This window comes from Ornithodoros turicata, chromosome 7 (genome assembly GCF_037126465.1).
Source record: "Ornithodoros turicata isolate Travis chromosome 7, ASM3712646v1, whole genome shotgun sequence".
Classification (NCBI taxonomy): Eukaryota; Metazoa; Arthropoda; class Arachnida; order Ixodida; family Argasidae; genus Ornithodoros; species Ornithodoros turicata.
The window spans coordinates 38,209,949-38,351,457 of NC_088207.1; the positions used below are offsets into that span (position 1 = coordinate 38,209,949).

Genomic DNA, 141,509 nt, shown 5'->3' on the forward strand with positions numbered 1-141,509 from the left:
GTCGTGGGCCGAATTCTGGGGTAGGGTGACATTCGTTTGAAAAGTCTGCCGGAAAACCCAGAGAACATATCAGGCAGCACAGCCGGTGCCGGGATCCGAACCCGTGTCACCTCCCAGTCTCGGCGTAGAAGGCGACCATCCTAACTACTACGCTACGCGAGCTAGTCCAGGAAGCCTCTGGGTCCCAGGAAGTCTTCCTGGAGCTCAGCAAGCCTCCGGGAAGACTCAAACTCTCGTGAAGATACACTTCTTATAAAGACAAGAGCACACATACAAACGAGCGACTGGTTTGGGGGGTGTAATTTTTTGTGGTGAATCTCCAGAAAAAAAAAAACCTAGATTTTTGTAGGAATGTGCGAACACTGAGAGCATTCTCATTGGTATAGACGGGGTCACGTGACGAAGCCCGCGCTGCCTCACTTGCGGAGGCTCCTGCGGTGACGTCGGAGCCGGAGGGCCCTTGGTTGTAAAACTTGGACGGTATTTGTTCGCCTCGATGCAAATAATTGTCTCAAACATTTATTTTGCATCATGTGGGACGAACTGTGGCAACCATATGTCATGTAGACGTGAACCATACGAGATGCATTCTCTCTCTCTCTCTCTACGAGATGCACTATGCTTCGGCAACGCGGCTGTCATCACGGTGAGCTGCAGTGTGGAAGAATGAAAGAAACGGAATTATATATATATATGAAGGTCGATCGTTCCAATCCCGTTCTTCCTTATCGACTACACCGGCCTCGGTGTCTCAGTCGGTAGCGTGTTCGCCTTCTGATTCCGAGATCGCGGGTTCGAACCCGGCAGAAGACGCCAGCGAGAACGCCTGCTTGGTGGCAGGATGACAGGGACTTAGACACGCCGTCTTCCGCGAGGGACGTTAAATACGGGGCGCCGTACCCTCAGGTGGGCAAAAGCAATCCACAGACCGACCGCTGTGGCGTCGCTCATGATCTCAGTTGTACCGCGACGTAATTATTATTAATCATTACCAATTATTAATTACTTACTGACTACCCTTCACGGTAGCTTTGAAGGTCTTCATACTTCTATCCATCGCGTTGAGCAGCACCGTTACAGCTAGCATCTTCCGTACGAAGAAACCGACCATTTTTCCCATGCACTGCTGGAAACCACAATGAATCTGGGTTTCTGACCAGGTGGTCGTCAAGGGACCAACCATCTACAGCCGTATAACGCGTTTGTGAACAACTGCCTGTGAAAACCAAAATGACAACATCTACGCTGAAAAGCACGCCTGTGATTTCACCGTGTGACACTTTCAAAAGCTACGTAAAGACTTCCTGCTTCCGATACCCAAGATGACACGAACATCTAAAACACCTACACCTATCCACTACAATACCTACTCAATGATCTACAGTGTGGCGCCAGTAGCCCAGGTTCTTGATGACAACAGCAACAACTTTATTTGAATAATGATGATTGGGGGTTTCATCGGCGGGGGCGATACTCCACCCATGACGACTGTATCAATGGAGTTAACCTTGTTATTCAGGATACAGTGTACAATCCCAGGTTGTACATCAAGATCATGTGCGATCATCTGCACATGATGCCTACATGGACGAACGTTGAAGAAATTCCTCAGTTGTGGCATCACTAGTTTGCATCACTAGTGCCAGTGCTCTGCGAAAGAGCAGCCGCTTTGAGGACAGTAGCGTGCACCCGAAACATTACCGAAGCTACTGAAGAAGCCAATGAGGGATGTCCTCAATGTTCGCGCAAGCGGGCCCAGTCCATAAAAACAAGCTGTTGGTCCTTCGCTTGAACTTAGCAAGCTCTCTGCATAGTCCGCTGATCTGCGTAGTGCGTGCAGCGGAGACAGGTGGTGATGAGACTGCTTGCCGTATAGTCGGTCACGCTCGGGCGGTATAATGCGTCCTGGTCCGACTTCACGGGGAACTGTGCCGACAGGACACTGGGACAAGAGACTGGTTTCCACGCACTTTGCGTGCCAGTCACTGGCTCCCTCGTCGTTACTGGGAGACCGGTGCTTCCACGCGCCAGAGCGAACGGCCAACTTCGCCTCACTGCCACGCATTGTAGTATACAGAGGCAGTGGAACTTTTTTCTTTTTCTATTGTCAGTTTCTGTTGTCACAACCCAGCTCGGTACTGAAGTAAGCCATAGCACCAGACGCAGTTTCCGCAAAGAATGCCACGAAAGTGCAGGACACAAATTTGAAAGTAACTTCCTTCCAATTCAAAAGAATGTCCAAACGCCGTGCAAGATTACATCGTAGATATTGTCTGTACAATTTCGGCTTACGTCCTTTGACGACATGAAGCCGCTATGATATCGGACACATTTCTGCTATCACGCTATGGCAAGTGCGAGTGATATGCTACTCTGTACACTGAAACAACTTTTATATATCTCAGGCAACTCTGTCAGAACTGGTGTTGCATGGTACTTGTAGATCATATGAGAATTTCCAGATAAGCTTGAACCGTGTAAACCCTAAAAACACAGGCAACCACAGAGAAAGACGACTCGAGAAGCAAGGTAAATTCGTCGTTTTATTTTCCGCCAATACAGGAAGTGTAAAGCATGTAAAAACCGTTCGTAACACTCTGTGACGTCTATACTACTTAATGCGCGAATTTTTTTAACGCTTTTCAAATGTGGCTATAGCGCCATTGAAGCACTTCGAGCAAGTTTTCTTTTTTTTTTTTCGTACTCCAATAATCGATGGAAAGACAAAAAGAAGACACTAGACAGACCGCCTCATTCCTTTCAGGAAAATACGCGTCGCATCAGAAGAAGAACTTGCTGACGAGCACACCTACGAAGAACATCATCAGAGCAACGACAGGAAGCATCATGGTGCTGCCCGCACCATTGCTACCTCCCTTAGCGCACTGGAACTGCATCACGCTGCCACGGCGAACGTTCTCCTCCCCACACTTCTTTTCATCCGCCATTAAATCGGAAACGGGCTGGTGTTGCAGCATGCGTAGCCTGAGCCCTTCCTCCCTGAGATGGTTGTTTTCCACACGCAAGCTGCTCAGTTCCTCCAACAACCGCATGCTTTCTTCCTTCGCCTTCTTCAGTTCCACATCTACGCTGCCAGTACCGGGGGATCTGGGTATGGGTTGAGGTAAAGTCTTCAGCGGTGTCGCGTAGCTCTTGTCTGTCTCGTCATGCAATGGGCTTGCTTCCATGCTAATCGGTCTTTCCACCGTCTTTTTCGGTGACAACAGGGCATCGTGCGTGGAGGGTAGTTCAAAGACACATCGAAGCTTTGAATCCATCAGGCTTTCGGGACTCGCGTCCCTCCACACAGTTTCTTGATTGAAGTCTTCGTCGGGGCAAAAACTGTCTGCACCATGAACTTGTGCTTGTTCTTTTCAGTCGGGTCATACTCAAAGGGCTGCAACATGACAGCGACCTCGATGTCCTGTTTAGGCTCTAGGATGCCACTGTTGGGCCGCACACAATATCGCTTCGGAGCTGTGGTTTTCACCTTGAAACAAATGCGCCGTTCTGTTGGGTTAGATAGCTTCAGGTGAGATGTTACCACATCGCTGAAGGGCCCCTTGAAGTGCAGTTCACTTTCAGGTTCCAGGCGTAGAACTTGTTTGGCCATGATGTTTAGATAGGCTGATCCGATGTGACCGTTGCAGCGTCCGTACCTTGCTCGTCGTCGTCGTCGTCTTCCGCATGTTCTTCACCCATGAAGAACATGCTCGTGAAATGGACATCAAAGGAACATGGTAGGGTTCGAAAAAAATATATGTGTCAGGAGGAGTGGAAATTAGGATTACAAGCCCTGGGATACATAATCGCACACAAAGTACGAGTTGAGTGCACAACCTTGTCGCGCGCGCGAGCTTTCAATTTCTCGTGTCAGAAAAGCTCCCTCATTTGGCTGTCAGTTTGTGACGTCACGTCTTCAGCCCAATTGTGAGGCGTGCCGCCTGCGCCTCCCCTTCACTTTCTTTTTGTGGTTGTATCTGTAACCTAACACAGCCAACGCCACCTAGATACAGAATACCTGCTTATTGCCTCCTCTCCCTCCTTCGCTACGTGGAGATATAAAGTCAGAATTCGTCTCCTACTGCGAATTCAAGAACTCGCAAATGATTGCAGATAACTTGGAACCTGTCGACCTGAATCTGTAGACGAAAAGTGCAACACGCTTTCCAGAAAATCAGTCTTGAGACAGATGGGGCCGCTTCGCGCTTGATTTTAAAGTTTTCTCATTTAGTACGCGAGGACTTTCAATCGCTACTCGCAAACGATGGTGGTTCGTCTCCGTGGCAACCGACCGCAAGCTCGTTCGTGATTGGCTACCGCCGTTGAAAACACGTGGTGGTGGCGGAAGGGCTCGCCGTCGTCGGCCTCACAGAGGCCTCCGGTCGCCTCGCTAGCAGACGATTTCCGGCAGCCAATAAACTCACTCGGATGGTCTGACGTCACCACACGCCAGAAGGAGCTAGCGGAGATCGCCGCCGCTGCGCACAGTCTTGTAAACTAATGTTTGGCATGGTAGTTAAAGGGTCATGCAAATGACGAGGACGGTGCCCAGAAGAAGAACAGTCTCTGTTCGAAATATCGGCGGCTCTCGCGTCTTGAGCAACTTCCCTTCACAGTGCCATTTGCAAGGTACTTCGAAGTACCCATCAAGTAAATTATAAATCTGGATCGTATCTCAAAAATTGTATTCGACGTAACTTCAGTAATAAAACGTGAGGTAATTGTGTTTCGATTGTTATCCTTTGAAAACGTTAGCTAGCATATTTGGAAAGTGCTAAATAGAAAACATGGGCAGTTCCCAGCTGGCTCATTAATATGAACCGAAAGAAATGATTTTGCAACCAGGTTTTGCGTTTGTATTGCTAATTGGGTACTTGAGTACTTGAAAGGAAAGATAGTCTTATGGGGATTTTTTGTTCGCAGGGTTCTCGTAAACCTCGCTAAATTTCTACGAGAAACTGGTAGAGCCGTGTTCCGCTTGAGCTTATCTAGGGAAGATTGAGCTTGTCTAGGGACCTATCTATCTTTTTGAAGGCATGACGCGATCCACTGATTTTGGGCGAATTAAAGTTTGTCAAATTTTGAATATATGGGAGTCTATGGGAGATGCAACGAAATCGCTTCTCTCGGCACGCTCGCCCGCGATATTTGGGCCAAAATGATGTCATTCCCTACAGTAACAGTCGGGCAATTGATTGGGATCAACAAATTTGACAAGCTTACTGTAGTTTTCCAGATCCCTGCGAATGAAAATAATGGCTTTGTCGTTTGCTAGCATGTTCTGAACGCTGGCGCCGATTACATTACTTCCTTAAAGCGCGGGAGGAAAGCAAAGCGAAGAAAACAATTTTGCGGCGGTGTAGCCAACTTTCTCCGGAAGCGAACCGACCGCACGAGTCCGCTTTAAAATACATGACGGAAGGAAATTGTTCTGAGGCTATAGAACATACAAAAAGGACATACACAACACAAGCCTCGAGTTGCCTGGAAATCCTGCCGCTGTCTGGCTTTTTCGATGACTGCCATATTTCTACTTAAAGTACACCACAAAGTACACAGATTGAAAAGTACTGAGAAATGTACTTAAAGTAGTACTTGATACTTCAAGCACTTCCCACTGACGGACCAATTCCCGCATTCCCGGTATTACGGCGAAATAGGTAAATAGACGCACCCCGAATAACGGAACCCACCCGACTGTGATCACGGTAGGCATGTCCGCCAGTGAGGCGGTCGCAGGACAGGTCACGTGCATTTGAGAACCAATAGGAATGGCCGTAACTGTCGCGGCTCTGACGTCAGAGCCCGACGCCGAAATATGTGCAAGGGTATGTCTTTGTATCTCGTATGGCAAAAGATAGTCATATAGTCATGGTGGCTTGCCGCTGTTTGCCTCACTGGCGGAGCAAGTTGTCGCGCATGCGCACAGAGGACCGATCGGGGTAGAGATAGGTACGCTCCAAGATGGCGGTCTAGCAAGTGTGGTAGGCAGTTGCTGTACGGTGGTAGCTCTTGCCGAATCGGCTTTAGTTCGCTCCTGTCGGTCCTGATAGATCTTTCTGTTCGATCTGGTCATTCCTCTAGTTGTACCGAAGGGCTCTCACCCAATCAGCTGCTTGGACCGTTTCATCAATTATGACGCTAACCGCGGCGTAACAAAGGCATATAACTAGTTACTTATGTTTATTTCTGGTCAAAGCATGTACGAGTTAAAAAGAAATGACGTATAAAGTCACACCACTCGGGCTAAAATCATGATCTCGGATAAAATACTCACAGTTTGCGATTTCGAAGCATAAAAAAAAAAAAAAGAAAGTCAGAAAACAGTCACATGAGTGAAAGAAAGAAAAAATATTGCATGGGAAAGGTACACCTCAGCGTTTTGCCGGACACTGCATGTGTACCAATCGATACTACATTTGGACTATATACGGCTGACACTATAAACATCATGCAAAAGAAAACTAACATGCTCGATCGCTATACGGTCTGATGCAATCACTAAAAGTACAGTACTAAGGTCAACTTTAAAAACAAGTATCACTACACGCTTTATACAGCCAGCTGCGCCAAACTTAAATTAAGTGCATTGCAATGTTCCGAACATCCGACAGTGGACTGACCGCTTTTTCCCTCGCCGACAACGTTTTTCCTTTCCACTATAATAGAAAATACAAACTAAGCGGATCGCTGCAGTTCAGGCACATTCATGTAAAGTCCGTCATCACTTCAAATAAGCTGATTCTCGCTAGACTCGGACTCAAATGTCATTGCGTCGCACCAGACCTGACCAGGAGATGCGCCTTGTGCAGTACATTCAGGTCTTTAACCACAGCACCTATAGTTGGCCGTTCCTGATGTGTCGTGGCCCAGCACCTGTTCACGAGCTGTTCAAAGTCCTTAGGTGTGTCCTCAGGAAAGGGTGGACGTCTTTTTTCACGAACAACCTTTTTCATGAAACGTAATACAGTATAGGAACTATGCATTAAAGGAGTTCACGAAGGATCGCAGTTGTCATAAACGGTAAAAGTACTCCCATCTGTCCTTGTTCACAAAATCACCATTCCCTGTGTAAATTTACCGAATAGGTACATTGCACAGGTGGCAGACCTTGCTCTTACCCGCTAAATGCGCCACCGCCACAGGAATATAGTGCACGGGTGACACTGTTGATCCAGCTATATATCATGCATTACTCCGCATAAAAACTCAATTTTTTTACCTGGAATATGATGTGATGTTGGTGAAGACCGTCGAACGGACGGTCACCAGAATGCATCTGCCAGAGCACAACGCCTAAGGAATAGATATCTGACGCGTAGTCAGGTCTTTGCCCGCATAATGATTCCGGAGCCATGTACTGGACGGTCCCGCTGACCTATCGCATGTGCATCTGTCAACTTCAAGACCGTAAAGAAACGTGTCAATGGTATATGCATGTGTTACCTTAGGCGTGGTGCCCCGAACAGCACTGCTACCAAAATCAGCAAGTTTACACTCTTTATCTTGTATGAGAATGTTGCTGGGCTTGACGTCCAAGTGCAGTATGTTCCTACGATGACAGTAGTGCAATGCTGAAGCAATCTGTTTGCCATACCTGCAGGAGGGAACCCATGGATAATGGTTAGAGTGTCACACCACTATTATGAATGCTCGTCATTGAGAGGCGACATAAGTGGTCCTTAGAGGCGCAGAAGGAAACGCCGTGACTCTTGCATCGTAACGTCAGGCGGAACCAGAGAGGAATTGACGAAAAATTATCCACAAACACTGCAACATCCACGAAACTACAGGGTCGCTCCCTATAAAAGTCTAGCCGCTCAGACATGGCACTGGCATGCTGTTCTCGACAATTACTCAATGCAGGTGGAACATTGTGTTGGCTACATATGTATCCTGGAACATTTCAAACTGATTGCATGAGCATGGTAGTGCAAAGTTATAGTGTGTTGCCACGAGCAGTTGAGACGCTGCTCCGCTGAATCACATTCAGAGCTTTATAGGGATACAACACACCTGTTGTGAGCGATTGCTGACCATGGCATGCCAGCACGGGTAGACCCTTGTAGGGTGCCACCATATATTATTGTTTGTTACAGGTAAAGAGGGCCATTGATGAACTTGTTCGTCATGTGCATTTTATCATGCGGTCGGCTAACGGACGAAACACACGGTGGTCTTCAACAAGATGGAGAAATAATTTCGGAGGGAAACTTCGGTTACCTGAGCGTGTCCAGAAGCTGTAGCCGCCCCTCATCTAGCAGATTCTGCATTGTATGGGGCCCGCCGTACTCCATGACCACTAAGAACCGGCGCGTCTCAAGCTGTGTGAGATAGAGAGTGCGGACTACATGACGGTGCACCAGATGCATGGCGTTCTTCTCCGCCGGGTCGTCCACGTTCCGTACGTCTTTCACTGCTACGAGCCGTCCTGAATTATGGGGTAAAGAGAATAGTAATATCAATGAAGACGCGCACCTTCTAGAGCATCAGACGTTGCACTCGAAGCATCCAAAAAGCACATGCTCTTACTTGTTTTGTGCCTGAAATACTTTGTTTGAAGAAATTTGTTACGTTATGGGAACACAGTTGGCCCTTGACTATCGCGTGTTTGGGACTTCGGCCAGGTCCCTCCTTGGATACATGATGCTTACAACGCATGACAAAGTTGTGATGAGCAACGAAGGAGAAAGGGCACATTTGGAAGCACCGAGTGGAATGACTAGTCAATTTAAAACCCGGCTCTTACAATTTAAAATCATAGCGATGGTGCTCACCCTTGATTTGGACGCCAAACACTCTTCCAAATGCACCTCTTCCAAGGCGCTTGAAAAGCAACTTTTTGCCGTTATCTTTTGTCGATGAATCACTTTCTCTAGACTGTAGTCCAACAGAACGTCTTGGGAACACCGGAACGTCAGAGGTTGGACTCACACGTGGCACCGGCGCAAGTTCTGGCACGAATTCTGGTTTCACTGGACCATCAGCTCTGAAGAAGTGCTCCAGAGCAACAAACGAACTTCCACTCTTGTTGATTCTGAAGCTGGATTTTGCGAGATCGTAGTCTCCAGAAGATCCTGACGACAGCGCTGCACGAAACTGTTCCACGTCCTTCGACCACTCCAGGGCCTCACCCGTGTATTGAGGAGACTTGGGGCTCGAAATGTCCGAACACACGCTTTCTTGCCCCGTGACCAGTGAGAAAACACTCGCGGCCGTTCCCGGTGTTCTAGGCTTTCTCGGTGTGTTAGAACTTGAATCGCGCACGCTCTTTCCCGAGCTGAACAGCGGAGATCTCGGATTCTCCTTTGAGGGCGAGGATTCAACGAATTCATCCAACGACGGTAGAGCGTGCGGTGTTACGTGCCCTGGCGACTCGGCTGGGACGCGAATAAACTGCTTGTAAGGTGACCGACAGTACAGTCCTGCTCGTAACCTACGACATCCAGACGGCATGGCTGACACTGCCGATGGCATATCTCCAGAAGCTATCTTATAGTTCCCTGACTGGAGCGGTGATGATGTCCGGAAGTTCAAGAATCGTTTGTCCGCACCATCAGGAGACAGATGGACGATGCTTTTAGGCCCCATCGGGCTTTCTGATTCTTCTATATCGCCACGTGGCACTGTCTCTTTAGCATCGAAACATTGGGAAATATCAACAGATGTTCCATTGCACGGGAGACTTGCACTTTTAGTAGTCACTGAATCGACAAATTTCACTCCGGTCACATCGTCGGTCTTTACAGAATCGTCGCTCTCAACGTCGTGAATGAATCCATTGACTGATGGAAGCTTTCTTGTTCCCCAGGCCACGTACCTGCCGCTGAACGCAGTCTTACACGCCAGGTCATCGTCCTCGTCAACAGCCTCCCTCAGTTGTTCAATGTACGAAGGCCATTCTTCCGATTCGACGATGCTCTTCGCAATTTCATCTGAGTCGTCGGATGATATGGTGCATTTTGACAAGCAGTCTACCATTTCCCCATCGTGGTCGACCTCGGGGTTGCAATCCGGTGGTGTACAGTTGTTTTCCATCACGGTTGCAAACGTATTCGACAGGTATATTTCCAGGACATGAAAAGCTCTCCTGGCGGTCTCCCGAAGTTGAACAGTGCAGTGGAACGATTACGAACACTCATAAGGGTAGGTTTGTTGACACAAAGGTTATTCGGCAACGAACTTCAGCGGTCTTACGCTGTTGACATAGCGGGTCTGCAGTCACCTGAGGCGTGTTCCTTGGTATTCTCCGCTAGTGGCAGCGTCGTAAGGGGGCGTGAAAGCGGTGCATAGCCTGATTATCTCTCAGATCAGACAGGATCACGCTTATCGCTACAGTCGAACGTAATTTCAAAACAGCATAACGTTTTGTAAGTAACATTTTCTATACCAGGGGTCGTTGAATAGGAGCAAGGCCGTTGCTTTGATGTATGGCTCGGTTTCTCTTCTTTTGTTCTTATTATTTGTCTCTTCTTATTTGTAAATCAGATCACCTGCATAACGTGCACAGGGGCGGATCCAGGATTTTTCTGAGGAGGGGGTCCAGCCACGGACAGCATGCTAGATATGCGATCTACGCATGTACGCATGTTAAACACATGCGATCTACGCATGTACGCATGTTAAACACATGCGATCTACGCATGTACGCATGTTAAACACATGCGATCTACGCATGTTAAACACTATGTGAAGACAAAAATTGAGGAGGGGGTCAGGACATCCGGACCCCCCCCCCCCCCCTCTCGATCCGCCCCTGAACTGCATGAACACCTATTCATTAAAGAAATATGCCCCCTGCGTTTATTTTCCTGCGTCCTCCGTCTGAGCCAACGTGTAACTTTCAAGCTTGCTCTAGTCGACTTGTAATCGGAATTTATGTCGAGAGTGAAGTTAGTGGCAAGTACAGGCGTGCTATGGATGCATCTTCACTCTGCGTTTGCGTTCTGGCATCCATCGCCAATAAAACAGCACTAAAACATTCCTCCTTTGTAGGATTCGCGAAACTTTCCACTTGCGACCTACAGCACACCTTCGAAAGAAGCGTTCCTTTGTCCGCCGACAAAGCTTGCGGAACCGGGCAAGCTCCATTCCTGGTTGTGCAAATTACAAAATAATGCTTACATGAGTTTCCACTTTCCTTTACGGTCGCCGAAGAAAGATACGGCAGCCGTATATTGTCAATGTTCTGATGTCCACGTCGTCCGGACCATTGATTTTCCTTGGAGACATTTCTTTTGCCCCAACAACGACACGCACAAGGGGGTCAGATATGTCTATCCACAGCTGCATGGGAGCACAGGTATGGCCATTGTGTAGGCAATGGCGGGAGAAGCACCTGCAGAGTTTGTCAGTTTCTGCGCCGACCTTACGAGCACCTCGTAACCTTGAAAAGGACTCAATATGAGGTCTTGCAGTGACGTGATGTTGAACACTTTGCCGTTTTTGTACGTTGGCGATGGACGAAAGCTAGGACCATACTTCTGTGCACCACTAAGGCGCATGGACGAGCCACGCACTGCATACTAATTAATCCAGGAGAATGGGCAAACACTACGCAAGGGGAGATCTGGGTTGGTTAAATTTTTGTCGTGCTTTCCGTGCGCCCGCACTTTTATTAGTAGTGAGCACAAACTGTCCCCTCCAGCTCGCCTGCATGTAGGGATATTCCCAGGATTTTCATCTCAGGTGGTGATACCCAAATTCGCTGCTTTTATAGCGTTTTTGGTCTTTCTAGCTAGTATGTTTCTTTTCTTTTTCTTTTTTTGGTGATGGGTGGTGGGGGCGCTGGGAAAATCCCTGATGTACGCCATAAACAAACTGGTTAATACGCCGTTACGAGAGAAATGGAACCCAGATTAGGAAAAATCTTTCCAGGAGCAGTACAGCAGGCCATACTGCACCGTGACCGTTCGGCCGTATTCCAAGACACGGTCCACCAAGCCGGGTACCGCGTTAACAAAGGTGCTCTCACCCTAAGAAGAAGAGCAGGCTCCCTTTTGCCCCCCATCCACCGCGTACGCGGATTCCAAGGGAGACCAGAGCATTCTGCAAGGGATAAAAAACAACGACAACAGCAAAACACGTATTTTGCATGGGGATGTGCTTTACCAATGTAGTTGGTTAGTTGATGCAAAAAAGAAAAATATGGAGATGTTGGCCCAATGTAGTCTTTGTAATTAAGCGCCTACATGGGGAATTTCACCGCACTTTACCAAAAGCACACTTCTGAATACCAGTTCTCCCAGGAAGTCTCTCTATCGGTCTATCTCTCCATCAGGAATCTTTTGGGGACTTAGGTTTTGTGTCATTACAGGGTTTGCTGTGTTAGATAACGCGTCATGTTTTTCCTCTTTCCTTGTCTCTGGTTCCTTTTCCTTCACCATGTATACCAGCTCGCCTGCGTCCTTGCTACCGTTAATCTCCATAATTTTCTTTTTTACACCAACCAACAAACTACACTGCTGAAGTGTACAATGCATGTTTTTTTTCTTTTCTTTTATCCCTTGCGGAATGCGGTTCTCGATGTCCCACCAGCAGAACAGAAGTGGGCAAGTGCCCCCCGGTCTTTTCCCTAGCTTCAATTGTCACCAACGGAGGTTTCTTCTCGTTTCACTTCGCATCAAACTTTTTCCTGAAAGTTTTCCTCGCCACACCCCAATCTCTTCTGCTGAAACATTTCCTTTCCGCATCTTCATCTTTTTTCTGGGTACTGCGTTCACCTCTCCTCCATCATTATCTGCAAATTTCTCCTCCTCCCTCCTCAACGTCCGTGTGGTGAGGTGAGAACGTCCCCACTGGTCCCCACCCCTCATCTGCCATCACGAGGATGGCAAGCATGGCGAGGATGCCATCCTGAGGCTCCTGTGGTTAGCACTAGAGCTAAGAGACTCACTAAAGTTAGCATAAGGTTAGCACGTGGGCAGCACAAGGTTTGCATCCTAGCATGAATGATGGACGATACTATCGAAACATTCGATACTATCGATAGTTTTTGACTGTCGATTGTCCAACTATCGAGTGAACCGGAATATCGATAATATCGCGATAGTTTTTCGGACTGTCGATAGTATCAGGACATGCACTTCACCTATAGCTTCACGTCACTTGAGTCAAGCTTTCGCTCCTGCAAACTACCAGTAAGTTATTCACTCCGATCAATTTAAAATTTTAGCTTCTTGCTTTTGAAAACCAAACTTTCTGCGAAATTTGCTCCTGCAAACGACCAATAGTTTGTGCACCAAAAACTTTAAAAATTTTAGCGTGTTTCTTTTGAAGACGAAACCTTTTGAATTTGGGTATCGTTTCTTCAAATATCATTAGTTTGCTCAATCCGAAATTAAATTTCCGTTTTGCTCCTGCAAACTATCAACAGTTTCTTCACTCCGAATTTAAAATTTGAGCAGGCTTCTTTTCAAAGCAAAACTTCCCGCGTTTCGCCTTTGCATACTATCCATAGTTTATTCACTCCGGATTTATAATTTCAACAGGTTTCTTTTGAATGTGAAACCTTCTGAATCGGGGTCTCGATACTGCAAACTATCAATACTTCGCTCACTGCTAACTTCAAATGTTAAAGGAGCATTAAAGTGGTATCTAACATGGCCAAAAACTGCTGTCATCTTGTAAAGCAGTATGTGAAAAGCATTCCCACAAAATATTTCTGTCCAAAGTTGTTTCACCACGGCGCAATTAATTTGGTGGTGGTGGTGATGATGGCGAAAGGGCTTGCCGTTGTCGGCCTCACGTATGTGGGCAACGTCACGACTGACGCCCTGGATTAATTTGGAAACTCGCTGCCACGGTGACAAGCCGGAGCTTGCCGGAGCGCTCCAACTGCAGACCACACCCACTCTACAGTGACGTTAGTGGTAGAGAGCCCCTCATTCGTTAGCAGGAAAAACCGTCTGCTACGAATATTGCGAGCTGTTTCTTGTTGACTTCTATTCTTTATATGATTTATATCACGTTTTCTAAAAAAAAAACAAAGCATATACGCAGCCTGAGAAAATAAGATTACGATCACAACAGTAATATATCCGTGGCTTCTGTGCAATCTCAGAATTCACAGTAGCAGAAAGCAAGCGATGGCGGCGGTATTGTGGCGCCACCTGTTAGCCACTGAACCAACTGCGCGGTGAAAACTGTCGGACAGGCTGCACACTGTCGAGAAGCACGGGATTTTCGCTGTGCAAGCGCAGTTAATTTCAGGCTGCACCACTTGTTCTTCCCGTGGTGTCTGCGGTCCCAAAAAGTCGTGGTTGTGTCGTGGACAGCCTTCAAACCTTCCATTTCGGACATCACGTAGCCGGAGAATGCATGGCGTCTCCGAAGCGGTAGCAGACGTTCCGGCCTGCGCGATGTTGCTCACCTCGATCATGTGATCCCAGGTCCAATGAGGAGCGTCCTCACCACTTGCGTCACATAGTGACGCGTGTGGTGGCGCTCATCGCGTGCCTATCGTGAAGGCGAAGGAGGGTGTTTCTCGCACGGGAGGTTCGGGGAGCTATTGCAGGCGTCCCAATTTCGCTACGGTTGTACTAATTGTGGGAAAACTGTTTTCGGCCGCCTAACGTTCCATACTGACGAAAAACAGAAACAAAGTTGTGGGCCTCTAGACTGCTCCTTTAACATGTTTCTTTTGAAAACGAAGCCCTCTGAATTCGCTTTTCGCTCCAGGAAACTATCAATAGTTTGCTCACATCAAATTTAAAATTTGAGCAGGTTTCATTTGAAACGAAAGCTGGATTCGCGTTTTGCTCCTGCAAATTCTCAATAGTTTGCTACGAATTGAAAAATTTACTCATGATTCATTTTGTTCCTTATAAAAACGAAACCGTCTGAATTTGCATTTCGCTCATGCGAACTATGCAGTTCAGTAACTCACAATTTAAGAGTGGAACACATTTCCATCGGAAATAAAACCTCCTGAATTCTCCTTTTTCGCATGCAGTTCGACGATGGCGTTTCGCTCTTGATTAGTTGTTACCTCTCAGAAAAAAGAAGAAGAAAAAGAAAAAAATCATCATGGGCAACAAATTGTGAAGTTCGTGAAATATGAAATACCAGAGTATATACATTTGCTCTTTTTTAAGTGGGCATTTCTGGGGACAAATTAAAGTGACAGTAACTTAAACTACTGTTAGCTTGACGGCGTATGCGACTGCTCTGATTAATGTTAACCATATGCATAGCGCACAACAATCCACAAAATCCCCTGTTCTATTTCCCGATTGTTCTGGTTCCCGAATACTTTTCGGAACTGTTTTATGTAGTCTATTTTTTTTTATGTTAGCGGTTCGAAACTATTTCAAAAATATCAACTACTGTGCGACAATAGGTAAAGGTATTTCGGCGAAGACACCAATGAAGAATGTCGAAGTCACAAAGGTGTGCTTGAGAATGGAAGACGTAGGAAGCACCCAAAATTTAGAGATTTATTACGAGCTTTCAGGCAGCGACTGCCCGAAGAAGGGCAGTCTCTGCCTGAAAGCTCGTAATAAATCTGTAAATTTTGGATGCTTCCTACGTGGTATTTCATTAGATTGATAACATAAGTGGGAGCAGTGACTTTTACATTTTTGCAGCAAGCGGGTTTGGACTGTGTCCAGCTTACTATCGATAGCTCAACATATCGATAGTTCTGAGCAAAACTATCGATAGTCAAGTGAGTAGTCGTCAGATCCATCGATAGTACTATCGATAGTGTTTGGATGACTATCGCCCATCACTAGTCCTAAATCGACAGGCGTTTCGTGATTTCGTTTTGTCTGGTCTCGCCATCTGGTGCACATGGTGCAAGGTGCACCAGCCATGAGCACGTGACCATGAGAGGAGGGGAGGGGGCATGTAGCAAGAAATGGCGGAGACGAAGAGTGGAGGTGAAAATGAATGCCCCTGTGTTCCAAAGGTTGAAAAAGACATTTACAGGGACACTCCTATTCGTCTTCTGGGTAATGCAGAACAATTACATCGCTTGTTTGTTCAGAAATGCGGTGACCAAGGCCAGCAATTGTGATGGTTGCGCAAGAGCTAAAGAGGCGCAGTTGTACGCAAAGAGTAGACTGTCTCTACACTTTGTTGTCTCTCATTGGTTTTGTTCACAGAGTCTAATGTGCATATTCTCCTGACCTTAAAGCGGTGGTTTTTGTTTTAGGTTATACCAATGAAGTAGGAGAAGCATTCCGAGCACTAATACACGTGAATCTGGTGCGACTGTCCTACGGTGTGGCCAGCGCATACGTTGTTGCAGATACTGTAGACAAAGTGAGAAAGGCTGACAGGGTAAGCCGCACTTCACGCATATCGTGAGTAGTTGCGACATATTTCTCTGTTTGAGCTGTCACATGTATGTTCAGTGTGTTGAAGCTGAAATCGTGATATCGTACCACATAGACCGGTTAGTAGCACATATGTTTTCAACTTCTTTTTCTTATCGTTTCTTATCGTTATCTCAGTGGCTACAGTGTGGCGCTAAGTGATAACGCGAGTGTGTTGCACCGCAGACATCTTGAGATATCGTAGCTATCACATTTAGCGTGCGTTCCGTCGGCTCACATTGTTGCCGGATGTACAGTAGAGCCTCATTCAAATATTTTACGCACGTCCTTTATTCCACTGCAGGTAAAATGTGCGGATCCAGCGGTACATCGTCATAAACTGCTTGCCACAGCTGTGGACACGTTACTGTGGCAAGCCCTCGCCTCCGTCATTATTCCTGGCTTTACAATCAACAGGGTGTGTGCCCTATCACTCTTCTTACTAAAACGTTATAGCGGTATGGGGTTGAATACATGCAAATATACTACTACGGGCATTGGGCTTGGTTGTATACCATTTATTGTTTCTCCTATAGACCACTCCGTCCATAAACTGATGGATCACACGGTGCGACCAATGGTTGGCATTGTGACTGCTGATTAAAGCATTTTTCATTTTGGATCAGCATTTGGTGCTCGTGGCTACTTTTTAAAGGGGTTGCGACAGGTCATCCCAGGTTGTCCTAGATAAACGTAAAAAACGGTGCAACCCGCATTGAAAGTTTCACAGCGAAGAGGGTAATACGGGGGGGTTCAAGTCAAACCGGGACTTTCTGCCTCCTGAGTGTACAAATGGCTCGCGCTACTTCTTTTTTGTCATTTTCATACGCGACAGGCCTATGCGTTCACCACGTGGTGGTCCAAAGTTTGTGCAAAACAGAAGACACATGTTAAACAAGATGGCCGACAACGAGGTGAGCGCGCACATCGAACAGCGAATTGTCATGAAGTTTCTCGTGAATGAAGGCGTAAAGTCATCTGAAATTCACAGAAGACTTCAGGCTCAGTATGGCCACGATACACTTAGCCGCAGCAAAGCGTTTGAGTGGTGCAAACGGTTCCGAGACGGCTGTACATCAGTGCAGGACGATCCCGGCCGGGACGGCTCAGAGCCAAGTGTCAGAGTTCCTGAGAACATCCAACTTGTGAAGCGCCTTATCCTCAAGGACTGACGGATAACATGTCTTGATATCAATAGTGCCTATAGTGCGATCAGTACTGCATATTACTGCCAGGTTCTCAGGGATGTGCATAAGGCGCTGAAGCAAAAGCAGCCGGGCCTATCACCAAAGGAGTCCTCCTCCTACAGGACAATGCACGCCCGCATACCGCACATCTCACGACACGCATCTTACAGGAACTTGTCTAGGAGTTGCTGCCACATCCCCCTTACAGTCCAGACCTCGCCCCCAGCGATTTCCATCCCTTCGGGCCACTGAAGGCGTTCCTTGGGGGCCGCCGCTTCAGCTGCGATGACGAAGTCAAGAATGTGGCCCGATCATGGCTGCTACGCGCCGGTAAGGATTTGCTTGCATTGAAGCCCTCATGATACGCTGGGACAAGTGCATTAGTGCAGTTGGAGATTACGTTGCAAAATAAAAACAAATTTCTCATCTGTAAGTTCATTTTACTTTCGTGAAAAATGAAAAGTCCCGGTTTGACTTAAACACCCCTCATAGAAACAGAGAAAATAGGCACCGCGGATACCGAAACTCGTGCGGCTCTGACATCACAGGCTTCACCGCCGCCAGTGAGGCAGCACACGAGAAGTCACGTGCTTACGGCTGCCAATGGGAATGGACGCAACTCTGAGGTCTGTGACGTCTGCGCTTTGCTCGGGAGTGCGTTCGAGGGCTTGTATCTCGCTAAGTACGACGCGTAGGAGAATTAATTCTTTTTTCCTCTGTGTTCTGGCGTGTAATACAATGCGTCCGTGGTGTTATGAACCACATCTATGAAAGTGTCTCAACCCCGTTAAGACAGCACCCTAGTTCTTCCATTTCTCCCGAAACGTCGTCCGTCGGCAGAATAGCATAGAAATTCAGGCAATAGTGGTCATAACCAGGGTGTCGAACCGCAAAAAATACGGGTACGGTTCGGGTTCGGGTTCGCGTTGTTTTGATTTCGTTCCGGTTCGGCCACGCCAAGAATCGAACCGGTTCGCAAACCGGTTCGCAGCCCCGAACCGGTTCGCGAACCGGTTCAACGCTTCCGTTTTATATGTTCCATAAAACTGCTTTTATCAGGACATGCGTGGCTAATAGTTTACTGCTGTTGTCTGCATTGACGTCTCTAGCGGTGAGGTAGCCCTTTAGCGAGAGAAATGAGGAATGGATGAACACTTATTGCAAATAGAGTCCACGCTGTTGAAGCGGTGTAGTCCTGCTACTTTCTGTTCCCAAAATCTTTTTTTCACACGCACAGTGCCAGCAAGATACACTTAAAGGAAGCCTAATAAGATGGACAGCGTAACATAGACGACAGTACTAGCCGGCACACTGCCTTCGCAACGTGAATCGATCTGAAACCGTACTGAAACATGTCGAAAATAAGCCTGCCAGCCTTACTCTGTCCGAGCTCACAGCAGTGTACTAGTTAATCCACAACACAAAGGCAATATGTCACGACACAACTGCACTACCAATAAGCAGAACCACATTTACTTTTCAAGCCACGACCAATCAAACAGGCACCGTTCTGCGTACGCTCCTTCTCCACTTCTCATGTTTCTGACTTGTTTAATTTGTACTGCTCACGTGTAAAGGGAAATCTTGGGCGCTTATTTGATCGCATATTCGTCCTGTAGAGCTACATAACTGGCCTACTCCATTCCTGTTTCATTCGTCCGCGTGGCACCTCGTCTCTGAAGAGTAGATGCCGCACCGCGTGCGTGGGGCGCTAGCCGCGGCGCTCACAAGGACAACTGCGCTTCAACATGTTAAAAAGACGCTGGAAGTATACTTACTATACGTCGTCGTCTCACTGCTAGGTGAAAATTTCTGAAATCCATGATACAGGCGCGTGATGATGATACCAACGTGTCTTCGTTCGGGGATAGAGAGGAACTCTTATGCTGACTTCTTTTATGTCCGAACCGTTTTGTTGCGAACCGGTTACCGCTATTATTTTGTACGGTTCTGCTCCGGTTCGGGTTCAACAGTGTCATGAAAATTTCGGTTCGGGTTCGGGTTCGGTTCCGGCAAAAATAACGGTTCGGGTACGGTTTTCGGTTCGGGTTCGGTTCGACACCCTGGTCATAACTTCAGATGGATCTGCTCTTAGGGAAATCTCTATGCCTTCAGAAAAGTTCATCCTCCGAATTTCTAAGTAGTGCTGTTTAAGTGATTCTGCACCATACTGTGCAAACGGAATCTCTCAAATAGGCAATGCTGCACAGATGAGCAAGTTTCCGTACGTCTGCTGTTTTCTACGCATCGCTTACCACTCTTGCTGTGAAACTTGGAATGCAAGCTCACAATGATGCAAATAACTTATTTTATATCCATTCTGCATAACAAGGGGTAGTAACATAGCTAGAAAAATATTTTGGCTTGGGGTACTAGGGAACTTTACATGTGGAGTAGGATGTCACCCTCATTTTTCCCTCTCCCAAATGCACTACCAAGGGCAGGGCTTGTGGGGTTGAACCCCCAATATCCCCCCTCCCCCTGGTTACACCACTGACAAGGGGTGAGGTTTCAGAACCCATTCAATCATTACCTGTGCTCCCTACGGCACTCGAAATTCCAAAGTTTACAACGATTTGACACTCCCACATTTGTACAAATTACTGCCTCTGGTAGCCAACGCAGTGTTGTTGTGCCAGGTACTGATATCTCCCATTGCAAAACACCACGTCAGAATGTGGGAATGTCCATCTTTGTTTCAGTTGGTCACAGGGGGTCATGAACAATTCAGTGAAGTTCAGATACCTTCATTATACTGCGAGGTAGTACATTGAGGCTTGAAAAGCATGTATAGTCTAGACAACAGGATTTGTAGTTGAACATGTGCCTGGTTATAAGTCATAGGGCCACAGTGAAGATAAAATGTGTTATGGAACCATGCATGTAGAGACTATGAGCTGTTCCTGTGCAGTGCAATATAGTTGGCATGGTTTACAGTGGGACGAATCTCTGAAAGTGCTGTGAAGGAAGCTCGTCGCAGCTGATCTATTCTTTGTACTGTGAGCATGCGTATGCAGTACTTATATTTACCTCACTTGTTACATGATTATTATGTGCCTTATTAGATGCTGGATCTGTATATTCTGTGCTGGGTATGTGTCCCCAGCTATCAAATGATCTGGAACTTGCTCGTGGTCACCAATAAAGAGGCAATTTTTCGTTTCTAATGTCTTTATGTAGTGTGTATTTTTCTTACCAGAGTATTGTGCTGGGTGAAGCACCTCCAAAAAGTTCTACATACTGTAACATACATTAGGATTTTCATGAAAAATTTCCATGAAATCTTAAAGGAGGTAAGAACTCCTATCTGCATGTATTTAGTTACGGGTTTAATAGATGTAATATTGTTCTTCTATGCTTCGTAATTCTATTTACAATCTATTGTTCAATTCTTCTCCTTCATAACTAGTGCAGCGTTAATACAAAAACGCACTCTCTTTCGTATTCGGGTGAGTACACGCACTACCGTCCAGATACCTCTATCCATCGTTACGTCATCTGAAGAATTGTAGCACCCAATCAGACGCCGACGCGGAGGTACACATAACGTTCTGCTTTACCCTCTTCAAGATGAACTTCACTACATGGCACGCTCCTAGCCAACCATCATCCCGAATGACAACGTTTTCATCTCTGATTTGTTGAAAACGGGAGGCGTAGCCCATTTTGTAGCCACGCATAATAGATACATAATAGGCTTTACCTCTCGTTATCAACAAATCATGGGCGAGAACGTTGTCATTCGGGAAGATGGTTGGCTAGGAGCATGCTATGTGCTGAAGATACGCACCTATCAAATTCACCTATACAAAAGGTGTCACAGACAACACGTTGAAATTGCTGTTTGGAGCCGACACAGTCGGTGGGCTCGCTTGGAACAGTTCATAGCTCCTTTAAAGATCCTTCCCAATTAGACGCTTTACATAAGCTGCCAACTGTGCTTCATCAGAAAGTAAACAGGTTTTGCTAACTTCGCCAAGACCTTGGAGGAAAAGGCTGGCATACACATGACGTTCAGAGTGAACTGCATGTGACATTTATCTCCCTTTTACTACTCTCAGCATCTGTTGTTACGTTTAAATTACTCCAGATTCCTCAGGTATCAGTTCACTGTTCTGAAACTTTCACTGGTGCATTTCAGTAACAATGACAAAAAATTTCAGTGTACTTCCAGAATCGATCAACACACACGTGTGAGCTCTGTCGCAAATATGTAATGCCAGTGGGTTTCAGGATGTGGTCAGTACAACCCCAATGTCAAGTGAAGAAGTCAACACTGCATGTACGACTGCATCAGCAGTGTACGTGGCTGCCTAAAGGAAACAATCAGCTTGCACCTGCTGAATTACTGTGTAGCAGCCAGTGGCGGATCCAAGGGGGAGGCGGTTGGGCGATCCCCCCCCCCTCCAAAAAACAACAACAAAAAAACATCAGTTTATATTAGGGATGTGCCAACCGAATCTGCGAATCCTAGGCAGGTATTAGAGATTCGGGAATCCGAATCCCAATGCCCAGAACAGCGAATCGGATCTTTTGAATCCACCAACCATGTTTGTTTGTTTATTTATTTTTCAAGTTGGCGCCTCTGGAGTCCGCCGAAAGCCTGATTGGCAGACGGGTGTTTTCTTGTTTGTTGGTTGCATTGCTCTGGACTGAAAGAGTTCAGGCAGGAACTGTTACATTACAAGTTTAAAAGTAACATGGTTTTGCTTTTGATTGTTGCTTAGTTTTATGAAAATGATTCAGACCCAAGAATTTATGTATTTCTTGTAGTCGAACAACGTGTTAAATAAATTAAGTTTAAGAAGAACTATATGGGTATGTTTTCTCTTGAACTATTATTTAATTTGTTTCGCATTAAACAAAGGTATCATATTCTGCTTCAAAACACTTTTCAGTAGAAGTGTTTTTTTTTTAATTCCTGGCTATTAGAAACTCTTTTTAAAGAAAGGAATCAAACGAGATTGGGATTCAGAAAATTCTGGATTAATCTCATCTCTAGTTTATACATTGGATTTCGCTCTCTCCCCTCCCCACTACACACTCTGACAAGGAAACCGCCCCCTCCCCAATCTGAGGGTCTGGATCCGACCCTGGTAGTTGTAGTTCCTGCTGGGCAAATGGTAAAAAGTGACGGTAATATGTTAATATTGCAAGCGACCTCTCCCATGTGATCGTTGCCGTCTTGTTCATGCCTTTCATAGGGTAGCTCAATGAGGCTACGCTCAGTGAAATGAGAACCCATGTTCTAAGGGAAGATCCACTTGTAATTCTACATCCACAATTATTCCTCGCAGTCTTAGAACGATGTAGAGACACACGTAACCTTCATACATCTAAACCTATCGAGCAAGACTTTACAGTGGGAAGCGAAACTCTCCCAAAGAAGGAGCGACACGCAGGGTATGACAAACAAGCATTTCACTTTAAAACTTTATTACTCACTACACACTTTTGCAGAAGTAACAGTTTGCATTTTAAAGGATACAAAATATTCTTTCTCATAAGTTATGGTGTTCGCACATCAGAGTTTACACATCCTGCAATAGACACACCAAAGACTGTGCCGTCCATGACAGCACAGGGGCATTCAGTCTCTATCTGTATGACAGACACGAGAACAGTTTCAAGGATGCCGGAAGTGCAAAACCAACCACACGCTTCTCTTACAGTCACAACATGTTGAGAAACACTTTTATTCTTTTCAGTCTGTTACAAAAGAAAGGTCTTAGCATTGCAAGCCAGAATTGAAACCCTGTGCAGCTACATTATGTAACCCCCAGAGTGTCTAACACTCCAAATTTGTTTGCTGGAAAAAGTTATGTGGCTAAAAGTACAATGGTACCAGGTGGCTCTCAAATAGCTTTTGTTTATCACAGCCACAACAACTATGGATGGCATCAGTTAACAGTTATATAATGGAGGAAGACACGAGGAAATGTCACCTTCTGGTTTTCCAAGCAACATGCGCAACAGGAAAACCCTTAAGCACCTTCCGGTTCGGAAACCAAGAGATATGTACAGGAGAAACGGTGCACGTGCTCGTAACGTTACTGGGCTACTTGAATGTTAAGTAATGGCACTTAAAGTACAAGGCTCTGACAACATGGTGACCAAGCTAGTGCAGACTAGTCCTGATTAGTAACTGTGGCCACCAGCTTCATGACAGGCAGTTACTTTGCAGACGGGTTGGATCAATGCCGTGCTCATGCATTTTCCACGAATATAAAATGTGCTAATCACTGCTTGCCATGCAACAGAAATGTCCACCAAAACCATGGTTCTTTGCTTAAGGGTAACACACAGAGGTATTATGCATGCAGCAGGATTCAGAAGCTATCTCGGGTTAATAAGTGTTTTTTTGCACACTATTGCAGAAGCCCTTGTTTCTGCCATAGGTGTCCCACACACACACACACTGGATTTGCCAGCCGCGTATGTACTCGTATCAATCCCTAGGCACTGACTGGTTCCGCAAGGCAAAATAAGATGTGATCACAGGCGTCACTGCAAAGTAGCACCTTGAGAATGCAAAAAAAAAAAAGAAGAAAATGATTACGGTAAATAAATGCACATGCAGAGGCAGGTTCTTATTTCCAGTTTAGATAAACCAAGTTTTTCAATATGCTAGTAATAACCTGAACTACACAGTGACCGCTCCAGTTATTGCATACTAGGTATCTGGGACAAACAAGAACATAAATAAGCAGGAACAATAACAATTCCAATGTAGTGATTATTATGTGCCACACAAATACATTTTCCATGTGACAATGTTTTTAAAAGGGATTTTTTTTATTTAAATGTTAACAGAGAAGGAAGCTCTTTAGCACATGCTTTCAACAGACTAACACTTACCGGGTGAAACAAAAACAAGCTTTTCTTGTCTTAAGGCCTACTTTCTGTATTTATTAAGTACAAAAGTAAATGTCAATACAGGCTCGCATTACTAATGCACTGACAACAGACGCTACGGCTGATGTTCAGAAATCTGTACTCTGTGGCTGCCAGAATAAAAGATACACAATGGCAATATTAATAGAAGGTCCAATGCCGTACCTCTTTTAAACTACACAAGATTTCCCGAAGTGTACCGGCGTGCCAATGGGAATGCATAGAAAATGGTTTACTGGCCTCAGCATATTGTGGTACTGGAAACGGGGAAACTGCAATTATGCTGAAGTCCACAAAAATTGGTAGGTTACATACACAGCAAACTGCTTCAAACTCTTGCATTTTGCTCAGAGAAGACAGAAGAAATACGCTTCAGCTGTATTCAGGTCTCCAAAAAATAGATTTAAAAAAAAAAGTCAGAACACGTTTCTTGGTTTCTAGATACAAGTGCAAGGTACTCATGGCATCAACACTAGGCAAAGCACCAGGTCTTTCACTGATGTTTTCACACGTCCGTCGCATGTACAGACACTCTGCTGTGACAAACCAATCATAAGCCACAGTAAATGCTAAAGCCTTGAAATGGTACACTAAATCCAACAAGCTCCACAACACAGCAATGCCTTCTGGTCTGCAAACATGCGTGGCACTTATCTGCACCTTCCGTCCGACACGGGACCCAAGGATATATTAACTGCAGTACAAATGCGTAGCAGTCCACTGTTCTAACTCTAAATGCCCACTTAAGGAGCAGACGACATATTCCTCGGTCGCCTGCCACCCAAGCAGACACATCTTCAGCGCCCTGCAACACAACTGTTCCGCAACGTAATTCTCTTGCCCATGCTACTACTTGTCTAGATACTTTTTTTTTTCTGTGCAAGAATAAAGAAATGAGAGACAAAAAACAAAGAAGTATACTCAATGAATGCAGTTGAGTTCTAAGCCTGCAGGCAAGGAGGTGGTAAAGGTGGGCGTCTCCAGCTCCTCGTGCTTATTTATCTTCGTTCCCTGCTGCAATTTGTAGTGGTTAATGATGTCCTGGTCTGCAGGGCAGGACTGTGTGAAGGCATCCAACTGGTACATGTGACCCATGTAACGCCAGATGTGTTCCAAGTTGGTTGGAATTTCAAATTCGGCAAAATAATGACCTGCAACGGAACATGGCTTGTGTCACCGTAGACTTAAAGGGGTACTAAAATGCAAAAACAACTTGCTCCCAAATGAAAGTCCATGTTTCAATTGGTATAATGCAAGCAAAATTCGTTCGCATTGCACTACCGTTTAGAAGAAAAACGCAATGAAAACAGAGCCGTCCTTGGCGGCAACGAACGGTATACCCAGGAAGCAAAGATTGGTGGCATCCAATGAGACGGCAGGAGAAGCGCGCGCATACCTATCGTGGGCATGCGGATTTGAAACAGGTCCGATCGTAGTGTTTCGTATATGCGCGGCATCATGCGCGCTGCTACATTTTTTCAATACCGGTTCACTGAATTCTAGCCCATAACAGCCCTCGTGAACGTTCCACTGACAACATTTATCTTCACGTCCTTCGGACAGAGACGCCAGTCCGCTTCGCAACGCGCACTATGTTTTTCACCGGGACTGCTCCATGGCGTGGCACGCGCGTGCTCACACGACATGGACTAAAAACACTGATGCACGAGCTGAAACGACGTTCACTGCTTAGTGCCGAAGCAAGAAAGAGTCTGATAAAATTTCTATGATAACTAACTAATTTCTGATAAAATAAATGAGTCTCTGTAACGGAATCAAGGTTTTGAATTATGATAACTACATAGTACGAAATTAACATAGTGTGTAACGTAATTTGAAGTGAACTTGTTTTTGCAGTTTAGTGCCCATTTAAAGGAGTACAAAGGGCCATCCAAAAAAATTTCAGATTAAGACGTCTTGATGAAAGTGTGTGTGTCATTTTACCGAGTAGCGCGAAAGGTTTTGATGCGTGCAATTTGTGTCCCGGAAAGAAGCTCACGTAAACATGGCCCCATGCATTTACTCCGGGTATAATGAGGAGGAAAAGTATGATGCCACGTCACCGATGACATTACAGGGGCAACTTGTTCTGGCTCTCTGGTCAGTGGGGGTCAGTGCCCTGTCCCTTTGCTGCCTTAAGCCAGTTTTGCCAGTTCCACCGGAGAATTGGGGATAGAAGGAGCGGCTGAATCATGACCGAGCCAGGAGCAATGCTTTTTCAAAACCCCCAAACAGCCGAGCAGCAGACGACAGCTGAGTAGCACACAACATTTCTCTGGACCAATCAGCGAGTGTGGCCCCTGTAGCGTCAGCGCGAGGTCCCATGCGGATAACAGGCTGGTACTGGTCTCCACCGCCATTGCACATGGTCGCTTTTTGCGGCGTAATTTTAAATTCAATTTCTGCGGTAATTATGACTTTATGGGGTGAATTAATTCTTATGGTGCATCTTACTGGCCTGCTTAGCACTTCCGTACAAAGAAAGCAGGGTGTTAAAAATTACTTCTGTGCTACTTTAATTGCTACATGTTAACTGCACCCACAAATCTTAAGACAGCTGGGCTTAGGCAGGCACGTGACGATATGGTGCACCCGCATGCTTCAAGCTCTTGCTTGTACATTGATCATGTTACAAAAACACTTATCACGGATGAGGTACCTAGAGCACATTTGCATGCTGCTTGTAACAACATGTACACATGTTGTAATGTAACCACCTTGTAAACATGTAAAATATTTGTTAACAAAACATGTCAGGTAGCTTCTCCATATTGTGAGAAGGCATAAGTAACAGTGAAACAGCTGGTGCTGAAGGTATAAGTAGAGCCTGAGGTTTTACCCGATTCTACCCTGAATTTGCACCCCGAATTGAATGTTGCCTCTTTAGGGTGGAACACGATTTGTACCTGGCAAATTACTGGCACTAACTTCCTTGCTTGGCAGCTAATAATGCAGGTACATTACTGTTTGTACCAAACCGCCACAATTTCAGTAATTGAGCTCGATTTCTACCCAAATTTACCATACTGGAAGTTTTTTCACCCGAATTTGCATGAATTTAGTGCACATGTTTATTTACCCGATTTTTACCCCGCGAATTTAGAAAAAAATATTTCCCAAAAACTTAAGGCTCCAGGTATCAGCATACTACAGCATCTGCACACAGAGCGATCATGATCGGCAATGTCCTCCGCAATAGTGCAGGCGTAAAAAGTATGAATGGTGTGCCTTTTGCAGGAATCTTTGCATGCACATACATTTTGTGGCAATATAGTAAAGAGAACAGCTCACCAGCAACTCTGATATGCTGTAGACGTGGCATTAGCTCGCAATCGAAGCAGACCATGGTGTTGCCAGTGAGGAAGCGCTCATTATGCCTGCCCAGATGCTCATTTATGCTCTTTAGCTGGTTCAACAGGGACCTCTTTGAGTTGTCATCCCTTTTGGTCAGCATCAACTTGAATTTCTGAAATGCACATGCAACAACAAAGGTCACCCTTACAGGTATCAGTAGAGAATGTTGAATTTGCTTCTGGAAAAAGAAAAAAAAAGATGTGTACGTTGTACGTGCCACGTAGTTTTTTAGCATCCAAGATACAAAGGTATAAAAGCTTAAAGGCTTAGTGCTTTATGCACTATTTGTAGTTTGGTAATTATTTTTTTCCTACAGAAGAATAAGCTTCAAGCTCTAAATTCATTTGTAACACGGGATGAAAGAGGTAACGCAAGGTCAAATGCACAACTCTGTTTTTTTTTTTTTTTTTCTTCCCTTTTTTTTTTTGCTCCACCAGGGCGTAGCAAGCCGACATAGGTCTGGCTGACCTCTCCCTGCGTGGACGCCACCTCCTCTTTATTAAACTTATATACCCCCCCCCCCCCCCTCTGTTAATTGCCAAACTACCAGGAAAAATGTACATGCACAGGAAAGCAGATGTTTGTCCTCTCCAGAAAGAAAGAAGAAGGCTTCTCTGATTCAACTGGACACAGTTACAACATTAGTTACTAATTGAGGGAGATATTCAGTGTAACTGGATGCTGACCAAAATTGACTTGAGTGATAAAATAATTGCATGGTGCTTGTTGCAATGTTTTCTTTTGTTTGTTTTGTTTACTGAAACAGTCACACAATAATCCAAAATGTACTTACAAGGTAAAGGTTTTCAATCACAGTCGCAGTCTCTTTATCCTGAACAAAGAGGTTATGGCCGCCTGGGATGTTCTTCATGATATAACGCTCTATCTTGTCATTTTCCAAAATGGCCTGGCCACGATCAATAAGGATGGGTGGCGGAGTGGAGTCGAAATTTGAGCGGAAGTCTGGAGGAGGCTTCAACATGTCTACTGTTGTCACCTGAATATGAGGAAGAATGGTGGTCGTGTATTGCTGTCACTGATACAATAAAGTTTGATTGACGTTTGTTTATTTTATTCAAAACTTGTCAATAAACGGTGATAACAGTAATAACGGTGTCAATAAACAAGACTTGTCAATAAACGGTGCTCAGAAGATGTTTTGATTATCGTAAGATCAATTACAATAAGACCATCAGAAGATGATCTGATGCAAAGACGTTCGGTTTAAACAGGTCGCCTGTGTAAGGATAAATGGTACCTTTAATGAAATTGTCTTCACTTCTGCAAGGAGGTAGAGGTCCATGAAATATTCCTGGCAAAAAAGGCATGCCCCTTTCCTTCGTCCATCGATAGTGGAAGCCTGCAAAAGTTACCCCAGAAAAGCATTTCTAATCAATGATGCCATGTTATCAGAAGACAAACAGTACTGCGAGGGAAACACTTTGTAAATAAAGTGGTGTTGGCCCCTACATGAACAACACACATTCAGTCTGTATGAGCTCATGGTTCTTAGCCACAAAGCTGCTACAGTAAACAGCAGGGAGAAGTTTCACTGTTAGCTTTTGTAACATCTTGCATTAATATATTATAGGCAAATATTCGAATTTTTTAAAATGTAGAAGCAAATAATTCTATATTCCATTTAGATTTCTGAATTGAAGACAGCATTCTATGTTAATATTGAATCAATGTTTCCTCTGAACTGAACACCTTCAAAATAGTTCAGAAGCTGCATATGTAAGGCCGAAAAGGCATAAAACAAAGTGAGTGCTACTTCTTATTCTGATCTGTATGAATATATTGCATATACGTACTGTACACCGCACATAAGCTGCATGTGTATCCAGTCCAGTCATACAACATCTGCCTCGTATTCGCTTCGGTTATGTATATGTCCACTGTGCTTCGTTTTAAAATAGTAATTGAATTAGATAATTTGTGCATGCCTAACATATGTTACGTGACATACTTGTTTATCAAAAACATGATATATATATAATCCTTTAAGCATGCCAGTGTTACATACTCTATTCCTCCTCAGTGGCATCTACACTTCGTGCGCCTTGTTGTAGTGTCAGTACACCAGGTCATCGTGTGACTGAAAACCCTACTTTGAAGTCATGCAAGTTCTCTCTTGAACACTACGACCCCACCCTGTCTAAAGCCATATCAGCAACGTCTATCGTCTTTTTCTCAATTGTAAAGCCTCCCACCACTCACCCTACCATAATGCAATTAAGAATGCCCAGACTACAGTAACAAGGCTAGAGATGCATCGAACTCTGTGTTGTGTACTCTTGCGATAAGCTGTGATCCAGAGTATTGAAGAGCATATGGGAAAGGTCTTGTGAGTAGAATTGCAAGGGGGGGGGGGGGGGGGGGGGGGTAACGTTTGGGCTTCGGAAGCGTACTACGGGGTACAAAGCTTGTTTAGCCACACATGGAGTAAAGAGGGTTCTTAAATATTAAGGGAGACACAACAAGTCTAACAGTCTCCACTTATTAGCACTCTTAGGTTGCTTTCAGGTGAAGGACCTTCTGCACTGCTTGATTTATGTTTTGGTATGGTAGAAACTGTTATGTTTTTCACTGATGTCTCTTGGGAGGTTCTGATCTAAGCACTGTGCCAGTGAGGCCTCAGACACAACCTCTCTGCAACAGTTCGAATGCAGGTGAAAAAAAAAAAAAAAAAAGAATTACTGTGCTGCATCCTTGCAGCGTGCCTCATCCAGATCTCCTAGGGTACAAGTTTCAAATTTCTTATTGATAATTATTCATCATTGTTCATTCTTGATTAAAGTACTATTAAAGTTTTATTTTGAAACACAGGTTGGGTTTTCAACGTGTAACCAACAGTATTTCTAAAGTGAACTGTGAGCTGCTGTGAGATACTAAGAAACTTTTCCAATAGAAATGCAGTATGTCAATGTATAAATGTCATCAGTGACAGCCAAAAGGGAATTTACACCGTAACTACAGCACAAGTTTGTGCAGCAATGTACTTCATGCCTTATTGTTGTTACCAAGACAAAGGAGGTCAAAACAAACAGAAGATCTGCCCGTAATCTTTCATTTCACTTTTATCATGAATTTGACAGCGTACATGAAACCAATGACGGTCGTACTGCCATTTATGTGACTTAGTACAGGCTAGCCAGCTCTCGATATCACTGACAGGAAGCCAAAGTTATGAAACCCATGTGAGAAAAGCAATCAGCTGTGGCAGGCTTACATACTAATTTCACGCTGTACTATTGGGTGTCAAGGTTGAATGTAGGGTGTGTGTTCAGGATCAGTGGCCCATTGTACACATAATTAACGTCTATCAATATGAACCCTCCCAGCACGCACCTAGTACTCTCACTAAAACTTTACTTAAACAGTTACTGTGATAAAGGGATATGCCAAAACATTTAACACAGAGGATAAAAATAAAACTGCCTTTACCAGGATTCCTTAGAGAGACAATCACAAGAATGGCAGATCAAAGCAGCTTAGCTAACAACCTAGAGCCAAACTATGCCGTGCACTGTAAGGCCGACCCGCGCAAATATTGCAAATCCGCCAAGAAAAAATAGTTCTTGTAGTTACTGGTATCTACCTAAACAGCATACTTGAATACTTTTGAAACTGTGAGGTTTTAGAGCTACGTCAAATCTCGTGAGGCAGGGCCTCACAGCTCGTGACACCCCATATGTAAACGCATTATTAAACGCTCAAATATTATGTATTTTCATCACTCATCTCGCTGTGTGCACAAGGATGAGTGTGTGGGCGTACCCAGGATCACTGGCATGGGGGGGAGAGTGGGGATTTGTATCGAGACCCCCCCTACCTTGGAGGTCTGGCTACGCCACTGGTGTGTGGTCAAACACCAGATGGCTGAAATGCATATTCACACCATTTTCTACTCCCATGTCTGTGTGCGACTTGTTTAGCTAAACAAATATGAATATGTAAGCAAGCAGAAACATAGGCAAGGGTGTTGGACTGAGAGTGGGTGCAATCAGTGGTTTATCCGCATTCTCAAGTGCAGGGTGTTGCTGCAAAAAGCTTGGGAAGCGGTCATTATTACATTCCCAAGATGGTCCTATTGTTACGTAAGGTTTACAGTTGAAGGAGCAGTTAAGTGGAAAGACATGACAAACACAGGGCTCTGCTACTGCATCTTTAGGTATCATTGCCTACATGTGTCAAAACATGAAATGACAGGGACCCCATGTGGAGAGGGGTCTGGAACGCAATGCAATCCCTCTCAGTTAACGATAATCGGTGTAACGCCGACTACTACGACAGAGCCGCGCATGAAAATGTTTGCGGCGAACGAATCAACAAACGAATACGGCGCAAGTGGAAAGGGCAACTGTTACTCGAGTTACAACAAAGTACGGATGGATGCAGGCATGCTCCATGACTCATATTTCGCCGCCTGCTGCAAATGAAAGTCAGTTGGCTGGTGGCCCTAACTCTTCTGCAACCGAAAATATACAACACCACAGATAAGGTTCCTGCGCACGGTAACAGACGGGCGAATGTATTTTCCAAACAGAGTAAAAGTACACGACCACATGGTGCGCACACGATCACCCTCCGATACTGCTCAAGGACATGTGATCCCCCCCTCTCACTCTTCAAGAAACCAGTCTGGAAGAAGTTCCGGCATTTTCCGGCTGACTGAAATAGAAAGTGTGCCATGACACACAAACATAGCCTACCTCACCAAAAAGCTGCTGTTACATCAACAATCTCAGTACAGGTGGCAGCAAAGCAGAATTTGATCAGCGGCTCGGCTACGAGACTGCATGACTCGTTCGGAATGAAACATTGCGAAATCCTGATTTAGGCTAGAGAGTAAACATGTAAGAGATTGGGGATTCATGCTACTGGTTTAAGACTGAATTTACGGACACTGTTGCCCTCCAGCTGTGCTACTTACCACGTCTACTTCAGTGAAATTGTGTACATAATCTGACTGATACCCACGCCCTTTGAGAGAGCCGGAACACCCGTACGTGAGGAATGCACATCACGCCAAAATGCAATCTTTGATAACCGACACACTTATTTCCGACACCACGTACGTGGACACCCGTGCCCACCTTAGACACACATACGAAAGCACCTAAATCCATTCGTTTTGCGACAATAAATCACACAGACGTTGCGTACTGCTAGGCCTAACAGCCAGACGGCGGGTCCATTTCCATGCCTCACTTTCGTGGTGCAAAAACACAGCTATACCTTGATAATGAGCTCGATTTCTGGTATCTCCATCAACTCGTTCGTGTCACTGTTGTGGTTAGCATCATCCGACATGGTGCACACGTATTCCACAAGCGGTAAATCCAGCGGAAAGCACAGAAGAAACCGCCAAAGCACTCGTTCACTCACAAGATCCAAACGGCGGAACGCTCGCGACACACATACAGACACACGCACACCTACAAGAGTTGCGCGCGGCGAACACGTGTCACGTGGTCCGTGCGTGTGACGCATGCGCAGATTCGTAGGGCGGCGACGCAGACGCGCTGACAAGAGTTGCGCAGGCGACAGGATTTACGGTGCTCTTCATGGATGTTTCCGCTTCTTCCTCCATAGTTCGAAAGATGTTTGTTTCGTATTTCTGACGACATATTCGCTTTGTTGTCAAGACGCACAGAAATGTTGTGTGCCAACTGTGCAGAGCAGCGTCTCAGTTTAACGCGACTCCAGAAGAACGTGGCAGTGCGAACTGATATCGGGGTATGCGTAGGCACTTTCCAAAAATTACTGGACGATTAAAATCGATAAGGACCGAAGTGCAGGGCGACACTTCAAAGACAAACACAAGGCGCAGCATTTAACTGACAAACCAAATACTTTATTTTCCAACTTTAGCAACCTGTATCACTGTCCGCATTGACGAAAGCTACCTAACGAAGCCTTATGCACGCATGAAATTGAATAGCCACATATGAATTGATGAGACAGAGGAAACAGCGAAGCGGCTTTCCGCTTCAGGCTAAACACGTACCTTCACGTCCGCGATTAATATAGTTCGCTTTCATGAATTCTCAGAGCTTCTTGCCAGCTCAGCAGACGTCAGGAAGACGTCAGGAATCGGCGGAAGTCAAAAGCACTGTTGTTGGAGGGTCATTTTGTTACGCACACAAACGAAAACAGTGATTGCTTCTGTACTGGAATGCAAAATACAGGCTCTACAAATGTTCGCGAGAGAGCGTATATTAAGACTTAACGCTTTGGTGTGACTCCTGGTGATTAATTGATATATATATATATATATACTGTCTTTTAGATTGAACGAAGCGGATAAAAATGTCAAAGTTCGGGTTGCACGTCAGTGAACCGAAACTCCAGCCACATAACTAAGAGCGAATGAAAATCGACGAAAAAAAAAATCGAAGGTCATTTAAGGGAATAATGCTTGAGGGGAAGTGACATGACATAAACGTTTCAGCGAAAGTCGTCCTACAGGGTAACGTCTATAGCGGGCCGACCCCGACCTTCCTTGGATTGAGACGCCCGGGCCCGACGCAAGTAATTTGTAGGTTTCGCTGTCCGGCAAGACAGCTACAGAGTATGTAGTGGGCTACAAAGGTTGACCGTTGCTAACTAAAGAGTGTCGTATAGCACGGGCCCAGTCCGATATAGGCCCGTGAGTGTTCGGGCGCAGACCCACGATGCGGTGAAAAATATAACGTAAACGTTGCGGGAAAATAGGGCTAGTGGATTTTGATGGAAGAGGTTAGGATTTGATATATTAACCAAATATGGGGGAAGGGAGGATGTTCCAATCGCTGATAGTGTTGGGATGAATGATTCTAGGAAAGGGGAAGAAATATAGCGTGGTATGTCGACCATATGTCTTATTAGTAATAAGACTATTAACAATAATAATAAGACTATTAATGACACAATAATAATCGCATATTGTGTAGTCAAGTGCCGTACATTACACCACGTGGTCACCTTTCGCTCTGGGTGCCTCTAGCTTGCTGCCACTCCCTCAAACGCTATTTCGTGTGTGCAACGTGAAGACGTATTGCGCATCCACTTACGGTGAACACACATAAAAACGGGAATGCCTTCACTTCATGGCCTGTTGCCGTGTGCACATTGCTTATCGGTGCATTCTTTTCTTGAATTGTTTCCCTGCAGTATCTCAAGTGTTTTGGCTCGCGACTGTCGCCACTAGTATGGCCGCGATAGCTCAGTGAAGTTCTCCGTAGAAAGCTAGGGTCTGTAGGAAGGCAGTCGAATAGCACGGGGGTTTATATGAGTTCAAGGAAGAACACTAGTCTCCTTGCACTGAAGTAGAGCGGGCTTGTACATGATTCCTAAAAGAGTATTTAACTTAATTTAAGTGACTAAATACCAGGCCAAAAGTGACTGCATGAGCCCAGTACTAAGGACTCAACCTTGAAAAATACTTGAGCAGAATATTAAACACCCACAAAAGCGCTCGCCATGACTCAACGCAACACCGGTCCTCTCCCCTGCCTTCTAACATACCCCGAGAGCATTCACCTTGCCTTTCAGGCCAACACATTGCCTCACATAACCACTAAACCCGAGGCGTCGCCCCCGTATACACCCAGGCTACGCCATTGAAGGAAAGAGGTAGCACCCCCACCACGAAACATTTTATTTGAAATATAAACAGACTTAGATATATGAAATTTGAAATGTATGCAGATGTTAGTGGCATGGCGCCCAGCCAAAGCAAACGAAGTTAATGCTTTCCGACACCTTCCTGTGTCAAAAAGAAAGGAAAGGGAATACCTGATGAAGTGCAGGCTGTGCACGAAAGTCTTGTTGTACTACACAGAAACGCGGATTTTATTTTTACGTCGCCTTGCCATCTGTTCTGTTGGGTATTGGAAGAGATGAGTACCGACTACTTCAAAAAAAAATTTAATTTTCAAGATACTCTCTTTTCCAAGTATTTAAGATAATAAATACTGGCCTTTAAAAGTATTTGTAAGATACCGAGTTACTCCCAAGAGTATCTACCATAGAGGATCTTGAGCAGAGTGTTCAATTTACGTACAAGTCTGAACGAGGGCGTCAGTGACGAACGGTAACAGGGCGTCGTTGAACGCTGTACGTAGTTTAGTTTCGAAGAACTGAACATACAGGGTGTCCCAGAAAACGTGTCATTGAAATATAATAAAAAAACTACGCCACCTAGAATCACGCGGTCAACAGCATTTGTTCTTATTAGGTTTTTGCCACCTCCTCATGTGAATGTCATGCACTCCAAGTTTAATTATGTAAATATTTGCGAACTGAACTCGGAAATTTGCCAAGTAAAGGTCACTTTTTTACCCCACCAATATGAAGAGCGTGCCGAGTTTACTCAAATTCATGATAATTCATAGTGATATTAACGAGCTATCCCAACGGAAAAAATAGCCGAATATCATGCTTTTCGGAGCACCGAACCATAGCGCGCGATGACTTTTTGAGCGCAATCGCTCTCAGTGCGACGAAAGGAGATTCCGAAGCCAGCCCACAGAGTGATAGTAGAAAAAGTAACAGTTCCTAAAATTGGAAGAGGGAAAGCATTATCCCAGCGAAAGTCGGACGTGATAAGCCGTTCCTGTTTTATCTCTGTCTGCGATGGCGGGGAGGGCTGGGTTTCCAACCTCCTTTCGTCGGACTGACAAAGACTGCGCTGAAAAATTCATCGTGCGCTATTCTGTGCGACCTCCGTAGAGCATGATGTTCGGCTATTTTTTCCGATGGGATAGCTCCTGAATATGCCTGTCAATTATCATTAATTTGACTAAATTAGACACGCTCTTCACATTGGTGGGGTAAAAAAGTGACCTTTACTAGGCAAATTTCCGACTTAAGCTCGCAAAAATTTACTTAATTAAACTTACGTTACACGACAGTCACATGAGGAGGTGGCAAAAACCCAGTAAGACCAAATGCCATTGACCGCATGACTCTAGGTGGTGTAGTTTTTTTAATTATAATTCAATGACACGTTTTCTGGGACACCCTGTATGTGGGTTGTGCATTTAGCACTGGACGAACGAGGAATGTAGAACAAAGTTAGAGGGCCTTCATTGGTATCAGCTTGCCGCTGCGTTTTACAATGTTTGCTACGGACTTAGCCCAGGACACGTCAACCCCAGAGTATAGCGTGCCGCCAATAACCGGTGAGCGGACGACACACGAGTCCACAGTCTTCACGGAACCGTGTGGCACGCATTCCAGAAGTGCCATTTTTATTTTTAAAATAACCTATTTATCTATCCATCTCCTTTGCGTAGCAAAAAAGAAGGAAAGAAGAAACTTTGGAACGCTAGTTAGAATATAGGTCTCTTTCTCATGCGTATATAATAGTAATAATAATAATAATAATAATAATAATAATAATAATAATAATAATAATAATAATAATAATAATAATAGTAATAATAATAATAATAGTTTAGTTATCACTTCCGTGAATGGGAGGAGGGACAAACTCCCAGCAGCAGCGTACAAACATCAGTCACAGGCTCTTGACATCAAAAATAAATATAAATCCACTATACGGAAGTCATGAGCATAATCAGTTCTAGACAGAGGAGATTTCGGCGATATTACAACATATTGATAAATTATCGGTGTAGTACAATGTGGAAACACTCATTGTACGCATAGGTTGTGTTCAAATCTGTCAATTGTACCAATCTGCCTATCTTATCCCGTTATAATAACTGCGGTTACATGAACCCGACAGAAACGGGTAAGAGCTGACCTTATCGCAACTCCTAACATCAATCTTCCCTATAGAAGATTGGTTGACGCGGGAGAGGATTTGCTGCGATAAACCAACTCGACCGCTCCTGTCGAGTTCATGTAATCGCGGCTGAAGTTGAGGGCTGGAACAGGAGACACGGAAGAACAACAAGAAATTCCTCTGACACGGCAACTGTTTATTACGAACCGTACGCTTGTATCCGCGAGTCTCCGTTCCATGTCTCCGGTTCCAGCTCTCAGTGTGCGCCAGCTTGTCCGCGCTCTTTTACTTCTGGCGGCTAAAGTTGATTGATTATGACGTGACGCGCGGCTCTGCAGCGGTACTTCCGTCTTTTTCGTTGCGCACTTGGTGCAACGTGTGACTTTTTCGGAATAACTGTTATAACAAGACCGACTGCAACTATCAGAAGAAGCGACAGATCCCCAATTTTCCTGAGACTTTTTTCTCGATGTGATGACCGATAAAGAACGGAACGAACACGCTTCCGTGTTAAAAGAGAGGAGGAGAGTTTGACCGGAATTCCTGCGTCGTTTTCTCCTAGTCGCAGAAGTAAAAAAAAGAAAAAAAGAGAAAGAGAATCCCATAAGACACTATAGAGGAAGAGTGCAGGAGCAAATTACCTTGCGAGGGAACCGTGTTGTGGAGCGTTAGGGTATCGATAACAAATAAACAAATCCCCCTCAAACGATAGCTGAAACTACTATATATCTGGAATTAAACGCGGGACACTAAAAGGACAGGATCGTCGTTTGTCGTTCGTGATTTATGACTATGACTGAAAGAACCCGCAATTTTTCACGTTCATTTTCCCCCTCCTTCTTAGCTAAAGCGTGACAACGCGGAGAGGCCTCGGATTTGTCTCTCTTCCAATGATTTCGCGCGACGATTTGACAAATCGTTTGAGGAGGCCAACGAGAGCGTGCTCACTCTGTGCTGCGGAACACTTTTACTATAGCGAACGCTATTGACCCTCAGTAATATAGATTTTTTTGTCGTTCTGCCTTCGATAGATACGAAAAAAAAAAAAAACAGATAAGCTGATAAGCAAATTTAAAAACAGATATATGACAGCAAAAACAGACATCCTCGAATATCTGATGTTACTTTACTCCTGGCATATGCGTGCCTGTTACGTATTTGTATATATGCATTTGTACATTAAATTTCTTCCCGGTACCCTCTCCCAGGCGCATCCCCCAGTGTATCTTTGGAAACTATCGCTTTTCGGTAGAATTGCCACTTCGGTGATAGGGAAGACGCGAGAGAGGAAAATTTAAGTATACGAAAAGAATATACTAAAATAAACGTAACAAATACGCTAAAGAAACGCGGAAGTGCCAGGAACACCCTCACGTAATGCCTTTATTTGCGGTACGCCCCTTGGGTACGGAAAGAAAAAGAGGAGGAAGAAAAAAAAAAGAACACCAGGATCGCTACCTTCGTTATAGGTGGATATTACCAATGTGTATTTTTCACACGGAAAACGACGCGCTACATGAAATGAAACGATGACAAATGGTAGAGAAAAGTGGTTCTTCTCCCATGTGAGTGGCCAAGAGAGGTGAAAGAGAGGGTGGAGAGGGAGTCGAAAGCGTGACTCGCATTCGAAAGCAGCTGCCATTTCCGGACTCCGTCATCGTACACTTTTGCGCACTCGTTTTATCCCAAGGGGGTGTCAGGGTGCCACACTTTGCGACTCTCATTGTCACCACATATATAGCACGCTCCTTCCTAACCAACCATCGTTCCGGATGACATCGCTCTTTCCCCTGATTGGCTGAAAAGGGGAGGCTTACTCTATTTTTGTGGCAATTATCGTATATTCAAATTGCCGCAAAAGGTGTACGCCCCCTTCTCTTTTCGAATCAGACGCCATAACCCTGTCATTCGTGGCAAGAGTTTGCGCACAGCGTGCTATGCGGTGAAGTTCTGTTTTTAAAGTGCAGCCGATAGTTAGACAGGTACAGGTTAGACAGTTACTCTTTTCGAAATGCAAATAGTTACAGGTACGGCTACACTCTCAGAAATGAACTTCACCACATAGCACGCTCCTAGCCAACCATCACCCCGAATGACAACGTTCTCGCCCGAGATTTGTTGAAAACCGGAGGAGGAGCCTATTTTGTGCCATTATGCACGACACAAAATAGGCTCCGCCTCCCGTTTTCAACAAATCTAGGGCGAGAACGTTGTCATTCGGGGTGATGATTGGCTAGGAGCGTGCTATATGGTGAAGTTCATTTCTAAGAGTGTACCACGTAAGGCAATTGAACTGTAAAGTAACTTAGGTACTTTACAGTTGCATTTTAAGAAAAGAAAGCCGAATAAATGTAACTAAAATTTTGTTTTAGCACATCCCAGGGGATTTCCCTTGGGCCCTAACAGCACGGTAGGAACAACTAAGTCCATCTTGCATGTGAGATGACAAAATTCTATGGAATTACGAGGGGTGTTCAAGTCGAACCGGGACTTTTCATTTTTCGCAAAAGTAAAATGAATTTACAGGCGAGAAATTAGTTTTATTTTTCAACGTAATCTCCAGCTGCACTAATGCACTTGCCCCAGCGTTTCACGAGGGCTTGGATGCCAGCAGCGTAGAAATCCTTACCGGCGCGTAGCAGCCATGATCGGACCGCATTCTTGATCTCGTCGTCGCCGCTGAAGTGGCGGCCCCCAAGGAACGCCTTCAGTGGCCTGAAGAGATGGAAATCGCTGGGGCGAGGTCTGGACTGTAAGGGGGATGTGACAGCAACTCCCAGCCAAGTTCCTGTAAGGTGCGTGCCGCGAGATGCGCGCAATGCGGGCGTGCATTGTCCTGTAGGAGGAGGACTCCTTTGGTGATGAGGCCCGGCCGCTTTTGCTTCAGTGCCTTATGCACATCCCTGAGAACCTGGCAGTAATATGCACTATTGATGGTGGTACCACTGGGCAGAAAATCAACATGAACAACGCCAGCCTTGTCCCAGAAAACCGTGGCCATGACCTTACCCGCAGACGGGGTGCTTCCGAACTTCTTGGGAGCTGGCGAGCCCGGATGCTTCCACTGTTTTGATGCGCGTTTAGACTCAGGAGTGAAATGGTGCACCCACGTTTCATCGCACGTGATGATCCGATCAAGGAACGGATGCCCTTCAGTGTCGAAACGGTACCTTAGCTCTTGGGAGATTTCCAGTCTTCTCTGCCGGTCAAACACGGAGAGCTGCCTCGGGACCCAACGGGCACTAACTTTCCGAAACTGGAGGTGTTCATGAATGATAGTGTTCAACGTTCCCACAGAAAGGTCCGTCTTTCGAGCCAGTTCGAGACATGTTATCCGTCGGTCCTTGAGGATCAGGCGCTCCACATGTTGGATGTTCTCAGGAACTCCGACACTGGGCTCTGAGCCGCCCCGGCCGGGATCGTAGTGCACTGATGTACGGCCGTCTCGGAACCGTTTGCACCGCTCAAACGCTTTGCTAAATGTATCATGGCCATACTGAGCCTGAAGTCGTCTGTGAATTTCAGATGACTTTACGCCTTCATTCACGAGAAACTTCATGACAATTCGCTGTTCGATGTGCGCGCTCACCTCGTTGTCGGCCATCTTGTCCAGCACGTGTCTTCTGTTTTGCACAAACTTTGGACCACTACGTGGTGAACGCGGAGGCCTGTCGCGTGTGAAAATGACGAAAAAGAAGTAGCGCGAGCCATTTGTACACTCAGGAGATAGAAAGTCCCGGTTTAACTTGAACACCCCTCGTATTATAGTTGGGGAAACACGGCAGGGCATTTGAAGCCCATGCTATAGAGAACTGTACTGAGAACTGAAATATAACTACAATATAATGAAGTAACTTAGTAGAGTTACATTCTACATCCTTGCTTTAAACCAGGGGCCTCAATCTCAAATCGACTCGCCGGCCGCACTCCACGTATATAGACCATATCATGGAAGGTCACACAGAAAGGAAATGACTGTCATTACCATAAAATACCCTAATATACCATAAATACATGGTATGGTATATACCTACCTAAATACACCTAATATATCATGATAGAAAAAAAACAAAACAAAACAAAAAACAGGAGCGATCTAGTTATGTGGAGCCGGACGGTGTGTATAGAATTCAGTAGTGAAAAACTTCATTTGGACACACCAAGATAAATAAATAAGCTGCCTTTCCGAACCTGGTACTGCAAATTAGAAAAAAAAAGCGAGCAAAAGGAGTACTTCTTCACAAACGATTATCACAATGTTCAGGAGCACTCACATTATCTCCTACTTACATACTGAATTGCTGCCGTTGCTTGCAGTCTCAATGGAAAAAGACGCAAAAACAAACATAGAAACAGCTAGCTGACATATGGACAGTCGCTGACAACAGGTTTGCCACTTTTGACTACTTTTTATTGATTTTGACCCCTAAAAATTAAAATACAGTGGTTGTACATAATAGTCCCATCTCAACATTTTTAGTGCGTAACTATTTACGTTGGTGTGCGAATTAAGATGGATCTAAATTCTCACAATTGTTACGGTGGATGTTTACCAAAGTATGCGCGCGAAGACCAGGTTGCTGTGCACCACCGCGGTGGAACACCCCATCTCATCATCATCATATGTTGTTGTTGTTGTGCCCGTAATTTGTCGAGGTTCATGAGCCCCTAGATGCTCACATGCGTATGTTCTGCCTAACATGGACAGGGGCAGCACAGCACTACACCGGGTAAGGGTAAAAAACAACACCTGAAAATCTGGTTTTATTCCTAATTCTTCATTAATTATTTTGAGAGGGGGATTTTGGCTACTTTAGAGAGTAGCTTATGGTCAAGGACCAAGTGCCACAAGATAGATCATCGCGGGCCGCATGCGGACCGCGTGTTTGGGATGCCTGCATGCTTTAAACAAGAACGGTAATTAGTTACTGTTACAAGATACTTTCGCAGAAAAGTAACTATATAGATAGAGTTAGAAGTTACCTGTAACTGTTGTACTTGTAACCGAGACTGGTGTTCAAGGAGAAACATTACTTCTCCGTGTGTGATCTGATTAGCCCCTTCTTCAACATGTCATTGTAACTTTTGGATGCATGTTGATGTAGCTGCAACGGGCGTTCCGGATACCTTCCTTCACTTCTCAGTGGAGGCGATACAGCAGGACGGCGTGACAAGGCAAATTATTTCTTCCTTGTTCCGATGGGACAAACTTCCGTGCATCCGCGCAACCGCAAATGTCCACGTTTAATCGACCCTAGCGGAAGTAATTGATTTAATCGATACAAATCACGATTTATGTCCTCATTCGGTTTTCCCGCTCAAGAGAGGAAAATAATGGCATTCATGTTCGAGACGTGGTGCTCTGGAAATCTGGATAATACGTTTGATTTAGTACTGCTTAAATAGCCCATTCATGCATATACGTTCAACGTACCACGGAATGCCGTCCACTGGCAGTTTAGACCCGTCACGGAGTACGTACCGACACACTGAGTAACAACACGACGTACTTAGTTTCACAGTGTTCACAAAGTTGTGAACACTTCTGTTCTACAGCGCGTGATTGTCTTTGGAGGAGATTGCGCCCAGCGACTAGACGTGCTAGACGACTTTTCAGTCAGTGACCCCAGTCTGGGGCTTCCCCGATACAGCTAAAGAGTCGGTGTGCCCAGCCAACTCCACCTAGATAAAGAAAGCCTTCAGTGGTGGTGGTGGTGGCGATGGAAGTGCTTGTCGTAGTCGGCTACGCTTAGGGGGGCAACGTCACGACTACCTCGGGGGGGGGGGGATAGTGCGTCCTGGACCGACTTCACAGGGAACTGTGCCGACACTTAAAGCGTCTGAGGAAAACACAGGGAAAACACCCAGAGAGCACAGCCGGCACCCGGATTCAGACCCGGGCCTGGTGGTGGTGGTAGTGGCGAAAGTGCTAGCCGTGGCCAAGGCCACACTTGTAGCGGGCAACGTCACGATTAACGCAGGAGGATGAGGTAGATGACTAGATGAGGATGAGGTTAGATGAGATGAGATGAGATAATAATAATAATAATAATAATAATAATAATTTATTTATTTCCACATAGCATGAGGGCATGCAGATATTTCCAGATTATTTCCACATAGCAGATGAGGGGGATTAACTGGCTGAAAGACAGAAGAATAAGGAAAGAAAAAGGGGAAAGGTCAGCCTTGCAACACGCCGGCTTGAGATGGGCTAGGTTAGATGAGGTTCCAGGCAATAGTTAATTCCGCTGTGATGATCTTGAGGCGGCCAAGGAGGACGCAGAGCACAACACAACACACGGAGTTTCGATGAGGTTAGGTAGATCGGGTGCTATAGGCAGAACATCACTCCGCGGTGAAGATCTTCAGGCGGCCGTCCAGAACAAGAAGGCGCTCGGTTCAGGGTTGTTCAGGGCCAGCCTAGTAGAAGCTGATTAGATGTCAGGGAGCTAGCCTGTGAAAGGTGTAGGGTGAGACTCGTGTCTTTTAATAAGCAGATTAGAGCAGCAGTCCGTTTGCGCCTCTCAGCCGGCGTATATAGTGCATCCGAAGATGACGTTGAACAGCGGAGAGTTACTATTGTTCAAACGTGACAAGAGTTTACGACGATGGCTGGCATAAGCAGGACATTCGAGTAGTACACGTTGGACGGTTTCATTAGGTGTCTTGCCCGTACCCGAGTCCGGTAGTGGCAGCGGTGAAAGGGCTTGGGTATACCTCCGTCGTTACGTTGACATATATAGGGTCGGGATTCCGCATGTCGACGCAGACTGTTTTAAACACACGCATTCCCTGGCTACAGACTTGTGCCCGTTACTCGAAAAAAGTAATTGATTACCGTTACCGTTACTTGTACGGAAAAAGTAATTGATTACCGTTACCAATTACAGGACTTCAAATGTAATTGAGTAACGGGTAGAAAAGTAACGCGTTACTCCGGTCGTTATTCTGCATTCACGCAAATTATACCCGTCTTTGTGTGCCTCAGCAAAAAAAAAAAAAAAAGAAGAAAAAAGGAAAGTTCAACAGTGGAACAGCTGAAATAACCCAAAAATATGTACGTCTACTGTAGTTATCGCCCGGGAAGACGTTGACCCGATTGTGGAAGATCATGCGTGGAACTTCCCCATGACTCACTAAACCTCCAAAGCTACCACAAATGTACCACCACACTGGTGTAGGAACAGATTAGGGGGAGAGACCCTGAAATTCCAGAACAAAGGTGACGGCACGAAGGTCTTGACTTGGGGCAGAACATCTAAAAGATGAGTTAGTCTCTGCCGGGAAAGTAATCAATTACTGAGTAATCGATTACTCAGAAAAGTAATTGATTACTCGAAAAATTACTTTGACTTTAAAGTAACTGATTACTCGAAAAATTACTCAAAAAAGTAATTGATTACAAGTAACGCAATTACTAGTAACGCGTTACGCACAAGTCTGCCTGGCTACCAGTGGCTGCTCATATACGGCATGTGATGACTCCTGTCATAGCTACGGCCGGTAAAGAAGGGTTGGGACTGGGGGACTCTACTTGAGGATTTCTACGTCATGTCGTCCGCAAGCGGTCTTCCGTCGTGTCTTCTCGCGCTGTGTTTTGGATCTTCATGTATAGTCACCAACGTGCCCAACAGCGAGTCCTCTCGGTCAGGCTTTGTCTCTACGTCTTCATCGTCATCCGGGAGCTGTTGCATCTGTCCCGCACTCAGACACAGTGATTCACGCATCGGTACCAGCGCGGCCAGGACAACCCGTGACTTGCGAGGCATGCAGTGGTTGTCAGGTTGTGTGTACAGCAGCATCCATATGGTGTGTGCGAGGACGGCTTCCCTGGAACCAGCCAAGCCGTCCTCGCGCACACCATATGGATGCTGCTGTACACACAACCACTGCAGCCACTGCATTGGCCTCGCGGGCCACGTGTTTCCTGACCGTGCTGCTCAAGTATTCGTAGTACAGGCTCAAGGACGAATTAAAGAGACAGTAGGTGTACCGTGGCCGGTACGCTGAGCGCTCAGTTCTTGGTGTTGTCACCAGAGAGTGGTGCTGAGGGGGACCTTCGTGAGGCAGGAAGAGGTTGAAAGGTCGCAATGTCATATAATTAATGATTTGGGGCTCTACGTCGCTAGACAACGGCGATCATGAACGACGTCACAGTGGTGGGGTCTGTGGATTAATTTTGTCCACCTGAGGGTTCTGTATAACGTGCACCGAAATCTCGACACACGTCACGCCAAACGTCCATCTAACGGAAGACGGCGCGTCCTCGGCGGGGTTCGAACCCGCGATCTTGGGATCAGCAGGCGCACACACTACCAGGTGAGCCACCGGGACCGGCACACACATATGCACTGGATGATGATAAGGTGGACAGAGATTCACAAAGTTACATAGAGCCCACGTAATGTTACAGTCCCAACGCCTCAATTTTGCCAAGAAAATATACCGCTAATCCCAACTCAACTGAAATCGTTCACGGCAGAAGCGCTGTACTTTCTGCCGTCCGTTGATGCTTGATTAATTTGGTCTCCAGCCAGAGTATAGGTATACAGACATTGCTATATAAACCGTTATGCAGAGGAAACAACGTTTTCATTGCGGAAGCGCTGGGAGAGTCACTCCGTTAAACAGTCATGCCCTCGCGGTTGACGCCGTTTCAAAAATAACTCAATTACGTAAGGCGCATAGGCTCATCTGTTCGCGGAATGTTTTGTCCTTACAGACTTACATGCTGTGACGTCACTTTTCACTTCTCCACTTCACTTTCTTTTAGTTTCCGCTTTGTTCCTGTCTTAAAGTACGTATTATTGGTTGACACCGCGACGAACATGTACTCGTTCACCAGAAAAAACTGAGCCGGTTGGTACACATCATTTGCAGGCGACTGAACTAACTAACTAACTAACGGACTTACACAAAAGAACACGAATAGTCGCCAATAGTTTAGTACCATTCGTGTTCTTTTATGTATTAGTCCATTAGTTTGTTCTGTCGGCTGCAAATAACATGTTTTTTCCGCCGATATTCCGATCGGAGAAGAACAGTTTATTTTCGAAATATCAGTGGCTCGCTGGATTTTCTACGCCCTTGATCTCGTATATGTATACTTATCTTACATCCATATATATATATATATATATATGTTTTACTGCTAACTAACTGTGCAGTGCCAGTTATCTGAAAGGAAGCTCGACAAACAAAAGAAAAATAGAAGTAGCAAACAAACAGAACGACCCGCTGCAGGCGTGCGTCACACGAAATTGCCAATGTATCTCACTTGTTTTGGTTAGGGAAAGCCCCTGTGCAACATGACACGACAGAAAACGCAGTACTATACCGTTGTTAGACATAAAAGCTCTTCCGTAACACGAGATTACCCGTTGAAAAGGTTTTAATCGAGCTCAACCACGTTGTGTACTTTACCACAGGGCAACAACTTTATAGTCTGCATATTACCAATGTCACGAAAGGAAGAAAAAAAATGAAAGAGGAATCGAAAGTCTGACAATGCAAAAAGTGTAGAGCCTCTCTCGTGTCAATGACTTTCTTTACGTGTGTGGAAGTGAAAACATTTTTTCACAGGGTTATGGGAAGTGCATTGCAGAATACATATAAGGTTCTGCATAGACAATGCTATCGCCGCATGGCCTTCCTTTTTGTAGCCCGCGTTATTTCTCTTCGTTAGCCATTGTCCGCGCACATTGAACGTTTTCTTAGGGGCAGAGCTTTCGTTTGGCCGTAATGAGAATGTACAAGGCTACGGGCTCGTACATAGGCCGTCTGCCATTATGCACTGACGTTCCTATAAGGCAGCACGAAGGCCGCCATTCTTACCAGAAAAGCAATGCAGAAATTGATGGCTCCTTACGTGTTGCCAGGCCTCTGCATTGATGGCAACAAAAATATCCTGACGCAAGGTCCAACGCTGTTCTGATCCAATGTGTGACGAGGGAGCTGACAATATGTGATGGGTCCTTTTGAAACCACTATGTGCTTTCCCTCCGGCCTCTGTGCACTGTAAATGCAGAACTTCACTCCTACACTCTTAGAAATGATGGGGGGGGGGGGGGGGGGGTAATGGCACACTGTTAAAACAGAACTTCACATAGCACGATACTAGCCAACCATCGTACCGAATGATATCATTCTGTGATTTCATGATTTGTTCAAAACAGGGGGGAGGCGCCTATCTGGGACAAGATAATCTGTCTCAGATAGGCGCCTCCTCCCATTTTCAACAAATCAATGCACAGAATGATATGTTTCGGAATGATGGTTGGCTAGGAGCGTGCTATGTGGTGAAGTTCTGTTTTAACAGTGCAGGAACGGCTCGCCGTCCCCAAGACGCATTCTGATCCCCCTTTTCTCCCACTCCTCTCTCCCCTGTCCCCTCTCCATCTGTCCACGGCTGTACTTCGCTAACACTAAAAAACAAAACAAATAAAAATGGAGCTTCATGGCAGAACGTGCCTCCGAACCGACTGGACTGCCATTCAGACTGCGTTCAACTCAACTCTCTGCCAAGTACTGTTTTTAGGGTTAATGTTTGGTGTCTGCTTGTTTCTCTTTATTCATTAGTCAAGAATATTAGTATGTGAACTCGTGAACTAAGAAACCCAGACCAACCACATCAGCATAGCGCTATCCGACAGATATTAAAAATCTGTTGTCTGGACGCAAAAGCTCCGTCGTAGCATTCACATTAACGACTGTCTCCGTCTGCGTCCGACGAAGGTGAACCAACAGTGGGCGACCTCAAAGTAGGTCGTGTGAAAAAAATGGCGGTGAAACGCAGCTACTGGGTTGCTGCGGGGCGGAATGCGGGCCATCCAGGAAACAACAGTCGGGCGAAAGTTACTGCCTTTAGTCGCAGAAGCAGCTCGCGTGCTATGCTCCCGCTCCCGTCGTCTGCTTGTCATCCGCGCCAGAAACACGCTGGAAGTGTGTCGTGTCAACCCAAATTAGGCAACTTTGGTATGTATTTCAAATGGAGAGGCGTAAGGCATGGCTGTTCTGCTCACGCGGAAAAATTTGCGTGTCACCTGTAAGGTCTTCCCTCTTTTATGCGTGTGCGTGCGCGTGATTCTCGAGGAAGTTTCCGTTTTGTGTGTGAGCATTCTTCAGGCGCGTTTCGTAACACTAGCTTACTTGACAGGTATTTGTGTTACGTGACAAAAAAAGCTACGTCACTGTGAAAAGAAGTGAAGTCACCGTAACAGACACCGGAAAAATGAAGCCTTGCGTGACGCAGTTCGCCGCAGCTTTTGGTTGACTGGAACTTTAAAACAGAAGTTTGGCGTCGTTCCGTTCTGTGATATGACATGCATAGTTCTCCAGAGCAGGGAACGTTAACGGTAATGGTAACGGAAACAGAAACGGTGTATTACCTGCACTCTTAGAAATGAACTGCACCGCGTAGCACGCTCCTAGCCAACCATAATCTAGAATGATATCGTTGTCTGCCCTGATTTTGTTGAAAACTGGAGGCGTACACCTTTCCGTGACAATTATCAACAGTGTAAAAAAAAAAAAAAAGGCGTACGCCTCCCGTTTCCAACAAATCAGTGCAGATAACGATATCATTCGAGGTGATGGTGGGCTAAGAGTGTGCTGTGTGCAGTGAAGTTCATTTTTAAGAGCACCCTTAGCACGGCGAGCCTTTTCACCATCACCACCACCCCATTTTTTAAGAGTGTTGTAACGGAAATGGAAACGCATACCACGGTCTTCCATTGCCAGAAATAGAAACGGAAACGATAATGATCGTTCGGTATTGGATTCGGGTAATGGCTATTCCTGTCGTGCCACGACATGAGTGACTTTCCATTTTATTTTGGCATTTTGGGGACTCCATTTCCTGATCAGGTGCACCGCATATAGCACACTGTGCGCTCATCTCGAATGATATCGTTATCTGCCCCGATTTGTTGAAAACGGGAGGCGTACGCAATTTTTGTGACACTTATGCTGTTGATAATTGTCACAAAAAAGGCGTACGCCTTCCGTTTTCAACAAATCAGGGAAGATAACGATATCATTCGAGATGATGGTTGGCTACGAGCGTGCTATGCGGTGAAGCTCATTTCTAAGAGTGTAGCCAACCATCATCCCGAATGACAACGTTCTCGCCATAGATTTGTTGAAAACGGGAGGCGGAGCCTATTTTGTGCTATTATGCACGGCAGAGAATAGGCTCCGCCTCCCGTTTTCAACAAATCAGGTAGGCGATAACGTTGTCATCCGGGACGATGGTTGGCTACGAGCGTGCTATGTGGTGAAGTTCGCCGACAACGGCGAGCAGTTTCACCATCACCACCACCACCATCATTTCTAAGAGTGTAGTCGTGGGAGAGAACTGGGGCGGCTATCTCGGCGAAAGCTTCTTACCACAAAGGTGATCACGTCAACTAAAGGAAATACTTTGCTGTCTCATCTGTAGGACTGCATCAGTGTCTTCAAATGCCTCAATGAAAAAAAAAAGAAAAAAAGAAAGAAAGAAAAAAAGGGAAGGAGACATGAAGACTTAGGCTTTCTCGTATTATGTACCGGTGATTTCTTTCGTGACAGCAATGAGGACCACGCACTTCTATAGGAAGGGAGTTGCCTCAGGACAGAAGCCGCCGATATTTCGAACAGAGACTGTTCTTCTTCTGGGCGCCCAGAAGAAGAACAGTCTCTGTTCGAAATATCGGCGGCTTCTGTCCTGAGGCAACTCCCTTCCTACATCTCTACCGGTTCGCTGGATTTCTACCCATCTACACGCACTTCTATGGTCGTCTTACATCCCCTCTTGAGCTCATCATAAAGTTGCTGTTGTTGTACTGCGGTATAGGTCGTGCTGAAGACTGGGCTGAAGACGGCTGTGCTTTGTGAGGTTTTCCCTGCGTGTTCCGAAGACCTTCCGGACGAATGTTGGCACAGTTTCCCCCTGAAGTCGGCCCAGGACGCTACCCCCCCCCCCCTGTCCCCCACTCCTTCCTGCTGTCCTCTCTCCATCTGTCCGCATCTGTACGCCGCTCGTAGCCACAGTTGCTTCGCGGCGCTAACACGCAATAAAAAATAAATAAAGTCCGGAGAAGTGCTCGAAGGAAGATTGAGCGGCGGTCAAATGACGGTGAATTGCGAGAAATCCTGCTGCATCACGACAAGGCGGAGAGGGCGGAGAAAACTATGGGCTTTGATGGTGGCAGCGGAACCTCACTCTGCTGGTGAGTTCTGTAGATTTTAGCACAGATCTCGCGTCCTACGACTTTTTTTTCTTTTTTCTTTCCCTCATTACGACTGAAAATGAACTGTGGGGAAGTCATTTTCAACGTGATTTCAAAGCACTAGACCAGTTTCGCTCTAGGAATGCCCGACCTGCGCATATCCGCTTTATAAGTTGCACTGAGAAGTATGTAGAAGAAAGCCATACGGCCCAGTTTCACCAACGCCGATTAACATTTGAACCGAGATCAACGGTCCCTTTAGCTCTCGGTGTCCTTAACTCTGCTTCACTAAAGGGAGTTATTTTCACTGAAATGTTGATCACGTCACCAACTTACGTTTGTAAAAAATAATTGAGTGTTAACTTCGAGTTTCAGCAACCCTTGATCTTGTCAAGTTCACAAGACCTTCAAAGTTAACAAGCGTTGGTGAAACCGGGTCATAATCATGCTATAATCGAAGGTGCTAGCTTTCGTGATTACATAGTTCTTTATGCGTTATCATTACTGATTACAGTTTTGACAATTAACGCGTTACATTACTCATTATTTTTATACGCCTCGTAATGCATTACTAATGCCATTACTTTCATCAAGTAATGACATTACTGTCGCATTACGTTTTCTCAGAAGTCCTCTGCGGTGCTAGCATTGCTTACTTTTATTATCGGTGATAGTAATTAGAGTTTCAGCAAAATGGCTTCGTATGAATGATTTCGTCGAAGGATGAGAGCAGTACGGATAATCTAAATGACCAATTATGGACAATGTTAATTGCAGCGTAGATTGGTCAGTGACAAAGGTGACCAGGAAAACCCATTCACCATTCTTAACTCCGGGCTTTAGACATGTGTTAACGTTCAACTTAAGCAATGAGTATAGGGCCCGGGAATTTAGGCAATAAAACCAATGGAAACAGGCAGGCACTCAGGCCTCAAAAACACCAAACACAGGCACTAAAATGCAAAATACACGCAAATGCAAATAATACGCAAGTTAGTCTGGCACCCTCTTTGGCCTTGTTAGCGTTTCAGAATACTCGATGGAGGGAAAAGTGCTCGTTGAAACGCTACCGTACAGTATGAATGGTGAGGCAGCCTATAGAACCAAGCTATATTGAATAATACTTTTAGTTCTCCCCCCAGATGTTGTTCAAAGGACAAGAAAGGGCAAATCTTTTTATAAAAAATACACGAAAAAAAAAAGGACGAAAGACGCAAACACGAAAAGTAAAATGCAGGATTTAGCATGATCCTGCAAGGCGAACTCACACTTTCATCTCTAAAAATTCTAAAAAAGGCTACAATGCAATAGAGTCGGTAAAAAGACAGGCATCCCCGAGACTACCATCTCCATTTTTTTCTTTTAAAATCAATCAATCAATCACAGGCATCCCCCAAAAAAGGGCATTTAGGCGTTTATAGGCATTTATAGGCAAATGCCTAGAATTCCGGGGCCCAGTAATGCCAAAAATGTAATGGCACTACATTACTCATTACATCCCTTGTCCAGTGAAAGTCATGGAGTGTATCAGACTCACTGAAACATCGGCGCATAGCAACGCGATATGCAAAGCACGACACCCGGGCGGCCTGTGCCCAGGATAAGTGGAATGTTGTTGTTGTTGGAAGGTAATGAAACATAAATAGAGGAAATCGTACACTGCTTGTTCCTTTCTGCGTTTTATTTTTAACAGCCCCTACGTTCTGCTCTTCATTTCAGGGGGTCCTGTAACATAAATAAGGCAGAACTTTACCCAATGCCGAACAGCAACCACCCGTTTCCATACACTAAGCGTGTTCTAACTGCTTCATAGCAGGAGCCATCTAACAAAGAAAATGCGACATCTAGAGATATGTGCAACAGTTGCCCCGTATTCAACTTAGCAACACGCCCCGAGTTACAATTTGAGAGGAAACAAAATATACAGAGAAGGTGTGTTTGAAGATAATAACACCAACCTGCTACGTGAGAAAGCATAATCTTTTATTACTAGACGCTGCAGTCCTTGAGGCATTCAAAAGTAATTATGGCGCACTGGCATTCGTGAATTCCTCTTCTCACAGCGGACAATCTATCAGGAAAGAAATTTTAATGCAGCGGAGAAAAAAAGTGCCTATGTGCAACAAACGCCACCCAGATAAAGAAAGCCGAATCGCTTAAACGGTGTGGCGTAGTCATGAATGGCCCGCGAATTACGACCGTGCGTTCGCCGGCTGCAGCTATAGAGACGAGCCTACACTAGCCGCATGGGCAGCCACTCCTAGCCATAGAAAGCCTGTATTTAAAATCGTATGCGGTAATTGTCTAATGCAGACGGCATTCCTGCATGTCCGTCACCACCACCACACTCTAAACACAGAACTTCACCACAAAGCACGCTGTGCGCCAACCATTGTCACGGATGATAGGGTTGTCGCTTCTGATTCGAGGAAAGGGGTGGGCGTACGCCTTTTTGTGACAATTTGGATATATGATAATCGCCACAAAAAGGCGTACGCCCTCCTCTCTCCTCGAATCAGAAGCGATAACACTATTATTCGTGGCAATGGTTGGAGCACAGCGTGCTATGCGGTGAAGTTCTGCTTTTAGGGTGCACATGTGATGCATTTGATGTGTGATATGTCAGGTGACCCGGGTTCGAATCCGTGTGCCACCTGTGCTGTCTGAGTGCTTTTCCTGGGTTTTCCCCAGACGGAGGGTGGGGGGCTCTCAGACATGTATTCGTAGAGTTCCATGTGAAGTCGGCCCAGGACGCACCTTACCCCTGCAACAGTCGTGACGTTACTAGCCTAAGCGTGGCCGACTGCGGTAAGCAATTTCATAAGCATCACCACCGCCATCACCTCCACCACCACCACATGTCCACGTATCGAGTGAAAGAGCTCGCAGTTTTCGGCCTCACACAGGCGGGCAACGTCACGACTAACGCTCTGGGGGGAATGTGCACCCTGGACCGATTTCTAAGGGAACTGTGCCAACATATGCCTGACAGCGTCTGAGGAAAACCCAGGAAAAACCCCAGACAGCCCAACAAGCACCGGGATTCGATCCCGGGCACCACCCAGTCTCGACGTCTTAAAACAGAACTTCACCACATAGCACGATCCTGGCCAACAATCATCCCAAGTGATATGGTTCTCTCGTTTGATTTGTTGAAAACGGGAGGCGTACACCTTTTGGTGACAATGTGTGCGGTTATGTTAATTGTCACAAAAAGGCGGACGCCCCCGCTTTCCACAAATCAAGAGTGATAACGTTATCATTCTGTGCAATGGTTGGCCTACAGCATGCTGTGCAGCGAAGTTCTTAGCGAGGCCGACTACGGCAAGCACCTCCACCATTACCACCACCGGTGGGTGGCCTTGGTACAACGCCCTTCCGCGGAGATGCATATCTTCTTCCTTTCCCAACTAGAGGCATGCTTTTTCTATCCCGAATGCACGGAACACCTTACCGATTCGGAAGCGCTGTGGCTTCCCTCCTGTATACTACTAACGTTTCCACTTATGCCATATTGATAACTGCATTGATGGAGATCTAAGAGGGGGCGTCCCGTAGGTTCTTGGCCTGAACCAGAAGGGGGAGGTCTAGATAAATGAACTAACGATACTTTTTGACGTAGTCCACGCGCTTTGGCTAAATATGCTCCAGTGCTTGCACCCCGACGGGGGGAAAATCAGTAATTTGTTACAAAAAGGAAAAGAGAAAAAAAAAAAAAAAAACGGGTGACGGCATCACCGGGAAAGTGGAGACCAGAAAGTTCCCTTTTCATCGTGGGGAAGCCCGATGGGGCGAGATTTCCTTAGTATGGTCGATGTTTACCACAGAAAAGCCGTGGATGTCAACGGCATCTATCGCCATGGCAACGCGGTGTGGGGCACACTGTCATCATGGGACAGGACCACCTTCTGGAGCTTACCGCGTCGTTTGGTTTCGATAGCGTCCTGCAGATAGCAGTCCTCGGTGATGGTCTGGTAATCGATGAGCAGCACGACTTCAAAAATCTCGGAAAAATGTGACCATCACCTTGCCTGCTGATGAAACAGACAGCCTTTTTCGGCGGTGCGTAGGAGGGGTGTTTCCGCTGGTTGGAATGGGCTTTGCTCTAGGTTTGGAAGTGGTGGACCCAGGCTTCGTCTATCAACAAGCCCTCGAGAGAAGTCCACGGGATCTGGCCCGAACAGCTGGAGATGGTTCCTAGGTGTAGTGTAGCGCGTGAGTTTTGGTCAGGCGTGAGCAATCTTGGGGCCCATCTGGCATGCATTGTTTTCGTCAAGATGCGCTGAACTGTGCTTTTGGATATGCGCGGCAAGGCGAACACGGTGGATGTTTTCTCGTGCAGTCACATGCGTAGGTCTCAAGGTCAGCGGTCATCCTCGAGGCTGTCCCGTCCTCGTTTGAATTCCGCAGCACAGTTCCTCACTGTGCCGCAGAATGGTGCATCCTCCTCCAACGTCGTCACCATGTCCTAGTGGACGTTTCCGTATTGTGAGATAAATGCACGCGCCTTCACTTTTTTTCAGTAGCTCAAATGCGTGGAGCGCTACCCGCCGTCGTCCGCCACAGAAGAACCATGTAGCTCGCATGCGCCATCGCTGGTGGCATCAGTCTTGAAGACTGTCCCAGGATAAAGGTCCCAGGATAAAGTCCGCCCGCGCACTTCTTCTGTGTCAGGCCGAGAATCTACCGGCACCAATGACCGAGCTATAGGCACTTAAAAAAAGATAATGAGGCATCTAATTTGGGTACCCTATGTAAATAAGTGATGCAAGCGCCTGGAGAAGACCAATTTCGTAAGAATTCTCTAGGTGCAGCTAAAATTGAGCAAAAACTACGAGGTTACGAATTGAGCACGACTTGTTATATCAACTGTTTTGTAGTGACTTTTTGGTATCTTACTTGTTCTTGTTTTCTTGCCCTATAGCAGAATATAATGAGTCAACGTGGCTACAAAACAAACTGAATGAACCCGTTCCTGGATACTCGAAATAAAACATCACCATATGGAAAGAATGGGAATCGTAAACGCACTGACACGTAAATGTACACACGTAGGAAAGGAACGCGCAAGCACCCTAAAAAGTATTCGAGAAAAGCCTGAGTAATGACGTATGAACGAGAGATAAAATATCGGTTTGCAGGGCCATAGTAGGTGCCACGCTTCCTGAAAAAAAAAAAAAAAAAGAGAGAGGGAATAAAAAGAAAAAGCAGAACCCGGCCAACGCTTCGCACGTGGCATCCTTCGGGCCATAGAGCACATGTAATATATCTATCGACAAGTTCCGAAACTAAGCTTCAAATGAAACCTTGAAAGATAGTAATAAAATCAATACCAGAAAACTAGCGATGACGTCATAACGTTGACCAGGGCATTTCTGGTTTTCATCCTTCCAGCATGCACTCTAAAAGCAGAACTTCACCACATAAACTCGTTGAACGCCAACCATGTGCAGGGAGTTGTTGTCACTCGTTGAACGCCAACCATTGCAGAGAATTGTTATCACTCTTGATTTGTGGAAAGCACGGAGGCACACTTTTTTTGTGACAACTACTACAACCGCATAAGCGTCACAAAAGAGACGGTACGTTTCCCGTTCTCCAGAAGTAGATGTCGTTCGGGCTAAAAACAGAACTTCACCGCAGATAGCACGCTCTGCGCCAACCATTGCCGAGGATGATAGGGTTATCGCTTTTGATTCGAGGAGAGAGAGAGGCGCACGCCTTTTTGTGGCAATTTAGGTATATGGTAATTGCCACAAAAAGGTGTACGCCCCTCTCTCGCCTCGAATCAGAAGCGATAACCCTATCACTCGTGGCAATGGCGCACAGCGTGCTATGCGGTGAAGCTCTGTTTTTAGAGTGTATGGGTACTTTACAATATAGCACGCTGAAGGCCAACCAATGCACGGAATGATACCCTTATTACTCCTGATTCGTGGGGAGCACGTGGCGTACGCCTTTTCGTAACAATTATCATAACTACACAAGTACCACAAAAAGGCGTAGGCCTCTCGTTTTCAACAAATCAGGGGAGAGAAAGATGACATCCGTAATGACGGTTGGCTAGGAGCCTGGTATGCGGTGAAGATCTAAGAGTGTATGAGCGCCTTATGCGGTGAAGTTCTGCGACTGTGTAACAACCTTCCAAGCCATAAGCAACTGTAGGCCTAGAAGAATGCACGTGATCAGTTCGTTATTCATTGAGAAACATTGTCCGTGACGATGACCTATTGATGATCTGACTTGTGAGCTGCTGACTTGAAACACAGCCCATGTCTGTCGTCTGGACAGCGTTCGGCTGGTCACCTGGTCACCGCCGAAGCGACCAGACGGCTGCGATAGCCAACGCATACGATGATAGTCCATGTGGGCACGCCGATGACGATCTACCAGGAAGCACCGTCCCTTCACTAATAATAATGCGCCCTTCCACCTTTGCCTTGATTGGAGATATCTTCGTCAGGTATTTCCGGAATACATCCAAGTCTAGGTCACCTGAAGAAAAAAAAAAAAGAAAAAAAAAACTTGTAAAATGTTTTCTCGTCGATTTGCCGTAATGCGCGTGGCAACCTATTTTTGAAATATTGCGTCGAAGGACATACGGAAGAAGCCCTAAGTAACCGTGCAACAATTCTTGTAGCATGCCCAGGATATCGTACTAATAACAAATAACACTTTTTCGCACGCACCCAGAATGTCAAAGGGGTTGTTTCGCAAGATGCGCTATGAGTGCTGGTTTTAGTCAACGTATAGTGTATCAGCAATAGTTCTAAACCTTTTTTTGTCAACTACCCCGTTTTGTATTTATTTACAATAACGCTGCAGAACAGACACAAGATGCGAAAGCAGAAGGGCGATAACGCTAGCTGTTGTCTCTTATCATATCACTTGATAGGAACGGACATTGTGCAACGGTGTCGGCGGAGACCGTACTGGAGGGGGAGGGAAAATACAGATATTCCTTCTTTGAGTCTGGTCCAGGAGCAGACCCTTCGAGATATAACATGTTAATTTTGAACATAGTGCTGGCAAACGTGGACAGATCTTTCGAAAGGCAATAGGAGGTTCTGAGACTATGCATACTGTTTCCAAGCTCATTCGTAGCTCATGGGCTGTGTCTATCGCACTGTGGGTAATCAAAAAGGGAACATGTGTATCTCGAAGACAGCTAACTTTTATCTCTTTTAAAATCCGGATACTGTAAAATGTTTTATGTCCGCGAGCCCCCAATTTTCGCGGATTGAAAAATAATACACGAACTCTGAGCGCACGTGAAAATTTGGAACAAGAAGTGACACTTGGAAAAACTGTGGCGAAATCGCAAAGTTTGCTTTGAGATTTGGCTGTACAGGTCACCACAGGCTTGTAGTACTTTGTTGGTGCAGACTCTCCATTTTATTTTTTTTTCCTTTCATCAACCATAAATCATGTGGTACTTAGAAAGATAAGCATTTGAAATGCGGCACTTATCGAATGCAGTACGTGCAGTCTCGTGCTGATCACGAAGCAAGAAAGATAGTCCACAGATTTTAGCATGAAGAATTTAATTGGATGAAATTTAGTGAACGCGAATACGTTTCCTGCAAAGCATCAAACTGAAAACTGGAAAGAACCGTTATTTTTTGCCCGGAACGAACCATAACCGAACCGAAATGGCCTCCGCCATCTTGGAGCTGAACCGAAACCGAACCGATTTAGAAAATTTCGGTTACCGTTTCAAAACCGGTTTCAAAGCATCGAGAGTTCGAGACTGACCAATTTTCATGTTACCTACCTTGTGCCTCAACCTGTTCCGAAAGTGACCGGTTCATGCGACATTTTTTAGCAACCCGAGTCTCCAATACAAGCGGAAATGCATAGCTGGACGCCCGCATCGATCGAGACAACGTCGGACAACCGTGCTCTATAGTTCTGTTTTCCAGTGGACAAGCGTTCTTGTCACAGCTTTGCTGCCAGCCTGCGGCCAGCTAGGACATGCGAAGCGAAACAAAGCTTTCGGAACGTTCCTACAGTTTATTTTAGGGCATATACGTGTGCAATGAACCGGTTCGGAACCGATATGTGTGTCCTCCTGGAGCTGAACCGGAGCCGAACCATTATGCATGGACCCGAACCGAACCGAAAAAAAATTCGGTTTGATGCTCTGGTTTCCTGTGCCTCGACTCGCGAAATTGAAGGGATTTACAGCTGCAAAACTTAGAAGGGTTTAAAGACTGAAGGGGTTTATCATTCCAGTCTCCATTCCAAACTGTCCCTTTCTCGTCTTCTTCATCTCCTTCCTCTTCATGCCCCTTACAACAGTATTTTACCGCTTCCAAATAATACTACTAGGTTACTTAAAACTTACCAAGATTCTCGATAGCCACAGCTTTGCTGAAATTGAACCCATCTCCACCTCGAGCAGTGAAGAGGTACGTCACAACCCTGTACCATTTGTCAGGCACGACAGCTTCGTAACGTGGAACAGTGCAGTTCGTGCAAATAGCTTCCAGTGAGCTAACACGTTCCAGGGGGGGTTTGGACATGTCGTACTTTACGTGAAGCCCTGAAATACCAAGACGTTCGCAATGAATGGGCCAGCATGTACGCGCGAACATGGTCCAACCTGACACTTGCAGGAACTCTCCGGGATGGTTCTTGAAGTTGAATCTTCGAATGGAATGCTCGAAGACACGTTTGAGGAGGTCGCCATCTAGGGTGATTATGGAAATCGTATTCCCGTAAGGCATCACAGTCAGAAGGTCCTCCATGATAACGTGATCTGCAAGAAAATATTGCGCCGAAATGTACACGCACGCGCATGCTGTCTGCGCTCGTTTTGACATATCCGATGCATCTATGTGTGTTGAGCCCGACCTACGATCATGTCTTAATCAGCGACGCCTATACGGAACCCCGTCTGCACGATCTGCTAGGGGCGCTATACGCTGGTCCGCGGGATCTTCATCGTGGTTGCTTATGTGTGAATCTGAATTTTGAACGTACAGAAGTGGATACGCGCCGAATATCTCCGACATACGGTGCCGGAAGCAATGCTTACCTCCTCCACATCGCCACCGTCCTCTGATCCCGACCGATGGGACGTTGACAATGTCGGTAAAGAGCCTGAGACTGGGCAACAACAAGAGGGACAGCACAAACACGCGACTCAATGACACATCACTCAATTTTTGAGTCGTGTGCTTATCCTGTCCCTCTATAGTTGTTGCCCACACTCAAGCTTTTCACGTCATGGAGTTTGTCGGCCAGCTGGCCTGCATCTATGCCGTACTCTGGGGGAGGTAAACATTGCTTCCAGCGTGTCGGAGATTTCCGGCGCACGTGAAAAGAACCCCAGGTGGCCAAAATTATCCCCAGTCCTATCCCGCGGCACTTGCAGCATGTCGCCACACAAATAGGCTGACACGCCCTTACGTGTCAATCTACTCCAATTACCAATTAGCTTTTTACACACAGTAGCAGCAACGGTACGCGTAATTCGAAACCCATTAAGACGCATGGAATGATGATGGCAATCACTCAGTCTTTTGAGAGAACCAATGTCTCATGTGCGAGAGTCCTAACACTCGAAATTGCGGTGCTGGGCATGGGTGCAAACGACATGGTCGCTATGATCTAGCTAGTAGGTTGTGGTCTTGAACAGTGATTCCTCTGCGTGGTTTGCGTCAGAAACGATGACGGTGTTTTTGAATTTAGCTAACTTTGTAATTGTGGGTGCTGGATATGTGTTTTTGACAACTTGACTTCATCCATTAGCACGTGAAATATTCTGTATAGCCAATAAAGTCGCCGTAGCTGTTCGGCTGTACACTGCAATGAACACCATACCTGTTTGTGAGATGGAGCCTCGAATAGTGCCTCCAACGATCATAGCACCGTTGACGTCCGACCATGTCGAGTTTGACCGAGTCTTTCTGTTGGAGTAGTAGTCGAAAAGAGCATCAGTGATGAGGTTACCCATGTTGCATTCACCGTCCCGACAGGCGCGACCATCCAAAAGTACCCTCGAGCTTCCAACATCCTTGCTCCCTTCTTCCGTCACGCGTGTTTCGTATTTGTCCAGCAGTCTCTCCATTTCGGGATCTAAGAACATGTAATCCATTACGCAATGCGTGACTGGAATCCAGTTGAAACCAAAATGGGGGCAGAAGTTGTATCAGGAAGTTTCCGAAATGAGGGTAGGGGTGTACGGGTGGAATGCTAAGGTCCCTAGGACATCCTGCAGACGGCAATTATGAGTACCACAATGGTTCTCTTTTCACCTCTTACAAGCTTAACAGGATCATGTGTCATGCGCTGGCACTGTGTGGCTTCTGCAACTGGTCCATTAGCTTGAGAAAGGAAAGTTGCAACGGGAACGACTTCACCTCATGCTATCCTTATACAGTGTAGAAAAAGAGCTTACGAAACTCGGAGGGAGGTCATTTCAAGTCCCTGGAGTAAGATAATCCTATTAAGGTAACACTTAACGCATAACGGGCGCGCGTGCCCGCATGCGCCCGCCCCCAGGATGTCGCCGAGGGAAGAACTGACGTCGCCTCGGTGTTCCGTAAATTTTTATCCAGGACTGTACCCTACGAAATCATGTACCGACCCTAGGAATGAGAAACATTCGCACGCGTTTCCAGAGCTTTGCACATCAGGGACGTAAAACATACAAGGCCGTCACAATCACCTTTGGGATAAGTATGATCCAAGAGAAGCGGGCGACCGGACCACTTCAGGATATTTCCATTCTCGTCATAGGTGACGTTGAGGAGGCCCATGTATTTTCCGAACCAGTATGCTTGCACTACTAGGCCCTTCGTTCCATCCACGCGATTCACCACAGTAGGGTAGGGACCCTGAGGAGTGTCCTCCGCAGGATAATCGCTTCCTGTGTAAGAAGAAGAAGAAGAAGAAGAAGAAGAAGAAGAAAACGGAGAGAGAGAGGTACTTGTTAGCACTTAGTACCAGACAATAACTAAGTACTATATAGCTAGAAGCAAGTACTAGGTGAAATATTGTGACGTGTGGGAACGACAACGATGACTGGCGCGTGATGTGTGCTCGTACTGTTATTCGTACTAACACATCGGCCAGTTTGCTACACCTTTCAATATCGCTTGCAGTGTGTGTCGCTACACGTTGCTGCACTTTCTTGTTATTGTGCTGATCTAATCTGAAACATGAGTTCACGTGTACCGCGCTCATATGCACAATCATGGTTCAAGTCAAGACATATATAGACTACGGCACACAGTCGCAGAGTCCTGAGAATTGGCCTTTGTTTTAATGAACACAACAAAAGGTTGGAGCGCTTACCAGAAAAGAGGAACGTGTGCGAATGCCCTCCGACTATGAGACTGACTTCTGGAACTTCTTTCGCGATCTGCTGTTCCTTTGCGTAGCCGCAATGCGTCACAGCAATCACGATGTTGACACCGCTCTTCTTCAGCCTTTGCGCTTCCTTTCTGATAGCTTCCAATTCGTCGGTGAATGTCACACCACCTAACAAAAATTAATGAAAAAAATATCATAAGTGAGTGTCACGCACAAAAAAGATACACTGCGTCGTAGTCATATTTCCCAAGCAGCACAATATATTGGACCAATATTGGTTGGACATTGGCAATACTGGTACGATATTGGTCTAGTATTGCCGAGACCCAGCCAATATATTGGACAAGGCTGTTGTGCTATGTGGGTTCTGTCAGTACACCGCAAGATAACGAAAACATGGGTCTGATGAGAGGCTTTTGTAGATACAGAGAAAGGCAGATAACTTACCCACATTAGAAACGTGCTCTGTATTTTTCGTAACCGCTCCGACGATGCCTACATGATGACTGCCAACCACAAGTGTAACTGATCTGTTCACCTGTCGATCTTTAAGTATTTCGTCGGCGGAAAAGTCTGCGTTAGCCGCCAGAACTGGGACCTTGTCTTTAAGAGCTTTGAGGAAAGGTTCCAGACCTCCTGGACCGTCGTCGAATTCGTGATTTCCTAAGCACTGCAAATTCACGAACTAAATTCTTCAAGGCATCAAAGATTAAATAATAGGTGTTCGGTCTGCCTTCAAGTACGAGGAGTCGGGACAGGAAAGCACTATGTCACCTGATATTATTACAAGAGGGCCAGAAACGGGCAGATAACCTGTTCAGATACCGAGTACAAGGGTCTACTAGAGCCCCAGAGGCTGACTAGGTGCCTTGTAGGCTGACTGTCAATAGAAGGTCCACTAGTAGCCTGTAACGGCCTGTGAAAGCCCATGTTGCCGTCCCTCCATGAGACGTTGTCAACTGAAGAAGTGGGGAAAGTTTCGAACAAACGTTCGAGCGCAAATGCTTGGCATAATCTAAACGCTACCACCCCCATAGCGAAATAGAGTTGATCTTTCTAATATTTTCTGCTAGCAACCTTATGCAAAATGACTCCTGCCAGGATAGGCACAACCCATACAGCAGTTTATAAAGCATTTCCGGACAAAGGAACACGTCTATAGAGGTTCACAGAGAAATCGTGCATGCATCTATACGCGCCATGCGTTATTAAATATAAGAAACAGGGCATTCTAAGCGAAGTCACGCTAAGAAGAACCATACACAGAAGCGGGAACTCAAGTATACCATAGCGTCGTGAGCAAGGAGTTGCACTACATCGGCAACGGGTCTGTACTTGAGCAGCGTGTACCAGGCTGTTCCTTGGAAGTAGTCTCCGGCATTCAAGAAAAGTGTGTTAGGATTAGAAGCCTTCATCTTTCGCACCTGGATAACACAAAACGTTGACGATGATTAGAGCTTTTCTTTTCCGTTGTGGCACAACAGAACCTGCAAAAGGTTGACGTGTTGAGAAAATTTCCTTGTAGTGTCACAAAATACCTCAGACGTACAGATCAACCAAGTCATGCCAACTTGAAAATGTTCCACTGCAAATTATCCGAAATGCCCTCAAGGTTTTTCAATCAAAGGTCATGCAAGTCTATGCCATGACAAAAGCTCCATAGTTACCTTGCTGGTTACTGGCATCGCAAGACTAAGCTAAGGTACAATATTTACGTCATTCTTTTTGTGTTGGACGTCATCGTGTAACTGTTGCTGGACCATGAGGGATGAATAATTATTCCGGGTTCCGTCGCAGGACAGCTCTATATACGGCATGTAACGCTTCCGTGGGCTTCCTCACATGCTCCGGTACGGAGTCTGCGCGGATGAACTACCCTCCTTGAACTCTTTGTTTTCATGGCCACCGGCTCTTAGATATCACTCCAAGGATGTGTATCCTGTTCTATTCTTGCACAACCTAGCGAAAGACAGCCGTGATTCTGAGGACGAGGAAAATGAAGGCCTTCGAGTGAATAATAATAATACTCGGCTCATTGCTTTGTGTCTGCTTCCGCGACGACAGTCGAACGCGTAGTGTCCTGAAGACTACAAGCCAGGACGACGGAACAGCATGTTATGGACTGTATGTTAACTGTCAATACGGGTTCTCTCCTAGAGACATCTTTAACAGCAATGCTGGAGCCTGGATTACTGAATTAGGCTAGCAGTTAGTAATAATCATGCGTGTTTCATAGCAATTACACATCACCGTCCCTGTCGTCCTTCTATATAGCTAGAGAGCGTATTCCCACAGGGAGCAGTACCGCTCTCCCAGGTCGTATTCAACCTGCACTGTAATTGTTTTTTTCTAGATCGTAGTAGCAAACGTAAAAAAAAGAAAGAAAGAAAAAGTGGTCATGCGACAGCGATTTGAAAACAGGTGGTTAGAACGCAACAACGGAACAAGCAGGTGAGGAAGGAACAGACGGCGCGAGGGGAGAATGTCATGAGAGAGGAGAAGATCACAAAATGCATTCTAAAAATGGACGACTCGTGGACGAGCCAGTTCTGTTGTGATGAAGCACGAAAAACAAAATTGCCGTGCTTTTGGGCATTACTTTTGGTCATTACGCTGGGCGATACGATATACCACGATACGCAGAGGATGCGGCTGTGCGAACTCTTACATGTCTTCCGAGCACGAATTTTTCGTTCACCCCCCCCCCCCCCCGTATTTACGGCATTCTAAAACCCACTTATATCGATGCCGTTTCGTTACAGGCCATGTTCAAGAAAATGACGCCAGATGATTTTTGCAGTGAAATAAATCTCCCGTTTACTTCCGCAGTATCATTCGTTATCGCCTCATTCCTCATCGTCTCATTGCTGCATATACGTGAGCCTAGCCATTCGTTGGAAAAGAGCCCAAGGTATATGTGTGAGGTGTGGCAACGCATTTCACTGAGCACATGTGTTGTTCTCGTGTTCATTTTGTGCTATCCGTAGGTCTCCTTACTCAAGTTGTCAGGTATTGTTCAGTACGTTGAACCCATGCATGGATACGACTCTTCTGACATGTATGTACGAAATGCATCGGTGACGTCAGTATGAGCTGGGCTATAGGTGCGTGTAATATACCAGGTGAAGGATCGAGAGATTTCAGAAACTGGCTGAAAGTTCCTGTTTTTGACGACGCGATTGTGCATTGGCGAAGTTTTGGAGTATAACGGAATGACATCAACCCTCTCATTGCAAGGTGGTCATCCATTCTTGTGAATTATTTCTACGTTATAATGAATTAAATGGACCCCGAATTTGTGTCTATACCCATCTTAGGAAAGCTATGCAGCAAAGTGATGTTACAAAAAAAGAAGAAAAAAAAAGAAAGAAGAAGCAGTGTAGCTGAAATAAGAAGCCTTAAAAGTATTTTATGTTTAAGCCTTTTCTTCTTTACCTGGCGCATGTTTTTTTTTCTTATCTTTTACAACACTGGGGAGGAGTTGTATGAGAATGCCGAAAATACTGCTCTAAATCTCTCTTACGCGATCCGAAAGCTTAGCTTGTCATCAATAGATCCTTTTGTACGTTACCCGTCCCATTAGAGATTGCATGACTGATCGTATGACGGACATAAACTGTCGCCGTCTCAATAGGAGGAGACCCTCTGCACCAAATTTTACAATTATTTTGCATATCTAAAAGCCTAGCCATCATTCAATCAACCCGCGTTGTGATCGTTAACATTGTACAGCCAGCTTTTTTTTTTTACGTCATCGCGGCGTACTGCGGCGGCGGTTTAGATTAGGTTAGGCTAGTGCGGGTTATTTCTTGTACAGTCTAAGCGGTGCCGGCATTAGAGTGTGCTGCCTTGCCGGCACCAAGCTGTGTTTTCAGCAGACGTTCGCACAGCTTCCTGGGTATACTATTTTCGTATTTATTTGTTAAATATTCTAAATATTGCTCATTTCGGTTGATTCGCGAAAAATATAATGCAAAAGACATTCGTACAAGTGCCAATTTCTGACCTTACGCTTTGTTACTAAAAAAACAACAACAGAAAAACAAAAACAACACTAAAAGAAACGAAAAGAGAAGAAAAGAAACGCCAGTCACACTGTATCCGGTATATCCTAGCCCCCTCCGATGAAACGTTCTCGCTACGCCCCTGCTCAAGCTCTAGGTTGACACGATACCACATTAGTGCACCATCACTACGCTAGCACAGGTTAACTTCGTCGTCCGATTCACACGTCGCACGCTCACCAGAGCCAAGTGTCGTGCGACGCCTCCGACGCAGGTTTCCTTCTTTTCTTGCTTGCATCGTCCCCCAGATGGGCTAGTTTCCAGAAAATGCGAATGCACATCGTTCGTGTGGAGCACTGTCAACGTAAAGTCACCGGCAAGCACTACACTGCAACACGTTAGAAGTAGCCACCTTGTTGCCATTCCCAACAGGTTGCTGGAAAGCCTACGTGGGGGAGCTGTGTGTGTTTCCTGCGATGCACATGCTTGCATGCCTTCGGGTAAAGTCGCGAAGCAGTAAACGAGTGCGATGATTGCGGGAAAGGAGGAAGTAAGTAAGGGGAAGTCCATGCTGGCAGACGGTGTTCGTGACCTTGAACGTTAACGCTTTGTGTCACTTGGCGCGTAATGAGCTGGAATTAACAAGTTGGCAGTGCAACCATGCAGCGGCTAAATTGAGCAGCAGTAACGTTGTTTCAACACTGATCAAGGGAGTGTCTGCTAAACTTATCTTCTTTGTGTTGTGCGGTCCCTTTTTGTTTTCTCCGTGTCTCCAGGGTTTCACTCAGTATAGTATCTTCTTTAGTTTGATGTCGCAAGGCGATAACGTAACAGTCGTAAGGGAGATAAGGCTGTACATTCATACGTCCATGGATCATTAGGATTTCAGGAACTGTGCCGCCGTATTCAGCAGAATGCCCTGACAGGGTGTGCCGAACATTGGTGCTTTGTTGTTATGACCCGAAAAAATTACAAAAATAGAAAGAGATAAAAAGAAAAATGTAAAATAAGAAGAGGAACAGCCAACGTGGTAAACACAGTAGAATGACGTCATTAGCATTGTAACGTCGGGACTGCATTATCAGCTATACTTCGGGTGCACATTAGACGGGAAAACCACCTTCCTGCTGTCGGAACTATTCTTCACGTTTTATGAACATATTTCTATGATTGGGAAACAAGGACAGCCGAGGCGTGGCCGCAGCTGTGGTTTCACAAATGCTGCTCCCTTTTGCACACACAGAGACTGAAGTGACTTGAGCGTTTTATTATCTGTTATATAGCACGAATATATTGTCAATAGGAGAACTCTCACATTAAGTTCATAGCTCCTGGACAACCGTAGCTCTGTGGCAACCATATAGTTCCAGCCTGTGAAGGATCCAGCACCACGTCAATAGAAGAAGAAAACTCAAGCTTCTTGGCTGGTGCGTCGTCGATACGCTTCGAAATGGTTGTGCATCAACGTTGTCCTCAATATGCACGATTCTGATGCGACCCTCGAGCCTGGCAATCACCGGAGACCTCCTCCTGAAGAACTTCTCAAGAGCATCGTGCAGAAGGTCACCTGGATGCGGACAAGGTACGAGGGAACACCTCGCTGCTCCTGTTTGTCCACTATACTGCTCAGCACAATAAGCGACACACCGCTTACCATTGTCTTGCGCAGCCATAGCGTCCCCGAAGTCGTAGCCGCCACCGCCTTTATACATGAATGCGGGAAGAACGATGTTGTAAACCCTATTGTCGTCCAGGGGTTCAAAGTGAGGGATGCCACAGATTGAGCACATAATTTCTAGGGACTTCACACGCTGTCCCACACGTCTCGCCATGTTGTACGTGACAAATGCCCCTGTAAGACGCGAATGTCGCTTACGGCAGATCGGCAGTATCTTGTTCCCCACAAATATATACGACATGAAGTGGCATAAATGTCGAAGAACGGGGAATATGTGGTTCGCTATTTTGTCCCCAAATATGTCGCAGATGACAAGCAAATCGAGCAGCGCTCCAGTCTTCAAACCAGAGTTGTCAACGGCCGTGTTAAAAACGGTACTCGACTCGACACTCCGCATCGACCAGGAGGTGGTTTCTCCTACATTTGCGGAGGGCTCAAGGAAACGCTACCTTGCAGACCTTGAGGAAAGCGTGGAGGATGTTCTCCTCCGCTCGTGGGGGGGGGGGGGGGGGGCTTCGAGTCAAGAGCGATCTCTGAAGCTTGGTAGTGGTCTGGAGGAGCAGCTCGAGTGGAGGTTCGGGTCGAGGATCGTTCAAGAATACGGCCCTAGGAGGCACCTATGAGGGGCTGTCTGTTCTATTTATGCTCCATTTACCTGAAACCTGTACAAATCCTGCGCCTCGACCTGTGCTGTTCTCCGAGTACTTGCTTGCTGAAAATTCAAAGATGGAACGCAAGGCCGTTCCTTTCAAAGTCACTGTGGTTAATGTGTCGTGGAATGGCGTCACCTTCCACAGGTCACCTCTTGTGATCGAAACTGCGGATGATCTATACGGTGGTACCTTGAGAAGGCTCGTGCGGTCTGCAACTGGACATTAACAACTTACCGTTGGGTAAAAGCGATCCTGTGATCGCTCCAGAATTAAGGACGCACGCATCGACGACAGACCACACTCCAGTGCCAGCCGTTGGTTTATCGGCGATGAAGCTGAACATAGCGTCGGTGATCAAGTTCCCCATGGTGCATTCTTTGAACAGGCAATCCTGCGGGTCACCTTGGAGTAATACTTTTGAACTACCAACAATCTGTTTGGATCCCGCGGTAACGTTGTCCTGGTACCTCTGTAACAGGCTACTCATCTCCGGCTCTACGGAAAAGCGGCAGACAAAACTCCCGTTGAACAGATAGACAACTAGCTCCGTCATAAACACCGTAAAGCAAAAGCTACGTGTGAAGTGTTCAGCAATTGTCTCTTAAGCAGGGAAGTGCGAGTGAAGTGTTCAGCAGAGAATCTTTTGGTTTGTAATAGCTGTTGATGTTTTACCTTGTGGAACGTTGTTGTCCAGAAGAATTGGTTTGCCAGACCAGTTGCGCATGTTTCCATTGAGGTCGTACATAACGTTGAGGCGGCCCAGGTACTTCCCAAACCAGAAGCCCTGGGCGACTAATGCTTTTGTGCCATCGTCTCGTGTTATCACAGTAGGGTATGGGCCTTCTGGGGCATCTTCTTTCGGATGGTCGTTGCCTAATAAACGTACTGTAAATAACCACGCTGTACAACAACAACAACAGCAACGACAACAAAAAATTTTGGGCGGGCTCAGGCATGTTCGAGCCATAGTGTTTTACATGAAAACGTCACGATCTCCGATTCATTTGCTTCTTTGCGGGATTTTAGTGAAAGAAATACAAGTCTTTAAATTAGTCATTTATGATTAGAGGGTAAGGGCTCGCCGTGCGCGCCGGCAGTCGAACTTGCCTCCGCCGCAATCTTCTTCAGCGCTCCCCTAGTCCCGATCGCTCGGTGCCGGACTTTGGGGGCTTTTTGGGTTCCTCTCGATCCGCCCTTTCTTCTGACTGCGGTTTATTTTGATTCTGATCACGTTTCAGTGGCATTTTTGGGCAAAAATTCTGATATTTCAATCTTGCAAATTTATAAAATTTTTGTTGTCATTGAAGCCGACATCGCTCAAGGTCCAGGTAGAACCTCTTATGCGCTTTCCAACGACACCTCGAGTGGCGTCCTAGCCTCACGGGTTTGCGAGCTAGACTGCCCGCAAGATACGCGTACCCCTATATTTCCGTCTCTCTTGCACGCGCACGCCACATCCAGACCAATGACCACAATGACCCAGAATCTTACACGTGTAAGCTATCTGGAGTTAGCCGGTTGGTTGCTATCGGTCTATTACTCACCGAGTGATCGCGTTATCAAATTGGGCATGATTTCCTTGCATTGAAAAATTTGGACCTGACTGCCAAACCGAACTAAGACGTTTTCACGTGGGAAAAAAAAAAAAGGAAAAGAAAAGAGAAAACACAAGGTACATGTACACGTCTTAGGGGGGTATGGGTGGATTTATAGGGATGACAATTTTTTCTGCGTCTTATCACAACAACGCGGCGCATGCAGCGACATTTTATGTTGGCACACGGATATTTTTATTTTAACTTTGACTTTTGGCTGCTCTTTTTCGTTCCATGTCAGCATTTTGTTAAGGCACTGCGGGACACTGCACACTCCTCATCTTCGTGCTTTAAGCGATATAAAGTGGATGGTGAGTGGTCGCCCTAAATTGCTGGCAAGTAGTTGTTGAAGAGAATAACCCTGAGTCTGGGGTCTCCAACAACTATACCAGCTAGCTTGCGCCCTGCTACTCTGTTTTGCTGAAAGGTAGCGTGCGATTCAGGGCGATATACAGGGTGTCCCAGAAAACGTGTCACTGAATTACAATAAAAAAAACTACACTACCTAAAATCATGCGGTCAATGGCATTTGTTCTTACTACTTCCTCTCGATGTGAATGTCATGTAACGGATACGTAAATTTTTGCGACCTGAACTCGGAAATTTGCCAAGTAAAGGTAACTTTTTTATCCACCAATATGAAGAGCATGCCGGTGTCTCCATTTAACGGTGTTTGTGAGGTATAAGGTATACCGAAGCCGAGCGCTTCGCACGAGTACCACATATTGAGCTTTCTTCTATCGTCTACATGGCGAAAGGCGGGAGAATTGAAACCGCCAACGAAGTGTGCGTACACGGGAACATGCGTCAGGGGCAAAAAGTGGTACAGGTTGGGACAAAAGTTTACGGAACACGCGAGCGGCGTATTTTTTCGTCGGTACGACACCCTAGCGGCTGGCGGAAGTGGGTGAGTTCACTGCTTCGGAGGGGTGCAAGCGTGCGATGCCAGAGACACAGTGGTAGTTCCGGTATCGCCTGGTTGTGTTTGGGAAGTGGAAGCTACCGCTGTGTGTCGCTAACAGCGTACCCTTCCACCCCTCCGAAACAGTGAACTCACCCGCTTCCTGCAGCCGCTAGGGTTTCGCACCGAAGAAAAAGTACGCCGCTCGCGTGTTCCGTAAACTTTTGTCCCAACCTGTACCGCTTTCCCCTAGCATGCACTTAGCATATGACAAGGGATGCGCGGGGTTCACCCGTGGCGCAGCGAAAGCGTGTCTAACGCGTGATTAAAAGTGACAAAACCTCAGTGAGAGGACAAAGAAGAAGAAGAAAAAAAAAAGGACTTAGGAAGAAAAGATAGAGAGGGAGAGAGAGAGAGAGAGTAAGGACCAGACAAAGAAACACACACGCGCACTGAACTGCAACTGTTGGGATGAACCAAAGGTTTATTCCGACCATGAACATTTCCCGTCTTCTCTTCTCGTGCCGGCGCGCCCACATGTTTAACTGGAGTTATCTAGAGTCACTAAATAGCTTTGCAAGTGAAGTGGCCGTGCCCTAGCGTTATCTACCTGACAGAATGATATCTATTTTTCCTGGGAAGTGTATCGAGGCCCTGCTCACACATTGACTTCCTCATCTTTTGACTTCTTTTACCTCCAGTCACTGGGGTTTTATCGCCACCACAACCAGCCCGGATTTTAATCTTGCGCGTGAGCTGAGAAAGAAAGAAAGAAAGATAGAGAAGAAAGGCACGGGGAGCTGCCGACGTCACGTGGGAAGATCGGGCTATCCGTCTGAGGCTGCTTTCTCGGAGTACTTTTGTAAATTTGATTGCGTAGTGACAGTAGACTGCAGCAGCGAAAATATTTTCGCATGGTGACTTCTGATGGAGAGCTTGACGAATGAAACAGCGTTTCGATAACTACGATAAATGGTACGTCATTGCTTCTTTAAATGATCGAGTTCCTGCAACTGTGAGGAGCCGTCGATTTGATCGGAAAGAGTCTAAGAACCATTTTGTATTGCTGATATTGGTAACACTGAAACTACGGGTACCTGTGTACAGAAAAGTGTGAGAATGTCCTCCAACAATAACAGTCAGTTCTGGCACCTGGTGCGCCAGTTCTTGATCTCTGAGGTAGCCGATGTGTGTTAGGGCAATTTGGATCTTAATGCCAGCTCCTCGTAGCCTCTTCGCTTCCGCACGAACGCATTCAATGTGATCGTCAAATGTGACGGGGCCTACGAAGGAAATAAGAAAAGAAAGAGTAGCAACGATTAGGCATATACAAACACAATGGAAGACGCAGCTGAATGCTCTCGAAGAAGCTGCGAAAAACTGTACACAAGTCGTGCACGTGACCAGTATGGTATGCAGGAATTGGAGCCTGGTGCAAGGAATGGGAACGAACGTGAAGGTGTAGTAGAAGTTGAGGACTATGAACAGTGGCGTCAGTAGGGGGGGGGGGGGAGGCCGCATGACCCCTTGAGGCTATGCTACTGCACACAATAACACACGATAACAAATTCAAATTTGTGCGTGGCATAAATTAAAGAACAGCTAGGCTGAACAGTGAAAATAGTTCAACGTTATGGGATCAACCCTTCCGAGGGACAACTTGCTTGATTGCTACTGCAACGTATGACAAATACAGCTGATTTTTGTGTTGAGTGTAGGATTTCTTTAAGAATTGTCTATGCGCATGCGCGTGGCGCCTGTGACCCTGACCTCTAACTCTGAAGGCGCCACAGAACATTATTTCTGGATTCGACAGATGGCGTTTTACGCATCCGATTTAGGCAGAACGCCTCTGTCTGAGTACGAGGAACGCCCAGGAGACACGACTCCTCGACCTCGATCGGATGCAGCTCCAAGACCGGTTTTGTGATTTGGTACTATAGACGTAGATGATTAGGTACGTAGGTACGTTTAGGTACCATATAGGTGGATGTTTTTGCGCGCGACAAGAGTCTTACATCGAAGAGCCGCTTTCGACAGATGGCGTTTTACGCATCCGATTTAGGCAGAACGCCTCTGTCTGAGTACGAGGAACGCCCAGGAGACACGACTCCTCGACCTCGATCGGATGCAGCTCCAAGGCCGGTTTTGTGATTTGGTACTATAGACGTAGATGATTAGGTACGTAGGTACGTTTAGGTACCATATAGGTGGATGTTTTTGCGCGCGACAAGAGTCTTACATCGAAGAGCCGCTTTCGACAGATGGCGTTTTACGCATCCGATTTAGGCAGAACGCCTCTGTCTGAGTACGAGGAACGCCCAGGAGACACGACTCCTCGACCTCGATCGGATGCAGCTCCAAGACCGGTTTTGTGATTTGGTACTATAGACGTAGATGATTAGGTACGTAGGTACGTTTAGGTACCATATAGGTGGATGTTTTTGCGCGCGACAAGAGTCTTACATCGAAGAGCCGCTTTCGACAGATGGCGTTTTACGCATCCGATTTAGGCAGAACGCCTCTGTCTGAGTACGAGGAACGCCCAGGAGACACGACTCCTCGACCTCGATCGGATGCAGCTCCAAGACCGGTTTTGTGATTTGGTACTATAGACGTAGATGATTAGGTACGTAGGTACGTTTAGGTACCATATAGGTGGATGTTTTTGCGCGCGACAAGAGTCTTACATCGAAGAGCCGCTTTCGACAGATGGCGTTTTACGCATCCGATTTAGGCAGAACGCCTCTGTCTGAGTACGAGGAACGCCCAGGAGACACGACTCCTCGACCTCGATCGGATGCAGCTCCAAGACCGGTTTTGTGATTTGGTACTATAGACGTAGATGATTAGGTACGTAGGTACGTTTAGGTACCATATAGGTGGATGTTTTTGCGCGCGACAAGAGTCTTACATCGAAGAGCCGCTTTCGACAGATGGCGTTTTACGCATCCGATTTAGGCAGAACGCCTCTGTCTGAGTACGAGGAACGCCCAGGAGACACGACTCCTCGACCTCGATCGGATGCAGCTCCAAGACCGGTTTTGTGATTTGGTACTATAGACGTAGATGATTAGGTACGTAGGTACGTTTAGGTACCATATAGGTGGATGTTTTTGCGCGCGACAAGAGTCTTACATCGAAGAGCCGCTTTCGACAGATGGCGTTTTACGCATCCGATTTAGGCAGAACGCCTCTGTCTGAGTACGAGGAACGCCCAGGAGACACGACTCCTCGACCTCGATCGGATGCAGCTCCAAGACCGGTTTTGTGATTTGGTACTATAGACGTAGATGATTAGGTACGTAGGTACGTTTAGGTACCATATAGGTGGATGTTTTTGCGCGCGACAAGAGTCTTACATCGAAGAGCCGCTTTCGACAGATGGCGTTTTACGCATCCGATTTAGGCAGAACGCCTCTGTCTGAGTACGAGGAACGCCCAGGAGACACGACTCCTCGACCTCGATCGGATGCAGCTCCAAGACCGGTTTTGTGGTTTGGTACTATAGACGTAGATGATTAGGTACGTAGGTACGTTTAGGTACCATATAGGTGGATGTTTTTGCGCGCGACAAGAGTCTTACATCGAAGAGCCGCTTTCGACAGATGGCGTTTTACGCATCCGATTTAGGCAGAACGCCTCTGTCTGAGTACGAGGAACGCCCAGGAGACACGACTCCTCGACCTCGATCGGATGCAGCTCCAAGAACGGTTTTGTGGTTTGGTACTATAGATGTAGATGATTAGGTATGTAGGTACGTTTAGGTACCATATAGGTGGATGTTTTTGCGCGCGACAAGAGTCTTACATCGAAGAGCCGCTTTCGACAGATGGCGTTTTACGCATCCGATTTAGGCAGAACGCCTCTGTCTGAGTACGAGGAACGCCCAGGAGACACGACTCCTCGACCTCGATCGGATGCAGCTCCAAGAACGGTTTTGTGGTTTGGTACTATAGATGTAGATGATTAGGTACGTAGGTACGTTTAGGTACCATATAGGTGGATGTTTTTGCGCGCGACAAGAGTCTTACATCGAAGAGCCGCTTTCGACAGATGGCGTTTTACGCATCCGATTTAGGCAGAACGCCTCTGTCTGAGTACGAGGAACGCCCAGGAGACACGACTCCTCGACCTCGATCGGATGCAGCTCCAAGAACGGTTTTGTGGTTTGGTACTATAGATGTAGATGATTAGGTACGTAGGTACGTTTAGGTACCATATAGGTGGATGTTTTTGCGCGCGACAAGAGTCTTACATCGAAGAGCCGCTAGGCTGGGACGTGATTAGGAAAGAGGTCCATTCAAAACGTCTGGGCTGCAACAAGCGGTACCCTCTTTACATGTCGGTTGCACCTTACGAGAGGGTATACTGACGAGTATCTATCGGCAATTATATTTAGCACCTGGCAATATATTTCTGAAACAGCTTTACCTGGGTAACTGATTGTACTCGTTTCCGTTGTGACTGCACCGATGATGCCCACTTTGGTACCGTTTAAATTGACGACGGTGGACTTGCTTACCAGCCCTTTCAATGATGGGGCTCGGGAAAAGTCCACGTTACTTGCGATTACAGGCACTTTTCCCTTTATTTGTTGCAAGAACGGCGCCAAGCCTTCTGGTCCGTCGTCAAATTCATGGTTCCCGAGAGTCTGGAAACACGAAAGACAACGCTGATGTACAGTTGTGGGAAAAAATAGGAGTCACCAGCAACACGACGCATTGAATCAGATGCAGAACCAAAACTAAATGCAGTGTTGGGGAGACCGAGGTTGCATGGATTCTAAGGACATTATAACGTCGGAGCTAGAATTGATGTGCCGAGGTTTGTCGGGTCCCCAGCCACTTTGACACCTTCTTCCCCTCTCAAGGCGCACGTGTTGCCTCTCTAACTTCTCTCTCCACTTGCCTGTTTAAACAACAACAAGAACAAAAAAACCCGTCCCTCCGTCCTTCCTTCCCTGTGTGAATGGCCGTTTCCATTTACGAATTATTCAGTTAGAAGAAATTCTGTATAAAGTATAACTGAAACGCGGAAATGCGACATTCCGAAATAACGAATGCTGGTAAGGTATTCCGTCACAACGCTGGCACTGAGTATAGTGTACTGACGGCAGTGGGCGCCTCATTACGTTTTCTTGATCGTTTTCTGCGCGGCGTAGCAATTTATTTTACAGTGAAACATCCCACTACAGACGACTCTCCTAGACCACCGTGTCCCTGCGGACAGACAGACTTCCCCCGGCAAGCTGCAGTGCTCTCACTTCAGCGGACAGGAACCCTAGTTCTATAAGCGTTCGTGTACTAGGAAGCACTATGTCGCAGCTAAGGTATACGAAAGGTGCAGAAGGTGGAACGCAATTTAATGCGCTCACATTTTGTTTGCCTTTTTCTATCTAGAATCACCGGCCTCGGTGAATCAGTTCGCAGCGTGTCCGCCTACGGATCCCATGGTTGCGGGGTCGACACCGGCCGAGGACGCCAGCAACTTGGTGACATGGTACAAGTTGCTTAAGACACGGCGTCTTCAGCAAGGGACGTTAAATACGGTGTGTTGAGCTTTCAGAGCATGCTAAAAAACGCTCAGGTGGGCAAAATGAATCCACAGACCGACTAGTGTGACGTCACTCTTGATCATAGTAGTCTCGCGACGTAAATCCACGAGTTATCGTACTCATCTTGATAACTGTTATCGTTGCTAGCAGCTTACCATCGCGTCTGGACGAAGGAGTTCTACGATATTAGCCACGGGCTTGTACTTCAGTACGGAGTACCAGGCAGTTCCCTGATAGTTGTCACCAGCGTTCAGGAATAGGACGTGGCCGTTCATGTTTCCCTTGTCTTTTATCATGCTCCTAATTTTACGTACCTTGAACAAATAAATCAACAAAAGTGCACATTAACGTGACTGCAAGTAATTAATGGGTAATAGAAAGTAAGGGTATGTCCGCCAGAAGTCGGCCTACAAGAGGGCAAAGATTAACTTGCCGCTGTAGGCTTCGAATACTTCGCAGGATGAAAATGGTGAGCTCCAGAGTAAATAAATTACATTCTCAGTTGAAATTTAAAGAAAAGTACAAATATTAAATTAATTAATAGCGTACAGCTCTGCGCAAACAGCGAGCTCTTGCACTTCTCAACCCCTGTCACACGAGCAAACGGAATGTGCCTGGTCACCTGAACTCACCATGTACAGCTGGCGATCAACTCCTCCAACGCAATCTGTTGAAGTTCCGCATCGCATGCCCTGTGGGTCTGTCTCAGTAACGTGGGCGTGTATGTCATTTGAATGCAGAATGGTCAAGTCGATGAAATCGGCGCTCCCCGTTCGGCACAGCATGTTAAAAAAAACTGTGCAGTACAGAAAGCGTCGCATTCCACTTCTTCTTCTTCTTCGTACAGTCAAAAGATGGCCGTGATTCACGACGGTGCTGTTCTTCTTCTCCTTCTTCTTCTTCTACCTCAGGGCAATGGCCGTTGGCTGTTCTTCTTCCCATGGAAGCTGCTATGGGCTGTGGGCTTCTTCTTCTTCTTCATCCAAACAAAAAATGACCGTCAGCTACTAATTACGTCTGTGTGGCAATGATGAGATGTAATAAGGCCAGGTTAGGCTCAGGTGATAACTTGCCACTCTGGGAAATGAACTTCACCGCATAGCACGCTCCTAACCAACCATAATCTCGAAAGGTATCGTTATCTGCCCTGATTTGTTGAAAACGGGAGGCGTTCACCTTTTTCTGACAATTATGAACAGTATAAGTGTCACAAAAAAGGCGTACGCCTCCCGTTTTTAACATGTTATTAACACGTCATGTTAACCCGTTTAACATGATGATGGCTGGCTAGGAGCGTGCTATGCGCGGAAGTTCATTTTTAAGAGTGTAACATATATACAGGGTGAGGGCAGATAAAGTATCCCCACATTTTCGCACATAGCGTGTTCCCCGCATACCATACGAACTTCCGGCGGCACACGACGGTGCATTTATACGGTGCAAATCGAGAGAGAGAGAGAGAGAAACGTGGTATCCAAACTTTGCGCAATAAAAGCGTTAGCAACGCGAACTTCGCTCCGTGTATTTTCAATGGGACAGAGCAGTGTAGCACAGTTGCATCGCCCTGCCGCTGGGGGTGCCACTCGCGCAGAAACAAAACGAGATCTGGTACGCCTTGCGGTAGCTAGACGCAACTGTGCCGTGACCGCCATATTGACTTCTGCATCGGGAAATCGGGATGCACGGAGAGCAACGTTTGCATGGGTAACTTTTTTGTTTCGTGGAGTTTGGTTACTACGATTTCACTGTTCGCTTTCATTGGATAAATGCGTCATACCGCGCCACCGGAAGTTCATGCGGTAAGCAGGAAACGCCATACGTGCATAAATGTGGGGCAACTTTATCTGCACCATCTGCACCCACCCTGTATATGGATTCTTCTGTTGTTGTCATGTGGTCTTCTTCTTCTTGCTTCCATACGCAGTGGCCGTGGGCGTGCTCTGTCACGAAGGCCAATATATTGGGCAGGGTCGCCGTCTTTCTCAAGTTGTGTTCTGATCAGTGTAAGGAAAACACTCGCGGGTCAGCGAAGTGCGCGATTTGTGTGCGTGTGGGAGTGGGGTGAAAAACGCGGCTGGACCCGGGACGCTAAGTCAAAGACGGTGCGCACTACAATGCATATAGTTTAAAGAAGATAGGCGCAACAAATCTACATTGAGCCTTAGGAACACACAAAGAACACACGGAACGAAGTTTGTGTGTTCGTCAAGCTCAAGGAAATGTTGCCCCTTTCTACAGTACGTTTGCACACTCCTAATTTGTTTTAAGAGGTTATTCACACAAATGGTCCGTATACCAAGAAGAAGAAAAAAGAAGTGTCGGTGGCCAATTGGCGCGTGAATCACGACCACCTGACTGAAGAAGAAGAAGAAGAAGGAGGTGGTGAAGGTGGGGCTGGAGGTGGTGCTGAAAGCGCTCGCCGTTGTCGGCCTCACAGAACAGAGGTGGGCCACGTCACGACTGATGCCCGGGGGGAGAGGGGGATGTGCGTCCTGCGCCGTCTTCTTAGGGAACTGTGCCGACATATGTCTGAAAGAGTCTGAGCAAAACTCAGGAAAAACCCCGGACAGCACAGCTGGCACCGGGATTCGAACCCGGGTACCTCTCACTCTCGACGTGTCATGGCAATCTCCTTGACAATCTTCTTTGTACTAACGACCATCCTCCATGGGGCAGAAGAGGAAGAAGAGGAACCGCTTGCCGTGGTCGTGGTGCAACTATAGTGCAACGTCACGGCTATCGCAGTGTGTGTGTGTGTGGGGGGGGGGAGAGGATCGTGCGTCCTGGGCCAACTTCACAGGGAACTGTGCCTCTGAGCGTAAGGATGGTGAAGACGCCACATAGTGAACAACAAGAAAACAAGTTTCCGTGACATATTACACTTTGGCTGTGTGCCACACAAACAAGAGAAGGAAGAAAAGGAATGGCCTCACGATCCATTCTACATGGGGCAGAAGAAGACGATGAAGAAGGAGATGAAGGAGGAGAAGGAGAAGGCCGTTAGTGGATAACGGCCATTTCCCCGAGGATGAAGAAGAAGAAGATCAGTTTTGTGTTCCAGTTTGGAAGCGCATCTTAAGACCCAATGCTGTTTCTGCTATTGTCTTGGAGCTCGTTTCTTCTGACAGACGTCGCTTCCTTAAACCTGACGGTGCTGCACACTAACGACATTCACGCTCACTTTGTACAAACGAACCGTAGGGGGACTCGGTGCAGACCTGAGAACAAGGAGAAGTGTGTTGGCGGTGTAGCCCGCCAGCTCTATGTGGTGAGCTCGTCCGCCGCATGAAATTTTCTCAAAAACAGCAATACAATTACTCATCCAGGTTCGCAAGTTTCGTGAGGAATTATCGAATGTTTTATATCTGAACGCTGGCGACAACTACCAAGGGACAGCCTGGTATTCCATACTGAAATACAAGCCCGTGGCAGAAGTTATGGAAATTCTTCGCCCGAATGCGATGGTATGCAGTCTGCTTCTGCTTTTATTTAACCAGTATGAGATATATCGTGTCCAGGTATCTGCTCCTTCGACTATCATGGCCGTGACAACCGTTTTCAGTTGGTTATGCGCCTCTTGTTACGTACCGTTAGATCGTCTGTCGTTCCTTTAACAGACGTTGGGAGCACATGAATTCGACGATGGACCTAAGGGGCTGGCTCCTTTCTTAAGCGCAATGCGGGACAAAGTGCCGGTTGTCTGCTGCAATGTCAATTTTTCCCTCTCGCCCGAGCTGAAACATCTTCAAGTGAGCAAATCTGTCGTTTTGAAAGTTGCAAACACCGCAGTCGGTGTCATCGGTGTTATCACAGCCGAAACCAACCTCATCAGTGAGCCAGGTATGTCCTGCGTTATCTTAAACACCGGGAGCATCATGCATGAAGTTGTACAACATAATATCACTTGTCAATCCATGGTAATCCAATGAACTCTCCAGTGCGGAAATTCTATGTCTGTCTGTACTACCTGCACTTTGCGTTGACGCGAACGAGGTTTGTCTGACGCAAGACAGGGCGGACGCGAGCCCCTATCGTGGGCGCCGCCAGGATCTGCAACCCTACGTTTCTGGAAGCCAGGAGGGGGAGGGGGCATCGGTCCCCCTTGCCCCCCTCACTCCCACCCCCAGTGACGGCGCCCATGGCCCAAATTCTTCGTAGGGTTATCAAACTTGTGCGACCAATTTTTGAGAAACAAGGCTACTGCACTGGAGGAAGTTTTCTCTCGCTGATAAGAGATATTACGTGGAAGTCGACCAAGCAACATTGTGCAGGATTTTTCAGAGTTATACCGCTCATCCTGCTTTGTAATCGCCTGCTATAGGAACAAAAGTTAGTTACAGGAAAGAAAGCGTGGTACAGCGCTGAACAAAACTTCCCGGAGCACTGCGCGGTGTCATTTGAAGTTCACGCTTATCCCGTTGAGGTTGCCAGTAAGACCTCCAAAGGCCTACCTCTCTGTACGCGTGCAAGTGCCATGCAGTTTCCTTCCACCGGAAGGGAGAGAATTACATGCTCCGTAAACCTTTGTCCAGCACTGTACATTTGCCCTGCGCTGTGCGAATTGCCGAAGAGCACTATATAGGAGAATAGCGCAGTGTCGAAGTCTTATACGGTGAATGTCCTTAAACAGTGCACAGGCCATATATTCTCTTCGCAATCCACACTTTCAGAAGCGCTAGAACTAATGTTTTTCTTCTTTCTGCTGTAGCCCCCGTTTTCTTCGAGGATGACTTTGAATGTATCCGCCAGGAGGCACGACGGCTTCGAAACACTGGAGTGAAGGTCCTCATTGCCCTAACACAAGTTGGCTATCAAGAGGATCTAAGACTAGCTAGTAATATATCGGAAATCAGTCTCGTTGTTGGAGGCCATTCGCACACCTTCCTCTATACTGGTGAGATAATGGTGGCTGTGATGTGTCGGTGAGGTGTGTTTCGCAATCATTTCGTGATTCTCTGGCGTTCGCTCAAATGCAGGAACGAAACACCCGGACGAGGACATCCCTCAGGGGCCATATCCCACTGTTGTGAGCCGTACTGATGGTACCAACGCACTAGTCGTCACGGCCTTCCGCTATGGAAAATATCTGGGGCACATCGATCTCCTGTACGACGACAAGGGTGACCTTAAAAGCTGGTCGGGTGCTCCTATTTTCCTCGATGGTTCGATCACTGAAGGTATATTTACAGATTTACAGCTCATCCCCCCTCATTTTTCATCAACGAAAGACTTCTTGAGGAAAACTTACACACGCTGGCTTGACGTAACAATCAAACAAAATGTAATATGACGTTTCGATGCCTGTTCGGGCATCATCATCAGAATGAAACCACATGAAATGTTTCATTCTGATGATGCCCGAACAGGCATCGAAACGTCATATTACATTTTGTTTCATTGTTACGTCAAGCCAGTGTGTGTAAGTTTTCCTCATGATGTCCCCTGGCTTTTGGTCTATCTTGAAAGACTTCTTGCGACTTCGCAGATAAGCAGATGTTGGAACTTTTACAAACCTATCAAGGAAATGTTACGGCAGCGAGCAAGGCTGTTATAGGTTACTCTAAAGTCCTCCTGATAGCTGACAACTACGTTTGCCAACTACAAGAGTGCAACCTGGGAAACTTCATAGCTGACGCGCTATTTAACTACTTTGCCGAGAAACCATTACAGACTGGTGGTTCCTGGTCAATGATCAATGGCTGCATCTTAGACTCCGGAAACATAAAGGGGTCTCTTCTACCGGAGAGTAAGTTCAACATCTCCAGGATAGTAAGCGGCCGCTTGTGTCACTACTCTACTTCCAGGTGACATATTGAGAGAGGACCTGCTAGAGACGATACCGTTCGACAACACTCTATTTATAGCAACGCTCACTGGTCAACACTTGCGGAAAGTATTCGAACACTCGGCAAGGAAATATCCTTTGAACGGAGAGAACCCGAGCAGCGCATTTCTGCAAGTTTCAGGTGATTCCCTTCTGCCGTACTAGGACAAGAATGACTTGCATATTTCACATCCTGTGGTTCATGGCTTCCTGTCAGTTAAAACCATGTCGTTTAATGAAAGGACAGCGTGAGGATAGCTACCTTCGTTCGCTAGCTTCGGAGTGCACCTATTAAAACATGTTCAGCGTTCACTTTCTCAGGAAGCAGTTGTTAAAGTTAGGTACATTTAAGAAGTATCTGAGTTAGTTACAGATAAATGGGCTATAAAGGAGCAATGAGGTGACATTAGGTACATTTAAGAAGTATCTGAGTTAGTTACAGATAAATGGGCTATAAAGGAGCAATGAGGTGACATTTAACATCGCTCGAAATCCTGCTTCGTTTGTTAAGCTGTCCACCAGGAGTCACCATGCAAAATATTTTCGGCCGGCACGATCCTCGTGTGACGGGGAGAATGCCCCGATACTTTTTTTTTCTCAGCTCACGCGCTGCTTATACTGCTTGAGCGGTGTCGCTGTACGTCACTGGTCACGTGAGGGAGGACAGCGTACGTTACGACGTCCTCTCCTTCTGCGATGCGCTCCTATCACGAGGAGAAGGATATTTTTCGAAGCTCCGCGGAGCAGAGCACTCTCACTCCTTTGTAGGTCACACCAGCTCATTGTGTTTTCGCAGGAACTCATTTTATTCGCTGGAGAACACTCTGCACCGAAAATCGCAAAAAAAAAAAAAAAGAGCAAAAATTGTAAGGGTCGCCTCAGTGCTGCTCTAAAAGTATCCGAGTTACAGCTACAGATGTCCCGTGGGAGAAAACACACTTATACAGTTATAGTAGACTGGTAGAAATCCAGCGAACCGGCAAGGAAGTATGAAGGGAAGTGCCTCAGGACCGGAGGTAAGACGTCTTAAAAGGTTCATGCGAATTGTGGGGCCCGGGCTGTTGACTCACAATTCGCATGAACCTTCAGCACGTCATACCTAATCCTTTAAATACCGTGCCAATGATGAGGACCGTGTCCAGAAGACCAACAGTCTCCGCTCGGAATATCGGCAGCTCTCGTCCTGAGGCACTTCCCTTTATACAGTTGTAGATACTTCCAAAGATGTACTCAGTACTTTCACAGTTACCATTTCCATCAAATTGATTGGGTTGATTTATCGAGCTGTTATTAGTTGCATTACGATCAATAAAGCATCTATAGGGTAAAACTTTGGATCATATAAAAAAACCTCAGCCCACATGAGGTGATGATAATGCCGAATGTTTTCCATTTTCTTTATTATAAGGCCACATTGTGATGGAACTACGGTGCTCGCCGTAGTCGGGCACGTTGCAGGCGGAGTCTTATAGAATCTGCACACACCTGAGATATGAACCATTAAATGACTTGAATAGACTGGACACTGATCGGATAGCACACACTAACAACCAGCACATTATCTTTGCTGTTTGCTTTGCTTAACTTGCATACCCTGTTTGCACGAAGCAGCGCAGTAATTTCAAAGTTCTCCGCTCCACCGTGGCACGGCTTGGCAACCCATGGTTACGTTTTAGAAATACAGACTTCAATACTGGGAATGACTGTCAGGTCAGGTCAGGTTGCCTATAGCCGAACTGCGCCACCTGCTATTGATGATGGTTGTCGCTTATGTTTGTTTAATGAGAATAATAATGCATTCACCCATATGTATATAAATGGTAAACTGAAGCAGGAATCATCACACGAATATGATGAAAAGGAAATCAGCAACAAATGAGCAAACAACTTTGGGAAAGGGTAAAAGTTACTGAAAAGGTAACTGAGTTGCATATAAAAGTACTTTCAAGAGAATGCATATGATATTTCACTCAAGATACGAAAAGTGTCTAAATACACTTACTCAGCTACTTAATAACCCTGAAGGAGAGACATACCGGCCGCTTACTCTGCTGCTGCTCACTGGTACTGAACAATCGAAGGTAGTACTGTAGTTAGGTAAGCGGAAGCCGGCAAGCCAAGACTTACACAACGAATATCGATGGAATCTTATCCTACTGAACAATATATTTTTGTTTACTTTTTGCGTAGGAATACGAGTCACTTATAACATGACAAAACCAGCGGACCAACGTGTGCATTCACTAGCCATTTTGTGCACCAACTGTACCGTTCCACACTTTGAACTGGTCGAGGACAATACCATGTACAATATTGCTGTGCCCTCATTCATCGCCAAGGGCGGCTACGGCTACAACTTCACAGGCGCCACACTGGCAGACACTGGTAAGTTAATGAATTGCTTCAAATTTTTGTGGGTCTATGAGTTTCAAATTGTTGCAGAATAACCCGATAACTTCGAGCCTTACTCATGTAATGCTGCTCTCTCGCAGGAACAGTTGTACTAGAAGCAGTAGAGAGATATTTCGCCAAGATGTCGCCTGTGAAAGCCGGGATAGAAAAGCGCATCACCATTCTGCGCGCCGCGAAGATACGGCCTTATAGGAGTGATGCAGCGTCGCTCCAGAAACTACGTCTTCGTTCGGGCATTACTTATTTACTCCCCTGTATGGTCCCCACAGTCTATACTTTCACCATGATAATTTCTCTAGCGTCGTATCCGACGTAAATATTTCGGTACTATTAAACGTCGGGTTTTTGACTGATGTTCATCGCTTGGCTTCAGCGCTATTGTTTTTTGTCCCCTGCTATAAGACGCTGCACGTTCAACGTCTGACAGAGCGAAGCCGCATTTTAGTTCGCGCTGTCAGCAGTTGAATGTGCAGCGTATTTCTTAGCGTACAAAGGGAGTCGACAACGAGGCGAACACACGATATAGGTCAAAGGTTCGTGCAATTACATGATGCACTTTTCGCTCAGGCTTATTGTCAGGACGTCGCGGTCCAGGTGTATAGAGATCTTCTGGGAGGAGGATTTACAAGGGTACGTGAGGGTACCGTCATCGCCGAGAGATGGTGGTATAGATGAATTGTTTAGTTCACAATCGGACCATGTGGCTGAGCACACCTGTTGCCGTGATGTTTTCTACCTCTACATATGTAGCATCTGCAGACCCACCTGATCGAAAAATCCATCAGACAATCCAAGTGGAATCATTAGGCTGATCGTAAATCAGACATTTTCAATAGGACAAACGGTTTAGCGGTCTGATAGGGCCATTAGGATTTAAGGGTCTCATGGCTTGATGGGAGTTCCACAGTAGAAATCAGCATTTTTGTCTTTCTGCCTTTTTCTCAACCTCTGTCACCACACGTTTTATTTACTCTTGCTTCTGTTCTTTTTGTTTTTGTTTCCCGGACCTTTCATGATGGACAATGCGCACGGCGTTTCGAAAAGCAGAGAAAAACACCGAACCGAAATCCAAAATCCTCACTTAGAAAGGCAGTGTCCATTTCCTTCCTAAGACAAATAGCACACATACTACGTATTGCTTGTCTTCCGAGCTTTGGTGAATCCGAGTGTCATGTTTGCTGCCTCAGTCATAAAGAAGAGTGAGGTGTCTAAACTTGCACACAACACTCAAGTGAGGAATTGCTTGGAGGATTAATTCAAGACCAGCAGAACGTTTGTGTTTCTTATTGCTTTTGGTGTGAGATGTAGGTCCATCGAAAATCGAACTTCCGCAGTGCAATCGCGTGTTTCTTTCTTTCTCGCAACATATGCTCCATTCCGTCGGGGAATTCGGAGAACTGAGAATTTTTGAAGCTTTCGACACGGTGACATCCAGCAGATATATGGATATAAAACTATTGGGATATTCTGAGCCGCAATGAATCAGACTGCATAAACTATTAGCAGAGCCTGATGATCGGCAGTCTATTGGTCCGAGCTGCCATATTGAATAATCTAAGAATGTCGGCTAGTTCGTTGTTCATTTCTTCTAATGGCTAGAGCTCCCATGCAACGAAACACTGAAGGACAAGACAAGTCTTGTCCTTTAGTGTTCCCTTGCAGTCAGGGTTTTAGAGACTAAGCTATTCCATACCTCTGATGCCCCACTAGGGGCTCCTGATCTACTATGATGCATCATCTGTTGGACCACCAAGATTGGCTGACAGACCATTGGGTTCTCCTATGGGGCCACTAAGGCAACCTGATGGACTGTTAGATACCCTTTGTCAGACCGCCAGGGGCCCTGTCCAGGGGCCCTGTCGTACCGTCAGGCCTTCTTGTGGGCCATTAAGCCCACACCTGACGGACTGTGGGACTGCATTTGTCGGACCGCGAACTGTCCTATCTGATGGCTAGGAGTTGCTAATGGTCCGTCAAGCTGGCTTGATGGTCCATCAAAATATTCTGATGGACCATTAGAATTCCTGATGGAGTCATGTCGGATCTTTCCAAGACTACTGGATGAGTACAGTGGATTTCATCACAGTTATATTTATTTTTCCATGTTTGACTGATGCTGCGTGCACCATGTTTGAGAGAGAGTTGGCATACGCACGGGCTTCTACTAGAACATACACTTAATATCACAGGTTCATCTACATAGACACGCATGCATGATGTTGAGAAGCCAAATGATCACCACAAGAAACAACCTAGAGAGTGGCTCTTGAGCATTAGCGGTCTGTGGAGTCATGGCTTTAGCAAGCGGATTCCGAGTGATGACAACGCTGCGTCCGACCACAATGGGAACTACCGGAGACATCTTCGTAATGTAAGCTTCAAATGCCTCTACTCCGCCGATATCTGTCGAACAAATATTGAAACAAATTAAACATTGATACTGCAGCAGTGATACGCACAATTACATTCTGCTCGCTTCCACATAAAAAACATGGTGTGTTTGTATATCAGCCTTAAAAAGGCACCTTTGATGTCATGAATTGCGTACTTCAAAGGCGTGTGTTGTAACACTTGTTAGTCAATATATTCACTGTCTCATTTCATGTGCCCGTGGCACTGCACTGTCAGTGCTGCCGACAACCCCGAATGTGCACCTATGGGCTGACACTCTGTGCGGCAGCCACTGGAATCTGCAAGTCATCTGAGGTTGTGGTCCATGTCAGCGCTGTCATCACCATTGAACACAGAGCAATCCTTCACCCCAAAAACTAGGGGCATGAAATTATAGCTGCTGTCTACAGCTGGGGAAGTAGTAATAGTCTTGTTTTGATGGTATGTCAGCTCCAAGATTGGAATGCGGCACCAAACATTTATGTGCCGCTAAATCGCATGCTTCCAGTTCATTTTAGAGATCTGGTTATGCCCCACTCGAAGCGTTGTAGTTGAGGCCAATATGAAACAAACATAAAGCGATGAACAGTACACTTCTCAGATATTCTTTGATCAACACTGCTGGATGACTTCCTAACACTCTGTGATGTCTCTTCCATGCATCAATATTGGCCGCCGATACTTCAGGTGGGAAAGTTGTTGCGTACACACTGGAAAAGTTGGAATGCACCCAGAATCATTGCTTTTTTTTCCGTTGAGTGTTTCATTCTTGCAGTGATCAAAGCGTCATTTTGAGGGTACAGGCAAGACGTGACAGGCATTTTAACAAACGTTTAATGATGAAACATCACCAAGGCAGTAGAACGTGGGGATATACTACCACCGAGAACATGTACAGGGTCGGCCACACATGAGAGTATCCGTAGGAGTCCAGGAGAGGAGAGTATCCAGGAGTAGGAGCGCATGACCTGCAAGTACGCCAGCGCTGCGTAACGGATGCTCCTGGGTTTGAGACCTCGCTCCTAGCTAACGTTCGCCTGGGGTTGCTATTCAATCTCTGCTGGCAATGTTTTGATCAGTGCGTGGCGTGACATAATCTTTGTCTTATCGTAATCGAGAAGAAAAGTGAAGCAGGCGCATGTCGTGGCATACGTTGTGTCGTTAATACGGTGTGTCGTGGCGTCTGGTGTTCAAACTCTGTATTTTGTTATGACGTTTGCGAAGGATTCATCGTATGTCATTACAAGCGCCTGTTACACTTTCCTTCTCGATCCCAATAAAATGTTGATGTCGTAAAAGATTACGCCGCGCCACGCACTGATCAAAACATCGCCGGCAGAGATTGAATAGCAACAGCAGTTGGGTCTCCCCGCCCGCCGGCGCCACGAGAGGAATGACGAACCCAACCGAGAGGTGGCGAACGTTCGCTAGGCGCGAGGTCCCAAACCCAGAAGCAACCGTCACGCGGCGCTGGCGTACTTGCAGGTCATGCGCTCCCGCGATACTCTTATGTGTGGCCGACCCTGTACCCTGCTAAAAGTGAGGGATGCACAGTTGCAAAGATTACATGACTCGCCCTGTTTCGAACACGCGCCTAAATCGACACGCTTTCATACTACTTGTGTGATACCTTCGTGGTTACATGTAGCTGCAAGTTCTTTTTTTTTTTTAATCCGTGTTATCACCACGAAGCAACTGTGGCTCTGCGCGGCGTACAGAGGAGGAGAGAGGCCAGAAGGAGGGAGTCGGAGGCAGGGGGGTTAGTGTGCGCCCTTGGCCGACTTCAGGGGATCTGTGCCGACATTCGTCTCTAAAGTCTCCCGGAAATCCCAGGAAAAACCTCAGACAGCACCCGGCGCTGGAATTTAATGATCCCGTGTCACCTCCCAATCTCGTCGTGGAGGGCGATCATCCTAGCCACTATGCCACAGGGCCTGGTCAACTGTAAACTCACGTCTGATGTAACGATACAGAATACCAACGGCACTCACCGGATTGCTCCACTGCGATGGCGTTTTCGAAGTCAAACCCGTCGCCGCCGTCATACATAAAAGTGTTGGTAACTACATTGTAGTGGTGACGGCTGTTTAAGGGTACATACTGTGGTACTAAGCAATTGTTGCAGAGAGCTTGTATACTGAGTACACGTTGGCCAACTGGCCGTGTCACATCGTATGAGACAACAAATCCTGAAAAGTAATGACACCCGTGTGAGACATATAGCTCCCGTGGCGCCTCATGAACGGCGGTGATTCAAATGAAAACCACAAATTATTCTGCACGAACTGTGTATTGCATGTAGGCGGGCATATTACACAGGCGAAATGGCAAACGTCATAAAGGAAAGTCCTGGTGACGAGGCAGCCTTAAGGGATTCTTAGAGGTCAGTTCGCATTAGTGCTCACCTGCTACTTGAAGAAACGACCCGCCGCCACCAGCAGGGTTATAGTCCTTCACAGATGTTTCAAATATCTTTCGTATGTCAGCGCCTGATATAGTAACCACAACTAACTTGTCCCAAAAGGGCAGTAATCGTAATACGTCATAATGAGAGATGGTACCTAAGAAGACGGGAACAATATAAATTATGTGGGAAGCCGTGGGAACTTATTTCTACAGGGTCCATCGGACAAATTGATTTTTAATGCGTTAGCATTATAGTCCTCGCTACGCAAGAATCGCGGCGTGGTCTGTATAGCCACGGCGCGACAGACATGAGTGGAGAGAGACGTGAGACAGACAGCGGTGAGTGTAGAAGGAATGAGGGCACGTGGAGAGTGCGACGCGCAACGCGGCGCCGGCTGTGGTGGGCGACACATTCAGACGTATCTGCGTGGACGGCACATTGGTTATGAAAGCTGGGCGAAGGAGCGGCGGCGACAGAAGGCTGAGGCTGCGATACGGCGCCGCCAAGCTGAATTGGAGTAAGCCCGAAAGGCTCGTTTTGCTGCGCATGTTGTCTTGCGTTAGCGTTATGTAGAATTGTGTGAAGTGTTGCGTAGAGTTGTGAAGGGGAGTTCCCAAAGGGTTTTCAAGTTTTAATGCTAACGCATTTCCGTCCGATCCACCAATGTTTTCCCCTGTCCTCACTTTACGGGCTGTCCACTTGTGTTGCAAACAAAATTAGTTCCTTAGAAGTATTTTTCTGAAATCCGTGAAAACCTTTAACTGATAATTGTTGTATGATATTGTGCTATTGTACTTATTGTTCTGTCTTCTTCACTTCTCAGTTTTTCAATCAGTTCAATAATGGCGCAAGAATGTAAATTTTTGTGCTAGTTGGTACTTTCATACAACGCTAAAGCGCAAAGGTAGGGAAAAGGACTGACAGAAAGACGAGACATGCGTTACTTCCAACAGGCTTATTCGAAGACAACACAAGCATATACAGTATATACATACAGGGTGTCCCAGAAAACGTGTCATCGAATTATAATAAAAAAACTACAACACCTAGAGTCATGCGGTCAAAGGCATGTGTTCTTACTAGGATTTTGCCACCTCCTGATGTGAATGTCATGTAACGTAAGTTTAATTATGTAAGTTTTTGCCAGTATAACTCGGAAATTTGTCAAGTGAAGGTCACGTTTTTACCCCACCAATGTGAAGAGCGTGTCTAATTTACTTAAATTAATGATAATTGACAGGGATATTCAGGAGCTATCCCATCAGGAAAAATAGCCGAACATCATTCACTACGGAGCTCCCACAGGGTAGTGCGCGATGAATTTTCCAGCGCAATCTTTGTCAGTCCGACGAAAGCAGGTTTGAAACCCAGCCCCCCCCCCCCCCCGGCACCGCACAAAGAGATAACACAATTCGTGAACACAGGCATGGCGTATCGCGTCCGACATTCGCTGGGATAAAGCTTTCCCTCTCGCAATTTTAAGAACTGTTACTCTTTCTGCTATCACTCTGTGGGCTGGCTTTGAACCTCCTTTCGTCGGACTTAGAGTCACTAAATACAGTGACTCCTAGTCGGTGACGTAGTGAACTTGGTGAATTAGTTACTCTAGTCGGACTGAGAGCGATTGGGCTCAAAAAGTCATCGCCCGTTATGGTCCGGTGCTCCGAAAAGCATGATGTTCGGCTATTTTTTCCGATGGTATAGCTCGTGAATATCACTGTCAATTATCATCCATTGGAGTGAGTTCGGTACGCTCTTCATATTGGTGGGGTAAAAAAGTGACCTTTACTTGGCAAATTTCCGAGTTCAGTTCGTATATATTTACATAATTATACTTACGATGCATGACATCCACATCAGGAGGTGGCAAAAACCTAATAAGAACAAATGCCATTGACCGCATGATTCTAGGTGGCGTAGTTTTTTATTATAATTCAATGACACGTTTTCTGCGACACCCTGTATAGTGGGTCTACATTGATAGCGTTGGCGAAAAAAAAAAAACAAAAAAAAAAAAACAGGTTCTTTATCAGCACACTTCTCGTCTTTCTATTAGCTCTTGTTCCTACTCTTGCGCTTTGCCGTCTGCTGTCTCTAGTGGTGATCGTTATGCTCATCATTTTCTTCTTACAGGATAGGGACTACCAGAACGACAAAGACATCTAGCACAGAGCGTCTTCCGACCGTCATTCCTTACCCAATGGTTCACATTATTGCGTTGAATATGATTTCCTGTAGTACTAGTGTTTCACCTGGCGTAATATGTTATGAAAATTTTGAATGACGATGGAAATGTGCAAGGAGAGTCACAGTTTGAAGAAAACCTTTGTGCACTCCAAGTTGAAAAGTTATCACTTTATAAAGACAGTATTGCAGCAATAATATTTTACTTGCTCCACCCCGAGCAGCATCGATATTGGCAATACTAGCCAAATATTAGGCCAGTATTGGTGATTTTATCTTTTTATCGATTTGGGCCAATATTTTGCGCTGCTTGGGACATTCACGAACTTATTTCTTTATCAATGTCAATAACGCTGATCAACGTTATTAGCGTTGATGGCACAAGTCTATCGTAGGATTGCTTTTTTATGAGACAGTGAGTCACATAAAGCATCCGGCTGCACAACATGCAACAACTCATCGAAGCACTGTATCGCACACCTAACCGTGCCGATGAATTAATTGTCTTGCTTCTGAAACCTAACACGCGGGGTAAGGGCCACGCAAAAAACAATGGAACAAATACACATTCTGCGAACGAACGCTTCCTTTTGCTGGATACCGTAAATACGCTCTTACTGTTCAGCGTCACATGACGACGGAGAGTTCCTGTGTTCACTATGGCACCGTGAACGTTGGACCACATCAGAGAGGAAGGAGTGGGCCTATTTGCGTGGAAATCAAAGTAGGCATCCGCTAGTAAGTTGCCCACGAGGCACTCCTTCCAGAGGCAACTGCTGTCAGCGGTGAGTGGTACCCTGGTAGTGCCCACGACCTTTTCGCCGGCTGCGGTGATATTGTCCTGGTATTTTCCCAGTGCTTGTAGCATCTCATGATCTACATGGCAGCAATAGTCACAGTTATTGATCTACATTGTGGGACGTCAAATATTGTCATCACAACACCTTAATTGTTATACTCGTCTTTACTAAAGACATGCGGGATGCACTTATGTCGAAGGGCAGCTACATCATTGACATGAGCAGCTACGACATTTACATTGTTGGGCTCGCCTCGCCAGGTTTCAGCGTCTGTTCGAAACGTCCCCGTTCGCACCAGCAGAGGCGGCGGAAGGGGGCATACAGGGGTCGCTGTAGACCCCCTGAATTTGTGAAGGGGCGCAAAATTCCCATGGACGTGAAGCGCCGAAGTGTTATCTCAGGTGACACATGAGAATGAAATGCCATAAACCCTTTTCCTGAATCGATCAAGTGGACCTCTCCCTGTTTGTAAACACATGACGCGTAGTGTTCGACAGCGCCACCAATTTGGTATACTTGAACTACGCTCGAAGCTAGGGGGGAAGAAGGTCGCGCCCGAAAGCTACGGTGTTGAGGGGAGTACGATGGTCCCTGAAGGGGACGCGACATTCGGTCCTACTTTTCTTTCAATAGAAGGCAGCGAACAAGTGCCCATTCGTGGAACCCAGCCCTCCTCTTCCGATTTGTTTCGGTTTCTGTCTACCAACGTCATGATGACGTTTCTCCGGTAGTATATAGTCAAGGCTTTGTGATTGATGCGGTAGAACTCCCGACATGACCTGAAAGTGTGCATGTGTGAATTTTTGGTACCCAGGCATGAATTGGTGGTGGCAGTGGGAGATCTTCCGTCGGTTGAGGTCTGGGGTCCCCCTCAATACAGGACGTTGCGCCGCCCCTGCGCTCCAGTATGTACAACGGAACAACAGAAAACCCCGAATGAGATAGATTGACATTCCTGGTCTGCGGCTTGGAGCATGGCCCACGAAATTTTGTCACATTAATTGGAAATGACCCTGGCTCCCACAGATCCGATATTCTTTGACATCCTCTGGTTATTGCAAAACCTCACGTAGCTCTATCTAACATCAAGGAAATCCCCTGCGTCCTGAGGGCTACAATCACGAATATATATTCACGAATGATAGATATTGAGATCCTGTAATAATTTTGAATATGATTAATATCTCACATTCTGAGCTGCCGCTATACGCAAGGTTCTTATGCATAGCGAAATTATTGGCCAGCGGATGGTACCGGAAGCAATAACCCCGCCTGCTCCATAGCTGCAGCCAATTTGCCCAGCACTCATGTAGGTGTCATACTCACGTACGAAACAAAGGAAGAAAATCTTTACCTTTAGGAATAGACTGGTCGAGCAGTATGGTTTGACCATATGCATCAACTACTCGCCCCGTGTCGTCGTAGGTGATGTTGATGTAACCCATATATTTCAACCCATGGGAATGGACAACCAGCGCCTTTGTATTATCCGTGCGGGTTATAATTGTAGGGTACGGCAATGCAGGAAAAATGTCACCTTCCGCCGTTAAGGCCAGATCTGCAACACGAAAAGGAAGAATGGTGTCCAATCGTCGTCTGTCTCCTAACTTTGCTCCAGGCGTTTCAAACTGAACGCTTTGGCCACTTTGGTGCGTACAGAAGACACGGTAAGGCCACAGTACATTGCACGGTACGTGAATCGCGATTTATGACAGAAAGAACCTGCACGCGTTCCCTTTTTGGCTTTCCCTCCCCCTTCCCCCTCCCAAGAAGGCCGACAATGCGGAGCGCGCGCTTATTGGTCTCCGCAAACGGTTTGTCCACCCATCGCGGGAAATCGTCTGAGGAGTCCGAACAGAGGCCTCTTCGCATTGTCACGCTTTTTGAGAAGGAGAGTGAAAGAGAAAGGTGCGTTGCGGTTTCTTTCGCTCATAAATCGCGAACGATGCAATAGATCTGTTTCTGCGGGACAGGTGGCGCGAGTGAGTGCTGAATGTTGAAATTTTGTTCAGGTGTCTGCGTTGTTCGTCAGCGCCCCAAAATATGCAACGCGCGGTAGTTAAGCAGACAACGTGGCACTTTCGAATACGTGGCCTCGAGTTCTTCGCACTTGGCAAGCTGCACCGCTTTTTCTGTGAACATCCTACAGGTTTTGTAGCTTTCCTTGGCGCTATACCGCTTGAAACACAACGCAGGACCCGCTGATGAAACTCCCTACTGTTTAGATCCGTGGCCGCTTGGGCCCGAAATGGCGCTGTGCAAACTCTTATGCAACAGCCCTATGCATGACTCCAGTTCCTTTCGTGCTTGTGTGTCACTTCAGTGCCCCTTTAATAAGAACTAAATTTAATAGGAATAGTGACCAAACCATGATTTATCCGCCAACGATAATCGACATCGGAATGTTACGCATAAGTTCTAATCCCTTATTTTAATTTCGTGCCTTAATATTCATCTTCATACCTTCCAGACACATGAATGTAATGTCATCAGTTCGTCTCTTTCCTTGCCATATCTTTGCCATGTATTTTGACTTAGGCGAGGTCAGGCAGCTAGTGTTTGTCCCAATAAGGATAGTTACTGTGTATTATGACGTAACCCTTTGCGCAGAAATGTTGTAAGTGATGCTTCAATGTAGCCGGGGGGGGGGGGGGCAAATAACAAAGCCACTGGAAGCGGGAAATGTAGCGGGACTTATTGAGAAAGAATACTTTAAGGGTTGTATTTATGCACAGGTAATTAAAAGACCACTGCATATCCTGCTTGACTCCACGTATCAGCAAATTTTCAAGTGTTATCCCCGCAAGCGGCTACTCAAAAGATCAGCAAGTACCTGAGTGATGAGCAGAAACGGATGCTCTCCCTACAACGATGGTGACGTCAGTAACTATTGCCGCAATCATCTTGTCTCTCTCGTAGCCCACGCTGGTAATCGCTATAATTATGCGAATGCCAGCATCACGAAGCCTTCCGGCTTCCCTCTGGATGCACATGATATCGTTCTCGATTTCAATAGTCTCTAGAACGTCAAAAAAAAGAAAAAAAAAAAAAGAAAAAAAAGAAAAATGAATTACGGATGTAATCTGCAGGAGGGAGAGAGGGTAATTTTCGAGAGGTGGATGGCACATTAGCATAACAGAAACGTGAAGCCTCTGATAGAACTGTTCTTTTACCTGGAGGTGGGGGGGGGGGGGGGGGAGGCACAATGCATAAAAAGAGTATTAATGATGTGGTTACGTAATCTCATTAATATATTTCGGGCTATATTGTCGCGTTACTCTCGAAGCACTAGCCTCCGTGCGCTCCTTAGCCTCGTTCCCCAGTGACGACACAACAAGGGTGGACTGCCAAAATCACTCGTTCCATTGGTAGTATATATACTCGTGGCCGCCGTCTTGAATGAGTATGACTGACGATAACGTAACATTCCATATAACTAGTCATCCAGTAAACATCTGAGTAGCGTATCAACGTGCGAAAGATAAAGGGAAAAGAAGATCGCTTATTGCTTGCGCGTGCGATATGCACAGGTGTTCACGTGAGGATTGCTGGCCGATGCGATATCTGTTCAACACCGGTCCCCGAGTGGGAGAAAATGAACCGGCACGAAATGAACGGGGACAGACACGAAGATGAACGGGGACAGACACGAAGATGAACGAAAACACACGCGGGAAAATGAAGGAGCTCGGCGAACGGCAGTCCGCCCGAGCACAGTTTCTGTAACTACCACGGGGTTGCAGCACTAATGGCGGCACCCATTCCGTGAATCGCATTTTTGTGTATACAACTTCCACTCAAATACTACAAATTTAGTTTGACCGGTAGTTCGACTACTCCTTAATAGCCTACTCATTGCCGCAAGAGCCATCAGTTAGCTGACCAGAAGGTTTTTGCTTGAATCTACCTCCACTGGATCGCTGGGTTCTCGACTCTTCGATAGTCTAACCATCAGTATACTTTATCAGGAGAACATATTGGTCCTTCGGATTTTTCCAAAGACGCTTCTCGAAGCTTTCCTGCATTCTGCGCACGCTATACACACGAAAGTCTCTCGTTAGAAGTTACATAAGCGATAACCTTACCTCCATCGCGCGAAGTGGCTTTCGTTCGAGCATCAATAGCTCCAACGATCCCGACTTGTGTTCCACCAATGTTGAGCACATATGATTTTCTGACTCGCAGGTGTGCCAGTTCGGGAGATTCGCTGAAATCCATGTTGCTGACAACTATTGGCACCTTTCCGTGCAGTCGTTGCAGGAGCGGTAATAGGCCTTCAACTCCGTCAGTGAATTCATACCTGCCTAGTGTCTATGTGGATAAACAGGATAAGGGCAACGACCGATTTAATCTGACCTCGTGCACTGGGTCATGCCTTCTTATCGCACTTGTATATACGTATCAAGCGCCACTGAAATGAGGATAGAGCACGAAAGAACACAAGCAACTGCTCCTGTGCTGTGTCCTTCTGTGTTCAGTCCTTGTTTCGATGGGTCCTGATACGTGCAAGATGCAGCGTTACCACCCATGATGTTGCCGTGATCAGCGGCACCACCACTACCAATGAGGATTACCCAAAAATAACGGAAAAATTTTGCACCAATGTTCTGTCTCCTGGACAGAAGTTGAGCCACGTGCACTCCAGTTTCGGCTACCATCATATAAATCATATGAATAACATCATAAGTCCTAGCTGGGATGTCCTGAACTCTTCAGCACATGCCAGGAGAAAGACACTGCTGACATATTCATATTCCCATGTTGATTCCCACATGTTCCACCTGCTTTAACACAGAGGCAGCAATGCGCCATCACACCGACTAGCACATTCAGAGGGCTACAGGGTCCAAGAAACTTAAGAAGCTTCCTATACATGAACGTTTAAGCGCAAACGGGCTGCATTGACGTACCATTGCGTCTGGACGCGTGATATCCAAGAAGTCAGCAGCAGGCTTATACCGGTTCACAGTGTACCATTCATACTCCCCAAAAGTATTGCCGGCGTTCAGGAAGAGAGCGTTTGGGTTTTCCTTCCTTAATTTGCGCACCTATCAACAGGACGTAATGTAAGCGTCGTAATATCTGCGTATAGGTCTCCACACTTGACTTAGTCATGCGATAAGTAGAATACTGGCGTTATTACCGGATGTAGTTCCGTATCGGGACCACTGGCTTTTTTTAAAGAAAAACGAATAAAAACAAAAATCAAACGCTTTACGTGAAAGAGGAAGTAATTAGTAACGAAATTAAACAGGAATGACCCTCGTATATTGCGTAAAACGTATAAAAATTAAATTTTATCACCGGTTCCTTGATGGCGATCCGCCATCTTGGCTGAGGACCTTACTGACCTAACCCGAGGCACAGTCTCGACGCCCGCACCGTCTAGTGCGTGCCTCGGGGGAGGGGGGGAGGCGCCCCCCAGACCCCCCCTCCAATCTGTAGAACCTAACTTAACCTAACCTCACTAAAGTGAGGTGATTTAGCCCATTTCAACGACCCTACCTTTCGCAAGACGGCAAGTTTCGAATCCGTTAGGCTTAGCATTCCCGTGTTTCTCCTGCGCTAAAAGTGAACCAGATGGGGTTGTTTAAATGCATATAAAAAACTTCTAGTCCACAGAATTTTATAATTCTTACATTTTTAGATTCAGTATATGATCGTCTTCCACTTGTATGCAATATTTACTTTCCTAACCGTTTCATTAATTTTTAAAAACGAGTGGTCCCGATACGGAATTACGCCCTTATTACCGTATCATTGGCAATAAAACGAAGTGAAAAAGATGAGTGATCCTTACGGATGTGAACGAATGATGCAGACAAGACACACAGTGTCCACTGCTTATGTTTAATTTGATAACTGCATGCGCAGTAAGCAGAGCTGAAACCGGGGTCGTTCTCTATTCGCTCCGCTCTTGTGATTTCGTTAGACGCACAAACACGCTGTGTTAAAACAATTCTACGATTCGTAATCTTAGCTATTGCAGTACTTACAATGTATGTCTGTCTGGCGACTCCTCCTGCGCAGAGTTCCATTCTTTCCAATCTACATTGGTGACCATGACGATATGACTCCGGAAAATGTGAATATATGTCACTGTTGTGCAGCACCGTTATGGTCAAATACCCGTCGCTTGTTGCTGGCCTAACGAGCACCACAAACAACAAAATTCTCTTGTACATCCCTTGACATAACCCAGGGTGACATGAAACGCATGAAACCTGCGGTTCGTCGTCGATCACTACCGGTACTAGTCGGCCCGTACGAAGACCATCGAACACAGAACGCCGTTTTTCAGGAAGCTATGTCCATTCATGTGTCCAATAGAAGACACCACAGAGACACAAAGACGCAGAAGCACACGAATGCCGCGAGCTTGAACACACAAGACGTGGTGAGCTAGAGATGAAAGAAGAAGTGCGCCATACCTAGCCAGAGCCCTTGACAGCTGCCCTTGGGCAATGCACCACCCATGTAAAGCAGAAGAAGAAGTAGAAGCCTCCTATGACGGCTATGACCGTATAGCGTTCGCATCAACCTCGTTCAGCTGACCAGAAGACAGGCAGGGTTGCTGTTTTTCTGTCTTTAAACAAAGCGTCAGATACCGCATTAGAACGATCGGTGCAAGATAGGGGGTTCAGGTTCAGGTACGCCTAGATCCTTTCGCAGCAGGAACAGGCGGCAGAGGGCGCAGATCAAGTCCGTGGCCGTTAGTCTGTGAGGGTAATTGGAATCGGAGAAACCATCGCAATACTGAGGTCTTGCACAAAAAAGCCACAACGTCACATCGTTAAAATGGGTGATGTCCAAGTGGCCCGAGTGGCTCAGATCGATATGAGTCGTATGGACACCTGGCAACGCTCCAGGTATGATGTGGAGTCTGATTTGAGCGTTGAGAAGACCTATGTGTTGGGTGCTTGCGCTACCGTTCTTGTTATCATCATCTTATGGATCTCTGCCATGCTATACCTGCGACCCGAAGACAAAGCGATCCACCTGAATTTTCCGATACGCACGACAGATACGACGACCGACCTTCCTGCCTTTGGGACGGATTCAACGGGTTTTCAAGAGTTTATTTTGGAACCTACTGAGTCCACCTGGGTCGCCTTTGCGGAAACCACGCGGACGCAGCGGGGACAAATGACAGTAGCCATTGCGACGACTACGGCAGCCGTAACCATTCCAGAGTATGAGTACAGCCAGCAAGATTAGATAAGGGTATTATGTATAACATTTTGTTTAATTGTTGACGAATCGTTCTGCGAGAAGCTGCAAAATATTACACTGGAAAAATATATAGATATTTATCTGTATTACAGAGTCTGTACAAACCTTCCAAGTATCCACAGATAACATATCATACATACAATTCCACTGTCACGTCCAGCCAATGATGCCATTGCGGGTCGACAGCAATTATTATAGATGCAGCATCAGCAGCGGAGTCACTGACTACAGAAGTTGCTTTCAAGTCACCATGTGGATATTTTGTTCAACATAGGTGGACAAGCATAAGGGCAACTCAGTAATCCGGTGACAGTAACCATTAAAAAAAGAAAAGCCTCAGTTTACGTGAATAGAAGGTAACTGCCCAACTGGGAAAAGTTCGCGTCACCTTTGCTTGAAGTCTGTGCTCCTCCTGTTTATGGTAAAGTTGATGTCTGTCGGATTCCTTTGTAAGAAGGATAGAAAAATGTATCATTTTGACAGCATTACTGAAATACAGGTACTGAGCACGCAGCTTACCAGCAACATGAACTATTATCCATAGACATGAAGTGGTTGACAGTTGTACCTTCGATCGTGCAGATGACTTCATGTTCAGAGATACTATACTAATTTATGTGCCTTTCGTTTTCCCGGCAAATTCCGATGAACCTGTAGAGTGTCTTGCTAGCACACACATAAGCACTAAGATATAGAAGGGCGGTCAAGACCGTAGTTGAAGAACACAAAATCAAGAGCACTGAAGACTATCGTAGATTCATTATGGTGCCAGCTTTCGTGCACGAGGCTGCGGGTTCCTCAGGTACCTGAGGAAGTGCTCGAAAGTTCGTGCCATAATAAACCTACGATCGTCTTCAGCGCTTTTGTTTTTGTGTTCTAACACACCTATTGCAAGTTCAGCAATTATTACCATCAATTAGTACAATTGTGAAAAATATTGTAACTAAAAAGGTGAGTCATGGATAGAGGCGGGTTACGTACGCGGAGACATTCTGGTTTGCGGATAATAATAATATGCTCCGAAATCCGCACGGATATCCGCATCTAATCCGCAACTATTAGTGCGGCGATTACTGGGTAACTGTAGATGACACCACGTTGCTGAGAGAGATTTTGTATGCAGAAGAATAAAAACGTTTGTAACATAATTTTTTTTATTGCATGTTAGCGCCGCGAAGCAACTGTGGCTTTGAGCGGCGTGCAGCCGTGGACAGGTGGACAGCAGGAAGCAGTGGGGAACAGGATGATTAGAATGCGTCCTGGGCCGACTTCAGGGGAACTGTGCCGACATTCGTCTGGAAAGTCTTTCGGAAAACCGAGGGGAAACCTCAGAGAGCACAGCCGGTGGTAGGATTCGAACCCTCCACCTCCCACTCTTTAGCACGACGAACGAGCGGATGCCGTAACCCGCTCAGCCATGTCGCTGGTTGATCGAATTTCGTCTTGCAGACATTTTTCCTGCAAATGCTGTGACGGGATGTGCGGACGCACTCAATATGCGGTCTTACATGCGCTTATACCGTGGTTACTGTCAATCCTATATACGCGCTCGTCGTGGGCAGATGTCGTTTATAAACTGATAGGTGCCCCCGTGAAGATGGTCATTCAATAAGCGCCAAGTGCACTCACTATCTACACTGGTACAGTAGTGCTCCTATATTTCAGTGTTTTTTTGAAGACAGCCTAGGTGAGCTGAAAGGTAATGTACATACAAGATTGTGATCGCTTCGTCTCACGGTACTTATTTGTGACGGTTCTTTTATGTCGATATGACCCTGCATTCTAAGTTTTACCGGAAACGGGAAGGAGTGCAGGAAACTGGCATTCAAATAGAAAATTGATCGACATTCTTTATTTGTACTTATATTGTATAAAAAAAATATCATAGAAGCGTTCTTAGGGGATCTCGAGTTTCCGATCTGTAAATATAGAAACAGTAGACTGGGTCACAAATCGTCAAGAGCCACAGCAGTCCCATATGAACCTAGCAAAATGAACCGTACAAGTTAGCCTTTGCAATGGAAGTAAGCAATGTGCCCTGTAACACGTGTAAGTGGACCCACCTTACGTGTATATCTACTCCCAATTATTATCCCTCATAAAATCTCATCGATCCACACTCCACATGCCGTGCACTGGTCCTTTGAGAACAAGGCCACTGCCCTAGTCTTCTCCACATTCCCTTCTAGTTGTCTCGCGGCTTGTGCAGTGGCGTCATGTTTGGTCACGTGACATTGGAAACCGTATTGCCCCACCGGATTCACAGTAGGAGGGCATGCCGTCTGCCGCTACGTTGTGACGCACGTGGTTCGCTTTTCTGGGCACTTCTGTTTTGCTTTGTCGTCGTCACGGCGACTCAGTCGAAGGCACCGTCCCTCGCTCACCTTAGAGCCCGACATCAGGGTTCGTTCAAGGGTATCTCGCCAAATATACGTAAATCGGAGAAAAAATTTTTTGTTTCCTTCAACGCTGTTGCATGCAGCACAAAGCCTGCACGATGTGATGAACCACACATATTAATTAAAGTGTCCTAACGCGTTTAAACTAAGCAAGGTTATGATAATGACACGTGTGTGCTCGTATATATAAAACTAGCTCCGCCATGGCATTCTCGTGGGTCACAAACTCAACAAAATGTTAAAATATGCAAGTGCCGCGGTTTGGATGTCCGTAATACGCTGAAGACGCACGTCAGCAGAAGCACCGCTGCGTTGCCCTTGTACGATCTTCTAGCTGAAGAGCCGTCGTTCTCCTGAGTGGGTGCACGACTGAGTATTCTGATACGATGTTCGAGCTTCGCTTGCACTGGTGATCTCTTGGTGAAATACTCTTGAAACACATCCAAGTCGAGGTAACCTGAACGAGAGATACTGCGATTTAGCGATCAAGTAAGCAGGGACGTAAGTCAGCCTTAGGTTGGTATGGACTACCCACAGTAGAGGCACGCAGTGTGTACAAACAAACGGAACCTAATTTATTCATTCCACATTCGGTTTATCTTTTGGACCTGTGAGAGAGAACTACTGGAACATGCAGCTGAGGAATTCGATTCCCAAGTCCTGTTCACCTATGCATCATATGAAGCAACTGCGAATACCAGTAATACCGCAATACCAGATTGTGAACTACCAACTGTGAATACCAGACACTGTTGGAATACGACGTCTTCCTGTAAGTTCCTAAATACTGAACCGTTGGATTCCCATCCTCGCGGCATCACTACCCACACAGCACAACATCCGGGCCCAATACTGGGTGGATATTGGCGATACATATCCAATAATAGTCCAGTATTGCCGGTACCCAGTCAATATTGATCCCCGTGGGTAGGTATAAGACTGCACCCGAGATATCTGCGGTGTTAAAACTGCCATCATCACATACAAACAACCTTTCCTGCGTATCGATACGTAGGATATGTCTGTTTTGGACCTGCTTACCTTTGTCTTCGGCATGAATAGCCTTGCTGAAGTCGTAGCCGTCCCCTCCCTGGTACATGTAGGACATTGTAACTATCCTGTAAAGGGTCGGGTCGTCCAGGTGCTCATAGCGGGGGACAGAGCAGTTAGTACACAATGCCTCCACAGATACTACCCGCTTCATCGGAGACTGCGAAACGTCGTACGTGACGAGGAATCCTGAAGAACAATCATGCACCTTAGTTTGAGAATAGCTCTTCCGTAAAATCATGCACGTGTGTGTACTTACTTAAGGAAGTCTTGCTCACCTGATACTTGGAGAAATTCGCCACGTGCCTCTGTCGGACTATAGTTCGCGACAGAGTGCTCGAATAGGTCCCACAGGTGGGCTCCCGTTAAAGTAACCACTACAAGTGAGTTTCCGAACGGCATCACCGACAGGAGGTCATCTCGTATTACGGTTTCTGGAACAAAACCACGTGATGATGTAGCCACAAGTTATGGTATTGACGCCAGGGACTGAAACCGGAACGAAACCGAAAACCGCTTGGAACCCAATCTGTTTTTCTCAGTAACCGGAACCGGAACGTCACCGCAATAGACCTCTCCCTGTTTGTAAACAAATGACGTCATAGTGTTCGACAGTGCCACCAATTTGTTGAACTACGCTCGAAGCTAGAGGTGAACAAGGTTGCGTACGAAAGCCACGGTCTTGAGGGCATTACGATGGTCCCCTGAAAGGGATGCCCGACCCGCGGTCCTACTTTCCTTTCAATAGGAGGCAGCGAACAAGTGCCCATTCGTGGAACCCGGCCCTCTCCTTCCGATTTGTTTCGGTTTCTGTCTGTCTACCAACGTCATGATGACATTTATCGGTTAGAGGTCTATTCAGCATCAGCAGTTGACCGAAACCGTATCCGGAACGGAAAAATGTGATTTCGGTTACCGGTTCGTATGAATCGGTTCGAGCGTGAACGCGAACAACTGTGGATGCGATATTTGTATCGATTTACAACTCTGATGTAGGTTCTTCTGTTAAAGTAGACCTCTTCGCCATGTGTTTTTTATTCAGAAGTTGTGTAGACAACGTATACTATCTTATGCGCTTGGACCTATAATCGGATGGCATACGCTTCGTATGACATGTATTGCGTACATCCCTTATGAGCTATGAACCGTATTGCTGTGATCATTTACGATACTAAGCGTTGCACGTTGTTTGTTTCCACATCCGTCTGCTTAACCGCTGAACGCACGCAGTTTTTCTCGCCTCGTAGCTTGTTACAGCACGAGGAAATGAATGTGCACGAGATAAAACAGACAGCAAGAAATTATTTTACGGAGAATGTCGCAAAGGGCCAAACTTCGTGGAAGAAAGAGATCACTGTCAGGGAAAGGTAACAGAAACGGTAACAGAACAGTATTATACCGGAAATATAGCAGGTAACGGTAACAGAAACAGAAACGTATATCGCACACTTAGAATACCTGAAACAGAAACGGGAACGACAATAACTTACGGTAATAATTCGTGTACCGCAGGACCCGAATTACTGCAATTCTTTACCGTATCGTGTAGATAAATTGATGAAATAAACCTCAATGAGGCAAACGAAAATTAACTGAAGAACTAAAACTAAAATGGACTATCAAACTGGAGCATATAAGTAAGTAGTATACAGTAAATAAAGGAAGCATAGCTCTTATACGCTTATGGTGACTTGTAAGTTGAAAGCGTGAGTACCATTCCTGAAAACCACGTTGATATTAGCTGTTCATAGAAATCAGGTATATCTATATTTTGAATAAACGTTGTCTCTTGTGTGCATGTATCCCCGGGGTCCTCAAAATAGACTTCAGAACGTAGAGGGATTAAGTTTTCAGGATTAAGTTAAGTCACGGTCTCAAACCATTTAAGAAAAAGGAAAGAAAAGAAAGAAGAAGAACAAAAAGGGGGCGCGGGGGGGGGGCGGTACCGAAAACCGAAACTGAACTGGTGGTAACCGAAACTGAAACAGAAACAAATAAGGGCCAGTAGCGGAGGTGGTAACGGAAACAAAAAATATTCCGTTACCTTTCCCTGATCACTGTTTCTTCGACTTGGCAGATTGCACGGCACTGCCTTTTCGGAGCGCAACAGATAAACATGTCCATTTTTACCCGTTTGCACTTTGTATCTCACTTTGCGACATCCACGCGTCCTGCAGATACATCCTAGAGAAAACCGAAAAAAAAAAATACCGGTCCAACTGTTTGGTTATCGGTAACCGCAAATATTAAAGCGACGCATACCGTAACCGTAACCGCTTTTACAGTTCTGACACTGAACGGTAACCGAACCGATAGTCGTTTCGGTTTCAGTTCCTGCTTGACGCCTTAATCATGCCATATTCTCTTTCACTTTCTTTCACGTTCGCCTATTCAGATTCCTTCCTTGTTTATGTGTGCACTGCTTCTTCTTAGCATGTTATAGCAGGAGTTGTTCGCATAACGTTTACGTTTTTCCTCATGGCGGTTCCTGGATCTGTGTGTCTTCATCCTTAAATGCTACGGTCTGTGTATTTTAGCTACACTAAACAGGTCATCAAAGTGATAGAAAATCTGGAACATCTGACTTGGAACAATCTGGTAGCCATCCTCTTCCACTGCCGGCATTACCAACCTTCCGGAACCACTAGTCTCTCGGCTTCTCACTATGACAAGATTGCTTTGTCCATCCAAATGCAGCCCACTAACGCACTGCCCTGAAAAACGCTACTAACCTAACTGGCGCTGCACAATATAAGACATCCTCACCGTGGGGCCGATTATTATATTGTTACGAAGAGGGAGAGATGGAAACTCCTGCATACCGCTTAACTCGGCTTCTACATTTCCTCGTTACAATACTCGCACCCAGGACCGGTGATAGGGGTGTGCGGGACCTGAGGCAAAGGCACATCGCGGGGCCTGTTTCACATGATTAAGTGCATACTTGATATTTAAAAAAAAAAGTAATCCCTGCTTGCACCTGATTTCCACGGACAGTCCAGTAGATTATCCTCTATGGCGATGAAACAATCCTCATAATCGAAGCAAAGTTGCTATGCTGTTATTGAAAGCAATGTCGCTTCTGAGGCTTACCACTTTGCCCGATTGAACCACGAATGCTTCCTCCGTTGAGAAGGCACCCATTAACATCACTCCAGGAACCGTTCGTGCTCGTTGGCTTTCCGGCAAAAAAATCGAAGAATGCGTCCGCAATAAAATTCCCAATATTGCACTCTTGCCTCCGGCAAATTCCGTTATCAGCCATGAGTAGCACTTTGGAACTGCCAACGACTGTACTACCAGCTGCAGTGACGTTTGGCAAGTACTTGTCCAAGACATCCAGCATCTCCTGGTCTGGAAAATGATTACAGTAGCGGTAAAAGTGTGTTTCATGTCATCTTGAAGGCTGCAAGAAACTTGTGTATGGTGTAGTAACGCAAGCATAACTGCCTATGTAGTATACCGTAAGACGCATTTACCTTGTTCTATGGTCTGATCAAGAAGAATGGGCTTTCCGGACCACGACTTTATATCTCCGGCATCGTTATACGTCACATCGAGGTGCCCCATGTATTTTCCAAACCAGTAGGCCTGAACAACTAGCGCCTTGGTGCCGTCGGATCTCGTTACGACCGTCGGGTACTCGCCGCCGGGACGGTCTTCTTTCGGATGATCCTTGCCTGCAGGCAGAACACGCTTTGCACGATTATTAACGACGTTGTGGGGATATGCAACACAGTGACGGATCGGGCTAGTTGGTATATGCATCAAATATAATCTTAACAGAACATGACCTTGCGTGCCAATTATATCCAGTGAACACTTCTGTCATGTTGTCATTACTTCGCTTCGTACCTCACAGCAACAGCTAGCCTTAGTTCATTTGTCCATTTAATTCATTCGTAGCAAACGCTCACCTGCCATTCAATCACAAGGAAACATAAGGAAGCTCTAACTTGTCACGGAAATGGAGGACCTCCCCTTGTCCCCCACTCCTACCTGCTGTCCTCTCTCCCTATGTCCACATCTGTCCGCAGCTCATAGCCACCGTTGCTTCGCGGCGCTAATACGGAATTTGAAAAAAAGTAAAAAAAAAGAAAAACGTGATAACCTGTCACATTGTTTGTCCTTAAGCTAGTCGCTTGTACCAAAATCATCGCCTTGTCTGGTCTTTCTTTCTTTCTTTTTTTTTTATAAACATACCCCCCCCCCTCCAAAGTCATTTTGTAACTTCCGCACTGCCGGCGTCTACGGGGGGACAGAAAAGACAACTGACCTTCCAAATTTCTCACTTCAATTCGCTATTACGTTAATATGTGAAGTCGTTAACTGGTAAACCCGTTAACTCGTTATTACGTTAACTCGTTAATACGTTATGTCGTTAACTCGTTAATGCGTTATGTCGTTAGTACGTTAACTCGTAAGCACGTTAAATTGTTATTACGTTAATTCCTTAACTCCTTAACTTGTAAACTTCTTAACTCGTTAATTCCTTGTTTCCTTAATTCCTTAATAGACCTCTCCCTGTTTGTAAGCAAATGACGCCATAGTGTTCGACAGCGCCACCAATTTGGTAGAGTTGAACTACGCTCCAAGCTAGGGGCAAACAAGGTCGCGCCCGAAAGCCACGGTCTTGAGGGGATTACGATGGTCCCTGAAAGGGACGGGAGCTTCGGTCATACTTTTCTTTCAATAGGAGGCAGCGAACAAGTGTCCATTCGTGGAACCCAGCTCTCTGCATGTGGTCTGTGTGGTCATCGCTTCGGCCGTTATGGCCAGCAGTATACGAGACCATGGCAATTCGACTCTATAGCGACCATCCTATTTGATACTATATATATATATATATATATATATAAACAGATTGCGTACCTGTGTAGAGGAGCGTGTGAGAGTGTCCACCAACGACCAAGCTGACTTGGGGTATCTCTCGCGCTATCTCTTGGTCTCTATTGTAACCCACATGGGTGAGGGCGATGATTATCTTTATGCCAGCTCTCTTCAGTATGATCGCTTCCTTTCTGATGCTGCTCAGGTCATCTTCGAACGTTACGTTTCCTGTTTGGCAGAAACGACAACTTGGTTAACAGGGCATAATGTTGGGCGAGTCGGTGAAGAGACATGGCAAAACGAAGGAGCGCGACAACGGTGTGAAGACACGAGAGGACAGTGTACACATGGCGAGCATCAAAAGCTTGGTTGACTTGTGACGAATTCGGGTGCTCGCTTCGTGGCAATTTTTTTTTTTTTTTTTTGCCAGATACCGCAGCCTGCGCTTTCTGAGCGCCACGAATGTGCCAGCTAGCACTTTTTTTTTTCGCCCGGCGTCGAAGCGACAGGGCAACGGACTGCCCAAATATATCCGGTGTCGTCACATCCGCATCGTGAGTGTGACGAGGCGAGCCCTCATTGGCCTGCACGTCGAAGTTCTCGTCGGTTAGCAGACGACAAAACCCGAAAACCAGCGACCGCGATGCCCGTATCGTGATCCAAACGACTAAAACAACTAGATTCCCGGCACTCATGTTCGGGTGGTAACGGTCACGTGATCCAGCGCGTGCGCCGACGTAGCAATTTCCGAGCGCTGGGCCGTGTTGCCATGAAATGACCGCACGAATCCGCCATTAGTTGATCAGAGACCCACAACGGTTGCCGTTAGCGACAATGTTAAACGAGTCGAGCCGGTTTGAGTGCTTTTTATGCACTTCCTCAAACAGCATGTGAAATGCGAATGTGATATTAAAAAAAAGAAAGAAAAAGAAAGCAGCAGGAAAAGACGACATACTTCCGTTGACATTCAACAGCCACATGAATTTCAGAGGGTTAACTGCTTTTTGGTCTTCAACGCTGTTGTTCGACCAAGATACCTTCTTCCGCGTGCCGTATTTTGATAAAATTACGTTGTAAGCATTAAAATCAAATACAACAAGAAACAACTTAACGTCTCCTGTAGAAAACACACAACAACGACCTGGTAAACGTAGGTCAAAGTAGAAACGAATTTTTGAAAGAACCCGCGGAACTGCATAGTTTCGGACTCTCCAAGAGCAAGTGACGTCTCCAGGAGCCTTACCTGGTCTTGCGGCTGTCTTCGTGTCTGGAGTGACTGCTCCAATTATTCCAACTCTCATTCCGCCTACGTTAAGGAGAATTGATTTGTTGACTTGCAGATCTCTCAGTGCCGGCGATGCACTGAAATCTGCGTTGCTCGTGACGACGGGAACGACGCCCTCGAGTTCACGCAGGTACGGCGCTAAGCCTTCCGGCCCGTCGTCGAATTCGTGGTTGCCCAAGCACTGTCGTTGGACAAACGTGGAACGCATCCGTTACCTCGAGAGGTCACAATGTGACACGATTTACGTCGACACCGATGGAAAAAGATATCAATACCATTGCATCGTGGCGCAGCAGTTTCACCACGTCTGCTAGCGGTCTGTATTTGAGAACCGTGTACCAAGACGTCCCTTGAAAGTAATCACCTGCGTTGAGAAACAAGACGTTGTCCTTTTCCTTGCGGAACTTGCGTGCCTGCAACAATGATGATAATGTGATTTTTTCCTTCTTTTTCCTCACGTCTACAGTTCTAAACTTTTCTCATTGAAAAAATAAAAAAAAAGAAGGAAGGAAAACTCGTATACCGTCTACTTTGCTATGTGAAACCGTGTGTGATTAATGTAACTAAACTAGTGACGAACAACAACAACAACAACATAGATGAATGGATGATGATGATGTGGGATGTTTCCCTGCGTTGAGTGCAGGACCCTACCCCATTCCAAAGAGGTTCATATGAGAGGATGACGAGGGAAGGAAATCCCTACAGTTCACTAGTGAGGAAGTGAAACTTCAAGATATCAGATTTTCTTTCCAGACGTAACAATCTGTGAATATTGAAGTTAACGTGGATTGTTCCACATAGGGGATCGACGAATCGGTGTGCCCTTAGTGATATGAAGTCTTGAAAGCACCGCAGTGACAGCATTGGGGAGAGTCAACTTGTGTCAGGCGGTAACGCCACTGCGCTGTAAAAGCCACATCGAGGCGCATTCGATGAACTAGTGCGGCATCTTGACGATAGGTATGTCGAGGCATGCGGAAAGCGAGCGCTGGATCAACTCTGGTCAGCATGGCTGGGGGGAGAATGTCAGCGGTCCATTGGCGGGAAGCCAGGGGAGTTACAAGGCGTCGGAGCACGGCGATCTCCTCTCAGCATAGCAATACGCGTCCGTCTCCGAGACGAGAGAGCTGCTTCTGCGGCGCTGTCGGCTTGTTCATTCCCTTCGACACCGCAATGTGCTGGAACCCATTGGAGAACCAGCCTGTGCCGTGCTTCGTAGACAATAAGGTTGTAAGCCATTAACACACAACTACCAGCACTACCAACACCCACACTACCAACCTTCTCGAACCGTACTCTCCGGATCCATTAACGAGCTGGGCTCTCGCCCCCTTTCTCTCACAAAATTGCTTGGTCCCTGGCCACATCCAACCCACCAAAGCTCTGCCCTCAAAGCTCTCTCCCGCCTTTTGGATACCATAGGACTTCGATCCTTGTTGTGAAGGACCTCATTATTTCATTCCCCGCATCACCACCAGCAATGGGTTAGAGTATCGCCCCTGGCGATGAAACTCCCCATTCATCATCTCGCAATAAAGTTGTTGTTTGCTGTTCGACCACCTGGGGGTTCTTTAATGCGCGCGCCGGAAATATCCCACACACGGTGCTTGGAAGCAATGTTTACCTCTCCCATATTGCTTCCGTCCTCGGCGAAAGGAAAATGTGCATCGGTATAGAGACGAGACAGCGCGGTCTATAGCACGGATACAAGTGCGACATCTCTATTCAATGGGTTACGCCGTAACCGTTACGGTACGTAAGGTCATTTCTACATACGAAGTGCACTGTAGCCTGCATGCCTCCAACAAGTTGCTGTGAGTTCCTGCAAGCTTCAGACATGCTGTTCCTCATTTCTGTCGAAGTACGAAACAGACACAGCCCAGGCGGCAAAACATCTTGGCCCAATATTGGACCGATATTGTCAATACTGGTCCAATTTAGGTCCAATATTGCCATATAACCAATTGCCAATATTGCACATTTCCAACATTGGTCCAATACCGGGCCAATATATTGCGCTGCTTGGGAGGTGATATGCAGCGTAACCAGTGGTTTATCCAGACGTACCCAATACTCCCCCAAATGTTTGGCAACACTCCCCATTTTGTTTTTCCTGTATACCACTGTTACAATGTAACTGCACCCTCAATTTTTTTGCAACATCCCCCCGAGCTTGCGGTTCTGGATGAACTACTGAGTGTAACAGCAGGGTAATCTAGAACAGCATTTTATTTTGAGGATTATAGTGTTTTTCTTGTTGTTGTTGTTGCGGTTTTTAGTATGTCTTTCTTTTTTCTTTGTTTAGTTTTATCGCACCAGGCGATTCTCTACCCCGTTGATCGTGGTAATTTGTTGAAAATTTGATGATGAGCCACACAGTAAGAACCGAAGCCCTACGCAGCACCCGGGAAGGGGAGAGGCTGCTTGTAGGGCAGTGCGTTGGTAAAAGCTGGATTTGACCATGGCCCAAGCAATTTGATCATAATGCGAAGGCGAGAACCTAGATGATTTAAGGACACAGTATAGCACGGCACGGGGTCCTCTATGTATTAATGAATTGCGAACGTCTTAAATACCAGGGTAATTCAGTGAGACAGTGTGACTTGGCGCTTCGCCGCGAGCAGCCGCGACAAAAATATGTAAACCGAAACCAATTAATTACTGCAACAAGTGACCCGCTTCGGTGGCAGATTTTTCTCTAAAAGGTGTCCACTGAAGGTCCCAAAATGGGTAGTAGCCATTTTAGTGCCGACGGATGCCCTGCTTTAGAAGTCATGTTTTTTTCACGTAACTCATTTGAACTTTTATTTAAATAATGAGCGCCTCCCACTTATTCACACGGTGCGCAGCTTGTAGGTGGTATCGAACAGATACTTGCACAAAAGAAAGCACTTCGATTGTTGCAACCGTTCGCGAATTATTTAGCCCGGTGATTTAATAGAAACACCCTGTATTATATTGCAAGGCATGCAAAGGTGGCAGACTCTCACTGATTTTCCATTTCACTCACAAAGCATTGAACCAGTATCGTTATAGTCTGTGGTGAATGGCATATTCCTTCAAGTACGTTTCATTTCTCAACCTGATATTTTTTTTTTGTCGAATTGGTTCCGTTCTGGAAAGACACTATATACTGACTGATGGCTGGAGGTGGACGCGCTCAACAAACACTTAAGCAGCGGGAGCCCCATGGGAAAAGTGTTGACGAACGGGAATAGCCGCACCGCAAGGAGGATCCAATAAACAAAGGGACATACTCATTTTACACAATTCATTTCCTCCCATATCATTGTGTATATACACTCTCACAGGGATATATTCATTCTACATAGTTCCGTACAGCCCTGATCAATCTTCCTTCGTGTGTGAGGAAGCAGAACAAGAAGAAGGTGGTGATGATGATGATGAAAGGGCTCGCCGTTGTCAGCCTCACAGAGGTGGGCAACGTCACGACTGACGCCCTGGGGGAATGTGCGTCCTGGGCCGACTTCTAAGGGAACTGTTCCGACATATGTCCGAAAGCGTCTGAGGAAAACCAACCCCAGACAGCACAGTCGGCACCGGGATTCGAACCCGGGTACCTCACAGTCTCGATGTGACATGGGAAGAAAAAGGTCAGAGAGAAAAGCAAAGGACAGTGGACGAACCATCTGTTGCGAGGAAGAATTAAGAAACAAAATAATGCATTATTAATTATTATTATTGTTAATCATTTAAATGATGCCCTTGTGGCTAATGGCCATTCTCCATGGGGCAGAAGAAGTAGAAGAAGAAATGAGGATGAGCGGGGCGTGGGGAGAAGAGGCATACCTGGTGACATGAACGTGAAGCAGAGAGAGGAAAAATGGCGGTTTCCGGGCAATAGGAAATACATGGGGTGGTAATTTGCTGTGCTTCTAACTTTTTTTTTCTTCTACAAAGTGACAGCTTTTAAAGAATCTATGGGTAAAACTTCAGGCGAATAACTACCAATCCGCAAAGTTTGAAGCGCCAGAGACGTTATCTTGTATTTTTACGACTCGATCGAAATGTGTAACCTTTGTTCACCCTATGTACAGCCTCATCGGTGGTGGTGGTGACGCTGGTCCCTCATCTGCCACCACGTTACCTCCAATCTCCCTTTGTGGATCGCGGCCAGTATCTCTGAGGAAGAAGAAGAAGAAGAAGGAACAACAGAATCTCATGGCGTATTCCATTGGGAGAGCAGATTTTGCCCCACGCTGGGTGGGGTTTGTTGTCCTCGCAGCGTTTTGCGTCGGCTGACCTCCTCGCCCAATGGCTACGAACGCCACACGACCGGCGACGGTGGTGCGAGTAAGGTCACTTCTTCCTTCTGACGACGAAGCAGGTCACGTGCAGCACGCGTTACTATGGAGACGACGCTGCGCTACGCACCGACAAGTGGCCAGTAATCCGCCCCTGGGTTAGCTTTGGTCTCGTGGGTCAAAAACAATAGCTCTTTCGAGCAAACGTTTTGCCCTTACTCCGCCAATGAAACATTCAGCGTCTCACACAATTCTGCCAATGGAACAGTTTCTGTCCCTTCCCGGGGCAAAAAAAAATTGACCCAGCTCTGCCAATGGAATGTGCCATCAATCTTTAGTCTCATCCCCTCATCCTCCCTCGCACCGACACATTGACCCGTGGTCTATTGACTCTGGCTGTGAGCCACACCAGTTAGAAGAAGAAGAAGAACCACCTCAGGTGTTGTGCTGGTTGGCTGGATGTTCCAGGGAACGCTTTAAGGGACGTCCAGCATGGCATCCTCTGACACCGGCACCCGGCAGACGGCTAGGGCAGAGGACGGTGGGCAAGCGAGAGCAGCGGATTCACTGGAAGACCGCAAGCGCAGATATGGCCTTATGTTTTGTTGCCTTGGAACTGTCACTATGATGTTTATTTTTTTGTGTGTAGCCATAGCATCCTCGAAGTCTGAAGAGAATGCGATTCTTTCTAAACAAAATACTACCCACCGAAAATCGTTTAACACCGAACCTCAAGGTGGGACGACGGTGCTTAGAACAGAAGAAGAAGCGTGGGGAACGACGTTGCTGCTCCTATTCCATTTGATGCCTAATGTTGAACCATCTACTAAGGATGCGTGGACAACGGCTGCCTCATCAACTGTCGGAGACGAGACCACGACGGTGACTCCTCCGACAGAAGTTGGAGACACAACGAGCGTCCCAAATTGATCGCTTTCAATTGGCACTTTGTATATGTTGATCATGGTAGTGCATCGTCCTCTATACAAGGAAAATGTGTGTTAAGTAACGAATTCATATTGTAAAAGATGTACACAATATAACTGTTTGTAATTGCAAGGCGACCATGGAGCGTGAGTAACCGACTTCTGCTTTCTTAAAAGTAGATCCCCGTCATATAAGCAGAAAAATGCTTTTGAGAAATCTTCTATAACTTTCTCAATTTGCTAGAGATGCGCAAATTACGCAAAACACGTGCAAGGTACGACAATCAGGTCAATATTTTGGGTACGTAGTTTGTTTCATCTTCAACTGGTAGAAAGAGAGCACTCTCACTGCATTCGAGCGGTTCATTTGGAACTCTCTCCTCCAACTCTGAGAGCTCTCCCCAACGCAGTCGGAGCGATTGCAAAATCTGGCTGTGTTCCGGTCACGTGACAACGCCAGCTTCACTGAATAGTGTTTCTGCTCTGCCATTATGGCGGGCTAGAACTGCCATGTTCTGCATTTTGCGTCGTCGTCGTTTTGACTACGAGGTATGGTTATGGTATGGTACCAGGAAACACTTGAAGCCACGTGAATTAACGTTCCCGCTCCGATACTCTGCTCGAATCTGCTGCGTTCGACACTTCCGCGCGAGACCTCCGGCTCGGAGACGGAGTGCGATGCGGACTGACCCCTCCAGCTCGGAGTATCGGGAGGACGAGTCAAAGACACCATTAGACACCATTTTGCAGGGGGTGGGGGGAGATATGTTCATCGAAAAAAAAAGAAAGAAAAAGAAAGGGAATTGGGAGAGACGCTTAAATACGGTGTGCCATGTGCAGGTCTTTAGGCGCACGCTGAAGGACACTCAGATGGGTAAAATTAATCGACAAACCGATCACACTGGCGTCGCCCATGATAATGGTTGTCTCGCGAGGTAAAGCTATGCAATATCAATTATAAGGCCAAAACTTGAAATTCCAAACAATACTGACTGCGATAGAGCTATCAGGAGGATAACGACTATGCTTATCTGTGTATCTCTGCTGCGTGCTTGTCTGTGCAGCACCCCTGACAGCGTAAGCCCGGCCCAAGCAGCACAATGTATACGGAACGTTCAAGTACGTATGGGTGACCTGTATAACTGTCTTATCGGAGTGATGCTTCATTCCGCAGGGATTGACATAAGCAAGAAGAACATAAGCCGAAGAAAACGATCTTGATCTACCCGTTCTCCCCCTGTGCACTCGCACCAACTCGCACTTTCAGTACATTGTGCCGCTTTGGGGTTTTGTGGTGCACTGGAATGTTTCCTTCCACCATGGCTATAGGTTCTCTGCCATACACGTTATCTGCATTGTTCCCTGCATTGCGGATATCGCCGGATGTAATATTTTATGTTACACGTCGACGTACACACAGAGCATATGACGATAACTTGTGGAATCTTTAGCGCTATCAGGGGGCGAGAAAGAGAGAGAGAGAAAAAAAAGACAATGAAGTATGACGAAAATAACATAATATTACGCTGTGGTGACATTCTTATTGATCTAACAAACTTCGAAATACTGTTTTTTAGGATGAAGCAACTGACGTAAACAACAGACATTAAAAAAGCGTCTTTACTGCTTGCTATTGCCGCTGCCTCATGGCACTACGTCGCCGGTAGCTGAGGAATGGCAGTATCGAACGTCGTTCTTTTATCAAGCTCATGTGTAGCCCTATCTGTGGAACAGTTACACAACGAGCAAAGTACAAGCTCTCTTATCAGTCATGTTGCTGAGTGTACCTAGTGAATGAATGTGAGGAATAAGTTAGATTATGCTCCATATAGGAATATGGGAACGAGTACGTTATTGTGTCTGGTGTGAATGCAGGTGTGACTGGCAACAATGGAAAGAAGAATGCGTTGTGTGTCTATGTGTTTCATAGGGTGGCTCGATTGATTCGTGAGAGGGTGTTCATTTGTGGCACTGTCGTCACAGTTCCCTTAGAAGTCGGCCCAGGGCGCACATTCCCCCAGGGCGTCAGTCGTGACGTTGCCCACCTCTGTGAGGCCGACAACGGCGAGCCATTTCACCAGCACCACCATCACCACGCAAGACCACGAGTAGAGCTACAGTATACAGAAAAAAGTCAGTTAATGTGCGAACCCAATTTTTTCTTCTTCTGTCCGTCATCATCATCATCATCATCGTCAGTTATGCGCGGCTCATTATATTTTACGGCCGTTAATAGGTAAAGTCATTTCAGGCCTCGCACCTGCTTGTACAAGGCAGACGTAAGTTAAAAAGGACGACTTCGCCAATTGGCTTTCTGCAAAAGCTCCGTGCCTCCACGTAGCCGTTCTTCTTTTTTTTTCTCTCTCTCTCTCTTTTCCGGTTATCGTATCTAACGCGCTCTCGTTTTAAGGCAGCGCGAAGGACACTTAATACAGTTTTAGTACATCGTACGCTATTGCCTTTGCGTACGTAACGAATAGCGTGGTGTTCCTGCGCAATGCGCGAAGCTCTCTTTATGTTTTGCGCGTGCGCAGTACCACCAACGCTATCCCTTACGTACGCAAAGGCGATAGCGTCCTGTGCACTAAAACTCTCCCTGGGTCATCAGACAGTATAAAAACGCAATAGAAAGGATACATTAGTGACCAGTTTGTTTAGCGCCCCCTCCTAAATCTATTTGAAACAATGAGCTAGCAAAAAGATAAAAAACGGGTGAGACTTGGATCTTTCCAGTGAAGGCAAAGTACCGCTATATGCCATTTCGCTTATGGAATTACCAAATAGCCTGGTAGATCGAGAGGTACACACGATAACAGATTACGAAAGCATGAGAAAAAAACAAGAACAAAAACAACTTTATTGTAAGGTAATGAATGGGGAGTTTCATCGCCAGAGGCGATACTCTCCCCCATTGCTGGTGGTGATGTGGGGAATGAAACAATGAGCCCCTTCACAATAAGGATCGAAGTCTCATTGTGTCCAAAAAGGTCAAAAGAGCATTGTGCGCACAGCGTTGGTGGGCTGGATTCGGCCAGGGACCAAGCAATTTTGAAAGGGAGGAGGGGCGGGAGTCCAGCTGTCTAAGAGACCCGGAGAGTGCTGTCGCTGCGGTGCTCTAGGACCTGGACCACATTCTTCGTTGCCCACACCACACACCTTCCCGGAAGCCTGAGAAGCCAATCGCTTTACTTTTCAAAGTTGATGACTTGATGACCGATCTTTGATTTGACAGCTTCCTTTATCGTACCGCTTTCGTAGAGTGCTTACGATCTACTAAAAGCTCCCTAATACACCCTCCTATGCTTGCAAGACACCATCCTACACCGACGGTACTGTTGCCAACACTTGGTGTACCAATAGGGAACAGAAGTCGTCAAGTACCGACTTTCAGTTTGTGTTGCAGGTTATACGCTATGCCTAATTTAGCTTTTAGGAACCTAACTAAACCCACCTGACCTAACCCAAACCTGAAGGCGAACCCAAACGAACTAAAAGCGCGATTTTGCTCAGCGTGAACACATATGATCACGTGGTACCAGGGTCATGCCGTCTGCAAAGCAGAGCCTTTCCGTTAGCTGTGTTATCTCAGCTTAATTTACGTTACTATACGTCCTCAAAGCACAACTGTTATCGTAACAGTTACGAATGCTACGTAACTGGTCCATGTATTAGCCGCAGACGGAATTAGGTACGTCCAATATTAGTGAACGGGTGTTCTGCCGACGGCCGTTTTTACCGCCTTCCCACCTGCAATACACACACTCAGTAAGCGTTCCTCACCAGCGTCAGATGTCTGGCCACGCCGCCGACACACCGGTTTTTCCTCTCCGGCTTGCATCGTCCCCCGAAAGGGTCCGTCTCCAGGAAGTGAGAATGTACGTCGTTCGTATGCAACACTGTAAGCGTAAAATCGCTCGAAGATGACGCGTAGCAGAGTCCAAGGAGCAAGCACAGAACACACCACATCGCAAACACTGCACTGTCAGCGCGCCGATAGCCGAAGGTGCCCGTGAATCGTGCATACAATCGAGCCTATGATTATCAATGCGGAGATACCTGCGTGCAAGCCAGACTGTTCGTCGCGAGCGGGGTGCTAGAAATGAAGAGCAACGGTGGAAAGAAGGGAAAGGCAGCTGACGTGAAAAGCTTGTATAGCGCATGGAGAAGTTCGTCAGTATTCGTCCGAAGCTATAGCCTTGAATGAAAGTTTGTTCTGGCAGCCACAAGGATCCGATTCAAACCGGCCGCGCTACGCTTGCGGAGAACAGTATATGTAGGGGAGTGCAAAGTTGTGCAATCGGAGACAGCGTGAACGCGAAAAGAAGAGGTGAGATTCCCCGATGAAACGCGAGACATGAATCACACTCTATATTTAGTGTTCCATGTAGCTGAGCGGCTGCACGCCTTTCCGACTCTTGTAGCAGCGTAGGAAATATGAAGTGAGTGGAGTTCTCAATCACACTCTCAAAATCTGCTACGCTAATCTTTGTCTCGGCCTTCAATCTGGAAAGCAAAAGACGGCGGCTAGTCGCGTTATAATACACCCATTATGTTTCTGATAGACTTGGCTGGAATAGTACCGTAGACGTGCTAGACGTACTCTCTCAGCCCAGCCACTTGCTGTCTGCGTGCGGAGTACCGCTGCATAAATTCCATATCAATGACCGACTTGCCTCCTGTGGGGAAGAAGGCGGAAGTTGCCATTTTAAGCACCTCACTTTATATAAAGGAGTTGTTATGCTTTCCCCCAGATGCGAAATAAACGCGGTAGTCTAGTGTCTGGTGACTGGCGTTATTTTATAGCGCGTCAGCAACTTAGGCCATAACTAGTATCTGGACCGACGTGGGCCCACGTTTCAAGGTTTGCAGGAAATTGAGAGTGATAGATAGAGGAGCGCGCAGTGGCTCCGCGGTGGAAAATGAAATATACCGTTTTAAAATCCGCGCGGTAAATGCCGGTAAAGCGACGTTCACAATGGGGGGGGGGGGGCATAATTGAGGGGACGCTGCACCCAAAACTGTGTCGCAAAGTGTGCCATTCCTTGCATTGCTGTTCCTTTAACTGCTGCTATTGGACAACTGTGGACGGCATAACGTTCCTGAAAAACGTGGTAACGTAACATTTTCGTCGTGGGTGTGTCTTCCTCCAAATGCAATAACCGCCGGACGTGCGGTATACTCAATATGTGCGCGGATGCAGGTGCGGTACACCTCTTTCAACTAGCGCGGTTGCGTGCGGTCTCGGATCTTACACGCGCGGATATCGTGCGGATGCTGTCAATCTTAACCGCTATCACCTCCATATAGCAAGAGACACGTAGAAAGGCGGCATCGTGAATATGAGAACTTATCCGGCGTTACATAGCGACAGGCATATCTGCCACTTAGGGCGAATTCGGGTGGTCATTTCGTGGTAACCTTTTTTTTTGCCAGATCCCGTCTGCTCTCGCCAGTTTTGCCAGCATGTTCGCCTGGCGCCATCTGAGCGCGAGAAATTTGCCAGCTCTAGCGCTTTCTTCGCCCGACCTCGAAGCGACCGGGCAGCGGATTGCCCAACTATATCCGGTGTCGTCACATCCGCACCCCGAGGGTGGCGATTGGCCCGCATGTCGAAGTTCACATGGTTTAGCAGACGGCGGAACACAAAGACGAGCGACCACGATGCCCCTAGCGTGATCCAAGCGACAAAAATCGCTAGATTCCTGGTACTCATATACGCCGGGTGGCAACGGTAAAGTGATCCACCTCGGGCGCCGGCCTAGAACTTTCCGGGCGCTAAGCCGTGTTGACATCAAATGGCCACCCGAATTCGCCATTAGACGTCCGCGGGTGAAGTCACGTGCTTAAGAGAACCAATAAGAATGGCCGAGGCTTTCGACACCGAAGCTTGTTCAAGAGTTCGTATCTGAGATGCGTAGAAAGATGCTTATTTTTTCCTCAATATTCTGGTGTGCAGTACGAACGCGTGCATGATGTAACGAACCACGTACATCAATGTGTCACAACCCTTCCCTTCCCCCGCGATTTCACGCCCATCTCTGATGCGAAATTTGCAACTGGTTCGCTCTTTCCGTGTTTCAGTTTTCTGTTTGTAGCTGACTCTCTCATGACTATCCCGTGCACACTCAATCCTAGGTTCGCTCCTCGGTCCCATCCCGGTAGATTTACTTGAAACATCCCTTCGTTTCGCTACTGGACACGCTGGGGTGCCCCTAGCTACCTGAGATTACCTTGGCTTGAGATACCTAAGCATTCTCTGGTTGTATCTCCTCCTAATGTTTGGTATCACTTGCCAGTACAGTTGCCGCTAGCTTACGCCGCTGTACAGCGCACAAGCGCAAGCGAATGTTGCGTATACGCAACTGGTATGCTACTCAGCGCCGTCCTTGCCCTGCGAATTGCCCAATGTTCCCGTGTCCATTTCAGACATTCCATCGTTCGGTAGGTCCTATAATGGTATCCGTGGCAAATATTCGCTACTATAGACACTTCTCTTTGTAAGTACTCATCAGTCAGTCGCGATGCCGCCCAAGCAGCCGTACCCTTGACTCTCTCCACACTTTCCAACTTACCTGTCGCCTGGCCAGAGCGCTAAATAACTAAATCGATGTACCCACATATTGACAACGTTAAGAGGAAAGAATTAACATCTGAGAAGTACCCCTCAGATGATCTGAAACCACCTAGAAAAAAAGAAAAGAAAAAAGTATTTGTATGCTCTGCCACGAAGACAAACAAAAAGCTAACGTAACCATTTCACCAGTCTTAGCTGCTTGTGTTTGCCATTTGCTCTGCGCGCGTACCTTCAAACCCTTCGACTATGTACGAGAGGCGTTCAAGTCAAACCGGAACTTTTCATTTTTCGCAAAAGTAAAATGAACTTACAGGCGAAAAATTAGTTTTACTTTTCCACGTAATCTCCAGCTGCACTAATGCACCTGTCTCAGCGTTTCACGAGGGCTTGGATGCCAGCAGCGTAGAAATTCTTACCGGCGCGTAGCAGCCATGGTCGGACCGCATTCGTGACCTTGTCGTCGCATGCGACGCCCAGGTCATGGGGGCCCAGCTGCATGCAGCTGGGCCCCCAAGGAACGCCTTCAGTGACCCAAAGAGATGGAAATCGCTGGGGCGAAGTCTGGACTGTAAGGGGGATGTGGCAGCAACTCCCAGCCAAGTTCCTGTAAGGTGCGTGTCGTGAGATGTGCGGTATGCGGGCGTGCATTGTCCTGTCGGAGGAGGACTTCTTTGGTGATGAGGCTCGGCCGATTTTGCTTCAGCGCCTTATGCACACCCCTGAGAATCTGGCAGTAATATGCACTATTGATATCGAGACTTGACTTGACTATTGATATTGATATCCGTCGGTTCTTGAGGATCAGGCGCTCCACAAGTTGGATGTTCTCAGGAACTGTGACACTGGGCTGTGAGCCGCCCCGGCCGGGGTCGTCCTGCACTGATGTACGGCCGTCTCGGCACCGTTTGCACCACTCAAACGCTTTACTGCGGCTAAGTGTACCGTGGCCATACTGAGCCTGAAGTCTTCTGTGAATTTCAGATGACTTTACGCCTTCATTCACGAGAAACTTCATGGCAATTCGCTGTTCGATGTGCGCGCTCATCTCGTTGTCGGCCATCTTGTCCAGCACGTGTCTTCTGTTTTGCACAAACTTTGGACCACCACGTGGTGAGGCCTGTCGCGTGTGAAAATGACCAAAAAAGAAGTTGCGCGAGTCATTTGTACACTCAGGAGACAGAAAGTCCCATTTTGACTTGAACACCCCTCGTAGTCTCCATATTATTCGCGACAGCGGGGCCTGTCTCTCCGGCACAACAAAAACCACACACGGCCTGAAGAGAGGTAGATACTTCACTCATGGAGGCCGCAGCCCCAGCGGTGTAGGTGGTTTGAGACTGGGATCCTGCGGGGTCATGTTCGGTTTATGTTGTCAAGGACTGGACGAGGCATCAGGAGCGCGCTGCGCCATGCAGTTGTTCGTGTGGTGGGTTCCAAGGACGATAGCAACGTATTTTCGTGGAGTCTCGAGGCCTTCTCACGCGACGTCAGATTGTCGTAGACTTCACCTTCGGTCGTCTACGTAATACCCAGCAGAAGCGTGACTTCTGTTAGAGATAACGAACAAATTAGCCACGTGATGTGGAAAGAGTGGAAGGAGAGATGTTCATGGTGAGGTGGCATGGCTTGGTCTAGCACCGTGCGCTCCTCGCACAGTAATTCCGTTGGAGGGCATGAGAAATAGAAACTCCCAGAGGAACTAAAATATCTACAGAAACTGGCGATGGTTTACATATAACGTTGCTGTTAACAATGCGCCGAAACTTCCTCAACGCTGGAAATGATTTACTAACCTGCCGCCTTACACATTAATGCGCTTCTTGTATAGCTTGTCCCATAGAAGCACTTCGGTGAAGGCTTACTACCGGCGCGCGAATTCACGCTGAGAGGAAACATACGGGACAGGAAGGGAGGCAATACACATATTTAATATGTCAAAGCTGAAATGGCGAGACTTTCACTCGGTATCTTTCCACGCTCCGGGTCGACTCTTGATCTCTGCTCCCTAATCTTGCTCGGTGATTCACATGCTCAGCATTGTCCGTCGCTCACAGCCGCGGCTTCGTCCTTTTTCTGTCCCCTTGCACTTGGCTTCTCCTTGCACCACTATGCCGACTTCGAAGGCTGCCGCGCGGGTGCCCGTTCTTGGCCTGAACACGACTACCAGCTAACTATTTGAACCCTCACACTTTTCAATACCTTCCACGCGAGTATGAGGCAGCAGCGTCTTTTCCAGTTAGGGCCATGGTTGAACAGTTGATTATCGGAGGACTATTTCTAGCGCAGAAGCAATAATAAAGACCCGTTAACACTTTTTTTATTTGAAGAGCAACTTTTTCAACTGCGTTACGCGATCGAAGATGTGCACCACGTTGGACGGAGAGTCGCAGCGGTAGATATCGAACTGGATGTCAAAGAGTGCCCATCCGAAATTGTCGGTCTGGCTTCGGTTCACCATCATTTCAAACTAAAAAAAAAAGGCAATACAACCATAAGAATTAATGAAGTGGCTGCTGGACATATAATGACTCAACTATCATGTCCCGAACTCTGCGAAAGCAAACGAAATCTTCGTGGCTAGTGCACGATGTAAACTCTAGAAATGATAGTAAGAATAAAGATAAACATCATGAGCCAGCTGAAAAGGAAACACTGACTGAGCCCGACGGGCCTGCGTCACTACCACCGCTGTGTTACAGCAGATCAGGAACACTGTACGTCTGCTATCTAATCGAGCCAGGAAGAGACATGTCACTTGAATGCTTCTTCTGCGTGCACAACGTAAGTGCAGCGAAAGCATGCTGCACAGGAGACCGCCACGGACTGAAGGACACGTGCAAAATAACTTCCCTTCATTCTTCATCTGCGGTGCACAGCTACACATAAGTACTACTTGCGGCGCACTTGTCTGTAATCTCCTGTTCTTGGCGGGACAGTTCCCTATCGCCGTTGTCGCGCAGGAAGGAGCGATAGGGAGTTTTCACCTACGTCACGTTGTGACGTGCAGTGACGTGGCATGCTCGTAAGCTCCTCCCACTGATGGCCACTTTTGGTGCTAGCGGCATTGAAAGATGACAAACTGCGCTATTTTTTAAAGCGGCAATCATAGTTTTCATAAAAGAAAATGCGAGGATGACAATAACGAAGTGTCCTCTGGATAAAAAGAAGGGTACGGATGCGACCGGGTTTCAAAGAAGGGAAAAAAAACATTCAAGGCTTCGTTTTCGAGCAAATGCTAGATAATCTCGGCAGCTGCGTCGAAAAAGTGACCACCACCATGGCGGCCAAACGCGTTCGTTTGACGTCATGTGAAAATACCGTATACCAAAATCGAACTCGAAGGGAGGCAAGCATTGCAGGGAGACGACGCCCAACACAGGGTTGGCATCCAGTGTATTGCTCCATAGACGAAAGCGTGCTGGGCGGACGCAGTGCATCCTGGTCAGGCCCTGGTCGCACGTCACAGCAAACGTCAACGCACACGTGACCTTAAAGATGGCCGCGCCCGTGATCAGAGGCAAACTCGTTTGTAAACAAAGCGGTACATTTGTGTGCACCGTTTTGGACGTCTTTCGACCCCGGTAAATATCTTTATCCGGCAATATGGCATTACAGGCGCAGTTTTGCACACGGGGCCTTGCACTGTTGACGACTTCCAAAGATGCGATGACGAGCCGGCATTATGACATACTGAGCCGATGAGCCGGCTACCATGCCGCGGAAGAAGCACCGTATTGTTTGCGCTGGCAAAATACGTTCATCTCTTGGCTTTGTGCCGACGGGAATATCTTGGCAAGTGCTAGAGCAACATGTAAACAAAGTCACATTTCCTCAAAATGACGTTTCGATGTGTGATCAAAATGATGTGTGACCAGGACAAGATGGCGACTTTGCGAAAAGCACCCGCTTGAGGGTGGTTACAGAAATGGCTGGTTTATGTCACCCCTGTGACGGCCCAAGCACCTCAACCTTTTAATGACGCTGTATGGCGCAGGACACGGCGCGGCCTCCCCTGGGATCAGGGATCGGAACCGAAACTGAACCCGAACCGAAAAAAAAAAAGTAATTATCCATCGAACCCGAACCGAACCCGAACAATCTTTTTGCCTGTCACGAACCCAACCGGAACTGAACCGAAAAAATTTGATACGGTTACCGGTTCGGGAATCGGTTCAGAGGTGAAATACCTAAACGTACTATCGACCGACCTTTTCTTTTCGATTATTTATTTTTTGTACGATGTCAGATGAAAGTAAAAGTTTGTGACTGCATCGCCAGTTTTTGCCGGAACAAATGAGGGCCCTGATCGGGTTCTGCCAAAAGGCTTCCAGCACTTCGCTTTTCGTTTTCAGCAGACGACCACGGGAGTGCAATACAATAAAATATCAGAGCCCTGCTACTCCCTTTGGATGCCCTGACCATCTTCTGCAACGAAAAGGCACAGAGTGAAACGGAAACTATGCAAAACTTTGTGCGTTTCCCTAAGAACGCTTCGTCTTGTGAAACAAGTGGTCATGGCGAGCCAGCAGTAGACACTTCCTGAAACTGTTATCTCACACCTTTCTCTTACAACCGTGTGCGAGTAAGCTCGCTGTCATGTAGCAAAATTACTGCCGATGAACCGGTTAAACCAGGACCGAAAAAAGTAACGGTTCCAATCCCTGTAAGTGTCCCGAGCGCTGACCGCTTTTTTTTTTTTTTTTTCGTTTCTCCCGGAGCCGAACCTGCACCGAACCGATATACTTGAACCGGTTCAAGCTGATAATTGCGGCCCAACGGAGCTAAACCCGAACCGAACCAATACGAGTGAACCCGAACCGGTGCCGGTTCCGATCCCTGCCAGGGATACGACTTTGGTCTAGCTCCTCCGAGCGCGACACTGCCGCCAGGGGATCGTTGCGCCACGGGCTGGAGGTCGCAGACAAGTGTGTCGAAAGCAGTGCCTGCATAGCACATTGATTAGCACCTTGTACTGCATTACAATCGGTCAATAATAGCACGCGCATGGCAACAGCGGTGGTACCTTTCTTCCAGACCTTCTGCCTGGACAGGATTTGGATGTACGCTACTGGTATTGGTATTAGTACTGGCATTAGTGGTCTTGGTATTTCTAGGTCTGACGAAAGGTTGAAAAAATTCACCTATTAAGAACCCACCGTCAGTTCTTTTTTAGGTTCTTTAAAAGGCACTATGTTGAATCGAACATGACGCATTTGAGAGTCACACAAATTGATTGTATAGTGTTTGAGTGATGCGTTTTCGGCTGTGCTGTGGCCAATGCAGATTTTGAGTCAAATTGTTGGAAGAACCGGATTAAGAAGACTAAGCAGGTATATCTGAAGGGAAATTATGGAGCTGTAACTAGGGGACTTCGGGAATCGATATCAGTCACTACCAGTGAAAGACCAGCACGGACGTGACCAGCAGTGGAAGCATGGGATGCAATGTTAACGTACAAAGGGCTTCTCACACTCGGCATAAACACTTTAGTATTAAATGTCAATACATTAAATTACGTTTATCTAGAGTTCAACAGTTAGAATGTTCTCAAGCAACTCCTGTTGTGCGTTGTCTCTACAGTTCCTGTTGTTTTGCGAAACATCAACGGGGTGAAGTACAAATATTTTCATGAATGCAGGGACCCGATGGTAAACGCATTGTTGCCAGACTCCGCTGCGCGTACGAAGAACTCTTGTGGTGCCTTCTGCACTACAACAAACTAGAATCTCGTTCGACGATATGCCAAATGAAACGCCGGCTTACCTTCGAGGCGATGGTTACGTTGTCCTCAAAGGTGTACATAGAATCACCTTCGTAAGCCACGGCTGACATTTCTACGTGCGATACGTCCTTGTCGCAAACGACATCGTAGTAGGACAGGTACTGGGCGTTACACTTGCCCCCAAACATTAGTTTCTCAGTGCTGTTCGGTTTCACGAAGTGCATCACACCCATGGTGAGGGACACCGCCACACTTAGTTTACTCGATGGAAGATTTTGAATCACGTCTGCTGCTTCTTGCTGCATAATTTGAAGAGAATGATAAGATGGAAGTTAGAGTGATAACTAGCAATATGGGTAGCTCGAACGAAAACGTACAAGGGTGCACGGGGGGTACAGGGGAAAACATATAGTACACGAACGTTGAGGAAATTCCTCAGTGACGTCCTCAGTAGCGCTGTCAGCACATTATGCACGGGCAGCCTTGAGGACTGCAGCGCATGCCTGAAGCACTACCGAAACTACAGAGGACACCGCTGGTGAATCTCTTCAATGTGCGTAAGTCGTTGCTTTCTGCTATACGTCTCTGTTACTAGTACAAGCAAAAAAAAAATTCGCAGTAAAGGTATTTTCGTTAAAAACGATGTCTATTATTGGACCTATAGGCTCCAGCGGGACCGCAAAAAAATTTGCTGTAGTGGTATTTTGGTTAAAACGGTGTTCGCTATAAAGGAGATTGACTGTACACGAACGTTGAGGAAATTCCTCAGTGACGTCCTCAGTAGCGTTGTCAGCACATTATGCACGGGCAGCCTTGAGGACTGCAGCGCATGCCTGAAGCGCACTACCGAAGCTACAGAGGACACCGCTGGTGAATCTCTTCAATGTGCGTAAGTCGTTGCTTTCTGCTATAAGTCTCTGTTACTAGTACAGTCGTACACTAATAGTATATGGCAGAACGGCTGACCAGTGTGATGTGGTAGCTTGCATTGTAGAAAGATTTGTTCCACGCACTAACAGGGCTGATGATGCAATCCGTCCTTCTATGTTGCACGTCTGGCGCGTCGGTGATGTGCGTCTGTAGCACCAGGAGATCTAGCGGACTGAAAGGTATACAAAAAGGACATATAGGAGACATATAGGAATGAACAATCAGTGACTGCTTCAATGAGCAACCCCATCTATACTAATGGTTGTAGTCGTAGTATTTATAGTATAGGCTAAGCTCCTGTTTCTCCACCTGCCTGGTTATGTTCAAGCACGTGTTGGATGAAGCCCAGTGGTCTGACAGGAATGATGTATGTAACGACATTTTGCAGATGCCGAGGTTAGATAGCGCTTGATCGGATGATAATGCATTGTTTCCCGACTCGTCTGAAACATGCTCGATGGGGTGAACATCTTGGGGTGTAGAGTCCGCTAGAGCGCACGCAGCACGCAGGTATCACGCATTGTGAATGAATTTGTGTGAACGGGCTGAATTTGTGATGACATGCAGCGAGAATACCGGACTTATAACATGGGCACATCCATTGTCGTGCCTACTTTGGATTTCTTTCAATAACATCGCTGTCTGCGAATTGCATCTGTCATGTCTCGTATTCGAAGCGTTCTCGGGCTTTCAAGCAGCATTGCCGTTCCCATTTGACACGCGATTCAGCGAACAAACAAGGTCTTGCCACTCTTGTAGAAGTTTAAACTCATTATTCAACTGTACTACATCGGTTTACTCGTACGAGTGTGCTCAAAGTGCGACTCTGTCACAAAATCACCACAAAGGTTGTGGTATATCTGAAACCTTTCAGCTGCCAGGAACATGTGCACGAGATGTGTGCCAGATCTGTGAGATACCAGGAACATGTGCAAAACTGCGCAATTTTATTTAGGAGAATCCATTGTGAAGCGGGCGCGCCGTCTCTGTGAAGCGAGAGGTTACTGAAAACAACAACACTGGGCTGACATCACTCGGCGCCTTCCCCCTGCACTGCTTCTTTTGTCCTGCTTTTGTTTTGAAATATAACAACCTTTTTCTAAAACGCATTCGTTTCTATCCCGTCGGAATCGACACCATAATGGTCGGTTCAGTATGCTGCATGAGCAATTGCAGCAAGCGATCTCGCTGCACGACGGAAACTGCAACTACGTGGAGTGTCCTCTTTATTTCGTCCAAAACGAAAGTGAGAATACAGGTTTCGAAGCAGACGACGACGCCGCGCCGCGGTCGCGACGTGGGTGACGTCACGTTATCCTCCTCCGGACGAAACGCTCTGGTTTCTGCTAGCTCCGTAATTCGGTTTCGGTTTGCTACTGTCACCATCTACGAATGAATTACTCGTGCAAAATGAACGCGAAGGCTGTGTTCGGTATTGAGGGGGTGGTTCGTGTTCGGTGTAAGGTTCACCTGTTATTGTTTTTTTTTTTTAACCCTTGCGAAGTCTCTCTTTAAAGGAACTTGGAAGGACCCCAAAAAAATGTGTCAGCAGGAGTAGAAATTAGAAATACAAGCCCTGGGATACTCCAGTGAAGAAATACAAGCTAGAGCTTGGACAAAACTCACAAGAAGGACGACACATTCTTATGAGTGTTGCCCACAAGCTTAGGCTTGTATTTCATCATGGTTCTCTTCCACCAGCTGGTCTGCGTTTATGCTGCCTTACCTGAAATAGTATATATACACATATCTAAAAAAAAGATAAATAAAGTGCAGCCCACAATCCTGAGCAAACGTCCCCTTTAATGAGTCTCGTATATGTGTTGCACGTAACAGTTGTGCCGTTCGTTTAAGTGGAATAGGTTTTGCTGGTGTGTCTGCTCTGTCTATGGTGCCTGGCTTAGTCTGCTTTGCAGCGCGTTGTGTATCGTACACTTTTCAGCGAAAACAACATCAAATACCCTCTTACAGTAGCTGCAGAAGAAACCGCTGAAAATGTTTAGCGCCTTGCCAGACGTCGGTAATTCGTAGTCCAAGAAATCGGGTCCTGAATGGATACGGATTGGGAACCGCCGACTCTTCAAAAATCGCTGATATATCCTGGAAAGAACCAATACCGGTGTGAATACGCTACGACACTTATGTTTCTCGCGCAGGAAAGAGGGTAAAGTGTGCAGGAACCACGTGACGGAGTGTCTGCCCACTCACAAGGCAGTAATACGCGTATTCGCAGACCGGCATGGATCCACAGCAGAAACTATACGTGAGCCTCACCTTGAAACGTTGCCCTCTTATTTGGGAGAGGGACCAATAAGGTCGCTTCGAGGGCAATAGAAGAGAGAGGGAAGCTGGGGAGATGCGCAGAGCGCATGCCGCGAAGAGAGTGTCTCCGTACTATTTGGGTACGACGATGCTCTACTTCGTATCTCTGACACTTGGCAGTCACACAGAGCACAAGCACTCTATGCAGTGGATGACGCGGACCTTCTGATACCCAAATTCCAGGTAGGCCTGTTTTGTCATCATCACCAATTAATACTGGCACAGCGAGCGACGAGATAATCACGTCCCAGGGTTTCTCTTCTGGCTAATCAGCCTTCATCTTCTTTAGTTCCCGTGTTAGCGCCGCGGAACAACTGTCGCTATGAGAGCCGTAAGGATGAGTACAGGTTGAGATACCCCAGCAGGAAGGAGTTGGGGACAGGGGATTAGTTTGCGCCCCGGGCCGATTTCAAACGGAACTGTGCCAAGGTTCGTCTGGACGGCCTGCCGGAAAACCCACGGAAAACCTCAGACAGTACGTACAGCCAGTGCCAGGATTCGAACCCGCATCACCGCTTAGTCTTTGCGTGGAAAGAGATCATCCTAACCACTGGGCAACTGGAGTTGGTCAGCCTTCACCCATACAGCGCTTAGTATATTTTACTCTCTACGCAACAAAAGCCCTAATGTAACGCTCACGTGTGCCACGCTCGCGAATGCCCATACACGCCGCATTTTAAAGTAACTAACTCACAGAAAGGATCACAGCATAGTCTCACACTGTAAGTGGGCTCCATCGTTCGTCTTTTCTCCCTGATGCTGCTGAAGTTTCCTTCCAGTCCCAGGAAACCGAATGCAGTCATCCTGAAGCGATCTGTCAACCATCTCATATTTGTAACAAGGACGCCGCTTTGAGTTCTTTGTGTGATTGTTGCTAGATCCTCGACATTGAAACTGGCTCCCATGTGAACCACACGGCCATGACTCCACGAAGTCGGAACCCTGTTCATCTTGCCCGCATACTAGAAAGATGGATAAAGGTTTCTACTGCAGAAAGAATGCCGCTAAAAATTATGTGTCACCACTCAGAACAAAAAGCAATAACAATAAGTGTATATTCATCATAGTGGTCCGAGGATTGGAGCACCGCTGAAGCATACGCGGCTTACCGCAAGGAAATTCTTCCACGCCTCGTGGTCGTCTCTTCCAACGATGTCGCCTCTCAGGTATGTAATGTCCGAGAATATTAGGTAGTCGCACGCTGAATTTTGGTAATAATCGTTCATGAAGGCGTATGTTCCAAGTGTGCAGAACAGGAACTTTCCCAGTCGTTTCTCTGAAATAAAAGAAGGAGCTCGTGTAGTATCACGTCGCGTAAATAAGATTTGGAGAAGCGAAGTATTTTCGACTATCATGAGTCACTGAAGGCCAGACGAAATGTCGAAGTATACACGGAACACCTCACCCAGCTCGGAAACAGCGAAATGGTCTATCGGCAATCGAACGTCCTTTACAGAAAGCACCCACATGCGGCGCGGAATCCGCTTGCGGCGAGAATGAGAAAAGAAAGAGTGCGTGCCCACCCAGCAGCCGCTAACGCCTGCGGCTTCCGCGGCTCGCAGGGTGTCGACACTGACGACGCTAACGACGTGCTGTAGACAGCTTGGGTGTCCGGAAGTAGACAAGAGCGTGACGCAATCTTCCGGTGATCACTTGACTAGACGAAGATGCACGGCGTGCCAGTAAAAATCGCGCATTGCGCGGTGGAGGAAAGGCGGAAGGCGCTTTTTCCGCACTGCGGCAAGAATTTTGCTGTCTCGCACACGCGTTGCCGCGCGCATTTGCCGCATGTGGGCACGCGGCCAAGCACGCCACACAAAGATATGCGCGTTGCGACAAACGCACGTGTGTTCAAGTCAGATTGTGGCGATATACAATACGCTTTAGGGACAAGGAAGTGACATTTAACTTGGCTGGAAACCGTGGCAACAACTCATGAAACGCATGCGCTGCAAACAACTTGCGGAGAAAGCAGCGGCCGGCACGACGAGACCACTTGACCTCCTGGTGCCAGCAGACCCTGCGTGGCATCAGGCCTTGACAAGGCGTCTGCCGTAAATTAATGTCTTTTCTTTTTGTTTTTTGTTTTTCTGCTTCGGTCGCGCCGGGCCACGTCACGAAGCACCCGACCGACCCTTCCATTGGGATTGCAAGCGTTACGTGGTGATGTCAGCTTCCTTGGTTTAGCTACACGCTCTTCGAAGGAGCGAATGGCTTCTAGAGGTTCTGCAGATCAGAGTGTACAGAGGGTGTGCGCTCTCTCGCGCGCTACATGTCAGATGCGCACGTGGTTCCTGAACAAGGCCTGATATGTTATTTGTTTGCAAACGTACCATAGAAAGAAAAAAGAGGAAGAAGAAGAAACAGCTGTCTCACTTCAGCTATCAATTTCGTGCATTTCACTGCTCGAAAAGCGACGGCCTTGTCCTGACCCAGAGCAGAGCTATGCATTAGTATTACTCAAACATGCCGAAATGCATGTACAGTAATAGTCATATTACTCAAACATGTCATCACATGCTTCATGTGATACACAGAGGCACCGTGCAAATTTTCATCGAATTTGATGCAAATTTCAGCTAAGTCGGGTTTGAGACAAAACTTGACGATAACGTTTTACTACTTTACTACGATATGATGACGATGATTCACCTCGGCTCTGTTCGTGTTTGTACAGATCCCGACACATGTTTACGGAACACCAGCGCGATGTATTTCTACGGTGTCTCAATACTAGTTCCCTATGCATAGGGCGAAGACAACCTCGTCGTCTGCTACGAATTTCTGCCATCATGACGCCCACGCACAGCTCGCGATGCGCTAACAAAAGTGAAGCATACACACACATACTATGTTTTAGAGTTGAGTAAATACATAGCAGAGGTGGTTTGAAAAAGTGGGCGAAATCGGTACGCAGCATTCATGCCTGGTAAGGGTGGGAGGTCAACATGGCGGCTGAGGTTGACAAAGGTTGACTCCACCCTACATAGAGGGAGCTAGTATTCAGGCACCCTACTCTTTTTTAGAGCCGTTTATGGGGTGAGTTTGGCAATTCTATGATCTGTTGCCGCCCGGAGACGGGGACCTGCCCGTGATGTCTGAGCAGTCATCGTTCCGCCCACTTGGTCGGAGTGAAAGGCGGGCCGCGGCGGCTATCCGCTACAAAATGGCGGAATGGGAAATTTAAGGCAGTACACAGTTTAAGGTGCCACTGGCTTTGGCGCCGCCCACCAGGTGACGTTAAATGACGCGCTTTGAAACGGGCTCCTACCAATGGCCAAAATCTCCTAATAAACGGCTCTGCCTCTGCGTGTATCTTGACGGGGGACAAACCATATGGGCCTCGTGGACGACGTTTGGGGGCGCTCCGAACCGTATTCTGCAGCGTCAATTGTGGTCGTATAGCCGGAGGTTTGCCCGTACACAGGCACGTATCGCCCACACTACGGCTATGAAAAATAGTGTGCAATGATTTCCACAGAAAGAGATGACATTCAGGGTACAACGGTAAGGCAGGGAACACACCGGACACGGCCGTCTAGTAAGGGCGCTCTACACTAGAGGGCAGCTGGCGCTGCGATCGCCGGGTGAAACTTTAGTGCAACAGGCCCATAGCGGCGAACGGGAGTGGACGCACTTGCTCAGAGATGCGTGGAATACCCACTCATCTGTCTGTAAGTCTATCTGCTCTCGTGTGCTGCTATCCAGTACCGCTCCGATGACGATATACACCCACTACGGTGACCCGTAAACTTTGTACACACCTGCACCTGAGTTCCCGAAGCGAACAAAGCTTATACGAACAAGCCTTACACAGTTCCTCTATCCTTTCTTTCGTCCTTGTCTCACCCCCGCATTGGTATTTTTCTTCTTTTTTTTTTATCGCCTTTGAGATGACTAACCAACCTGCTCAAATTTGAACTTTATTTCGAAGAAACCTGACGCGCCCGCACGCTACGAGGGAAGAAGCGCACCCAAGTAAGCATTCCGTAGATGTGCAACCTATGAGCTTCGACGTCAAGGATTTGTGCAGGATCGTCATCTGCGGGGCAGGGGAGAGGGTGACACGCGTATCCGGCGGCATTTCGGACTTCTCGGGAAGGATATCTGGAGTGTTGTTATATATTTTGCATGTGTGCGCGCGATGCGAGAAGGGAATGTGTGGGCCGCTTAGAAAAATCCCTGTGTGACGCCACTGAACATCTGACCAATGACATCAGCAGTCGCAGGAGAGCGAGCGCAAGGCGGAGGCGAGGGGAAGGTTTTGGGATCGAGACAGCAAGTGGAAAGGAAGGACAGACCAGACACGCCTGTGCAGTGGAAGAGGGCACGACATGTGCTTGGTGTGAGGGAAGAAGGGCAACGCCACCTCCCATCACGCATTCTCCAAAGTCACTTCTATGCACCGTTTTCCAGCCAGCCTCACACCCAGCGCTTTTGCACCCAGCACACTCCAGCAAGGAGGAAAGCGATACCATGGACGAAGCACACGACACGTGTGCTTTCTTTCTCTCTGGCATGGGCAGTAAACAGTTTTCAACGTGCTCCCCTGGCTAGACGGCGCTGCGCTTTCAATATGGCGGCGTCCACGGGAAAACAGTGTATAGGCAACCCTCTGTTTACAAACGTGTGACGTCACGAGAAGCCTGGTTCGAGCAGCATGCTTGGCGTTGCGGCGAAAAGTAATCGATGACGCAGGGGCTCAGGTCGTCCACCTTTATAGTGCATTACATTGTACTGATGCAGCCTTACCCGGTACTACTGTGGGATCCGTGTAAGCTGTCCTAGTTGGCGGATATATTCTTTCAGTGCTTGTTTCTCTCTCCAAAGGGTTTGTTTCTGCCGTGCTGGACGGTGTCAGGGGCGTTGATGTTGTGCTTGGTAACGTTGTGCTTGGTGACAGTGTGCTTGGCGATGCAGGCGCGGAGGTCTCACGGCCAGCAGGTGTTTCAGTCTTTTGTGGTGCCCTGACCTGCTCTGTCTCTGCCTGAGCCTCTGCCTCTGTACGCAGGCAAAAGTGATTAAAAACGCTCGTTGAAGCGTACTCCGACATACTGTAAAGCATAATCGCGTACAATGTGACTCCCGTGTTCGTCATGGAAAGGTACCGAGCTTCTCTGCAGAGATACGTGATATTGTGGCCAGTATCAAACAGTATATTCTGCACTGCTGCCTTTTAAAGCAGAATTATCTAGGGCGTGTGCGGATAAACCTACATCGCATTTCCAAACGTAACTCGTTGCCTGCTTACCGGATGAACTTCCGGTACTGCAGCTACAAAAAAAGAAAAAAATCGCGGGAAAAGTCATACACAGCGTAACACAATAAACGGAGCGACGAAAACATCGACTTCCTTGCATTAGAATAGAACAATATGGCGGTCTCAAGAGAGTTGTGTGCATGCGCCGCTAAGGGCACCACCGATGAGCACCCAGGGCTCTGCATCCAGGGACATCGTTTCCGTTTCTGCACCGATAGCTCACCCAGCGGCTCCCACACACAACTCGTGACATTGCCCTCTTTCTTTCAAGTGACATCTTTTTCAGCAGGCCGTGTACTTTTCTGAGTGATTTTCTAGTTGATTTTGTGTGCATGCTGATCCTTGCTTTGATTTTACTTGTTTTTCAGATTGTGCGTGCATGCTTATCTTTGTTTAATTCTGCTGTCGCTGCTCGTGCGTTTGTGTATACAGTCATGTACTCCTCCTCCCCTACGTAATGCCACTTCGGTGGAGCTGTAGGGTGTATTCGAATAAAAAAATATATTCAATTCACTTCATTTTTATTTTCACCAATCAGGTGTGGCGGCACGGACAAAAATCTGTAAAGCACAGCTTGACGAGGGTCCGGCCCCCTCTAACTCTCTCGAGGGAGTCATGTTGCCCTACTCTAATGCAAGGAAGCCGATGTTTCCGTCGCACTCTATTTTTTACGGTACAAAGATCCAACACTACACACGCATAAATGCGCCACGGCGTTCAGTCTTTTGTGGTGCCCTGATTTGCTCTTCTTCAGCCTCTGCCTCTGTACGCAAGCAAAAGTGATTATGTTATTTGTTGCACAACGCGCCACGTTGCATAAATGCGCCACGGCACATTTATGCAAGTTGAGCAGACAACTATAGTCACACGTGCAAATGCCACTTAGGTGTACACACACTCTACATAGATGCATTGTGCAATGCAATAAACGCTGTTACCATACAATATGATGATCGTGCCTTGTAATTAAAAAAAAAAGTACAGTGTGAAAGCATGGGCTTCAGTCTACATAAATATGTGGAAGAGTTTGCGCACACAAACCGACGCTTGATGCAATGTGATTGATGCGTCTTCGTAACCGTACCCTGGTTAATGATGGTTCTACTTACCTTCGTCGACGTCCCCTGAAATAGCCATATCGTCATGTACAGGGACAACGACAGGAGTAGCAGGAACAAAGTTATTGAATGAACGAAGTTGGGCGCTATAAACAGGAACGCAAAAAAAAAAAAAAGAAAGAAAGAAAGAAACACAGCGTCGAACAGGCACGCGCGAGTCGGCGCGTCGAATGAACCGGGCTCGGCCGGGTGCCATTCACACTCCGTAATCGAACGTTCCAAATTGGCCAGTTAACATCCTCATGCCTGTGGCCTAGCTCCAAGAAGCGTCTCGATGAGCGATTAAGTAACAGTATACCGCCAACTACATAAAGCATAGCATGATATGGTAGCGTGGCGTAGTCATTAGAACTCGAGATTACTTGGCGCTGTGTAATACAGATCAGGGTTGAGGAATGGGATCACCCATTCCATTCCGCAGAATGGAGACTTGTGATAATTCCATTCCTCTCAATTCCTCGGAATGAAAAGGTATGGCCGATTCACACTCCTGGAATGGCTTTGCAGCTCCATTCCGTTCCTTTAATTCCATCAATTAAAGGAAAGGGACCAGTAACCGTGCTGGGTAGCCCAGCAGTGCTATAGAGGAGATTGACATTACCCAGCACGGAAAAAGCAAAAAGACAAAGTTATTTCGCCCTTGACCGTGTGGCACCCAGACCAGTCCATTCTAATTCCATTCCGCCTGCGAAAAAAACAAAAAAACGTCTAATTCCATTCCTGTCCAAGGACAGTTTCCGCCATTCCAATTCCAATTCCATTCCGAGCTCTGATAAATCTGGAATGATTCCGGAATCATTCCAACCCCGGAGTGGCAACTCCGCAACCCTGATACAGATATACCTCATCAAATGGAATGCGCGCATGTCTGGGACAAAAGGATGTCTCCAAGCATCTTGCTCATGTCATGCACCGCCTTGAAGTTATTTTGCAGTTTATTCTAAACTTCTCGCTTAGTATGCAAACGAAACCCATGTACGCTAAGCCAGCCTGAATAATGCGATGCATACAGGTAAAATTGGGATAGACCGGCAATGATTACAGTATTGAGGATAACTCATTTCTTGATTCAAGTAATTTCCGTTGCCAATTGACATTGAGGTGTTGACAAATTGACCTATACCCTCTAAGATACTATGCGAACGATGTAGCTATAATAGTTATTTAAGCCATGATGGGAAACAGACACTTTATCACTGACAAGTGCTAGCTTTTAATTCTAATTTTGTTTAACGAAACTTTAGGCGGTGTCACGACTATGTCGTTACCGTCGGCCCCGGACTACTGCTAATCAGCACCATCATCGTCGGTAGCGACACAGTCGCAAAGAAGACGTTGGCAAGATGTTCCTGAGCTTGTGCGAAGGGCAAACAGACGAAACACACACACACAAAAGACAACAAAGAACAGTCCTTCCACGAAGCGCAGAGACATGTTGCCAGCGTCAAGTATGTACACCAGCTCGATTGCATTTTATGTTCAAGGTAGAGAAGTCAAATTAAATATAGCCACAAAGAATCAAGGATCCAGTCTCCTGGACGACACGCTGTGCAGGATGTTGCTCCAGATGCATTTGAAAAGTATTTTACACTAGTAATCACCGTTCCGTTATTTGTATTTATACCAATATGAATTCTATACCAATAAGAATTTCCTGACTGCCGTACTAATCATGAAAGCGACAGCCTGCAAATTACATCTACTGTCTACCCCGTGTCTATAGTCCGTGCTTTTGTCTATGCGTCCTCAGGCACTTTATTCCAGTATAGTACTGGGAGGAAAGGAAAAAGGCTGGAGAATAATGATAACAATGGACTGTCTGCTGTTTCCATGATGAGGAAAAAGCTCGTATATTCGCGGAGTAAAGGTCACAGGTGGTTCACAATTTTACTTACAGTTATACTTCATGATGAGGCCAACTCCAACTGCGAAGAATACGACTCCGACGAGAGCAACGCCTATCGCCATCCATGTGCCCCTGAAATTTTTGTATAGTGATCCCTAGCGGTGTCATAGTGCAGCCCACGAAATATGTCACTTTATGCCACACTTATGTGTAATAAAAAGTAAAGGGAAGCCTTAGTCAAGGCCAGAGTCCCTTTAATCCAGCAAAACACCACCCAAGTCCCCGCACCTCACAAGTCCAGTTCCCTCCAAGACACGTTCCTTAATCCCTTCGTCTTTTCCATTTCGCCCGCTCCTCAAGCTGCGGGTATATTGTTTTGTACATGTCGGTTTGCACTCAAACACCGCCACAGCGGTACTCGACAGCTACTATACGGCCTTATTGGAATCTCGTCAGCAATGCCTCGGTAGTGTACAGCGTTTCCGGAAGCGGCGCCAGAGAGGTCATGATCTACGACACTTTCCGAGGCCACTTCCTGAAATGCTGGCCACCTGTGCACTGCTGATGAAATCCCAATAATGCTGAAACAGCCTTTCGGTGTTGGCGTGACACCGTCTGATTTAGAAACTTGCATATTACGTGCAGCCATTATGGGCTTTTGTATTGTCACCTTCTTCCTTGCGCATTTCACTAACCGTGCACCGAGGCCTTCAGATGACGAGGCTCTCACCCAAACGGGAGGACATGACGTTATACAGAACCGATACATTGAAAACATAAATAGCCCACACTCTCAGAAAAAAAGGGTGTGAAAAGGTGGTAACTTCTATAGTTACCACCAAGGTCAACATAGCGTCTGATGAAGGGTGTAAAAAGGTGGTAAAAGCAATTATCATATATCCAAATTGCTACAAAAAGGCGTACGCCCCCCTCGCTCACCCAATCAGAAGTGGTAACCCTATCATTTGCGGCAGAGAGTGAGGTTTCAGGTAGAACATTGCAAACTTTTAGGTACAACATATGCGACAAATATTACCTTCTGGAAGGTATAACTGCTCCACCCTTTTTTCTGAGAGTGCAAGGGAGGGCGACCCTCAATGAAGGCTAATTCGGGATGCTCAAATGTTTTTCTGTGCAGAGCAGTTCTGCTGCACTGCCAACATTCGAGGGCATGGGAGAATGCGCGCTTCAGACGGAGCGACGAAAACGGCCACGGGATCTGACTTTATTTCCCGGACCATTTCCTCAAGCTATATTGGCTCGATATTTATGCTGAAGACGACAACGGCGCCCCAAAAGAAGATGACGCTGTCGTTGCACCGAACACCGATGATTAATAATTAAGAGTTCATTAGTGAAAATCAACGGGGACAACATCCAATGAGGTCGCTTGTGTTGATCCAATTTTATTATCAAACCATGCTTATTCATGCGAACGGGCATAGTCGTCTTCTAAACCAATACTCTAAACTATGTCTTGAGTCGCAATAAAGTAAGTCGTCAATATTTTCAGTTCAGGATATTGTGTCTTCTTCCAGTTTTAGGAACCTGTCACGCATGTTGTGTGACAGTGGGAAGTGACGCGCATTGCACTTCAACCAAGTAGAGGAAATTATTGATTGTAATCTTTTATACCCTGGACTGAATATTCGAGTGGCAAGGTAATTGCTACCGTGCGCTAACTGCCTCTCAGAAAAGTTTTGACGAATGAACACTTTAGGGTCCTGGCAGTTTATGCATGTGAATGTGGTAGTGTTACCTTCCACAGTTCCTACTGGGTTGTCATTGGATGGACAGTGCCCTGTGTGAACTGCATCTTACTCCAATTGGGGCTCATTCATCTCATTCATCCCTTACTAACCTCACACTAAACGGAGTGTATGATTTCGTTCAGCATTAGTCTGCATTTGCGCGCAATTACCCTTCTTTATAAATGTAAGACCACCCTGCAGGCTTTCTTGTATAGACTCAAATCATGTGCCGTCCACTTTTATTCCTAACCGCAGCCTCGCTGGTTATGATTCGGTTTGACAAAAGTGTCCAAATTTCTTCAAGGTGCTTTACTACTTGAATTCGCGTTATTTGTCTTGGGAATGCGTCAGCATTGAGACTGTTCGCAAATCGTAAAGCTTTCGAAATGCGGCGCTCTCGGTATTAACTTACGTTGTATACAAGTAATGCTTACCAAGTCCTTCCTGTACGATTAAAGCATACAACAGCAATCTTTACAAAGAGCTCGAAACCGTCTACACAGTTTCAAAGATGACATTCAGGGCTTTATCCAAGAAAGTCCAAGCCGTACATCTAGTGTGGTCCGTATAGCTTATTGCATTGTGGGATAGACGAGGGCGATATTTATTTTACCGTCTTCTCGCATCGACAAGTGTGCAGGACGTCATGGATTTCTGCCGGAGAGCATTATTTTCACTGTTATCACTGGGATGAAAAATGAGTGTGAGCTTGCATCCCCCGTGCTCTCGTGAATAATTGAGCAACCAGCCTAGAGGTTTGTAACGAGAGTATTGGCGACTGTCAAACTGCAAATAGACCCTCGTCGACCTGTTGATAAAATTACAACACGCTAACCCTTGACAGACAAAGCGGAACCTCCAAGGCTATACCGCACCTAGGAGCGCTTCAAGACCAGTTGACTCCTACAGGTCAGCACCGCTCCCACAAATCTTACAGATCGGCTTCATCGTCTGCAGCACGTCCGCCATCTTCTCAATGTCCACTCTACCTCCCGTTTGTCGGTGGCAGTATGCCACTCTATCCACCATAGAAATCATAAGGAGAGGCTAGAAGAAAAGCTGGGAGAGAGAGAGTGATGGGGGAGAGCAAAGGATTTGCACGAGGGCAAGACCCTCTCCCAATGTCCAAGTCAGGGAGGCGCCATGATCGCTATTTTGGATTCGGCCGGATTTGCCACAGCCTTTCCACGTGTGAGGACCAGGTGCGTTCGCCGCAATGGTATCCAATCCAATGCAAGTCGCTTCCGCTTCCGCTGGGCTTCGTGTGCCATGCCGTGTGCGAAGTGTGTTTGTTTTGTCTGCAATCACCTGTGCGCTTGGATTCCGTAGGGAATAAGCATTGTATGGTTTAAACCTTGTGCTGCGACGTGAAAGAACGGCACAATGAACTCGTAGGAGACACCGTTCGTAAGACGCTAGACCTACCATATCGATCATGTCGAGATGCCTCCCTTCGCTGGCTTGGTTTCTAGTTATTATGAGAGTTCTATGCTATAGACAACAGCTAAGGACAGCTATAGACGACGGCTACAATTATAATTGTAGATGTTGCATATGGTC

General features: G+C 46.6%; 10 protein-coding genes across 21 annotated transcripts in view; 2 read left to right on the top strand and 8 right to left on the bottom strand.

Moving 5' to 3' along the window:
* Positions 1-2,525: 2,525 nt before the first annotated feature.
* Positions 2,526-3,703, bottom strand: LOC135399851 (vesicle-associated membrane protein-associated protein B/C-like). The gene is given in 2 exon segments (XM_064631591.1): positions 2,526-3,340; positions 3,343-3,703. Coding segments are annotated over 2 exon segments (831 nt in total). The 5' UTR covers positions 3,614-3,703; the 3' UTR covers positions 2,526-2,780.
* Positions 3,704-6,171: 2,468 nt separating this feature from the next.
* On the bottom strand, positions 6,172-10,359 carry LOC135399852 (uncharacterized). The gene is made up of 5 exons (XM_064631592.1): positions 8,781-10,359; positions 8,227-8,434; positions 7,450-7,600; positions 7,226-7,381; positions 6,172-6,950 (listed from the first exon to the last, which is right to left on the bottom strand). Exons 1-5 carry the CDS (start codon positions 10,039-10,041, stop codon positions 6,771-6,773), a joined length of 1,956 nt encoding a protein of 651 aa, XP_064487662.1. The 5' UTR covers positions 10,042-10,359; the 3' UTR covers positions 6,172-6,770.
* Positions 10,360-15,814: 5,455 nt separating this feature from the next.
* LOC135401033 (mitochondrial fission process protein 1-like) lies at positions 15,815-20,676 on the top strand. 3 transcript variants are annotated; one of them, XM_064633151.1, is made up of 4 exons: positions 15,815-15,956; positions 16,160-16,287; positions 16,627-16,740; positions 20,447-20,676. In XM_064633151.1, exons 1-4 carry the CDS (start codon positions 15,863-15,865, stop codon positions 20,471-20,473), a joined length of 363 nt encoding a protein of 120 aa, XP_064489221.1. In that variant the 5' UTR covers positions 15,815-15,862; the 3' UTR covers positions 20,474-20,676. The 3 variants fall into 3 exon arrangements, with proteins under 3 accessions (XP_064489221.1, XP_064489223.1, XP_064489222.1); XM_064633153.1 differs by having other exon boundaries at positions 15,816-15,956; positions 17,680-20,676; XM_064633152.1 differs by lacking the exon at positions 20,447-20,676 and adding an exon at positions 16,859-16,950 and having other exon boundaries at positions 15,817-15,956.
* A 2,252-nt stretch (positions 20,677-22,928) lies between these two features.
* Positions 22,929-33,208, bottom strand: LOC135401034 (chloride intracellular channel Clic-like). Its single transcript, XM_064633154.1, has 5 exons — positions 32,999-33,208; positions 29,016-29,117; positions 28,551-28,754; positions 27,695-27,869; positions 22,929-25,554 (listed from the first exon to the last, which is right to left on the bottom strand). The coding sequence occupies exons 1-5, from the start codon at positions 33,071-33,073 to the stop codon at positions 25,325-25,327; spliced, it is 786 nt and encodes a 261-aa protein (XP_064489224.1). The 5' UTR covers positions 33,074-33,208; the 3' UTR covers positions 22,929-25,324.
* Positions 33,209-56,007: 22,799 nt separating this feature from the next.
* Positions 56,008-66,885, bottom strand: LOC135401035 (protein 5NUC-like). The gene is made up of 9 exons (XM_064633155.1): positions 66,274-66,885; positions 63,316-63,453; positions 62,477-62,699; positions 62,012-62,197; positions 61,383-61,583; positions 60,536-60,790; positions 59,313-59,468; positions 59,055-59,252; positions 56,008-57,202 (listed from the first exon to the last, which is right to left on the bottom strand). Exons 1-9 carry the CDS (start codon positions 66,601-66,603, stop codon positions 57,018-57,020), a joined length of 1,872 nt encoding a protein of 623 aa, XP_064489225.1. The 5' UTR covers positions 66,604-66,885; the 3' UTR covers positions 56,008-57,017.
* A 395-nt stretch (positions 66,886-67,280) lies between these two features.
* On the bottom strand, positions 67,281-77,293 carry LOC135401036 (protein 5NUC-like). Of its 2 annotated transcripts, none has more exons than XM_064633157.1 (9): positions 77,050-77,293; positions 76,573-76,731; positions 75,295-75,514; positions 71,958-72,143; positions 69,037-69,237; positions 68,599-68,859; positions 68,367-68,528; positions 67,688-67,735; positions 67,281-67,600 (listed from the first exon to the last, which is right to left on the bottom strand). In XM_064633157.1, exons 1-9 carry the CDS (start codon positions 77,236-77,238, stop codon positions 67,356-67,358), a joined length of 1,671 nt encoding a protein of 556 aa, XP_064489227.1. In that variant the 5' UTR covers positions 77,239-77,293; the 3' UTR covers positions 67,281-67,355. The 2 variants fall into 2 exon arrangements, with proteins under 2 accessions (XP_064489227.1, XP_064489226.1); XM_064633156.1 differs by having other exon boundaries at positions 67,688-67,885.
* Positions 77,294-79,417: 2,124 nt separating this feature from the next.
* Positions 79,418-87,069, top strand: LOC135401037 (protein 5NUC-like). Of its 5 annotated transcripts, XM_064633162.1 has the most exons (10): positions 79,418-79,685; positions 79,744-79,881; positions 80,035-80,257; positions 81,126-81,311; positions 81,394-81,594; positions 81,903-82,163; positions 82,222-82,383; positions 84,432-84,626; positions 84,734-84,907; positions 86,843-87,069. In XM_064633162.1, exons 1-10 carry the CDS (start codon positions 79,503-79,505, stop codon positions 86,854-86,856), a joined length of 1,737 nt encoding a protein of 578 aa, XP_064489232.1. In that variant the 5' UTR covers positions 79,418-79,502; the 3' UTR covers positions 86,857-87,069. The 5 variants fall into 5 exon arrangements, with proteins under 5 accessions (XP_064489232.1, XP_064489229.1, XP_064489231.1 ...); XM_064633159.1 differs by lacking the exon at positions 86,843-87,069 and having other exon boundaries at positions 84,734-85,012; XM_064633161.1 differs by lacking the exon at positions 86,843-87,069 and having other exon boundaries at positions 84,740-85,012.
* LOC135401039 (protein 5NUC-like) lies at positions 86,735-101,415 on the bottom strand. Of its 3 annotated transcripts, XM_064633165.1 has the most exons (9): positions 98,432-101,415; positions 97,346-97,483; positions 96,521-96,746; positions 95,269-95,454; positions 93,790-93,993; positions 92,254-92,511; positions 89,450-89,605; positions 89,036-89,233; positions 86,735-87,056 (listed from the first exon to the last, which is right to left on the bottom strand). In XM_064633165.1, the coding sequence occupies exons 1-9, from the start codon at positions 98,618-98,620 to the stop codon at positions 86,845-86,847; spliced, it is 1,767 nt and encodes a 588-aa protein (XP_064489235.1). In that variant the 5' UTR covers positions 98,621-101,415; the 3' UTR covers positions 86,735-86,844. The 3 variants fall into 3 exon arrangements, with proteins under 3 accessions (XP_064489235.1, XP_064489237.1, XP_064489236.1); XM_064633167.1 differs by lacking the exon at positions 95,269-95,454; XM_064633166.1 differs by lacking the exon at positions 89,450-89,605.
* An 85-nt stretch (positions 101,416-101,500) lies between these two features.
* LOC135401038 (protein 5NUC-like) lies at positions 101,501-118,659 on the bottom strand. Its single transcript, XM_064633164.1, has 9 exons — positions 118,207-118,659; positions 109,508-109,645; positions 109,191-109,413; positions 107,990-108,175; positions 106,597-106,797; positions 106,211-106,471; positions 103,396-103,551; positions 103,109-103,306; positions 101,501-102,524 (listed from the first exon to the last, which is right to left on the bottom strand). Exons 1-9 carry the CDS (start codon positions 118,390-118,392, stop codon positions 102,295-102,297), a joined length of 1,779 nt encoding a protein of 592 aa, XP_064489234.1. The 5' UTR covers positions 118,393-118,659; the 3' UTR covers positions 101,501-102,294.
* Positions 118,660-123,302: 4,643 nt separating this feature from the next.
* The window catches only part of LOC135401041 (uncharacterized), a 25,454-nt gene continuing 7,247 nt past the window's right edge, over positions 123,303-141,509 (bottom strand). For 2 of the 3 annotated variants that reach the window (XM_064633168.1, XM_064633170.1), the window contains 9 exons: positions 138,248-138,330; positions 136,344-136,358; positions 134,727-134,975; positions 131,084-131,250; positions 130,694-130,936; positions 129,622-129,752; positions 127,689-127,824; positions 126,764-127,021; positions 123,303-123,467 (listed from right to left, as the gene is read on the bottom strand). In XM_064633168.1, the coding sequence (XP_064489238.1) occupies positions 123,318-123,467; positions 126,764-127,021; positions 127,689-127,824; positions 129,622-129,752; positions 130,694-130,936; positions 131,084-131,250; positions 134,727-134,975; positions 136,344-136,358; positions 138,248-138,330 (1,432 nt within the window). In that variant the 3' untranslated portion in view covers positions 123,303-123,317. Of the gene's footprint in view, positions 123,468-126,763; positions 127,022-127,688; positions 127,825-129,621; positions 129,753-130,693; positions 130,937-131,083; positions 131,251-134,726; positions 134,976-136,343; positions 136,359-138,247; positions 138,331-140,383; positions 140,394-141,509 lie in introns of all 3 variants that reach the window. The other variant, XM_064633169.1, reaches the window with a different exon arrangement.

Coding starts and splice junctions, on each gene's coding strand:
- LOC135399852 (XM_064631592.1), bottom strand. CDS start 10,041: ATGGAAAACAACTGTACACCACCGGATTGCAACCCCGAGGTCGACCAC. Junction 7,382..7,449: donor TTCGGGGCACCACGCCTAAG/GTAACACATGCA, acceptor CACATGCGATAG/GTCAGCGGGACCGTCCAGTA. Junction 6,951..7,225: donor AACATCACATCATATTCCAG/GTAAAAAAATTG, acceptor TTCATGAAAAAG/GTTGTTCGTGAAAAAAGACG.
- LOC135401033 (XM_064633151.1), top strand. CDS start 15,863: ATGGCGGAGACGAAGAGTGGAGGTGAAAATGAATGCCCCTGTGTTCCA. Junction 15,957..16,159: donor CACTCCTATTCGTCTTCTGG/GTAATGCAGAAC, acceptor TTTTTGTTTTAG/GTTATACCAATGAAGTAGGA. Junction 16,741..20,446: donor CTGGCTTTACAATCAACAGG/GTGTGTGCCCTA, acceptor CATGGTTTACAG/TGGGACGAATCTCTGAAAGT.
- LOC135401034 (XM_064633154.1), bottom strand. CDS start 33,073: ATGTCGGATGATGCTAACCACAACAGTGACACGAACGAGTTGATGGAG. Junction 28,755..29,015: donor TGAAGACAATTTCATTAAAG/GTACCATTTATC, acceptor CCTCATATTCAG/GTGACAACAGTAGACATGTT. Junction 27,870..28,550: donor TGATTGAAAACCTTTACCTT/GTAAGTACATTT, acceptor TGTGCATTTCAG/AAATTCAAGTTGATGCTGAC.
- LOC135401035 (XM_064633155.1), bottom strand. CDS start 66,603: ATGGACTTCCCCTTACTTACTTCCTCCTTTCCCGCAATCATCGCACTC. Junction 63,454..66,273: donor TCGCACGACACTTGGCTCTG/GTGAGCGTGCGA, acceptor TGTGTTATCCAG/GTGCGAAAGATGAAGGCTTC. Junction 60,791..61,382: donor GGATCATACTTATCCCAAAG/GTGATTGTGACG, acceptor ACATGTTCTTAG/ATCCCGAAATGGAGAGACTG.
- LOC135401036 (XM_064633156.1), bottom strand. CDS start 77,238: ATGCGACGCTTTCTGTACTGCACAGTTTTTTTTAACATGCTGTGCCGA. Junction 76,732..77,049: donor TTGATCGCCAGCTGTACATG/GTGAGTTCAGGT, acceptor TATTTGTTCAAG/GTACGTAAAATTAGGAGCAT. Junction 72,144..75,294: donor GAGTACAATCAGTTACCCAG/GTAAAGCTGTTT, acceptor TTTCCTTCGTAG/GCCCCGTCACATTTGACGAT.
- LOC135401037 (XM_064633159.1), top strand. CDS start 79,503: ATGCTGTTTCTGCTATTGTCTTGGAGCTCGTTTCTTCTGACAGACGTC. Junction 79,882..80,034: donor TTCTTCGCCCGAATGCGATG/GTATGCAGTCTG, acceptor TTCCTTTAACAG/ACGTTGGGAGCACATGAATT. Junction 82,164..82,221: donor GGGGTCTCTTCTACCGGAGA/GTAAGTTCAACA, acceptor CTCTACTTCCAG/GTGACATATTGAGAGAGGAC.
- LOC135401039 (XM_064633165.1), bottom strand. CDS start 98,620: ATGTACAAGAGAATTTTGTTGTTTGTGGTGCTCGTTAGGCCAGCAACA. Junction 96,747..97,345: donor TCACGCGTCCAGACGCAATG/GTACGTCAATGC, acceptor TTATCCACATAG/ACACTAGGCAGGTATGAATT. Junction 92,512..93,789: donor CGACCAGTCTATTCCTAAAG/GTAAAGATTTTC, acceptor GCTGCCATGTAG/ATCATGAGATGCTACAAGCA.
- LOC135401038 (XM_064633164.1), bottom strand. CDS start 118,392: ATGTGGTGTGTTCTGTGCTTGCTCCTTGGACTCTGCTACGCGTCATCT. Junction 109,414..109,507: donor TGCTGCGCCACGATGCAATG/GTATTGATATCT, acceptor GTCCAACGACAG/TGCTTGGGCAACCACGAATT. Junction 106,472..106,596: donor TGATCAGACCATAGAACAAG/GTAAATGCGTCT, acceptor ATCATTTTCCAG/ACCAGGAGATGCTGGATGTC.